The sequence below is a fragment of the Emys orbicularis genome, chromosome 22, assembly GCF_028017835.1.
Source record: "Emys orbicularis isolate rEmyOrb1 chromosome 22, rEmyOrb1.hap1, whole genome shotgun sequence".
In the NCBI taxonomy this organism is placed as follows: domain Eukaryota; kingdom Metazoa; phylum Chordata; order Testudines; family Emydidae; genus Emys; species Emys orbicularis.
This window is the reverse complement of record NC_088704.1, coordinates 6,027,317-6,168,171: the sequence shown is the minus strand read 5'-3', so window position 1 is coordinate 6,168,171 and position 140,855 is coordinate 6,027,317. Positions and strand designations below refer to the sequence as shown.

The window sequence follows — 140,855 nt, the reverse complement described above, 5'->3', positions numbered from 1 at the left end:
ATGTGTTGGGGGACGAGCAGATAAACACGAGGATTAAGGGACAGACAGGTAAGTGCGTGTTTATGGAGCGAGAAATAAATAAAGAGATACAAATGCCGAGCGATAAGCAGAGGAGCAAAGGGGTGAACGGACGGCGATTGAAATAGACGGATAACGAGACATGCTAGTGGAAGAGTAGGCGGAGGAAGAAGTGCTAGAGAAGGAAAGCGAAGATATGCTGGGAGAGCGGTGGGGCAGATAGGTACCCGGATGGCTTGGGAGCATCTCAGGCCCGGTGGCTCTGTCCATCTCTCCAACCGAGCCACCCTGGTCAATGTGCAGCCAGCTCCTACCCTGATCCGCTGTATCTGCCTCCCAGCCCAATGCAGCCAACAGGTCAGCCTAGGGATGCAGCCACAGGAGAAGCCCAGAATTCAAGACAGACCCTTGAGTGATGGCGTCAGCAAGCTCCCAGGCTGACACAGTGAAGGCACGGCAGCTTTGTAGCCAACGGTACACAGGAGAGCAACGTGGCCAGCGTCTCGTCTGACCGCCCTAACCCACGGACCAGGCGCCCGTTTTGCAGCTGGGGGGAGCAGGAAGTGTCCTATAAGTGTGAGATCACGTGAGACTCGAACCCACGACCTGCAGGGGTGTAGTCCAGCCCCGCAGACACTCAGCTCAAGCAGTGCTGTGGCTGGGCCCAGTCCTGTGAGGGGGTGAGCCTCCCCCACCAGGGCTGGGCACCAGGCTTTCCTGGTGCCCAGCCCCCATCAGGCTCAGAGCCGGCGCGTGGAGGGTCTGTTTTGGCTCAGAACCGCAGAACTTTCCCACCCGGTTGCGGGGAGCTGGGCGGACGATCAGGGCAGGGCTCCCACAGAGGAGGGCCCCATGACCCCCAGAGGCGCCCTCCCAGCGTGAGCGGGCCCTGGCGCGGCGTCAGCACTGGGCTGGGCCTCCCTGAAGCCAGCGCCCCGGCAGGGGTGTGGCGGCACGGAGAGGCTGTGAAGGAGGGGGCGCGAGGGCTGCAGCGACCGACTGCGGGGTGAGCTCGCCCGCCCGCCCCGGCACCAGCGCAGTGAGTGTGAGCCACCCCACAGAGCCGCCTGCTGCTGCCTTGGCTTGAGGTTGCCCTCGGAAAGAGCAGGGGGTGATAGTCAAGCAGAACTGGCCCAGGCCTCATGACCTCAACGGGAGAGGAGCTGTCCGGAGGGGGCGGGGGGACTGGCCCCCTGAGAGGCTGTGGGGGGCACATCCACTTTGCCTGCAAAGAGAGACATATTAAGAATGGGGGTCGGGGTAGAAGGCCTAGGAGACAGACAGACAGACAGACTCTGCAGATGGAGGGAAACCGAGGAAGGATGAGTGGAAACAGGGACTGCCCATCCTAACCCTTCTCGTCTGTCATTCTCTCCCCTTTTCCCCTCCTTCCTTCTCTTCTCCCTCTTCTCCTGTCCCTGCCCAGCTCCCTCCTCTTCCTCTTTCACTCCCCCATCTCTCTCACCCCACACTTGGGGGTTTCTCCTAAGCATGCGGGGGGGGGGGGGCGGTGTTAGTTATGCAGCCTCTAGGGCTCCACCTACCCCAGACTTTGGTCCCTAAAGTCTGCCATCACTGCCTTTGCTGGTTCCGCTCCCCAGCCCCCGGGTCCAGGTGGTAGCAATGGAGGGAGGCCTAGTGTAGTCAAGGCTCCGTGCAACCCCCAGCATTTGAATCATCATCACATTGTGTAACCCTGCCTTAAAACCCCACTTGCTCCCAGCCCCTCATCTCCATCACTGGGGGGGGCTGGCCTGAGGCAGGCACTTGTGGGGCAGGCAGGCTGGGGTCACCACCTCGCTCTTTCCCAGCTGAGGGGGCCAGGGCGGGAGCGTTTCATCTGCAGACAGTGGTTTGCCCAGCTCACCTCAGGGCTGGGAGGGGAGGCAAAGCCAGTGCTCGAGGCACCGTGCCAAGCCCAGCTCTTTGAGTGGCTCAGGCTCTGCATTACCATTTTGCACAGGAAATACCTCTGGGCTTTACTGGGATGGTGGCTGGCTGCACCCAGGGTCAATGCGAGACTCAAATCTGGGACACCCCCCGCCCACACAATCTGGGCAGCTGGGCTACTCTAGTGCTACCAGGACTGATGCCGAGCCCTGGTTCAAGCGTATAAAACGGCATCTCGTTCATTTAAAGACATTTCCTTTTCTAGTAATGAAGGGGTTGCTATGCAGCCCCATCCATTCAAACGTGCCATGTGATGGGCTCACTGTCCCCATTGTACAGGTGGGGAAACTGAGTCAGGGAGCGATGAAATGACTTGCCCCAGCCCATACAGCAGGTCAGCAGCAGAGCTCGGAATAGACCCCACCTCCACCGCCTTGTCTCATGCTCCATCCACTAGACCACACAGCCTCTCCGCTAGCAGACTCTTTTCAGCTCTCCCTGTGGCGTGGGGGAATGTGCTCCACATCAGGATGAAATGTCGAACGCTTGACAATTTTCACAAACTGAAAAAATAACATATCAGCTCCGGCCAACTGCAATGGGTTTGTTTGGTTTTTTCAATCAGCTCGAACCATTTCATTTCGGCCTCTTTTTCCTTTGCTTTTTTTAAAAACCTTTCGTTAGTCTAGGTCGCGAATACATCGCCAACGAAAAAGTCAGTTCAAAACTGGCATTTTTCATTTGGAAAATGTCAAAGTGAAACATTTTGACAATTTCAGCCCCTTTTGTTCTCACACAGCGTTCGACGCGGGAGAGGCGCTGAACCCACCCCTTTTCGAGACGTTTTGGTGGCAACAAGTTGGCATCGAAATTGGAATAGAAAAATTCCCCTCCGGCTCTAGAAATACTGTCTTTGGTCCGACAGTATAATGGGGCTAAGGATTTTCTTGGGCCAACCTCCCGTCCTCCACCCTCACCCAAGCCCAAGGTCGCCCCAGTAGCCAGCCCGCTTGGCTCTAGTCTCTGATCCCATCAGCACACCCGGCCCGGCAATCTATATAACCCGCAGCTTGCATCATTCCTCAGGCTTTAAACATCATAAAAACTTGTATCGTAAAATTTTTAAATAGATTTTATTTATCGTCCAATATATTTCAAACACAACAGGTCGTATATTTTATGGGGCCTGTAATCCAAACAGGACTGCAGATGAAGGAAAAATGGGTTACGTTCCCCTAAAGGGTTGTAACTAATAATGCCATGCGTTTTCTACATCTTGTTGCACCGTCAGCTCAAGGGTCTTGAAGAAATTTACAAACATTAATTCATTAAGCCTCGCAACCCCTTGGTGAGTTTATTACAGGAATAATTAATTGTTCAGCCCTGCTACCTTACAGGTTGGGAAACTGAGGCACGGTGCGATCTGGTGGGGGTGACATAGCCACAGTCACACAGCTAGTATAGAAAGACCCTCCCCACCCCTTAACTGCTAGCCCTTGGCCTTAACCTCACTCCCATCCCTCCTCTTTGTCAGGTGATGTTCCACATGACCTGCAGGGGGCATGTTAAGGACAAGCAGGGGATCTGGGTAATATCTGATACCTCCTCCATTGGGTTGGGCTGCATCCCAGTGTTGCCAGCACCCCGCTAGTTTATGGGGAGTCTCACCACATGTGGTGTTTTTTTCCCTTAAAGCCCCAGCTCCTGGAGTCACGTTATTTTGGCAGCATCTCAGCTTTTGTTTTACAAGGCTGTTTGGGTTGCGCAGAAAAGCTTGACCAGGTTTCCCGAGTGTATCTGAGCAGCACAGAGACCCCAAGGCAAAGAAACAGAACCTGACATTTATTTATTTATTTTTAAATCTCATGATTTTTAAGCCAACCTCATGATTTATTGGGGTCTGACTCTTGAGATTTGACTGTCCAGGGCTGGTGGCTCCAATATCCTAGCTGAGTGGATAAGGTGAGGCATTGTGCTTTGCATGCACGGACCTGAATCCCACTGTCAGCAGGTCTCGTCTATGGGCCAATGGTCAGGGAGCCCGCCTGAGAAGGGGCAGGGGCAGTTCCTCGCTCTACCCCCGACTCCCCATGGCGCTGCACAGTCAGATTTGCAAAGCTGCTCTGCTCAGGGTTACAACACCTAACTGATTTCGGCACCGTTTCAAAAGTGACTGAGGCCTGGTCTAAGCTTAAAAATCGGCTCACATGACTAGATCAGGGCACTTCAGGAGCTCCGGGGGGAACAGAAGGGGCTGCGTCGCCATAGCAACTCCTTCAGTGCCAGCCCCCAGTGTAAAGGAACCGCGAGGGCATCCTTCGCTGGTGGCTGCAGTGAGACAACCGTAAGCTGCAGTATTTGAAATTGCTACCGAAGGACGCAGCAGAGCAGGGCTACAATGATTATGGAGGAAGCAGGGTCTAGTGTATGGGACAGTGGCCTGGCTCACACCCTGGCCTGCTGGGTGACATTGGGCAAGTCCCGTCCCCTCTGTGCCTCGGTTTCCCCTCCCACCCTTTGTCTAGGCCAGTGGTTCTCAACCAGGGGTCCGGGACCTCCTGGGAGGCCACGAGCAGGTTTCAGGGGGTCTGCCAAGCAGGACCAGTGTTAGACTCACTGGGGCCCAGGCCAGAAAGCCTAAGTCCTGCTGTGCAGGGCTGAAGCAGAAGCCTGAGCAACTTAGCTTTGCCGGGCGCCCTCTGAAGGGGAGCAGACAGCGAGCTTTGGTGCCTGTTAACGGGAAGGCTCTGTCCCAGCCTAAGGAGGCATGAAGCGGGAAGACCCTGGAAAAGCAGCGGAGGGAGCAGGCGTCCAGGAGACCGAGGTGAGCAGGGGGAGAGCGACCAAGAGCTTTGAGGGTGAAGCAATGCCTGGATGGAGCCGATTCACCCACTGCTGCGGGGAGTGGGGTGTCCTGGCTGGTTGGTCAGCAGTGATCTGCTGGTGCTTTCGATTCACATGGGCTGTGCTGCCGGGGGCCCGTGGCCCTTACAAAGGTGGCCCGTTCTTCTCAGAGCCCTGGGCTTCTGGCCGGCGATGGGCAGAGCTGGCCTGAAAAGCGCTGCCACCCCCATGCCTGTTTCTGTTATGACTTGATTTCCCTGGCCCCAGCAGCATGCTCAGTGGAGAGGAGCATGTGCCCCCCCCCCAACCCCCTGCTGCAGGGGGCTCACAATCCCCAGATGCATCATGCCCCCCCCCCCCTTACTATCTGCTCAGGTTTATTACTGTCTCCACTCACCCCGTGTGGCATTAACCCTGTACTGCCCTCACTCTAGCCGCTTGGCTCTAAGGGCCACGTTTTGCCAGCCCCCTAGAACAGGGAGGGATGAGCCATATTTAAAAGGCAGCAAGGGGGAAGGGGTGGGGGAAGGCTATGAAAGAGACCATTGGGAGAGAGGCTTGAGAAGAGAGTGAGGGGAGTGGAGGTAGGGGCTGAGCTAGGTGGGGGTGCATCATGTCACGTTAGTGGCTGGTACATGAGGATAGCAGCCTACTACTGGTGCCAGCTAACAGAGTTGCTCCCTTAGCTCCAGCAGCAGAAGCTGGCTGTGCAGTGCCGAGGGCTCTGAGTTTGACCCATGCTGTGGGTGGGGATGAGGAGTGAGCCTAGGCTGGGGCCATTGCTCCTGCGGCCGGAGGCCCAGCGGAGCTCCGTGCCAGGCTCGGGATCCGGCCCAGACAGCGTTCCACGGAGCAGAAAGGAATCTGCTGGGAAGCTTTCCCAGCAGGGGAACCGAGCCAGGGGCGCGGTGAAGGAGACGCGCCCTGGGGGGATGCAGGCCAGACACTGATTAGAACCGGCCTTGCTCCCTCAGGGAGGGCTGCGAGGAGAAGGCTGGCGCGCAGAGGGCGGCCGCTCAGAGATGCTTCCTTGGCCATAAATCCCCACGTGTTGACTGCTCTGGGGCTAGGGGGCAGAGCCCAGGCCCAGCCGGGTCGCAGCTCTGCCGAATGCCTTTCATCAGCCTCGGGAAAGGCGAGAGGAACATCTGGAGTGGAGGCTGGGGGGCTTACGGAGAGAACAACGGCTTTTCCACACACTCCCACCGCGGCTCCCTTTCCCCATCGCAATGCGCCGGGCTGCAGCAAACCAGCCCACAGGCGTGACATTCAGTGCCCCTGCCACGGAGCCCATGTCCCTGGCCTCCCACCACGTGGGTTCCCAGGCGATGGATCCTTTGGGCCCCCAGGTGGGATCCCCCCAGCCTGGCCTAATGGGGACCTTCAGTCCAGCTGCTTTGGTTTCTATTTACTCTGTCGCCACTGTTTTAGCAGGACCTACCAAAACTGATGTTGTGCGGAAACTCTCCCCGGTCACTATCTTGGCAGCAGCTAAGTCTTTGGAGACTATCAGTATCTGTCTATCCATCCACTCACCCCATCTCCTTCTATCCAGACATTCATCCACCACCACCTCTCTGTGATATAGCCAGCTGTTCAGCCCAACAATCAGAACAAGTCCAAGGACACCTCAGACTCCCTCATTGTCACTATGTCACATATCCTGGTCATTCATTTCACAACCCCAGCAGGACTAGATCTGAGACCCTCCTCCCAGCCTCTACAATTTGCTCTCTGACCAGGAGAATCCCCTTCTGCTCTCAGCTGTATAGAGCCTATGACACACAACCGAGCAGTTCTGCTTCCATGCAGCAGAAGGCAGTGGTGCACATACACTCTATTAGAGACAATGTAGTTTAGGCAGAGATGTCCTCCTACAGCACCCATTTGACAGGCAGTCTGGAAACAACCAGTGTCCTGGGGAATAACAGAGCTCTGCTGTGACAGCATCAGCTAATGTCTAGAGCAGGGAATTGTGCATCAAGATTCCTTAGTTCTCTACCCCGTGACTCAGTGTGTGACCTTGGGCAAATCACTTCCCTTTGTCATGCCTCAGTTTCCCCATCAGCCAAAGGGGGATCATACCCACCTCCAGGGTTATGAGGTTCATGCTTGTTTCTAAAGTGCTTTGTGATCCTCCCATCATGCAAAGTGCAAGTTACACAGATTTGTTCTCCTGGTAAGGAAGGAGTCAGGGTTCGCTCCCGAGCTCAGCTGGAAATAAGTTTTTTCCTTTTCTGCCCCATGGAGAAGAAGAAAAAACCGGGCACCACAAACTCTGATTAACAAAAGGAAAATCCAGCCTCACAAACAGGTGCTCCACAGGGCCCCTTAAATCCCAGCACAGCTGGGAACTGGCGCTGTGTACGGGCAATTATTTCTGCTTGTCATCTGCCCTTGGAAACACACATGCCAGCCATACCAGCAGGCATAAGTCAGCCGGGGGGGCGGTGTGGGGAGAACATCCCCTGTGATGCCCCAGCTCGGCCTCTGGAGGGGCTCATGGGGCAGGTCAGAGTCAGCTGGAATGAATATAAAAGGAGGATGAGGCTGGTGGACAGAGATAGACCCTGGGGTTCTTGCTGGCTCCCAGCCTCTCCCTGCCTGCGCTACCTCGTGTCTCCCGAAGTCCTGGCCTGGCCTCTGATCTCACAGAAAGAACGTCTGGGGTTATTACAGTAACGAGGCTCCACTCAAGCTCCCAGCCCCGTGGCGCTGGGCGCTGTACGTTCACATAGGGAGAGAGAGATTGCCCCTGAGAGCTTGCAGTGCAGCTAGTCAGAGTGGTGGGAAAGGAGAGGCCCAGACCACACACCAGGAGCAGGAACAGAAGCCAGGTCTCCTGCCTCCCAGCGCCCTAACCACTAGACCACACTGCCTCTGCTCGACCACCCTCCTCCCCGCCTCTTTACTGAGCCTCCCGGTTCGCCTGGCCCGCTGCTGCTAACCACAGCAGGTGGGCGAGGAGCGGGTGCCTCTGGCAGCAGAGAGGTGGCGGGGCGGCGCTCTGGGGCGAGGACGGGCGATCGCGCCTGCTAAGCTGGGTGGATTTTTTTTGTCCTTTGGCAATTTTTGCTCTTCTCGAGATGGCGCCTAAGACCAGGCCGGTGTCGGCAGGCACCACTGCGAGAGCCAGGCCCCAGGAGTGTGTCTGCCTTACATGCACTGCCCCCCGGGCTTTCACAAGGCCAGGAACGCAGGCGAAGGGGAGGGGATTAACACGGTTAATCAGCTAGCGCAGGCAAAGATGCTTTATTGCAGAGATGGGCCCGATCCTGGGCTCACCCCCACCTGTGTAAATCAGGAAGCTCTCCCTGGAAGCCAGGGGGATGTCAAATCAGCAGATCAAAATCAAGCCCATAATCAATAAGGCCCCGATCCTGCCATCAGGAGGCTGCAGGGGGGCTCTCACTGGAGGGGGGTGGCACTCGGGCTTTGCATGGTCCCAGGGGTCTGTGCTAGTGGATCCAACAGCAGGATCAGGGCCTAAGGGAGTAGAGCAGCAGCAATCCACAGCCCATCTGGGGGTGGGCTGGAAATGCGGTGCCCTGGGTGTGAGAGGGGCTGCCGGGCGGAAGGGGAGCCAACCCGCCCTGCTGGGCAGCCTATCGGACCATCTGGGTCAGCGGGATATGGAGAGGTGAGGGCAGCGCAGCAGCAGCCAAAGGGTTAACTTTCCACGGCTGAGTGGGGGCAGAGAAAACCATGTGGCTCCCCCAGGAGGCTGAGCCAGCCAACCCAAGCTCCCCGGCCCATGGGGAGACTAGGTGAATAACCCCAGTTATTCAGAGAGTGAACTCCGCCCTACCCCCCTTCCTCCCGCTCTGCCCTCAGACTCCAGCTCTGCCAAGCTCCCCTCCGCGGCGACAGTGTCACTTACTGCCAGCAGCAGCTGCCACTCGGGTCACCGGGGCTCGAACCCTTAGGGCAAGTCAGACTCCGCCCCACCTCGGGATTGTAAAATATCCAGATCAGCTTCTATCCTCCCCCTCAGCATGGCAGGGCCACAACATGCTCCTGCTGGAGATCTCCCAGTGCTTTACAAAACCCTCGGGCTCACAGTGCCCTGGGCAGGCAGGGAAGTGGGGTGATGCCCATGAGGGCTATACACCCTCATGCTTCAGGGCATCCGCTAACCTCTACCTAATCAGGGTCAGGAAGAAACTTCTCCTGGGGGCAGGTTATCTCCTAACTTCCGGTTAGGGGGTTTCTTGTACTGCCCTCTATTGCTGGCCTCTGCTGGTAACAGGAGGTTGCGCTGGATGGAGGCCGGAGCTGGTTCGGTCTGGCGGTTCCTAGAGGCTAGCCCTTCCAGGAAAGCTTTGTCCCTTTTGCTCAGCACCAGGATCTCTGCAGTTACAGCAGAGAGCTGGCTGTTCGGACTCCTGGGGGCTTTCCCAGCTCTGCTGCTGGCTGACCTTCCACAACTCCCATCGCCCAACGGTTGCAAGCAAGGCTGCCTAAACCAGGCACGTAAGCAAAGGGCCCCGGAGGGGTGCTGACCACTTGCATGGTTCAGTATCAGGCCCTCTGGCTCCATCCATCTGTACTGCAGCTGGGAGCGAGCGAGACTTGTCTGCGCTCAGACCCAGGGCGCAGGGGCGGCTGAACGTAGATGGCTAGCCCGAGCTGCGGCTGGTGCCGCGACATCCACGCTGCTACTTTTAGTGCACTAGCGCGAGCCCTGCTAGCATCAGTGTGTCTACCCGGGTGGAGCTCGCTCCCTCCTGCAGCGTCCATATAGTTACTGATCCTACACAGAGCTAGGTATACACCCCTTCGAGAGTATACAGTCTGGGAAAAGACTGTAGCCATACAGGGTCGCATCTGCCCCATCTCGGTCACAGAGAGCTCACAGCTACCCCAGCCCCTCTCTGCAGGAGCAGTGCCGACAAGAGGCCTGTGAGAGTACTTCCAGCAGGGGGCGCTGTCAGGAGCGGGGCAGAAGCTCTGGCGGGGAAGGGGCTCCCGGCGACCCCAGTCCTGGCAAGGTAACCAGTGAATCCCGTCTACTAAGCAAGAGCCCGAAAGCTCTAGTGTTTCTGGGCCCAGGAAGGAAAGGCCGGAGAGGCGCAGAGTGCGGATGCTGCCGAGGCTCCAGGCCCTGTGTCTGCCCCATCTGCCAGCCGGGCAGCCCAGCCACGCCCCAGCACAGGGCACTCAGCACATGCCAGTGCTGTGAGGTAGCCCAGCAGTGCCCGGCTCCCAGCCAGTCACGGGTGGCTGCAGGGGCCCAGCTGGACTCTTCAGGGCTGGGGGCCTCTGGATACTGACCCCCCTGGCTGGCTGGCATGGGGTGGTTCTTGGCACAGCTGTCCACGGGGTGGGGGCCACAGGGGCGACAAGAGTCCTGCTCCGGCACCAGCACAAGCGGGAGTTGAGCTCTCCGGCTCCACCTCGCCCTGCCAGTGCTGAACATGGTCCCGCATCCAGCCCCAGGGCCTTGCAGGCAGGGGGCCAAGGGTAACCCGAAGCAGGCAGAGGGGGGCAAGGCAGCATGGGGGGCAGGGCAGTGATGGAGGGGGGCTCCCACAGTGGCTGGCAGGGGAGTCCCGGCACAGATCCCCCTCCCCAGCCGGGCACTGGAGGTGGCTGGGTCTTTCCCAGCTGCTCACAAGCCTGGGACTTGGCCGAGTGTTACTAACCCTGGCCAGTCCCTGCTGCGATGCCCGCAGCCCCCTGACCAACCGCATGCCCCCTTCCTAGCCTGCCAGCCCCCCCGCCTCTCCTGGCGATGGGAGCAGTGCCCGCTCTCCCACCAAGAGCCAGCCCCACAAGCACCACCAGCTCACTGCCGAGCCCATGGGCGCTGCCCGCTCTCTCCCCACCTGCCAGCCCCGTGGGCGCTCCCGGGGCTCGGATGGGACTGGCACGCGGCAGTACGCTGCCCCAGCCCCTTTCACACTGCCCCCTCGTTCTGCGGAATCGCAGCGTGCCGTTAAAAGCAGGACGTGTCCAGCTGCCCTGGTCGCTGGCTCTGTCCTCTCCGCAAACCAAAGCGGGTGTCTGACGTGGCGAGAGCAGCGCCCGGGCATGGGTACTTTTTATGTCCTCGCAGCAAGTCGAGGTCAGCCCCATCGCCCCCTCTGGGATCCCCGCTCGAGAGCGCCTCCTGGCCGGCGGAATCCACACACCTCTCGCTGTGGGGCTCTGGCACCGTCCTACCCACGCAGAGCAGGGCTGGGCCTTGCAGCTCAGGCTGCAGAGGTGCCAGGCTCGGTGCCCACCGCAGCCCAACCCGTAACGTGGCATCGCGGGGGACAACTCAGAGTCCCTCCCCCCCCGTCCCGTCTCTCACTCCGGATCCCTGCAAGATGAGAGGCCCCCACGGCAGCAAGATTAAAAGGGACTGAATCACAGCGGCAAAGGGATTGCTGCGTAACCTACAATTACCCTCGGAATGGCTGGCCTCCTGGGAGCTGCCCTGCCTCGGCCCCTTTAACTGAGCCACCCAGGGGTGGGGGGGGGGGGCCCTCCTGCTGGCTGACAAACCAGTCCTATGTGGCTGCTAAGATCCCTGGTGCCCCCCCACAAGACCCAGACTCTCACGACCCTCCCTCCTGCGCCAGTCACCCACATGGCCAGCTTTGCCAGTATCCCCAGCAGGGTGCAGGGTGTGGTGCCTGTGGTCCCTGGGCTGGGCCTGGCTGCCTGCCCCAGCCTCTCGCCTGTGTCAGGGCGGACACTGGCTGAGGCATCCCCGCTCTGGGGGATTTCCAGACAGGGGGTCAGCGCTGCTGGGCTTTCCCCACCACGTGCCCCATAGCCCTGCTCAGCGCTCAGCCCTCGCTCTCTGCTGTCACGGCAGCTCCCCCTGCAGGCAGAACCCAGCAAGCTGAGCCAGTCGCCACCAGGCCCTCAGGAGAGTGGGGTGGAAGGGAACAGAATGGATTATCCAGCAGCACCAATGCCCCCTTCGTGTGCAGACCAGAGACACCACATCAGGGAGCAGCGCACAGGCAAGGGCAGCAGCCCCACGGCATTCACCAGCTAGTGCAAGGAACACGGCAAGTGTGGGAGGCGCCCGCCGGCCTAAGTGTCCGTTCCCTGAGATCCGTTTGCACGTTCCCCCTTCCCTCCCCAACAAGCCAACCAAAAGCGCAATTAGCTCCAGGAGGTTTTTAATCCCGCTAACGAAATAGCCAAAGCAGCAGCTGCCTGGCTCTCAGGAGCAAGCCCACAACAAGTAGGATGACCAGATGTCCCGATTTTATAGGGACAGTCCCGATTTGGGGGGCTTTTTCTTTTATAGACTCCTATCACTGCTCTCCAGCCAAAATGCTTCTGAAATAAATGTAGTCAAACTTGACTAATTCTGGGTCACTGAGAATGAAAATGATGCTTAAAATTGTTGATTGGCTCTAGTTTTCAAGATATGCTATTGGGTCAGTATATACGACCCTTGACTTGGGAATGGCGGAGGATAAGTGAGTTATAAAGGGAAGGGATCTCAATTTAAACCAGAAATGACTAAAATACATCTTTGACTGGCTCTATGAATAAATCTATGACTGGGTTTGGACAGTACTTGCTTTTTAGGCAAAACAATGAATGATGCAATCTGAAGCTGGTATTGCGTCATACACTATATGAATTGCATCATGTTATTCCTAGAAGTCATGGATGATGCAATCATAACGAAGCTTACATCACTCTGCTGAACAAATTGCCCTATATCAGCTCTAGAAATCATACAGTGTCGTGCTCTCTTATTTGTCAGTGTTTGATTTTGCAAAGGGACACATTTCTGTTTAGCCAAAGTGAGCAGAGATGCCTCGTACTTGTGTGAACAGTGCAGATAACTTCTGCTATGTTTGTGGTGAAGTGACTTTTGCATCACAAAAGCGCAGTATAACCACTATGGTTAAGAAAGCCTATCACCTTTCTTTTGGCTGCAAAATTGGAGATCAGGACAAGAGGTGGGCCCCACACATATGCTGCAACACTTGTGCAACAAATCTTCGCCAGTGGTTGAACAGGAAAAGGAAATCTATGCCTTTTGCAGTGCCAATGATTTGGAGAGAGCCAACAGATCATACCAGCAATTGTTACTTCTGCATGGTGCCTCCAGTTGGGAAAGGTGTGTCAAAGAAGAAAAAGTGGACTGTGCATTATCCAAACATTCCATCAGCTATACGCCCAGTACCCCACGGAGAAGGACTGCCGGTTCCTGATGCACCAGAATCATTCTCACTTGAGTCAGACGAGGAAGAGGATGAAACTTCTGGTCCTGAACCATCAATGTCACAGGACCCACATTTTCTCCCATCCTCCTCCTCTGAACCACACCTCATAACACAAGGTGAACTGAATGACCTTGTCAGGGATTTGGAACTACCCAAGAGTAAGGCAGAGCTGTTGGGCTCCTGCCAGGTGATGTTAGGGTTTCCATGTTCCGTGACCGTCAAAAGGATCTTGTCCCATTCTTCTTCATGGAAGGTGATCTTGTAGCCTGCAACAACATCGATGGTGTGATGGCAGCCCTCAACATCGTTCACGATCCAGATGAGTGGAGACTGTTCATTGATTCATCGAAGACGAGTCTTAAAGCTGTTTTACTGCATAATGGCAATGTTTTGCCATCAATTCCAGTTGGTCATGCAGTCCATATGAAGGAAACCTATGACAACATGAAAACTTTTGAGGTGCATAAACTATGACCAACATCAGTGGCAGCTTTGTGGCGATTTGAAGGTTGTTGCTCTCTTGCTTGGTCTGCAGACTGGATACACAAAGTACTGCTGTTTTCTCTGCGAATGGGATAGTCGTGCAAGAGATTCCCACTACATCAAGAAAGATTGGCCACTCCGACAGTCATTGGAGCCTGGGAGGAAAAGTGTTCAGCATCCACCACTTGTTGAATCAAGGAAGATTTTGTTACCACCCTTACACATCAAGCTGGGTCTGATGAAGAACTTTGTCAAGGCCATTGACAAAACACAAGCAGCTTTCAAGTACCTCCGTGGAAAATTTCCAAGGTTAAGTGAAGCTAAGATAAAGGAAGGTGTCTTTGTTGGTCCTCAGATTCGTGAACTTCTTCGAGATGATGCATTTGATCATGCACTGCGTGGCAAGGAAAAGACGGCATGGAAAGCCTTCCAGTTAGTGGCAATAAATTTTCTCGGAAACAACAAGGCAGACAACTACAGGTTGTTGGTGGAAAACCTCCTCAAGGCATACAAAAGCCTTGGTTGCAACAGGTCACTAAAGATACATTTTTTGCACTCTCATCTAGATTTTTTTCCACCGAACTGCGGAGCAGTGAGCGACGAGCACGGCAAGTGATTTCACCAGGACATTGCAACAATGGAGAAACGCTATCAGGGCAAATGGAGCCCATCAATGCTTGCAGACTATTGCTGGACAGTGACAAGAGATGCTCCATTTAATGAATACAAGAGACAAGCCAAGAAGCGCCGAGTAGACACTGAATAGGACTAAACTATGTACAGAATAGTTTTTTGCCTTTTGTTTCATAATAAATTTTAGTTATATAACCCTTTTGCTGATTTTTAAAGTGTTACATAAACAGGACAGGTGAAATATTATCATGTAAAAAGCAACCATAAACACATGAAAAGACCTAGGTTTACAATTTATGATTAAAACTCTACTATCTACACAATATACATAGACATAAAATGTAAAAACTTAAATATCTTAGAAACAGTAGCCAATCAGTTGTTTTAATTGTCATATTTGAATTCAGCACATCAAAATACATAATAAATAGCACATTTTATCTCTGAAGCAGACGACTTCTCAAAAATTGTAGACCAGTGTTACCCCCCACCCCTTGTCCCGATTTTTTACACTTGCTGTCTGGTCAGCCTAACAACAAGCCAGCAACGAAGAAATCCTGACGTTAGCAGCCAGGCCTTATGGCAAGAGCCCAGCAACCCTACATCAACAAGCCGGCAACTCTAACCTTAATAAGCTAAAGCCCAACGAGCTAGAAACTTCTGGGCTCTCCCGCAGACGCCCTGCATGACCTCGCGGTGTCTCTCTGGCCCTCGCTTCATTAACCCTTCCGTTCCCCGCCTTTGGGCCGTGTTGGGTATTCAGACTGGCAGCCCTTTGGGGTAGGGGCTGTTTCTCGCTATGTGCCTGTACAGCACCCATCTCGCTTCAGGCCTGCAGCGCTATTGTCCTACTAACAAGAAGAACCCCATTCAGACAACCCAGCAGCCCTTACAATAACAAATCAGCGACCCTACAATAACAAAGTGGCTGGGGCACTCACAGCACAGAGGAAGCTGTTTTAGCAAGTGAATGCTGGTAGGCTAGACCGGATCACAGCGCCCCCTACAGGAGCAGCCATGGGAGAGTTCTGAACTCCGCAGGCAGAGGCTGCCGGATAGGGGAGCTCCCTGGCAGTGCCCGGTTGCTGTGCCCAGCAGAGACGTCCCACAGGCCCCAGTCGTGGAGCAGCAGGAATCCCGCGGCACTGGGCTCTGCCTCTGTGTGGCCAGACATGCTGGCAGTGACTGTTAGAAACTGATGGGGCCGAGAGCGAATGCAGAGTGGAGGGCAGAGACCCCCGCCTGCCCCGGCCTGCCCTTTCCCCATGGCCCCCCATCCAGTCCCGGCATTCCCAGTGCCCACAAAGGCCAGCCTCAAGGGCCAAGCTGAGATGGACGGAGCCGGAGGCGTCTGCTGTCACACTCTGCCCGCCAGGCTGGCATGTAACCAAAGTGTCCTGCCTCCGCCTGCTGGAATTAAACCCTTTCCATAGGGAGCTAGCAGAAGGCCAGCGCTCCCGCAGACCCGTTGCCGCTCGGCAGCAGGCAGGGCCCGCTAGGGCTTCCTGGCACTGCCAGGTTCTGGGTGGGTGGCACGTGCCCTAGCCCTGCTGGCAGCACCTCCCCAAATCACGGGGCCCAGGAACCCCTGCGCTGACCCGCGGTGGGTTACTGAGGGGAACAGCTCTGGCTGGACCACTGCTCCCCATGGAGTGCTCCCCTTATTGAGAGCCCTCAGTGGTGCCCTCTTGGTACATGACAGTAGTTAAACCCTAATAACCAAAGGGTACCCCGAGATACTTCCTTAACACCTGCCAATGACTACCCCAGACTACAACAGGTGCCCCAACGCCCAGTATCAGGGCACCCGTGGCCCACCAGCAGGGCCCCGGCAGCTCCTCCCTTCCAGTCTCCCAGCCTGATCTCCAAGAGGTCACCTGGTGGGACGGGAGAAGTAGGCAGAAGCTGGGCTTGGCTCAGCTGGAATCACTGCTCTCAGGTCGCGTGCCCGCTAGCCGACTGGCCCATAGCATCCACCCCCAGCCAGCCACCTCCCTCCCTGCCACACTGCAGGGAGCAGCTTTGGGCCTTTGAACCCCAGTGGAGGGGGAGACGGACTGGGAGGCCCAGAGTCTGGAGGACTGAAAGAGCCGAGTAGGCCTTAGAACTGGAACTCTGGCAAATCCAAGGCCCACAAGGGACCTCACGCTAGGGACCACAGCCACCTGGCCCTTCCCAGCAGCAGCAGGGATAGAACTTAGGCCCTCAGCGTTTGAGCGACAGGAGAATCTCCATTCATCAACAGCAGTACAGGGCCTTTGACACCATTCTGATTTCATCCATGTTAGCCTCTTCATTACCATAGCTTCAGCCTCCAGTGAGCTGAGCTGTCCCCTCGATGAGGGCGAAGGATGGAGATACGGAGGACAACGGAGGGAGTCCATCCAGTGTGTGATCTCTGGCTCAGCTCCCGTCTGGTCTGAATCCCAGCTGGACCCTAATTAATTCATTATCCTTCGTATGGCCCCGGAGTGGAAGGGGTTTGTCCTCAGGCGTCTGGACCTGATTCTAGAGACAAGTGGATGGGGCGAGCAGGTGGTGTTCAGACCCTCTGCCCCTAGCCCCATGGCACAAAACTCCAACCCAGGCCACGCAGATGGGATGAGGCGGCACAGATTGGTGGGGAACCTGGGGGGGGGGATGTCGGCCCATCCTCTCTTAGGTGGCTTTGTATGCAACCATTGTTAATGGGCATTTAGCTGGGGATTGGTCCTGCTTTGAGCAGGGGGTTGGACTAGATGACCTCCTGAGGTCCCTTCCAACCCTGAGATTCTATGATGACATGTCCTAGGAAAGGAACGAACCATGAGCAGAGGAACCTCCAGCCCGAGCTCTTGTGCAGCATCAAGCCTCTTCCGAGGAACCAGCTCCGTGCCACGGCTCAGGACGCTGCTGCCAGGTAATTACCGGGAATTGGTGCCCTGGCTCCGCCTCGCGCAATTTCCCCATGATTGAGACATGAATCAAGCCAACTCCCAGGGACATAAACAAACAAGAGGCTGGGGTGAAATCCCAGGTGATTCATGGGCCTCTCGGCCTTGACCCCATGAGCTGCAGCCACTTGCCGTTGGGCTGGCCGAGCACAGGCGACTTCAGGCTGGGGTTTGCCAGGACCTGGGCCTGATCCCCTGTTCGCCACAGGGGCAGGGTGTGACGCCACACCCAGAGCAGAGGAGATGGCTGGTCAGACCCCAGGGGTGAGGCCTGTGTCTATAACCAGAGATTGGCCCAGCACAACCCCCCGCCCAGGATCTCCACACCTGGCAGCACCATCTGAGGCCTGGATCTGAACTCTAGCTCTAGGATGCCACAGTCCACACATCCCTCCCGGGGCTGTCGCTGGTTCCCCTCCCTTCCCCGCAGGGTGACTCACTAACCGATACCCGTTTATCAGCCACCGGCTGCTTCCCAGCCCTCTGCTTGTTCCATGTTTGTTGGTGACAGCAAACACCATTGCTAGGCAACGGGCTGGGAGGAGGTGGCGCTGCAGAGGGAGGAGAGTGGAGGGGGGGGGGGGTCTCGGATCCCACCAGGAAGAAAGAGGCACCTGCGATTACCCAGCCCTTTGGTGCCGAGACCCCTGCCATTTCAGGGGAGGGCAGGTTAGCTCAGGGCCCCAGCAAACCCCTTGTATTTGCTCATCAGGGCAATCTCCTGCTGCCCTTTGCCTTGCCACAGGTCTGTCCAGTGATGGGCGGGGGGCACTCAAACAGCATTTTGCTCTGCTCTGCAGGTGACTTAGGCTGGCGCCAAGGAGAAGAAGAACTAGCTCTCACTTACACAGCTTCTCCTCAGTCAATCATCCCCTTTTTACAAATGGCGAAACTGAGGCACATAGTGGGGCCGTGACCTGCCTATGACCATGTAAGAGAGTAAATGGGAGAGCTGGGTGCAGAACCTACAAAGCCAGCTTCCCCATGCCCAGCTCTGATCACTAGAGCACCCCCCCCCCCGCCGAGCTTAGCCTTTCCCTAGGCTCCCCCTCTGTACACCCCTCCCCTCCAGAGGGAAGGGGCTGCAGAACGCAGGCAGCGGATCTGGAGAAGGGAATCATGCGACAGTCGCCCTCATGGCCGACTCCCCGGGGACCTCGGGCGCGAAGAGCACAAGCTGCAAAAGCTTGAGACGCAGCTACCTAGCCGGGGGTGGGAAGAGGCCCTCTAGCCCGCCCGTGGGTTCCAAACGCCCACCCAGGTTCCCTCCCAGCGGATTCCACAGACCAAGCCGCGCTGCACCGCAACCAGCACATGCCAGGCCTGGAGAGAAAACAAGAGAAATGAACGGAAAAGCCCCGTCTGGTGGCACCCTGTGCTGGGCGGACTGGGAAGCACGTACACCCCGGCAGGCGTTCGCTGCTCTGCGTGGTGCTCAGTGAGGGGTCTAAAATCCCCCTGGCCGCAGCAGAGCAGAACTTGCTTTCTCGCTGGCCCGGAGCGTTTCCATTTGGCGGGAGCTGATTTGCTTTGGAAGTGGGGCTCGCAGCCCATGCTTGCCGGCACACGGCAGCCCCGCGAGGCCATTTTCTAATCACGGTTCAGTGGCTCCTGTGTGAAATGAGTCTAGAGGCTGAACCCCCGCCCCCCCAGGCCCCCTGCAAGGCCTTTCCCACAGGGCAGCACTGCACCCCATTTGCAGGGCAATGCGGGTGACGCTGCCTTGCTGGGCCTGATCCTGGGCTCCCCGCCGAGCTGGAGGCATGAATCCAGCACCTTCCTGCAGAGGTGTGTTCGCTCCCAAAAGGTCAGAGTGGGTGAGCTTTTATCAGACCCACTTCTGGTGGGGAGAGAGACGAGCTTTCGAGCCCCACGGAGCTCGGCTTCAGGTTGGGGAAAGGGGCTCCCGGCAATGCAAGGGGGGGACGGACGATCGCTTAGCGTAAGTAGTTCAGAAGAGCTCTCTGTGCCTCAGAAGCTGGTCTGTCTCTCCAACAGAAGTGGGTCCAATAAAAGCTATGACCTTCCGCACCTTGTCTCTCTAATCTCCTGGGACCCACCCGGCTACAACACAGCAAACAAATCTAAACCCTTCAGTCCGTTGCACTCAGCTGTTTGCGGTGGCCCAGCCCAGCTCTGGGGCGAACCCCTCCCTCTAACTCTGTCCCCTGCAGCGTGTGGGGTTGTCTCTGGTTTTGAGGAGCATCTCCACCTGCTGCAGGGGAAAGACCAGGGCCACCACCTCAGCCGGGCCCCAAACCAGCCGGGGTCAGACAAGTCGCCGCTCCCCATCTCGTTTTGTGTTGTACCGACACACTTGTCTTCACAACTGCACCACGCAGACACACGCGTTGGCACACACACGCCGTGTGTCTTGTCTGCACTTCGAACGCTAGGTTGACAGGAGAATTCTCAGATCCGGCGCTGTCTACACCGGGAGTTAGGTTTTTCCATCCCCCCTCCCCCCCCCGAGCGACACAGCTATACCGACCTAATTCCTAGTGTAGACCAGGCCTCAGACCCACACACCTTATAACGCCAGCTATCGACACTCGAAATAACTCCTCTCGAGTTAGAGCACGCTGTGAAAGAACGCTCCAGCGGTTGCATTAGCGGCAGAGTCCCGAGTCCCCACTAAAGTTGAGCTGTAAACCCTAAAGTCGAGTCAGCTAAATCGGTTTCTTTAGCTGACTTGACTTCAGCCGCCGAGGGGACGTCTACACTGCGATGAAACGCCCGCGACTGGCCCCCGTCAGCTGACCCAGGCTCAGTGTAAATGTAGCCTTTGATTGCAAAATAGGTGCATGCCCGTCCAAACCTGCCCCACAAGAACGGGTTTTAGGGAACTGATTGATCAAGCCATGCAAGTCTGTCTGTAGCTCACCCTCCGCTACCCCTGGGTGGCAGCCACCCTGCGGGGAACTGTCATGAAACGATCATGACACATGACACATCCTTCCTTGTAGCTGTCGGAGAAGTGTCACTCCTGAGGGGGAAACAGCAGCCGCCTCTAATCCCTTCCTCAAAGTGTGTCGCAAAACAAACACACACACCCCCCCTTGAATTAGCTGCAGTGAACTGTGGATGAGAAAAAGGAATCAAGCCAAGTGTTTCAGGATAGTCTGAGAATGAACAGACAAAATGATTTATTATATACTCATTGACTCCCTGTCCTATGCCTCAACAACCAGCCACACAAACAAACACACACACGTACACACACCCCAACTTTACTGTCCTGTAGAATACTTGGACGGCCGGCATGCTAAAAAAAGTGATCCTCTATAGCAGGGGTTCTCAACCTTTTTCTTTCTGAGCCCCCCCCCCCGCCCCAACATGCTAGCAAAACTCCATGGCAGGGGTGCCGGGACAGGAGGGGCCAGGAGGCCATGTTCCCACCCCCACCCCCACCGCCATACACACACTTTTTACTGGCCATAAGGGTGAGGGACAAGGGGAAGGAGCAGAGCGGAGTGAACGGGTGGGGGGCGGAGTCTGGGGGGGGGAAGAGGTGGCACGGGAGCAGGGCCTCAGGGAAAGAGGAGGTGCAGGGGCTTGGGGAAAAGGGGCGGTACCATGGGGGGGGAATGGGTGGTGTGGGGAGGGGCGGGGCCACGGTTTGGGCCCCTGTAGCCCCCCACTTTCAGGGCACTTCCGCTGCTCCTGCTCCACGGCCCACCTGTGCCACAACAACTGGTTTTCTGCATATAAAAGCGGGAGCCGGCGTTAGAGGATAGCGAGCAGGGCAATTGCCCGGGGGCCCCACGCCACAGGGGCCCCCACGAAGCTACGTTGCTCTGGTTTCGGCTTCAGCCCCAGGTGGCGGGGCTCCAGGCCCTGGGCTTCAGCCCCATGCAGTGGGGCTCTGGCTTTCTGCCTTGGGTCCCAGCGAGTCTAACGCTGACCCTGCTTGACGGACCCCATGAAACCTACTCGCGGCCCCCCCAAGGGGCCCCGGGCCCATGGTTGAGAACCACTGCTCTATAGAAGCAGTCATGTGAAACCCATGTAAGTTTAGGAGTCATGCTAAGGCCATACAAGCAACATACATTTCCCATCAGACACTCATGTTAGCCACATACATACCTCGTGTGTTGTCATGTGAACCACACACTAAGGTGACGTGAGTGACACAAACGCAGTCTGGTCCACATGAAAGCCAGGCTGGCCACATGGCTTCTACCTATGAAAACCAGGGGATTCTCCCCAGTTGATCACTGGGGTTCGGGGGGGGGGCTGTTTGGGATTCTCTCTTTGTTCCACCCAAGACCCCAGCATCACCGTGCCCCATTAACAGAGCTCTCTCCCTCCTCGCCCCCCATCGCCAGCTGCCCCCGCACTGTACCTATGTTGTTTTCCAGCTGGCTAATGTAAGTGATCACTGGCTTGCCTAGGACGGTGACATGCTAATTGCCAAGTATGAGAAGAATGCTCGGCCTGGGAGCATGCACGCTGCATTCCGGCGCGCCACAAGATGGGCACGCTCCAGGGCAAAGGGCGTGGGGGAGGTTTGCCCGTTGCAGCTGCTTCAGCTCCAGGAAGGCCAAGGGTCCCAGCTCAGAGTGAACCTGGTCCCCACGAGAGAGGGGCCCAGGAGACAGCGTTTGGCTCTGGAAGGGAATGTTCTCAGCATCTGGAGGGGCTTCCTACTCAGGGGTGGGGCTAGTGCCGTCCCTTTGCTAACAAACTCCAGAGTCTGCATGAAACACTCGTGCAATGAGTGTTATGGTCTCAGCTCAGATTCTCAGGACAGAGCGTTGGGGGGGATCTGGCCTAAGGTTCCGGCCGCCCCGGGCACCGGGACAGACAGACCATCCCATGGCAGTGCCTGCAGGCAAAGGAGTCCCCAGCAGTGGGGCTGGCTTCCCGTGGGAGGGAAAGGTGCTCAGCTGGGTGGCTAGGAAGCCCCACAGAGTCCCAGGCTGCCCTGGCCTGAACCACCAAGCCGGTGGCAGTGGGCCCCACTGAGGAACTCTCCGCACCCCTCCACTCCCTTCCCAAACGCTGCAGGAGAGCTGGTAGCTACTGCTGGGCCTGCCTGGCACTGAATTACTGTACAGCATGGCACTGCTAGCACGCAAGAGATGGGCCATCTCCTGAACAGCAGGGGCTGTGGGTTGGGACTGAGGGGCAGGGGACTGGCGTGGTGGGGTCCCCAGACTGTAGTAGGAGGGGGCTGTGGGTCAGCACTGAGGCCCTTAGACCTTGCTGAGAGCTCAGGCAACCTAAAGCATGAAGCGCGCATGCCCATCTCCCCTGCCCGCAGACCAGCCGTGCTCCTGCTCCTGCTCCGCTTTGTTTCCCAGAATCCTTTCCTACTCACCGACACTGCCCTGGCCTGCAGGATGCCTGTCATTCCAGCCCTGGCATCCTCAGCCACACACCCCTGCCAGCACCCCTCGGCCCTGCCCCACGGCCCCCTCGCCCTCACCGCTCCGCCAGCGCCCCTCAGCCCCGCGGCCCCCTCGCCCTCACAGCTCCGCCAGCGCCCCTCGGCCCCCTCACCGCTCCGCCAGCGCCCCTCAGCCCCGCGGCCCCCTCGCCCTCACAGCACCGCCAGCGCCCCTCGGCCCTGGCCCGTGGCCCCCTCGCCATCGCAGCTCCGCCAGCGCCCCTTGCTCCCACCCCGCGGCCCCCTCACCGCTCCGCCAGCGCCCCTCGGCCCCGCGGCCCCCTCACCCTCACCGCTCCGCCAGCGCCCCTTGGCCCTGCCCCCTCACCCTCACCCCTCCGCCAGCGCCCCTCGGCCCCGCGGTCCCCTCACCCTCACAGCTCCGCCAGCGCCCCTCGGCCCCGCGGCCCCCTCGCCCTCACCGCTCCGCCAGCGCCCCTCGGCCCTGGCCCGCGGCCCCCTCACCCTCACAGCACCGCCAGTGCCCCTCAGCCCCGCCCCCTCACCCTCACAGCTCCGCCAGCGCCCCTCGGCCCCACCCCCTCACCCTCACCGCTCCGCCAGCGCCCCTCGGCCCCGCGGCCCCCTCGCCCTCACCGCTCCGCCAGCGCCCCTCGGCCCTGGCCCGCGGCCCCCTCACCCTCACAGCTCCGCCAGCGCCCCTTGCTCCCACCCCGCGGCCCCCTCACCGCTCCGCCAGCGTCCCTCGGCCCCGCCCCCTCACCCTCACCGCTCCGCCAGCGCCCCTCGGCCCCGCGGCCCCCTCGCCCTCACCGCTCCGCCAGCGCCCCTCGGCCCTGGCCCGCGGCCCCCTCACCCTCACAGCACCGCCAGCGCCCCTCGGTCCTGCCCCGCGGCCCCCTCACCCTCACAGCTCCACCAGCGCCCCTTGCTCCCGTCCCACAGCCCCCTCGCTCCCGTCCTGCGGCCCCCTCACAGCTCCGCCAGCACCCCTCGCTCCCGCCCCTCGGCCCCCTCGCCCTCACAGCTCCGCCAGCGCCCCTCGGTCCTGCCCCACGACCCCCTGCCACTCCAGCCCGTTCACTGTCCTCCTCTCCCCTCCCAGCAGCATTCGCACTCATGTGCTGGCACAACAATCTGCACCATGTCCTGGCAGCTGCATAAGGGTCGGTTACGCTGGGCTCCTTTTCCATGGGCCGCTATCCAGCTGCCATTGTCCTCCCCTTTTCCAAAGAGCCCTGTCAGCATCGCTCGCATTCCTCACCAAGGATCAGCTCACAAGGCCCATCTCCAGGCTTTGATGTTGCAACCCGAGCCAGTTAATAGTATCCCTGTTTACATCTCGCTGGGCCCAGACGGTGTAATTACCCTATTAGCCAGCCCTCCCTGCCCTTACACAGCCACCCCTGGACACATACCAGCACCAGCAGTCCACAGACTCGCCCTGTCTGCCATCACTGCAAGCGCCTCTTGCATGGATTCACTAGACTCCATCTAGCCTGCCCCAGAGCCTTCTGCCTGTAGTCTTTCCTCCATCACTGTGGTCCCCAGGAGGGAGATGATACCCCCAAAGTCCCTCCCACCACCAGATTCTGGGTCCCTCCTCCATCTTTCTTTTAACGTGGCTGTATAACATACTGGCAACATGTGCATTACATTCCTATTTAGTGTCTGGGCCACTGGAAGAGAACAGCTTACTACTGCAGCTGGTTAATGGAGTTACTCCTGGAGCTCAAACAGGAGAGGTCTGTGGTAATGATCCCAGGGTTGAGGCCCAGCTGCTGACCCAGGTGGGGATTGGTAACACACTGACCCCCAAGGGGTCCCTGGGCAGCTGCTCTGGAGAAGAACAGAGCGCAGTCCCTGCCTTGGTTAAGGGCCAGACTCTTACTAGAGATGAAGAGTATCTTAGCGCACAATGGACTAAGGCGTATCACAATCCAGCCCTAGGAAAGGGGTTTCAGAAGCACCTCAAGGAGTCAGGTGCCCAACTCCCACTGGCATTTAATGGGATCTGGGTGCCCAACTCCCTTAGGCACCGTTGAAAATGCCACCCAAGCTTTGGGTAATGGGGGGAAGGCAGCGCATGGGTGTGGGGGGGAATCTCCCACCCACCAGGAAAAGAAAGAGCAGCTGAATCGTCTTCACTGGGACCCACCCCTAGTTGGCCCAGCCTCCCAGCCAAGCAGCCAGCGTCAGGCAGAGACTGTGCCAATTAAAATCAGACCTGAAATGGCTTAAAACGAAATCAAATCCCACCGTGAATCAAACAGTGAGGCCAGAAACGGGACGCGGCGCTCCTCAGCATTTGCTCTTCTGCTGTGAATGTGAATTTGGCACCTCTCCTAGTCAAAGAGGGGGAGCGGAGAACGTTGCACATCGGTAAATCTGGCTACGCGCCTACCACCAGCCACGGGCTTCCACATTCCGCAGGAGTTTTGCAGCTCTGGGTGTCACCTTCCCACAGGACCTTGTAGCAGAGGATCATTAGCACTTCAACGCTACGGCAAGGAGCTGGAAATAACGGCTGGTAAAACTAAGCAACAGAGCAGATGCACTGGCTTGATTTAAAGCAGTTTAGTTAATCCAGTGCAACGTTTGTGTGCAAACTCTCCGACTGGTTTAAAACCGGTTTTCTCCCAGTGCAAGCTAATGTGATAAGAGAATCCACCTACAAAGCGGCACCGATTATAAAAATCTCACCTTTAGCTCAGCTGGTACAACTTTGCGCCCGGCCCAGTCTACAAAGGAATTGCAAAGGACTATGCAAACGCTGATGAAATAAGCCACAACCCAAGCTGTGAAATGGTATCACCTTAGGACAGGTGGGGACTTTCTGATTAGCCAAAAAAAAAAAAATGCTATTTGGGGGGCAACCCAAACCGATTTCTCCCCCCTCTGATGTTTCGGATTTGCCAGCAAACCGAAACATCAGCTATTTGCACAGCTCTGCTGCAGAACAGAAACGGTCCGTGACTCAGTTTCTCTCCCCTGGAGGGCTGTGAGGACACTGCTGGGATCTGAACCCTGGGTGGCATCCGCTCCTGAGGCCCTAATCTCGCTTTCCTTTCTCCCGTCGCTCTGTTAAACCTTCGGAAGGACAGAGCCCAGGAATAACCAGCCAGCCGCACAATATCTGGGCAGCAGGGGGCACAAAGGGCAATACAGAAAGGGAGGATGCTCTCAACGGACAGAGAAGCGAATTTACTGGGGGGCAGACCGGGGCCCGGAATCCCAGCGCTCTGGCCACGAGCTTGTTTGGGGCTGATCATTTCAAACACTAGCGCACACGTTCTTTGCCTCTCCAGCCTGGCCTTCGCCCCTGCCCTTGGGGGGCACGAGGCAGCAGTGGGGTTGAGCAGTCGCCCCCCCAGGAATAGAGGCTGCCATGACGGTTACAGCAAAGCCTTTTCCACAAGGGTCATTTCTTTAGTGCAGCAGCGCCCCCTGCTGGTGAAATCCAGGGACTGGCTGGCATTCAGGGGCACTCCCCTTGGCGAGGCTGGGTCAGGAGAAGGGTGCAAAGCGGCGGAGTTTTGCAAGGCCCAGAGGGCAGAGGGGCAGTGTTATCTAGCAGCTAGAGCAGGACACCTGGGTTCTACTCCTGGCTCAGACATTGAGACAGGGCCAGAGGAAGCCACTTGCTCCAGGTGCAGGCTGGGCGTTAACCTATTAATGACTGTCAAGGGAGAGTTGTTCCGTCAGTGCAGGAGTCTTTCCTACAGCGTGTGCCCCAGCAGTTAGGGCCTGGGCCCTGTCGCTATGTCCCATCACTGCGTGTGTAGGTCTGGCTTGGCCACCTGGCTGGGAGGGTCCTGCCTCGCAGAGGAGGGCAGGGTTTCAGGGGAACAGATGGGCAAAGGCTAGTTTTGCATCATGCTCAGAGATCTCAGAAAGGGCCAAGCTCAGGTTTGCGGATAAATCAATTCTGCTGCGGGTCAGGACGGAGCCTTAGAAACGTACAGCCCCCATGGCACACTCAATCAGCTGACTGCAGCTGGCCTAGAGTGGAAAGCAAGTTCGGACCTTAGTGGGAGCATCCGCCTCTGGCAAACGCTCCAGGGCAGATTCTCAGGTGCATCAGGAGGGGACCGGCAGGAAGCTGGTTACAGCTCCTGGGTTCTCTGCCTCAGCCCCAGAGCAGGTTAAACCAGCCAGGGGCCCCTGTTCTAACTGGCCTCCGCTGCTTATGGTCCCTTAGTGACCATTTGTCAGCTGGGCATTGCCGGAGCATGCTGTGCTCCAACCACGCCCTCTCTTCACCCTGGCGTGCCCCCTACACCAGGGGAGGTGCTGGCTCCAGAGAAACGCCAAGCAAGGGGCTTGCAAGTAGTTCCCACTTTCTTGGCATCACTGTGCTCCTGTGTCATTACCCCTTGGGTGAGCTGGTGCTTTGCAGATATATAAAAGACATGAGGCTTGGCCCTAGCAGCTAATCACAAAGCCCCAATCCTGCAACCAGACCTAACAGCCCAGGCCCCTGTAACCCTTGATTGCTGGATCAGGGCCGCCGCCTGAGGTGACACAAGGACTATGCAGAAGACGATGCTGGAAAGGGCCCGTGTCTATTTGCTCCCAAAGACTCCAGGGAAGGAGCATTCTCTCTAGTAAGCAGGCTTCCAACCCAGCGACGCGTCTCTGGATTTCTCTTCCCGGACTGACGGGGATTCAGGTGGGCTCTGCCTGGGTGCGTGCTTGGCCGGCTGGCTAGGCGTGGCACAGCTGATGTTAAGAAAGGAACAAGACACTGTTATTTCCCTGACAATTTAGGTAGGCACTTACTCAGGCCCAACCGAGGAATTGCTTCAGGCTGGTTTTTCCTGAAGTACATACACCTGTACAAACCCCTGGGCTAGCAGAGTCACTGCTGGGGCTACAACCAGGGTTCCTGGCCACTTCCTGCCTAGGCTGATGTCAATGTTTATTTTTAAGGTTTTTTTAAAAAAATCAACTTGTATTTTCACAGTTGTGGCAAATTATGTGAGGGTCATACCATGGCGGGGGGGGGGGGGGAGGAGATGGAATTCAGACTTATTGACAGAAGACATTGATATTCAAAGAGTTAAAGCGCTGTAACCATTAAACCCAAATTGCAGGCAGTGGCGCTGTAGCCATGTTGGCCCCACACTATCAGAGCGGTCAGGAGACCATGACGCAGAGCTCTGTGTAAGCTCGTCTCTCTCACCGACAGAACGTGGTAAGTAACAGTCAGGGATTACCTCGCCCACCTTGTCTCTCTAAAAACACAAACTGTCTGCAGCACAGGTCAAAATATACAAAGTAAATATCCTGAGATCAAGTTCTAATAAGTTCTCAAGCATCAGTTTTCTTGCTTTGCCTGTCTGTAAATTTCAGCGATCGCTGGAACTATTTTCTCATCGTTTGTGTGCGTGGTGAAATCAACGTTTCCCGACACAAATCTAATCCTGCCAAGCCTAGGTACAGAGCAGGCTGTGGGAACGGTCGTGTCTCTGGCTGTCTGCATGTATCGGAGCGAGTGCATTTCTCACGGTGTATTTGTGCATCTGTTTGTGGGAGATCTGTGTGCTTGGATGGCTGTGTTTGTGCGAGTTTGCCCTGAGAGCGTGTGCATCTCTCTGCTTGTGAATGGGATAAATGCCATCCCCTTCCCACTGCACTATACCTGGGCCAGACCCTGCTTCTCACCACATGGAGGCACTGGTGAGCACGTCGTGGAAACCCTGCATCTTAGTGCCAATGCGCTGCCTGGACCCGGCTTGTCTCTGGAGAGTTTGTACTTCAGTGTGATTTTAGCACAGGCGGAAGGTGCCAGACAGACAGCCCTAGAGAGCAGAGGCCTCAATTTCCATTGGTGCCCCTGCTCTGTGGGATGCCCCCCGACCCCTGAGGCATGATGGGAGATCAAGCTCTATGGCCCAGTCACTCCTTGATCTCTTTCCCGGCGCTGGCAGCAAGGGGGCCAGTTACCGCCAGTGGGGATAGGGTTCTGTCCGGTAGCCACTAGACCCCAACAGCTTCCGGTCACGACCGGGGCTGGATCTGAACCTGCGGCCTAGCAGCCACAGGCTCCACTTCCATTGCCAGGCCATGCAGAGGGCTTCGCGACGGGATGCGCACGCGCCCCGGGCCTAGGGCTGCCTCTGGTTTCTGGGGCAGCGTCCAACCTGGCTTGACATGACCCAGGAGATGGCCCCTCCCTCACCCTACCTGCCAAAGCCAGGCCCCAGACACCAAGTCTAAGCCCAGTGATTCTGGGAGAGAGGAAGCTGCCGGTGACGGGAAGCTATAGCATCATGGGAAACCCCCTCGTCCCTGCCAGGTCCTCCTGCCAATGCGTTTCTTCCAAGCTGCTTGCCAGAGCAAATCCAGTCTCAGTGCCAGTCTGGCAGATTAGCTCAGGGTCTGCTCACCACCACCTCTAGCCACACCGCCGGGTCTGCCCCCCTCGCCAGGGCCTCAGGGAAAGCGACAGCTGAATCGTCTCTCACTAGTTGAAGACTGACACAGCAGAAGAGACAGAGCAAACTATTGTTCTACTGGTGAGGAGAGAGAGAGAGAGAGACTTTACCTCCCCCTAGGTACAATCCAAAGACAGGATTCACAGCCTCAGGAGCGCCAATGGACCATGACGAGCATGCAATACATTAGCATTCATAAACGTCCCACCTGAGATCAGGGCCCCGCTGTGGTCAGCGTTACACAAACAGTGAGAGAAAGTCACTGTCCCCTGGAGAAGACAGGCTGCGGAAGGGAAACGTGCGCAGACTGGAGAAGTAACTTGCCTGAGGAGGTCCTAGAGCAGAGCAAGGAATAAACTCCATGTCTCCTCCTGCCAACATGTGCTCTATTCACTAGGCCATACTGCCTCTAAGCCATGCTGGATTCAAATCCAGCCTGGCAGATTAGCTCCGGGAATCTCAAGCACACCTTGCTAGCGTGGGGCTGAAAGCAGCAGTTTTAAGTTGCTGGACACATAACAGGTCACAGACTCACCGCCGCGGCGCCTCCTGCTGGTCGTCCAGAAAGTAGCTCAATTCCAGCACTTGGAGCACCCCCTGCTGGCCAGTGTCTCTCCTGCCTCAGGCCCTGTGTCCCTCCCAGACCCCAGCCCTTTACCCTGGGGTTCTGCCCACAGCAGTACCCCCACACTCTGGGTCTCCCCTCCCAGGGGAACCCCCAACCCTCTAAGCCCACCTCACCTTAGTGGCTACTGCCAGTCGTCATCTAGCCCCCCTGCACTGGGGCAGACTGCAGTCTGTAATGGCCACTCATCACTGGCAAGGGGGTTGGATCTGCTGCCTTTCTTGGCCCCGCTGTCTCCCTGCAGCCCCAGTACCTCCTTTGGCCTTCAGCAAGGCCTCAGCCTGGGGACTCGCCAGGCCAGAGCTCCCCAGCACTGCTCTGTTTCAGATCCCCTGTGCGCCCAGGCAGCTAGGTCCTTCTCACTCCAGGGCTGGAGTGAAACTCGGTGTCCTGGCTCATAGCCCTTTTATCAGGGCCAGCGGAGCCCTGATTGAGCTGGCCACACCTGGGGCCAGCTACCCAGCCAGCCTCCCTCAGCTGCTCTTAATCCCTTTTCTAACTGGGTCCCCGCCACAGCCCTCTCCAAGGGCTGCTTTTAACCCCTGCTCTCCCAGAGTGGGGCAGCCGCCCCGCTACAGACACCAAGTAATTTTATTTTAAAAGTTACTAAAAATATTTAGCGAAACAAGAAATGGTTCTGGTAGGCTGGCTTTAACCGGCTCTCCCTCGCTGCCAACTGGGGGTGAGGCTTTCACTCTTCAGTCACAGGAGTTACTTCACATACCCGAGGGCCACCATGACCAAACAAATGTCACATTTATTAACTGGGGCTATTTTAGTATTAAAGAAAGCGGGGGAGCCAATCAAACACAAGCCGGCAGAATACAGGCACTGAACTGGCAACTTCCGTTACAATCTCAGCGGTCTCTCTGGAGAGCTTAACAGTGATTACAGTGCGCAGGTAACGGCCTCTGGGGGCGCGTCTCTCTTGGTAAGAGAACGCCCAAGTCTGTTATTGCGAATCCATTCTTTTGTGTATCGTCAGCCAACTAAGAATGTTCACTGATGGGCAAACAAATTTGGTTTCAGGGCCGGCGGACCTGCTGGTGATTAATATTAATAACTAACCAGCCAGATTAGAAGTGGCAAGGTAGGCAGTCTTAATGGCATCCTATGACATTGAAGCAAATGTTTAAATCAGTTGCTTAGAAGAAGCCATCGAAGGAGCTGTGTTTTAAATCAGGCCAATTACAAATCTTAAATCCAGCTGCATTCTACGGGGTCTCTTTCCCAGCGTTTTAGCCCCGTCTCCTCTCCAGGAATACCTAGTACGACAGCATTCCAATAGTCCAACAAAATCCTTACAAGAGTTTGAAGTCTAACCCCTTTGCAGCGCCTCAGTTAACTCCCTCTCACCGACCCACACTGAAGTCTTGGGGAGGTTTCCCTTGAGATGGTTTCTCTGCCTTAGCCACAAGCCCATCTCTCCTGCCACAATGAGCTGCTGCTAAAGTCAACTAGCAAAGTTAATCCCCCACCCTCCTAGGGCTGAGCTCTCAAGGAGGGCTGGGCAGAACTAGCTGCACTGAAGAAAGGGATCCATCCCCAATCTAGTTTTCCGGCTTAAATAACTTTCTTGGGTCCTGGTCACGTGTGCCGTCCGACATTTGGGCCTCGGCAGAGTTTTGTTAGTGTATTAGTAGGATAGTGGTTTTACATCGCATGGTTGTTTACCACAGTGCAGCCAGAGGGTCATCTGGAGGGAAGGGGCCCCACGAATGGGCACATGGGGCATGCAGAGCAGTGACTCACCAGCCAGCAACACACCCCGTCACGGCTGGGCATGGCATTCCAGGATGACCTCTGCTGACGTCCCTGCACGTCGGCTGCTCCAGCCCTGCACTGATCCTCCTAGTCAGCCCTCCGGACCCCACGTTCCAGGGGGAGACAGGTTCCACCACCCAGCAATTCAATAACCTCATGCCAGATCTTCGGCCCAGTTCTGGGCTCAGTTCCTTACACCCCTTCAATATGGGGGCGTGGGTCACACAACCTTCCTCCGGGGCCAGTTCTAGGCCAGGGACCCTGGAGCAAGCCACTGCAGTCTGCTCCCTCAGGCTCCTGGCTGCCCCCTGGACCACTTCCAACCTCACCCTGTCTCTAGGCAGCTCCTGCCCGGGCCCCCTCCTCCACAGACCCTTCACTCCTTCCCAGGCTCTGCAGAGCCCCTTCCTGCTCTTGGACCACACGCCGCCTGTCAGGGCTTTCTCCCTGGAGGGCCAACTCCTGTCTGCCTCTCCCCAGACTGTCAGCGTGTCCACATCTCTGCCTGCCATTCACCAGCACTTCCATCAGCAGAGGATCCTCAGACCAACTCACCTCCTACCTCCCCCAAGTCCCCTGGAATCCTTCCTTTATTAGCCACCAGCTCCCCTCAGCTGGGCCTGGCCCACCCTCCAGGTGCGGGCAGGTGCACTAATTGCCCTCCCGCTCCAGTTAACTCTTTCTCTGCCAGTGCGGAGTGCACGCCCCATCACCAGGCCCGCAGGGCCATTCCCTCCCTCTGCTTCTGGGAGGGCAGAGTCACATCTGGAGGGGGCATCCCGCCCCGAGACACCGGCAAGGCAGAGCCAGCAGGCTGAGGCGGGGAAGGGTTCAGGAGAGATGGCAGAGATCAGGGCAACAAGGCAGCTTAAAGACTAACACATTTATATGGGCATAAGCTTTCGTGGGTAAAAAACCCACGTCCCAAAGCGGACGTTTATCTGCTGCTTGTCACTGGGCTTTGTAACCTGGATGCCCCGACGGACCCTGGCTGCTCCCAGATGCCCAAAGCAGCAGCCGTCTTAAAAGCCCAGATCCTCAAAGATATCTAGGTCCCTAACTCCCATTGAAATCATGCACCTTTGAGGACCTGGGCCCAAGAATTTGTTTTCCAGCTGCACTTGGGTAGAAAGCGTCACTCCTTCCATTCAACCATGGACCTCATCTACTTCCCCCGGTCATGATGGGGTTTAACTCAGTATGTTTCTAAAACGCTTTGAGAGGGAAAGAGCAAATTCTATTCTCAGTCAGAACACCGGCTGTCTGCCACGTTCCTATTGGCCTGGCAGCAGTAAAATGAACACACATTGTTGCAACTGATGTTCTACTCAGTGCCTGCATGTCATCGACTAGCCTGGAGACAAAGCTGGGCAGGGCAGCTGCTAGTGCAGAGTGGGAGCGTCTAACCCGCTTTGACCCACCTTGAGATTGCACTTGCTGGAGTTTCTAGTCTACAAAAATTAAAAGGCAGATCCTCATCTGACTCAAATCCGTGTCGCTCCATTTAAGTCAGTGGGCCAGATCCCCAGCTGCTCTAAACTGGCACAGCTCCGCTGAAGTCAAGGGGGATTTTCACCAGCTGAGGATCTAAGTATTTTGTAAGGAGAAGACAAGCTGGTGCTTTGCGATTCTTCAGCCCCCAAAGTGGTACCACCAGCCTCGTGAGTCCAGGTCCCCCCAAAACCTCAAGATTGGCTTAAAAATCATGATTTTTTAAAAATAAATGTGGCGTTCTTTATCTTTGCCTTCTACTTCCGGAGCTTTTAGGGGACATTGGGGTCACATTTCCATGTTTTCCTCTGCAACCAGGCAGGCTGGAAGCTTACTAGGAACAAAGGAAAGCTGAGATTACTCTGGCTCCGGGAGCTGGGGCTTTCAGAAAAACACCACATATCACAAGACTCGCGGTACTGTAAAGGGAATTTCTCCCAACCTCTTGGGCCAGGTGACTTAGCCCGGAAATATCATAAACACAGACTATGCCTGAAAATCTCCAGTGCTGGCTGCTTCCAGGGGGCTGCCCATAATCCAAACTGGGCAGGGGGGGGGGGGCCACTGGTTGCTTAGTCCTGTCTTGACAGAGAGACCTTGGTACAAGCAAACAACCCCCTCTGCCTTCCCTAGGAGCCATCACATTCAGCAAAGCCGCCCCACCATCACCGCCACAATCCCTGCCCCCAAGTGCATGCCAGAGCTGAGGGGTGAGCGGCCCTCTTTGCCCTGATCTCAGCTCCCTGGGCAGGTGGGGGGAATGGGAAGCAAACTCCAGCATCAAGCCCCCCCTCGCTGAGAAGCCCCTGCCCCCAGGTCACTCAAGCCTCCCACCCCGCATGCTGATCTCAGCAGCCGGCGGAGACAAGTGTTAGGTTGGGGCCCCTGCAAAGTGGTTCAGTCACAGCTCGGGGGGGGGGGGGGGGGGGCTGGTGTTACATTGTCAGGAGCCTGTTTGTAACCCCCCTCAGCATCACCGCCGGCTCGGGGAGGGTGTCCCTTTTCCCGGGCAGAGCCTCTGGGCCTGACCCTCCTTGGACTCAGGGGTCGAGGCAGCGCCTGGGGTCAGGGCGGGGAGAAACGGGCCCGCCGTGCTGTCAGGGAGCACAACAAGTGGGCTCTTCTCCACGGGCAGGGAAGGACAAAGCCCCACTCCCCCCCCCCCCCCCCGGCTTCCCGACTCCGGCAAGCGCTGGCGGGGAGAGCAGCCAGGCGAGAGGGGAGGTGGCTAAAGCCCGGCTAATCCCCCAAGGAGCCCTGACTGGCAGAGAGCTGCCTTTTTTCTTCCCTTCGGTGTGTGCACGTCCGTCTGTCTCTCCTCCGCGCGCCGCGCCCGCCACCTGCCTCCTCTTCCCCTGCGGCTCGCCGGAGACATTGCCACGGTCGCCTGCAAACTTGGGGAAGGGGGGAGCGAGGGAGGAGGAGTAACCGAGCGCCGAGGAAGAAAAAAATAAAACGGGGGGGGGGGGCTTGGGAGGGGGAGCTGGGTCTTCTGTCCGCACCTCGGGCAGGCGGCGGAGCTGGCTTGGGAACAGACGAGCCGGGGAGAGAAGAGATGAGCTCCCAGCTGTCCACGAGGCGGATGAAAAGAAGCCCCCCATGATGGGGTCCTGCGTGTCCCAAGGTGAGTGCCATCCAGCGCGGAGGGAGGGCTGGGGCTGGGGGGAGGGGAGAGAGAAGACGACTCGCACCTGCCATCCAAAGGCAGCTGCTCTCCAGGCCAAGGATTGTGTCTGCCCCCCCATGGGGGTGTCTGCCCATTCCCCGCCTTGCCAGCCAGCCCCTCGGACGCCCGCGCATGTGTGTGTGTGTGTGTGGGGGAGTTACTGAATATAACAGAGACTCAGGACAAGGAGTCAGGGAATGGCTTTATTCCCTGCTAGCCTGAGGGCTGTTGGCTGGGGGGGCAGGGGCAGATCTGGGGGTGGGGCATTTAGCTTTTGCCTTTACTACAAGGCTCCCCTGGGACACTGGCTGGAACTTCACTCATGTGCTGGGTAAAAGTCCCCATGCTCCAGGTCATAAACAGGACACTAACTGAGGCGGGTCAGGCAGAAACCGCCCCTAAAGGCAGGTTATTCCATCTGTGTCCACTAGGGGGTTTCTTGCACCTTTGTCTGAAACAGCTGTTTCCAGCCACTGTCTGGAGGGAGCCCTGGTCTAAGCGTCATAATACTCCCAATCTCTCCCTCCCGAACCCCAGCCTCCTGCATCTTGGTCAAGCCCCTTCGCGTCAGCCCTGGTCCCAGAGCAGCATCTGCCCTGCACAGCCAGGATGAGACAGACTCTGCCACGGCAGGTCCTGGCTTGCTGCATGCAGACAGCCAGGTACCTACCTGTCTTCCAACCCTGGGGCAGTGACAACTTGCCACATCTCTGGGACAGTCACTCCAGGAGGAGCAGGCAATAAGGGGAGGCATTTGGCGCTAGGTGGGAAGCTTGGGGAAGCGAGGCTTTTGGTCTAGTCCCAAAAACCCTGGCCAGTCCTCAGCTTCCATGGGCAACTTGTATTGAACTCAGCCCAGAGAGTCATATTTTCCAAGGAAATATTCCCTTATAACAGAGGCTTTCATCCTAAAAGCTGCATTGCAAAGCAATTTGTAATGATCGTTTCATCCCACGCCAAAATGCAGCCACCTCTGGGGTGCAGTGCGCATCGCCACGGAGAAGGCTGCACACTGGGACTAGCCTCCCTGGGCCAGTAAGAGCCAGTGGTGAAGACTCCATAACGCACAAGGAAAGCTGGTGTCAGCATGTTTTCCTCATGTACTACTGGGCTGCTTTTTAAAGTGAGTTGGGTGTTGGTGAAAGGTTGGAGCCTATTTGGTGATTGGGACTGGTGGGCAGAGCCCATCAAAGCAACGGAAGGCCCTCGGGTGAGGGAGGGGCCCCAGGGCCCAGAAATATACTGAATACTGGGGACAACAAATGAACAAACCAGGATGGGGAAACAGGTCACAGGGGCAAAGCAAGGGGTCCAGAAGGGGACACAGAGCTGAGGACACCAGCACCCACCATGCCGAGAAGGAGGCCAAGGAGACAGTGGACGCTGCGCATAGGAACCCTGCCTGGATGGACGAGGGACTGGGAAAATGCTCCCACTGGCAGAGACGCCCCTGTCCAGCTCCCTGCTTCTGGACTGATGGACAATCACGGGGAGGTTGATGGGGAGGTCTTGGGCCCTTGGATGTGAAGGGCTTAGAGGAAGTGGTGTGGGGGGAAGAGCAGCCAGGACAGGTGACAGGCCTGTACCAGTAGGGAATTCTGCTTAGCTCCAACACCTGCACCACAACGCCCTGCATCCTCTGCCAACACTCCCTTGCCAACCCAGAGGCAACTGCTGGTGAGGGCAGGGGCCACTCAGGGTTTTGGCTTCTCTCCTGGAGACTGCTGGGTGTGCAGGTGATATTTAGGATGTGGAAATCAGTCTCATGGGAAAACTCATGCCACGCCAGCCCTGAGATAGCACCAGCTTTTAAATCATGACTGACTTGATCTGAATACAAACTAGAGATGAAAGGCCCATTACAAAGTCCAGGAGCCCAAACAGACCAGGGACAGAGAGTGCCATCGGCCAGATTCTCCAAGCACAAGGAGTTCTTTTGAAAACATGGCCCCGTGCGCACAGCTAGGCCTAGACAGGCCCTTGTCATGACACACGTCACCTTACACCGCGAAGGCTGCACCTCGATATCAGCCTAGCCTGGAGAGTGACACAGAAGCCAGCTATGCCTCCCCGGGAGCCATCGTCCATTTCCCTTGAGTCACGTATGTTTGAATCGCTCGGGATCTTCACAGCCAAACGGTGCAGGTACAAACAGTCTGCACGGCAGGGCTTTTCCATGGCTGTGTGTCTCGGTCCTTCCTTTGCTTTCAGAGCAGTGAGGGGACACCTTGCTGTTGGCTGCTGGCGAGGTGCGATCACACCAGGGTTCTTGATAAGCTCCAGATGGACCCGGGTGACAAGGACAAAGGGGGCCACCCTCGCACTGAGCCTCCCAGGAGCAACGTGAGGGGAAATCTGTAAATATCTGTGTGGCACTTCAGTGGTGTAAGTTTAAGGGGGGCAGTGTGGCCTAGTGGACAGAGTGTGCGCTCACACATCAGAATACATTGGTTCTAGTCCTGGCTCCACTGGGTGACCTGTGGCAAGTCATTACCACTTATTGTACCTCAGTTTCCCTGCCTGTAAAATGGGGGTAATGCTACCCATCTCCTTTGAGATCTACATCTCTTGTGCTCTGTCAAGCTGCCTGGGGTGGGACACCCCTCAGAGCTCCAATCTCAGGACAGACTCACAGGAGTTGAAGACAAAAACCAGCCTCGTAAAAATAATCCACTTTTTCAGTTACTACCGGATTTCAGAAAATACAAATCCACCCAAATCAACACTGGCCCGAAGAAGAAAAAAAAGCCCACCCAATTGTGCTTTTACATTATCCCAAAACACCAACATTTTGCAGTTCCTCTTAGTGGGTGGCTGTTACAGACACTTCTAATTTCACACCCACCCACATCAGAGCAGACGGATTAGATCTGGTGCGGTTCAACTCCGGGGGGAGCTGGATATTTAAATGCTTCCACTCCATTTGGAAAGCGCCGGTTTCTCTTTTAACCAGATCCAGGCACACTTTATATAGGGGTGTGTGTGTGTGTGTGTGTGTGCGCGCGCGCACAAAGACCTTGTACACACACACTTAAAAGCCTTAAGTGCTGCCGGAACCGGCAGAGGAGAGACTGCTTATGGAGAAGCAAAGCCTTTGAAATGTCCTAGGTTTGCGCCAGACCCCATGGCACTCTGCAGATACACCCCCTATACACTCACTATATATATCTGTAGAGAAGAGGAATTTTATTCTCCAAGGGCCTTAGTGTCAGCCTGTGGCATCCTTCCCTAGATGTGGCCTTGTGAGGCTGGGCCGGAGTGGCATGTTGTACTTGTGCCTATGACTCACCACCCAGACCGTCGGTTACACTTAATAATATTACTGTCTGCAGAGCCTCTTAGGTGGAGCATGCCGCCATGTGCCATGCACTAGGGCTCTGCCCGCTGGGAGCCCGGGGGAGATTAGTTGCTGGGGAGAAGGATGTGGAAAGGGAGAGCTCTAGCGGGCTCGGTATCACCTGCTGCAAGGTGCTGCCTGCAAAGGAGCCGTGAAAAGGGACCGGTGCTACACACAGCATGGTGTTCTCAGCTGCGCCACCTGGACCCAGGCTATGCGGGGGGCCTGAAGCTGGAAAAGAGATTTGGCATAAAATGTAAATAAGATTCATAACACCTCCTTCTCAGCTAGCACTTTTCACCACTAGAGCTCCAGGCACTGTGCACAGGAGGGCAGTCTCATTATCCCATTTTACAGATGGGGAAACTGAGGCACGGAGCAGGGCTGGGACTTGCCCAAGGTCACCCAGCAGCAGAACTTGTACCAGGACCCAGGTCTCCAAAAGCCCAGTCCTGAGTTCGTGCTACCAGGCCAAACTGTTGAGAAATTCTCCCCTTCTTCTCGAATGTGTTTTCCAGAGTGGGTGACTTTATCCCCGGATACCCTGCTCAGAGCCCATCTCCATGGGGGAGATTTTCTGTGTTTGTAGAGCGCCTAGCCCCATGGGGCCCCGTTCCATAGCTGGAGTTTCCACCTGCTGTGAAAATACAAATAATAAACACTAATAAAAAAACCAATTCAACTAAGCTGCTTAGCGAGCCATCACGTGGACCCTGTTTGAGGTGGTTCAAAGAGTCCTGATCTGTTCAGACTTCGCCAGTTTCCAGAGGACTGAACTGCTTTCAGGCCCAAGGTGGTTTTCGTTTTGACCATTTGCATGCGGGAGCCATTCACAACCGCTTTGCTCCAGCGCCAACAGCTGCACAAGGCGTAGGGCGATCGAGAATCCCACCCTGTTCGCTTCAGGGACACAACCACGTTTGGCTCCCGTTCGCCCTGCATGAGCCAGCACGGGGTGAGCTGGATTCAATTCTGCCTCCCGCATCATCGCCAGAGCTGGCCCCTCTATTCCCATCCGCCCCATTGAAGACGAGGGGGCTGCCCGGGTGTAGAATTTGCCAGCTAATCCTTTGCAACTGGCGATGGTTGGGGAGAAGGATGAGAACCCCCAGCGCGACCCTCAGAGCCCGGAGGAGTTTGCAGGGCCGGGAGCTAGAAAGACCTCATCTCTTTACTCAGAAAGGGGACACATTTGATCTGGAGTCACTGGAGGCCTAGATCCTCAAAGGTATTGAGGTGCCTGAAATCAATAGAGGATTTGCCAAAGTACCTTTGAGGACAAATAAACATGGCGCCTCACAAAACCCTTTATATCAAGGCACATCTCTGAGCAGAATCACACTTGAAAGCTAATTTCCTGCCTCCAGGATATTCCTCCCCACGGTCAGGCAGCCGGGGGCATCAGAGCCAAAGCTGTGAACGGGCTGCATTGTCTGAGGGAGGACAAGGGCTTCCCGCTGAGGAAGCTTGCAGGGTTTCAGCGGGGCAGGAGAGGGCCCTGAGTTGAAAGCAGGCGCCGAGGGTGCAGCGGGGCGTGAGAACATGGTTTCCAGGAGGAAGTGCCAATGGCTTTTCAGGAACTGGGGATAAAATACATAAAATCAGCTGTGAAAGGCAACGCGGCCGCCTGCCGGGTTCTCAAAGGGGATGAGATTTTTAAGGGTATGAGGTAGGGTTACCAGACAGCAACTGTGAAAAAACGGGACGGGGGTGGGGGGGTAATAGGTGCCTATATAAGAAAAAGTCCCAAAAACGGGACTGTCCCTTTAAAAATGGGACATCTGGTCACCCTATGAGGCAGATGTTGAAATCAGATGGAAAACACAGAGGGCTGCAGGGCAGGGTTTGCTCTGAACAGTGTCTTGGTGACTCTAGGTGGCTTCACGCGTCGTAGCCTGGACCCCCGTGCCCCGGCCAGATCCCAGCGCGGAGAGTTGTTCTAAGCCCTCCCTATGTGGAAGGGACACACAGGTTCCCATACAGACCGAGGCCCTGTCTAGACTAGGGTCTGGAAGGTGTTAGCTAATGTCTTAACAGCCTAATGTAGACAAGGCAATGTGCCTTCAACATGTGTTAAACGGGCTGAGTTAAAGCCTACCCCGCGTGAGCTAACGCCTTCCAGACCCATGTCTAGACAAGCCAAGGCCTTCACTGGCCCTGGTGTGTGTCATGCACACGGACAGTGTTGTCAAATTTAGGGCATGTCGCCCCCATAATCCGAGGTGTGAATGCAGTGTAGGTAGATGTACCCGCGCTAGCTTTGATCTGCCTAGCACGGCTGAAAATAGCCATGAAGATGTAGCAGGAGGGGCTTTGGCACGGGTTGTACCAGCCTGTTGGTACCCTGGATACGTCCTCACATTTCAGGCCCATGCTGGCTAGATCACAAAGCTAGGGCAAGTATGCCTACGCCTACAGCAGGGCCAACTCCAAAGGTTGAAAAATCAGGAGTCAGGCTCACCAGAAATCATGAGATTGGCTTTAAAATCATGAGATTATATACAAATAATAGATTTGGGGCTCTTTTTATTTGCCTTCTGCTTTTTGAGCCTTTAGGGGGTCACATTTTGAAGCTTTTTCCGCAGCCATGAGGGCTAGAAACTTCTTTAAGAACGAAGGCTGAAATCATCACAGATCCACCTGACTCCAGGAGCTGGGGCTTTACGGGAAACAATAATTATCCTGAGACTTGTGACAAAATCACGAGAGTTGGCAATGCTGCACCTGCCTGCACTGCTTCGCACCTCTGTACCCTAAGGGGCTGAGCATGCAGATGCTTACTCCGGCGGTGTCGTGTTTACTACTGTGAGCTCATCCCAATGGAGCCAACGGGGCTGTTCCCAGTAGGAAGTCCTGCGACGGGGGCATAGGAGTTTGCGAGGCCCCACAGTTCTGAAGTTCATCAAAGCAGGGAGCTTGTCATCTTGCATTGGCCTGCAGAGCACCAGGCACGGCGGTGGTGAGACAGAGATCAGAACGGAGGCAGATGTGGAGAAGGTGCCCCATCTGAGCAGGCTAGGCTGGAGCGCAGGTAAGGGAGTAGGTGACACCTTCCCCGAGCAGGTGGAATGGATGAGGGTGGAAGAGAACCAGGCCATGGGCTCCCTTTTCCAGGCTCAGCACGGTCAGCCAGCTCCATCAGCAGCTCTGCTAGTTTCCCCTGCTGGATAGCTGCAGCCCCCCAACGCTCTCTGAACTTGCCACACTGGGCGAGGAGTACAGGAACATCCTTAGCCGATCCTCTCCCTAGCAAACTCCCGGGAGGGCACAGCTGGTGGGGACAGAGGCAAAACTGGTTGTGCACTCAGACGTCGATGAGGATTGCGGGGGAAGGACAAGGCATCACAAGTCCTTGCTCCATGCTAATGCTGAACCCAGACTGCTCCAAGGGGCCTTGTGAAGAGAGAAGGGGAAGTGGTTGTGGCCTTTTCGCTTCCTGAGGCTGGATAAAGAAGGCTGGAAAAGGTTCGTTTCCTAACTCTGTCCCTTTGAAATATCTGCTCGTCTCTGGTCCTGCTGGAGGACTCCTTGGAGATCCTAGAGATGGAGGGTGTCAGCGCTCTTCAGGCTTAAATTGCAACAGAGAAGGTGTCAGAGCTTTAGCAAAGGGGCTTTTGTTCCCGAGCGTTTGCCATGTGTTTGACTCAAATGCCTGTTTAACACAAAGCAAACCCAAGAGGTTTAAAGAGTCTGAACAAAATCACCTCTCCTTCCCCCCCCCCCCCTCAGTTAATCAGCTTTTACTCGCATGACACTCCTGAGGCTAGGATCTGACCAGGTCTCCAACCAGCCCTAGTGTCGCCCTGGAAACCCAGAGTAGACAAGACCTGAATTTTGAATGCAAAGTAAGCACCAAAGAGAAAAATCCAAAGTTGCCTTCAGGCCTTATGTGTCCATCCCAGCATGAAAGGGCCCAGGGCCCAATTATATTTCCTAACGCAGGTCACCTAGAAGAGACAGCCCCAGCACAGGGGCTCTCACAACGGCCTTTGCCCGTCTCTGTTACACTTCACCTCCCTGCCTGTCTTCCTGAGTTTTTCCTGCTGCTTGCCTGGCCGCGCAATTTATTCTGTGGGCCACAAACACCGCGTTACAGCGAGAGCTGTGCCTGGCATTTCCCACGAAGGGCCCTCGACTTTAAAATTTGTTCTTCTCTTGGTCCAAACCAGGGGCGGCTCCAGGCACCAGCGCACCAAGCGCGTGCCTGGAGCGGCAAGCCGCGGGGGGTGGCCCACCAGTCCTGCGGTTTCGGCGGCAATTCGGCGGCGGGGACACCGAAGGCGCGGGACTGGCGGACCTCCCGCAGGCATGCCACCGAATCCGCATGAGCAGCAGACCTCCCGCAGGCGTGCCACCGAAAGCCGCCTGACTGCCATGCTTGGGGCGGCAAAATACATAGAGCCGCCCCTGGTCCAAACTACTCCAAATGCATTGATGTGCGGGGAATACTGTAGGGTGCATGGGCTTTCTTGCCTTTGGGGATGGAATTAGCGATGGCTAGGGCCTGTCTAAGTGGGCTCAGGTAATTCTCCTCTATTTGATTGCCCTGGCGTGTGGCTACACGGGTCGGAGTTGTATCTGATGTATCTGTTGTATGGACCAGGTATGTCAATTGGTGTCCTAGCTCCCAGCGCTTTAAGGGCAGGTGTTTTCTCATCATTACCAGTCTGCCCACACTACTAGGTGCATCAGGCAAACAGCCCAATTACCCCCATCCTGCACTCATTTCCCACCATTTTTATATTCAGATGCAGTAACTCTCCTTCAGCCATTATCGTGCTGTGTTCCAAATACATCCATCCTTTCTTCTGCAGCATTAGCGTTGATGTCGGTAGTTGTGCCTGGTCTAGGATCTCTTCGTTGCTGATTCTGTCACCTGCACTGAAAGCTGTTCAGTTTGTACTAGAGGGACTTACTATTTTTCCAGGCCTTTGCTCCATATAGGACACGTAGGACGTTGGTTCTAAGGATCTTGTGTTTGGCGTTTTTGCTAATTGCATTGAACTTCCTCCTGTGCTGAGTTTTTCACATCCGGCACTTGCTTGACCTCTTCCGGACTTTCCATCAGACATGCAATCACCACGAACGATGCTGCCCAGTTCAGTAAATGTATTAATGGTTTTCAAGCCTAATTAAATAAAATAAGCCTATCAATTCTAATCATTATTGATTTTCAGCACTGAGGCAGCGCCTAGGGGTCCAGCCCCGTGCTGCTAGGCGCTGTACAAACATAAAACAAGCCAAAGTTCAAACCGCCTGGTCAGCTCTTGAGGGATTACTAAAGAGCACTGCTGCAGAAGGGAGGGAGGTGGCCATTCCTGCCAAGGAACACTCCTGGCAGGCTGTGCCTCAGTTTCCCCAAATACTGACAAGGGGAGTGTGAGGCCGAACCATTAATGTTTGTGGAGCATTGTGTGGCTGTCAGGTGGAAGGGGCCAGAGAGGAGCAGAGGGAATAGATAGATACAGTATTAAGTGGCATAGAAGCCACTGAGAGAGCCTCTGAATGCCCACAATGGCATATTTTGATCCATAACTTAGGCCTGTGTAACAGGCTCCTTTCTCCACCCTCGGGACCACCCAAAGAGACTGGATGCTTCCAAGTTTATAAGCACACCTGTGTGTTATTTGTTGGATCTCCTCCACCAGTCCAGCAACATGCCATGGGAAGTAAGCAGCCTCCTTTGCCCTCTCTCCAGAGATCTCAGGATCCCACAGTCTCTGCCCCTTGCACTTCCTTCCTCGCCTTGACCTGTTGGCAGCTGGCAGGTTGATTGCGCGCTTTAGCTCATCAACCTCATACCTAATCAAACCATTGAGCACCCATCCCCCCAGTTAAATCCAGCCCAGCGGGGACTAGCTAATGCCTCAGCGAGCAGAACGCTGGGTCTGTGCTCGGCTCCTAGCACTCTGTCACACCTAGTGGGAAATTTTCCATGTAAGCTGTTTTTGATGGAAAATTAGGTCTTCGACTAAACAAAATTTTTCACAAAAAGTGTCTGCTTTCCTTGAAAAATGGTGACATTTCGTCAAAAAGCTGAACACCTGAAAATCAAAATATTTCTATTTGGAAATGCTGCCCTAGTGCCCTATGGGAGTTGTAGTTTGGCTATTTCACGCTCTCATTCACCTCTGTGGGCCAAGTTCCCCATCAAACTACATATCCCATGAGGCACCAGAGCCATGGACTCCTATGATGCGCTGTGGTAGCACAGCAGGCAAGACCACGGTGCATCATGGGAGATGTAGTCTGGCTGAAGAGCTTGTCCTATAGAGGAGAATGGGGACATGAGGCAGCTGAACTACAACTCCCATGAGGCACCGCAGCACCATTTCCAAACCGAAAGTTTTGGGGTTCAATTTTGGGCCAAAAAGTTGAAATTTTCCATCTCCCCCCTCCCCAATTTTCCAAGCCTCTCTTTTATAACTGCCCTGTAAATAGATAGCAAAGTAGGGTTACCAGGCCCAGCCCGTCTCTCTCTCTCACCCATCTCTTTTCTCCTTCGGTTGCAGAATTCTTCACAAGTGCTCAAAAGGAATATTCCATCGCCAGCCACCCACAGTGCCCTCCTTCCACCCACCATGACAGTCAGCAAGTGCCTGCAGCTGCCCTGGAGAAGAATAACAGCAAGGTAACCAAAGAGTCAGGCCCCCAGGACAATCATTACAAGTGCTACAGGAATATGCAATCTATATGTTGTGGCCCCTTCCAGCAGCTTGGCCTCACTGAGCAGAACAGGCAGTGGCTGCTGCCACCGCCTAATGGAGTTAGCTCCAAAGAGCTGTACCGTGCTGCTGAAGGACCTGGGTTCAAACCCTGCTGATGACCTGTGAGGGTGGCTGTTATAACTGACTTCTAGTTGCTGTTTGGCAAACACACCTTGAGGCTTGTAAAGTCTGGTAGGGTGACCAGATGTCCTGATTTTATAGGGACTGTGCTGATATTTGGGGCTTTTTCTTATATAGGCCTCCCACCCCCGTCCCGATTTTTCACACTTGCTGTCTGGTCACCCAGGGCGCAGGGGGTTTAAACATTTCCTTGCCGCCCGAAAGGTCACCTTGAGAGTTCCCCTGGCAAGGAGTGCAGATGACTCAAGGATGGGAAACAGGCGGGGGAGCCGCTCACCCGTTCATGAGGGAATGAAAGCTATTATAGGCTGTTCAGTGGGCCGCGTAACAGCAGCTTGGTGGCTCAGACAAAGGCCAAGTGGCCAGGGATCCGTATTGCCTGTGCTTATTGGCAGCCTCTCCAGTGAGGCCAAGCACTGAATGGGCCATGTTATTATTATTATAACATCTAGGATTCCCAGTCATGGCCCAGGACCCCATTGTGCAAGGCGCTGTACAAACCCAGGACAGAATGACAGGCCCTGTCCTAAGGAGCTGACCAGCTAAGCCATGGAGCCCTCCCCCAGGTCAGCACCAACAGCACTACCTTACCCTGTGTGTATGGCGGGGGAAGCTGCTGCTACCTGGCCAGCCCAGCGCTGGGTTCAGGCCTGTCCATCCAACACCATTCTATAAACAACCGTGAAAGGGAGTTAGAGAGGTAGTGTTGTCTAGCAGCTAGGGCCCCTGCCTAGGAATCAGGACACCTGGGTTCTATTCCTCACTCTACCACTAACCTGCTGCGTGACCGTGGGCGAGTCACTTCCCTGCTCACTAGGCCGCACTGCTGTCCCCCCACTTAGAGAATTGTGTAGCTTTGTGTCTTTCAGACAAGCTGTCTGAATAAAGAATTATCCACCTGCAAACCCCAGTCAAGGTTAAGGGGGAAAACAAGAGAAAAGCAGTGACTTGCTGGAGTGGAGAAGAAGGGAATGGGGAAAGGAGGGGAATGAATGAATAAAACAAGCCAGGACGAAGGAAGACAGAAGAAGGAGCCACTGTGCTAGGCGCTGTACAGAGAAGACAGGCTCCACCTCAGAGAGCTGCCTTGGGCTACGGGAATCTTGGTTTCCCCTCCACCCCGTGACAAATCTGCAGCTTTGGCACCGGTTTTAATTCGTTTACTCCCCTGTGTTTTAGGAAAACCAGATGGATTTCTGCTGGGACCCTCTGCAGGTCAGTGTGGGTTGGGTGGCCCTGGGGGTACATTGCACTTCTACAGTCTGCGAACCCTATGCTGAGCTCCTGGGAGAATGCAAGGCAGGGTGTGGCTGAAGTGGTGCCCCCTAGTGGATGCATGTGGTGGTTGCTATGCAAGAAGCTGTGCTTTTTGGGGGAGGTTGGCCAGGTTGGAAGTCCCTGGAAAACTGTGGCAAGTGGAGGAGGTAGGTTCAAGGTGATCACATCAGCTGGCCTTTGCTCAGCTCCGGCGGGGATGGGGAGGCTCTGGTGGGCCACAAGGCCGGCACAGGGTCCTCACCCTGAATGGGACCACTGGGCTTTCGTGGGACAGTGAGGTCCTGCAGACCCTAGCCATCGCAGGACTCTGTGCCAGCGGGTGTAGAACCAGCCCTGCAGACTGGGCACAGGTGGGAGGTACCTGGTAGACACTGAGCATGTCCCCCCTCCCCCACGCACATCTCTGTGAGTTTTGTAGGATTGGCTCGGCAACAAAGATCAGTCTACTCACCGGCCTGCAGGCTGGGAACTTGCTGCTTTATTTAACTGCATCACACCAGAGCATGGGGGGGAGGGGCAGGGGGGAGCTACGCCAGACTAAATCGGAAAGTAAGGGAGGCGTGGAGCGTGGTTCCATCCCATAATACTCTGTGCAACCCAGTTAACCCCATGATGGCCACTTAACTACAGTTGCCCCTGGAGTTACCAGCATGGGAACTTCTGCAACCACCTTTGCAGCAGCAGAGCACACTAGACATGGTCCCACAAGCCCCCCTCACGAGTCCGCAGCAGAATGCCACCCATCCGTTGCATCTCGTATCATGAGTCCTGAGTGCCCATGGGCTGCTGGGTCCTCTGGGGCTCCCCCACCCTGGAGGCCCCCACCCCTGGCCTGCATGGGTCCCCTCTCTTAGACGTGGGGCTGGCTGAGGGTACTCGGCTCTCTCCCTGCTGACCCAGCCGGTCTTGCCAGCCTTTGCGTCTCTCCTCCCTCTGCAGAAATGTTTCAAGACATCCAGTGGGATCCTCTCCGATTCCAAATTCGGCTCCAGTGGTTACAACGTCACGGCCCTGGCGACCTCCTCTCTAGTGGGTAGGTAAAGACCATCCCTCCCTCCCGCCAGGCTCCGTCACCCCTGAGCCCCGGGTTGGCATGACGGCCGAGCACAGCCTCCCAGAGGAGCACTGGTGCAAAGATGCAGGACGGGGCAGCCAGGCCAGATTTCCAGCTGAGCTCCCAGCAGGGGCTTCTCTGCCCCCCGTGTCGTTGGCGGGGTGAATCCCGGTCTTAGAGGAGCTTTCTGACAGGTTCGCCTGAATGGGTCTCCTCATTCTTCATTCAAGTGGAGCAGGCATTAGCCAAGCTGGTCTGCTAGAGCCAGGGCCCGATCCCAGAAGGGGCCTGATCCCACCCCCACTGAGGGGATGTCCAGGGGTGCCCATCCTCCCACCGGATTGGGCCTCGGGGTGGACAAGAGCCATGCCTTGGCTCCAGGGAACAGAAAGGGGATTCTTTAGCGAGGCTGCTGGATACACCCAGCCCCTGCGAGCCTCTCTGACTCCCAGACTGGCTAACACAGCCCGCCCCGCCTCGTCACCGCCTGGGGAGTCCCTACGTCCTGACCTCAAAGGCTGACGAGACTAAAGGGTCCTTGGTTCTGGTAGGGGTAGGGCCACTGCTCAGCCTAGGGGTAGAGCCATCCAAATCCTCTGGTCAATGGCATCGCGCCTTTCACAGCTCAGAGCCGCCTGTGGCTCTTGCAAGAAGCTAGCGCTGCCCATAACAACAAGCAGCCTCCCCCCCCAGGCCAGAGACCAGCGGGACCCCACAGGCCAGGCTGAGCGGCTCTAATTGCCTTGGCCCTGGAGAGGGAAGAGGAGGGAAGGGAGTTTATCTGCTTCCAGCAGCAGCCCCGTCTGTCCCGTCCTCCCCCTCCCCCTCCCCACCAGCTCCGGCGTAATTAATTGTGTGCGGTGGAGATTAATAAGGTGTTTGTTTCCATGGAAACTGCCAGCCGGCTGGCCCTGCTGGCCTGATTCCCTTTTCTCCACGAGGCCGGTGGCGCTGGAATAATGCCCAAGGCTGCCTTCCCAGAGCCGCAGCGGAGAAAGGGCCCCAGTGCCGGAGGCAGGACGATTCTGCTTGGAGCACGGCATGCCCTCGGAGCATCACGGGTATCCGTTTGTTTGCCTCCAAAGCCCTCCCAGCCCAGTCCAGGCTCCCACCCAGCGCTGCTGGTGCCCCTCAGTCCCAACCCGCCTCCCCATCCTACTCAACGGCTACATGGAGTCATTCGGGGAGCTGGTAAGGCAGCCCGGACACAACACCCAGCTCTCACCGTGCCCAAGGCAGCACCTGGATGGCGAGCGGTGGGTGACGCTGGCCCAAGTGACTGAGGGGATGCTGGTGGGAAGGGGGATCTAGCGTCTTCTCTGTCATCCCCCACTGCTGGGGACACCTGGCCTCAGGTGATAGCACAGCTCCCCCTGGATGCTGCCAGAACCCCTCCCCCATCTGCAGATGGCCAGGAGATGATGCCCCATCCCACCAGACACACACTTGGCCCCAGGGACCCCTACATTCCCGACCTCTAGGCCTGAGCTCTGCAATTCATAGTATCTAGGAATGGAGCCACACGCCCCGACAAAGCCCCAGATGATACAAAATACAGCAGCCCGTCTCCCTCCTGAACACAGAGTCTGGTTCAAGGTCTCCAGAGCCCTCCATGGGACTGGCCCTGGCTCCCTGGGAGACGCCCCTCCTGCCATGGCCTCCCACCACGGCTGTCTTCTGCTGTCATCACCTAGCACAACAGACAGAACCTGCTCAGGAGGTGACCCGGGCAGACAGATTTGGGGGAACACGGCTCACAGCTGTGGCGATGCAGGGGGCAGCACTGTGACCAGGGGTCAGGTCTTCAGGACCCAGAGCCCCTGGAAATCCCATGAGACCGTGGGGAGCTTCCTATTGGCTTAGCAAGGGGGAAAAACCACAGTGAAGTTTATGATAAAAATGGTAAAATAACAGAAATGGTGATTTTTAGCAAGGCACCAGGAGATAATGGTCAAGGGGAGCTGGATAGCACGGGAGAGATGCTTCGCCTCTTCCTCTATCCACTTAGGGCTGGGCCAGCAGGTGTCCTAAACAACCACGTCCCACTAGAGAGATAGCAGCTGGCGGCTTTTATTATCCGCTCCCCAATTCTGGGTGGGGCTAGGGCCATTCAGAGGCGTGGCCAATGCTTTAGCCACACGCCCCTTCCTCGGATTTATAAAATTGGCTGCTTTCTCAGCCATGACTGCATATGAGGGGCAGCTCGTCCTGTTTCCCCTGCTGCAAGAGCTCCCGGTAGAGTCCGAAAGGCCTGGAAAACCAGTTAAATAGTCCGAGCCCTGTGAGACCGAGTCAGCCGGCACAGACCAGCCCCAAGCATCTAATTGCAATGTAGACATTCCCTTGGGGGCTTCACTTGGCTTTGGAATCACCCCTGGGTGAGCTGTCCAAAATGTTAGCACCAGGAAATCGGGATCCAGCCCAGGTCATTAAGAGCCGTGACTATCTGAAGACTGGCCCATAGGTAATGATGCGTTTGAGGGGGCTCAGTCCAGTTCCTAGTGAACTGGTGACCATCATCCCAGCTGGCACTCAGCAGAAAGGCTGATCCATGAATGAATGAGCCCTGGAGACTGACTATCCCGCTGGCCCCAGAGGCAGGGCGGAGGTGCATGGTGCTGCTGCTGTTTGGGCTGGAGCTGAGCTGGGGTCAATGGTAGTTTGTCGATCCAGCTCCTTGCACCAGTGCTAACTTCACTCTTGAGAAGAGAAATTCTGTGCAGTGCAAGGTAGCATCTTCTGGCACGGAATGAAAGGGTACGTCTACATGGCCGCTAGACACCCGTGGCTGGCCTCCCTCCTCATGGGGGCCCAGAGCTCAGGCTCCAGCCCTGGGAATGTCTACATGGCAGTTTTATAGCCCTGCCACCCAAGCCCCACTGGGGCCAGCCGCAGGGGTCTAATAGCCAGACTCTAGTGCCACTTGAATGCCAGGATTTGCTGTGCTCTATTGAGGGTGGCGGAAGCATCCAGTTAGCTCCCGCGTCAGTGCACCCGCAGAGAGCTGCATTGTTTGCCCTGGGAAGTGTCACATAACTCCCTGCTCAACGAGACATGCAAAACTGCAGCTGCTTCAGGGAACTAGCCCCAAGCTCCAGCCATGCAAAAAGCGCTGCGCGAAGTGCTGCCGCAGGCCTGCAGGAGGCGCTCTTGCTGGGAGGAAACATTACCCCACCTTGCCAAGGGAGGGTGCACCTGGGAGAGGGGCAGGCTGGGACTGCCCCAGGCTGAGGTTGGTTCAGGCAGAGGCGATGGTGCACTTCAGTTCCAACCTGCACTATCCCCGTCCCCTGCTATTCCAGTCCAGGGCATCCTGCAGGTAGCCCTGCCAGTGCCCCTCAATCCTGACCCGCAGCCCCCTCCCCCGCCCCCGCTCCTCCACCTCGGGTCCCACCCAGAGCTCTGCCAGTGCCCCTCAATCCTGACCCGCAGCCCCCGCTCCTCCACCTCGGGTCCCACCCACAGCTCCGCCAGTGCCCCTCAATCCTGACCCACAGCCCCCACTCCTCCACCTCGGGTCCCCCCCACAGCTCTGCCAGCCCCCCTCCCCCCGCTCCTCCACCTCGGGTCCCACCCAGAGCTCCGCCAGTGCCCCTCAATCCCAAACCAGGCAACATCTGATAAATGTCCCTCCAGATTCCTGACCAGCTCCTTAGGGAAGCCCCAGGAGAAATCCAAGCCAGCTGCTGTAGTGGCCCCTTAGGAAAGGATTGTGGTGAGTGGGGCTGGCTGGCTGGGGGCTGGCTACCGCAGTGCAGACACCCACCCAGCATGGACATGATCAGTCATGGAGGACATTCCTTCAGCACCAAGTCTTGGTGCACTGATCCCACCGCTCTGAATCCCGCCCGCTTCAGTCCAGCTCCTCCCGTCTCTGCTTTAGGGTTAGTCCAGACCATAAAGGACCACATCACCAAGCCCACCGCCATGGCTCGCGGCCGGGTGGCCCACCTCATCGAGTGGAAAGGCTGGAGCGCCCCCCAGGTGGGCTGCGAGCCGTGGCTGACGGAGGAAGAGCACTACTCCTACCTCACGGACGAGCTGAGGGAGGCCCGCTTTGCAGCAGGTGGGTGGGCAGCGGGGAGGCTGCAGGGGATAATCTGTGCTGGGGGAAGGGGGAGCAGGGAATGCACCAGCAGCGACTCCGCTTGTGCAGTGGCGTGATGGAGCACTGCAAGTGGCTGGGCACTGGGGCATCCCTTGGGGAGAATGGCGGGGAGCAGTGCCCGTGCATTTGGCATGTCCCTTAGCTGTCGGCCAAACGGTAACCCATGCAGAGGACTCCCGGGCCTGACCCGGCTAGAACTCCCTCAGCCTCACTGCCATCCAGCGTTTTCCATATCGTGATCCCCCATCACACCTTCCCCCGAACAGGGTGCTGGTCCCGGCTGGAGACAGGGCACTGGACTGGATGGAGCGTGCCTGGATCCCCTCTGGGACTTCCTATGTCCTGGCGATAGAATTCTGCTGGTTTGCCGGGGACGAGCCAGATTCTCCTCCTGGGAACACTGGTGTTCATCCAGTTTCGCTCTGATTTCAGTGATGTCACTCCAGATTTACCTTGGCGTAGCCAGGTTCAAGACACGGCCCAGTATCAATCCCCTCCCCTTGTAACCTGTGTTTGGTTTCCCACGGTCCTGCCCAGGGGTCGCTGAACAATTCGCCATCACCGAGGCCACCCTGAGCGCCTGGTCCTCGCTAGACGATGAAGAAATGAATTACGGGGGCAGCTCCCAGGAGATCGCACAGCTTCAAGGTACCTTCCCCCTCCTCTCTGCCATGAGCAGCCCTGCAGGGCTCCTGATGTTCCCCAGCCCTCCCTGCATGGAACAGATTCAGGAGGGTCCCTCGGGGCCATCCTGGCTGGTGTCCTGTATCAGTCAGGGGTGGTTCCCTGGCTCCATGTCTGTCATCTTGTTCCAAGGGGGGGTGTTTGGGCAGCTGGGGGCCATGGAGCACAGGGGCACCCCCCTGCACTAGGCCAATGCTGCATCCCTGGGGGATCCCCTTCCGCAAGCCCAGGAGCTGAGGGCAGGACTGGGGCCCTGGATGGACCGAGGACCCAGCAACTCCAGCTGGAGCCGCGGGTGATCAGCGCCTCAAGGTGTCTCAAGCTGGGCACCCAGGATTGGTGGCCACTCCCAAAAGTGTTGTCCTTGCCCGTTCTCCGGGCCCTGCCGGCTGCCAGTAGCCTGCCCTGCTGAGTCACTAACACACTCTTCCCCTCCCCGGCTTTGCTTTCAGACCTGGAGAGCATCTACCTGCAGGAGAAGCTGGTGCTGAGTCCCCAGGTGATAAGTAGCCCCAACCTGGAAGGCAGCCTGCCCGCCTGCTCCCCCTCCACCCACACCTCCCCAATACCCTGGGTGCACTCCGGAGTGGACAGGTGGAACTCGACCCACCCCTTCCCCGGGGCTCTCCCCTGCGGCTCCCCCCGGACCGGGAGCTCCCGGGCAGACAGCTCGGAGAAGGAGCAGGCCTGCGTGGGGAGAGAGCAGGAGGGCACGACCAGCGTCGGCCAGAAGCGGCTCAGCAACTCCCTGCACTACGTGGACAGCAGCTCCCTCTCGGAGGACGAAGTGTTTTATAACTAGGTCCCCCGCCCCTCCCCGGGACAGGAAGGGGGGACGGGGCTGCCCTGAGGATGGAGCGAGGGGCCCTGCTGAGCTGGGTAGTTCCAGCTCCCTGGATGCTGCTGGGAGCAGTGATTAGAAGCCGCCTATTGGTTTGACACAGTGAGGCAAGGCAACACCAACAGCATCCCTCCTACCGGTGACTGCTGGGGCTGCCTGGAGGGCCGGGGCTGCCAGGCCCTTTAGAGGCGGCATTCGCTGGACTGGCGCCGGTTGCACCGAGTCTGGGGCTGAGATTGATTTTCCTTCGGCCAAGGCTGCTGAGCTGCGCTGAGACCAAGACCCGTTCCGTCCCGCGGTGGGTTCCCCGAGGACTGGGACAGCCGGGGAGCAGGGGAAGCATCCGCATCAGTGTCTGTGCTCCAGCCAGCAGCCGGCCACCCGCGGCGCTCCCAGCTAGCCACGCGAGCGCGTGGTCTGTGTGCAAGCCGCCACCCGCCGCTTTGGCTCCTTGTCTCCACGTAGTTCGGACCAGCTCCCGGCTGGTTTAACATGGGCCCCCCCTGCAATTCCAGCTCGCTGCACAGATGCGTTCTCAAGCCACTCGGGGCCAGGGGCTTTGGCATTTGGCTAGTGAGCAGCTGGCTTGTATTAGGAAGTCATCCTGGTCTCTGAGGCTGGGAGTTTCAAAGGTGCCTAAGGGGGTTAGGTACCCACATTCCATCAAGGCAGGGGGACGGGTGTGTGTGTGTCTAATTCCCATAAGCTCTTTGCAAATCCCAGCCTAAAGGCGGAAATGCTACAAACCCAGTCAGTTTGGTCCTTCCTCTTTACAGGACCATAGCTAATTTCCAGGGCCCAGCTGCCGTGTGGATGCTAGTCACGCCCCTCAGCCACAGCCATGCCCCCGCACTGCGCGGCACCTTGGGTAGGGCCGGGACACAGCGCGGATCGTGGACCTTGGTGACAACGGGGTCAGCCTAGACTACAGGCCAGGCCCTTCCTCCAACCAACCCCACCCCCCACCATTGCTGTGTGCAGCTGGCTTTGGGTCTCTGACCTCACACATTTGGATGGTTCTGTGGGGGCCCTACGGCTGCCCCTCCCCCTCAGGCACATACCACCATTTTGCGGGGGGAGGGGGAAGGATACGAATGAGAAAAATCTCAGCTAGCAAACTGGGGGGAAGGGAAAGGGGGGACAGGTGAATGTTATATTTTAATTGAAAACTTTGTATGTTGGCACCACTCTGCCTGGCACCTCTGGCAGGTTCCTGCCCGTCGCTCAGGGTGGGGGCTGCATCTCCTGTGCAGGGTGCGAAGGCGGCTGGTACGTGCAATGACGGTCACTGCTGGGCACCGCGGCCTCCCTTTAGAGCTGGTCCTAAGACCCCCTCCCTTCAGCCAGCCGCTGTCCAGCTGGCAGAGCGGGCCCCACGCCTGGTGCTGTGTGCTTTGTAACCTAGCTGGTTCCTAATGTTGCGTGGAGACTGTGTGCACCTTAGCAACGCTTCCTGCGTCAACGGGGGCCAGGGGAGTGGGTCCCCCGGGGGATGCAACGGCTGTGACGCCTTTTCCCCTCCGCGCTCCATGTCCCCAGAGAAATACAAAGGATCAATAGCTCCACACCTGCCAGCCCATATCTCTGATTTACTGCGCACGGGGAGTGGGAACAATGGATTTCAAAGGAGGTCCCCCCCTCCCCCGCTGTGTAGGCACACCAGCCTGGCTGCCCTGGGGCTGACCTAGGACCTTCCTCTGGGGACAGGCAAGGGGTGGTCTGGCTCCTCAGGGCTTGTTCCTGGCTTAACCTGCCCCCTTGCCGTTAGGGAGCAATTGCATAGCAAAGGCAGCTCATCTCGTTACAGGAGAATTCAACGCAGGCAGGTCTGTGATGAACCCAGACGTACACGGCCGGAGCCAGGGCCTTTCACTGCCCGAAGCACAAGCCCCTTCAGCACAAGGAGCGTCTCTTCCAGGGCTTGCTAAGTAGCAGACTCTTGTCCCGCTGCGCCCGGCCCCGACAGGGCGGCAGGCACTAAATTCAGGATGGCGCATGCACATTTCACATTGCAGCCTTGCCTTGCCCTCGGCGCTGACAGTCTGTGGGCCAAGTTGTTTGTCCCTGGGTAGCTGTGTGTTGTTGTGTCTCCAGGATGGGCGAGGGCTGCCAGCAGCTGGCAGGTTCCCCGGGCCAGAGAGGTCCAGGTGTTGCCTCTGCTCTCACAACCGTGGCTCCTTGCGGCAGGAGCGGGAAGGGCGGGGGAGCTTTCAAATCCATTTCCATTTACAAAAAAATAATTGGGGAGACCCCTGCCAGCACCGCCCCCCTGCTGCTGAGATCTCAGTGCCCCAGCGCGATCCCCCGTCCCACGCTCTGCCGCATAGGAGGGGGAAGGGGCTGCTCTCCCAGGCTCCGAATCGCTCACTTCAACGTCTTCGGATTTGCCAGGTCTTCAATCGCCTTCTTCATCTGGAAGAGAAAGTGGCAGGTGGGCAAGGCTGTGCCCCCGCCTGGCTCCGTGCTCCTCCCCGCCCCAGGGACTCGATAGCCATTAAGTCACCTCCTCAATGCCCATTCCTTTCCCAATCCAGGATGGGTCCTGGAGCCCCTGGCCGTCCCCCCGCAGGCAGCTCTCCCCCAGCCCCGAGTCCTGGCTGGCCCCAGCCCCTACCTCGCTCCGAGAGACGGCCCCGACGACCCGCCCCAAGGACGTGACGAAGACACGTTGCAGGTTCAGCAGTTCAAACAGGTTGTGAGCCTGGAAGGGAAGGAGAGGCGAGTGTGACGTGGCGTGGCAGGGCAGCGCCGCCCCGTTCTCGGCCGAGCCCTCCCGCCCCACTGCGCCCGACGGTTCCCTCCTCACGTGGAGTTGGCAGGGCCCACACAAGCCTGGAGCTGCCCAAGGGTAGCAGGGCCCTGGGACTCCCCCATTGCACCCTCGTGTACCCTCCCCAGGGGAGTTCAGGGCGTCCAGCCTCCTCTGCTGTGAACCGTGCAGGGAGCGGCCCCTGCAGAGGACACGGAGCCCACGTAATAAAACAAATCCCGGCTGGAATCAGAACTTTGTAACACTGGGGGGCACGTGGGCAGCTGGCCCAGACCCTTCCTGTCTCTCTCGCTGCATCCGATCCATCTAGCTGGGTCTTTATTCCACATTCATGCTGTGGTGACCAAAGCTTACATGGACAGTAATCTGCATACTAAACAGACGCGCTCTCCAAGCAACCAATGCACCAGATCTTAGCACATGGCTGGTGCTCATCTCCACCTGAACAGACGCTCTTGGTTACACGGCGCTAGTTCAAGGGACTGACAGCCGGAGGACAGGTAGGGGGCAGACACAAGCATGGCCTGGGGCTGGATTTCGATAGCCTTTGGCACCCCTGGATGGTTTGTCAGCTGCCGCCTCTGCTCAGCAGGTTCGGGCAAGGCAGGCGGCTCCCAGCAGTGCTTCTGCAATCAGTCTGATCCTTGTTAGACCCGTCTCTCCTGCCAGGCCTGGCCTCTCCCCAGAGCCCTTCCTCCCAGGCCCTCTTCCCGCCGCGTTACCTGGTGCAGGGATGTCCAAGGTGACAGCTGCAGGGTGATTGGCTCGATGGTGCAGTCGTCCCCCAGCGTCCCGTTGGAGCGAGGCTGTTGGGGAAGACAGCGGGGGGTGGGCACTGACAGGCCATGGCAGTGGCACCGCTTTCGTAGAGCGCTCTCGGGGGCGTGTCCCACCCACACGCTGCCTCCCACGGGGACAGGACTCGGCGAAGTGCCTTTGCGGTCGGATACCTTACGGATTGCAAGGTGCTGCCCCCTTAAGAGGGCAGAGCCTCAGCAGTGGGCGTGGTCTCAGCAGGGTGACAGCGGTGATATCGGGGTAGGGTTGAACGCCCCCGCAAGGCCGGTGTCTCTGGGGATGTGGCCTCGGTGTCAGCACATCGCAGCCTGAGGCACTGTCTCTCCGAGGGGGTGCAGCTCCGGGAGGGCCACGGGTGCGACATGGAGCCACCCAACGGTCTCGGAAGGAAACTGGGGCTGACCCATGGTGACCACCTGCCCGGCCCTCGCTAGACTGGAGCAAGCGCTCGAATGGACTGCACTGAACAATCCGGCCCGGGCTGCCGGGACCGAAGAGCCTCGCCCATCACTCGTGGGCTGAAGCAATGAGAAGGGAAGAGGCTCTAAGGTGGGGCTGACCGGATGGAGGGGGCGACCCGCAGCCTCTAGGCCAGGGATCTCGCCAGTTCCCTCCCAGGTCTGGCCGGACACTGGTTCCCCAACACCTACACCCGCTCTGTGCTAAGAGCTGCTGGCTGGAGGGGCTCTCCCGGGGCCGTGTGAGCAGCAGGGGGATGAGTGCTCTGAACCTACCTTCTCCCCTGGCTCCTGGGGGGACGGCTTGGCTTCATCGTGGGTCTGGAGGTACCTGACCAGCTCGGTTCTTTGCACCATGCCCACCAGCATCAAAGACTCTAGGGGGGAAGGAGACAGGAGATGGGAGGAGCTGGAAGGGTAGCTCAGATCCCTGGCACCGGTTGACCACTTCATGGTCATGGGCCCAGGCTGATGGCACATCTCTGCCCACCACGGGGGCTGCATCCAGGGAGGCAGCTCCCGGCCACGGGCTCTGTTAAGCCACGGCTGCTCCTCTGCCAAGGTAAGGCTGCTCATGTCACCGGTTCACTCCCACCCTTCCGGCCCGGGGCCCTCAGCAGCAAGGAGAAACGCCAGCCACGTCAATCAAAGGGAACCACTCCAGGTGCTCCATCCCTGCCAGACTAGGAAGCGAGTCTGTCTCTCGCTGCCTGGGGCAGCAGGGCCCAGCTTCAGGGGAAAGGGAGAGGGGCGGGGGGAAGGAAGGAGAGACAGAGATGGCCAAGGGGCTGGGGGACAGAGGGAAGCGGAAGGGCCAGTAGGACCCGTGGCCCCGCCTCCAGGCGCGGGGTGGCGCGGTACCTGTGCTCTCCACAATGGGGTACTCCAGGTCGTCGGTAGAGGTCACGACTCGGAGGACCTCCTCAAAGCTGGCGCCCTTGGCCAGGACTGCAAAGTGGGAGTTCATGAACTGGCGAGTGGTCACGCTGAAGGAGCTGGGGGTGGAAGGGCCGAGGGTCAGCCAGGGCAAAGGGGAGAGCGCTCTCCTCTGACCCTGCACCGAGGCCTTTGGGGGGCTGGGGTAAGCCAGAGCCAGGAACCAAAGACTGATGCAGGGATGGCCGTGGGAGTTGAGGACCCTGTGGTTGATCTGTTAACCCACGGTACGCCAGGGCCAGTCTCCAGCCTCAGCGCCAGGCGCTGCATTCGCTACCCAGCAGCGGTGGTGTGGGGCTCCATCCCCTCCGGCTCTAGCTGGCTGCCTAACCTGCCCCTCTTGCACCCCCGCCAACCCAGCGCCAGGCCGGCGGAGACGCCCCTCCGAGGGGCAGCAGGCGGCAGCAGCGTCTCCCCAGGGGCTCACCCGATGTGTCGGCTCCTGATCCGGGGCAGATAGGGCAGCTTCTTCACGATGATGGTGCCATCATAGAAGGAGGGCTGGAACTTCTGGGCTATAGCGTTGGCCACCAGCACAGCCAGGATGACAGGCAGGATATGGGCGATCTGCCCGGTCACTTCAAAGGCCAGCAGGGCAGTGGACAGGGTGTGGGTGACCGAGCCCGAAAACGCTGCTGCCCCTGCCAGAAGGACAATACAAAGGGCAATGACCTCCCGGTGCTGCCAGCACATGGGGCGGGAGGGGTGGGTCTGCCAGGGTGCTCGTGTCCAGCTCCCGAATCCTCCTGCATCGTTCTCTCTGGCGGTCATGCCATGCAAGCCATGGTGGAGCGGAACTGTGGCCAGCCCCCCCTGAGCTGGAGAATGGGGGAAGACAGAAGGATCCTGGAGACCACCCAGAAACATGGGGCAATACACTAAATTCTGGAGCCCCCCTGCAAAGGCACCTACCGCTGCAGCCCCATTCGTTAGTCGAAGCCTGTCGCCAGGCTCCTGAGTTGAGGTCACGTGCTAGAGACTTACCGGCCAGTGCGTAGCCTCCCGGAGTGATGGTGTTAACGATGCCGTCTGACTGGATACCCTGGGGGAAGAGAACGGCCACCACTTCCCCCACCAAACGCCCGATTGCAGCGCCTGGGAAAACATTCACCACTGGAATCCAGCCGCTCTGAGCTAAAGGTCAGGGACTCACGTTCCCACCTCCCAGTGGGCCCCTCTGGGACAGAAGCGCAAATGCCCAGGACTTGTCGAGTGCACGGGCCACTGGAGCAGGAACCAACGTTCCCAGGAGCCCGGGGTGGATCTTGCTGGTCTAAGCACTTGCTGCTTTCCCCTTTCCAAGGGCTCTGCGTGTCGAGAGATCCCAGCAGCCTCCTCTGAGCTCTGAGTGACAAAGGCCTGGTCCAATTGGCAGCCCTTATTCCCTGTTATGGTAATAAGGATACTGAAAGGGTCCAATCAGAAATGGGTGCAAGGGCAGGCGAAGCGGTCTCACCGTACACAAAGAGCGGCATGAAGTACCCAGCTGGCATCGGCATGGTGGTGGCCAAGATCAGCATCCAGAACTTGAACGAACGAGAGAGCAAGAGCGAGTGAGATCCACCCACGTGCACCCACTCCAGCCATCCCTAGCCCGCCATGGTGGGGGTGGGGGTCCAGCCACCAAACCACTTTGCAGAGTCCTCCATCCAGCCGCAGGCCGTGCTCTGCACATACACCCTGCACATTACCACGTCAGGGTTCACAGCCAGACCCTCATCGCCCAGAGGCGATAGCTCTGCCAAGGGACCCAAAAGGAAGCCTTCCCCTGGACTGGCGAGGAGGAGCTGTACTGAGCTGGTCTCAGCTGACCTGGCCAAACATTACATGGGAGATCTGGTTCTTCTGGCCCTCAGGTCCTTGCCAGAAGACACAGAGAGGGAGCACAGGAGTTGCTGGCTACGCTTCCCCTTGAATCACACAAGAGTAACCGGGACATTTCCCCAACAGGAACCAGAGACTTCTCCTCCTAAGCCCTTCACGAGGGCACTTCCCCTCCATCCAGTGCACATGGCACAACCTTGGAGCCCTCTGGTTACGCACAGGTGCTGCCACCTTGTATCCCCTATCAGACTCCACTGGGTCCTTGACTTTCCTCTCCCATCTCTGCTCCATGAGGCTGCATGTTCTTGGCTCCCCCGAAGGACCTAGGGGGTGATCCAGCAAGGGGCTCCTGACTCCCCAGAGCACTGAGGTTCCTGTAGAATCAGACCCATGGTACCCAATCTCACGGAGACCTCGACGGGGCCAATACCTTCATCACCAGGAAGAGCGCCAGGCTGCCATAGATGGTGATGCTGGGCTCCCACCACTCAAGCCACAGGTTTTCAGGGTCGACTTGAAGAGGCCTGGCCAGCGATGCGTTCTGGGACAGAAGGCCCCACGTCTGGTTGTCAAAGAGGGAGGTGAGGTGCTCCTTCATGCTGAGCTGGGAAAGGAGGAGACAGGTCTAAGCACTTCCCTGCACAGGAGGAGGAGATGCTGTGAATCACTATCGTGCTCAGACACAGTCTGATTCTCTTGTCAATCGCAAGGGGGAAAATCAGGAGTAGCTCCACAGAGGTCAGTAGAGTGAAGGTGTACAACTGGCCCCAGCCTGCTACACCTACCAGCTGTATTAAACCTGGAAGACCAGACTGAGGGAAAATACAGCTTCAGGGGACTGCTGCCCTGCCAGAGGGATCTTGGGTGGGAGGCAGAGAGGACATAGGGTGTGGGCTGAGGAGTCTGGAGAGAGGAGCCATAGGTGCAGCCAAGCCTGGGGAGAAGGTTGGAGCTGGACTTTAGTGAGAAGATAATTTACTTTGTTAGTAAAGCCAGACCCCAGGAAGGGGGGAGTTTGTCTCTCCACAGTGTGGCCCGTCTTTCAGAGCTGGTTGGGAAAGGCCCCTGCTCTCCACCCTGGAGTGAGTGCTTAGATCCCCACTGGTCAGAGAACAGGCGAGGGGATCCCGAGATAGGCCAGTACTTACCCTGGATGCCATGAAGTGCCCCAGGCTGGGAGGGAATGTGATGGAGGCGAGCAGGAGGGCCACCAGGGAGGAATAAATGGGCTTGCTGAAAAAGGCAGATCAGTGACATGTAACATCACCCAGCGACCCTGGAATGGGGCTCTCTGAACGACAGGGGAAAGGGAGGGTCAGGGAGAGGGCAGGTCACACAGGCTGGGTTGCCAAGCAGCAATGGGCCCATGAATTCTCCCCTAGGGTGAAAAGCCAGCAAAGGTTCTGGAGCAGGAGGGAGGTTTCCTTTCCCTCCTGCAGCAGAGGAGGAGGAGACAAACCTTCCTCTTGTGGGCAGCGCAGGAGCTGAGCATGCCGAGAACGCTCCAACATGGAGCCTTCGCTGCCAATGGCTGGTTAGGAGGGAACAAATAGGTGGCAGGTGCCGGTGCCTCTTGGGGACCAGGACGGATGCGGTGGGAGGTGACATCCAGCGCAGCACGGAGGGGGCGGAGGCTGGAGGGACAAGAAGACAGGGCCGGGGCAGAGAAAATCTTCGGCCACACACACGGCTTGCACGCCTCCCGTCCTGCTGCACCTTGGGAACAGCCCCCACTCCCAAGAACGCCCCTCCCTCCAGAACACCTACTCTGTCGCCAGCAGCTTGGCAGTGACCGTGTTCCTCCGGACGTATCCCAGGAGCCAGCGCTGACAGAAGAGATACGCACAGCTTAGAATCCCACAGATCCCCCTGCCGAGAGAAGAGACCGAAAAGCAGGAATTACCCCCCACTTCTCCCCCGAGAGCAGCCTGCGTCCTCCAGGACAGCCGGAGGTCTGCACACATGGTGATTTCATTGCCAGGCAGATTCATGCCGTAGCATAAAGAGATCAGGAATGTAGCTATTCCTAGGTTTGGCTAGTGACTTTATCTACAGCACCTCCCAGCTCTTAATAGATTTCACCCTCACACACCCGGTGCGGTAGGCGCTGCTAGTGTGTCCGTTGTACAGATGGCAGAGTGTTGCCTCAGTAACTTGCCCACAGCGGCCGTTTGCCAGGCCCCAGGGCAGCAAGCTATCCACTGGGCTGTCCCCCTGTGACGAAGTGGGACTGTTCTTAATGTTTCCTCTGAATTCTGTGTGGGTGCCACTAATGGCCCGGGCCCTTCCCCCCTGCAAGGGGATGCTAAAGGTGTGGGAGAACAAAGAGATCAGGTGACCTCCTGGCCCGGGTAAGGAACTCAGCAGAGAAGGAGGGGCTGGAGGGGGTTTCAGTTGGGAGCTGGCTGGGGATGGGGAGTGAGGGCAGACGGGGGTGTCTGGCTCGCTGGGCCGCAAAATGGGCCCGGCTGAGGGGTCCCATTCTCTGTACCTACAAGCTCTGTTTTAGACCGTGTTCCTGTCATCTAATAAACCTCTGTTTTACTGGCTGGCTGAGAGTCACGTCTGACTGCGAAGTGGGGGTGCGTGCAGGACCCTCTGGCTTCCCCAGGACCCCACCGGGGCGGACTCGCTGTGGGAAGCGCACGGAGGGGCATATGCTGAATGCTCCAAGGTCAGACCCAGGAAGGTGAAGCCGTGTGAGCTTCTTGCCCTGAAGACAGTCTGCTCCATGGGAGAGGAGGCTCCCCAAAGTCCTGACTGGCTTTGTGGGGAGCAGTTCCAAAGTATCGCCCGGGGACTCCGTGACACCCCCCTTCCTTGGAAAGTGACATCTCTGCACCGAACAAAAGAAAAACAGACGAGACTGGGCCTGCTCTTACCCAAGCACCATGAAGAAGAACGTCTCTGGGAGATCAAAGGGGAAATCAATCTTAAAACTGGTCTTGAATAGAGCAGTGATGGTTTCTGAGAGAAAGAGTCAAAAGTCACAACCACGGACACCCCAGGCCAATTCAACACGCGCCCTCCAGTTCTATTAGCATTAGCCCCAGGAGCGGCGGAAGGGCCCTAAAAGTAGGGAGGGCCATAGGCGTCCGAACCGTGGCCCCATCCCTGCCTTGCCCCTTCCCCCCGAGCCTCTGCGCTCACACCCTCTTCCCCCAAGGCCCTGCTCCTGGGCCGCCCCTTCCCTCCAAGACCCCGCCACCCTCTTGCTCTTCTCTGCCCCCTCTTCCCCATCGCTTGCTCTTACGGCTGGTCAAAAGGGGGGGCCATGGCCACTGGCCCCCCCTGTTCTGGTGCCCCTGATTAGCCAATAGGGAGCTGAGTGTATATCACAGATTCCAGTGGTGGCGGCAGCAGCCGGACTGTGCCAGCGGACTGGCCCGAGTGGTGTTGGGATGGGGGCAAACCAGAACCCAGCCTCCATGGTGATGTGATATTTGCATCCCCACCTGTGCAGCAAAGAACGGTACCTGCTGACCCACCGCCCGGAAGAGCCCGCCCCACCAGTGGAAGAGGATTCCCAGCCACGTGTCAGGGGGATGCCACCAGCTCTCCTTCTTCCCCAGGCCCCACGGACGGGTTCTCAGAGCACGGCTCTGCCGCTAAGGCACCAGCCCAAGCCAGCCAGTGTTGGGGGTTAGCTTGGCTGGCTGCTTTGGATTTCCAGAGCTGGCATCTCACAGCCTCCAGTCCTAAGACATGCTAGCAGCATCCGGCACTTCCCCCTCCCCGCTCCCGTTGGGTCTCTAAACTGATCATTTCGGTGTGACTCAGACTCTGGCCTTTTCTTTGACGGTTTAAAGGCAAGGGGAGAAATGAGGTGACGTTTGATGCTCATAAAACTGCGGGAGACAGAAACACATCTGGGGCTCTGCAGTCTGCCCACTCACAGCTCTTCCCAGGCACCTCAGCTGGGACCTGCAGCCCCCCCATCTCAGCCCCCTGTTCCAGTCCACAGACATGGCTCTGCCGATGCAGCTCAACCCTGACCTGTGGTGGCACCAACGGCGGCCAGTCATGCCAAATGGCTGGTGCTTTTATGTTGCGAACAAACAGCTGTTAGAGTCTGGGCTGGCAGAGTCATTTCAGTTTCAATGCTGCAAATATGAGCCTCATTAAGTCTGCCTGGAATGCTTTTGGCCAGCACTACAGGTGGCTTTATCCATTTTTTTCGAGCAGGGCCATGTTCAGACATGTTGCACTGCCGGGGTCCAGACCATGGTTCTGTCAGCAGCATCCAGGACATAAAAGATGCATCATGCACTATTAACGAGCTGATTTTAGCAGGATACGGGACCAAAACTCAGCCTAGAGCCTGCCAGTCTGCTTTCAAAGATCAGTGTCTTTTGCTGGGTTGTTCTGACCTCAGTCAGGGGAAAGATGAATTCTTTTCTGATCCAGGGTTTTGTTTAAAAAAAGAAAAAAGAAATGCCGTTCTGCCTGAATGGAGCACCTTTCATCCCGAAGGATAGCAAGCACTCTGCCAACTACAGACTGCTTTACAAAGGAATCTTTCAACCACCATTAAAATGCAGCTACTTCTGGGGTTGGGCACAGCAGCTGTTTAACAGCACGTGACAAAAGCACACACACACACCACTTTTGGGTAGGAAGAGGAGAATACTGTATGCAAAGTGCAGGAGGTATATAGTAAGTTAGAATGTAACTAGCTGAGATGGATTTGAGCCAGAATATCAGGTTTGTCCTTACGAGTTCTCTACAGTCCCTTCCCCTTGTTCCTTCTGTTTTAAAGAGGACTCTCGTCCCTTAGATATTGCGGAGCTGGAACTAATAGGATCCACCCGATCTGACTGCCAGCGTGAATCAGCAGAATAACTCTGCACTAAGTAGCTGTAGCTCCTGACGCAACCTCCCAGCCAAGGTCTCACTTCCAAGTTCTGACCCAGCCTGATGCTGCTTATCTCATAGGCTCCCAACACAAGGCGGTAGGACCGGTAGCCTGGAGGAGGGATATTTCAGTGATGGGGCAGCCCAGCTGTACACATGGATACCCATGTGTGGTTTGACCTTCCCTTCACTCGTGGGCCATCCCATCACTCTCCGATCACTCAGCCAGCGCTGGTTCCTGTACCTTGTTCACTGTTGAAGACGGCGAGCAGGCGGAACATGAAGGCTCCGCAGGTGGCAGAGAAGAAGCCCCTCCAATAGTCCCTGACCGCGAAGTGGGATGACATCACCTCAATGCTGAACAGGACCCCTGGGGAAAGAGGTCTTAGGTTACTAGGGTGGCAGATGAGAGGCGAGAACTCGCGTTCGGCATCTGAGCAGGCCCTGGGGGAGCTGGATGCCTACAGGTGCTTGTGCCTTATCTCCTGGCAAACTCTCAAGTGCTTGTTAAACTTTACACCCTGGGGAAAACATACAGCATCAAGGGCCCAGATCCTCACACCAGGAGTCTGGGCCATTCACAAAGAGGCCACTTAGACTCCTCCACCTCCAGCACCACACACGACAGTGTTACATGGCCGAGAGGAGATGCTGATCTTTGAAGTGCAGAGGAGTCCCCCAACTCCTGTGAGGCTGCTGTGAGGCCACTGCCAATTTCACGTCTCAGTGCTGATGTTATAGAGCAAGGCCCTGTGCGCGCTGACCCTTGGAGACTTTATATTTGTTCTTTTTTGTCATCAAGTCCCTTAGGCTGAGCAATACATAGCTGCTGTCAGAGTAGGGGGAAAACACAGCACTGGAGACATAGCATTAAGACAGGCTTGATTTAAAGCTCCATGGAGAGTCGTTCCATTGACATCAAAGGCCTTTGGAGCAGGCCCTTGGATAGCTCTGAATCTACCCTGCATCTAGTGACAGAAATTCCAGCGGGGACATTGTTTCCGCCTGCTGCTGCTGCTGGAGATCTCAGTTCTGAGCTCTTCTCCTCAAAGGACCCACATTAAAATTTGTCCAGTTGAATTTTAAAAGGGGTTTTACAGAAGCTAATACACATAGAAACATTTCCCTGGTTTTCCAGGCAGGGTCATCATGGTTTTGCCACCTGGTTTTCCTTCTTAGGGGACATCTCACCTTCCTGGGAACTCTCTTCTGGGTATTCCCATACGCAGTTCAGGGCAGACATGACAAGATCTCCCCATCCCAATGCCTGTCTGTGCACCCAGCTTCCGCCAGGGTGCCATTTTGTTCTGAGTTACTGACTCGCCACGGCAGCAGGATCAATTGCTATTCATTTAGCAATAGCAGAAAGGGTGTGAAGACAACAGGAGGTGAATTCCTACCTCCCTGCTGGGTTCAAACGCACCGGCCTTATAGGAAAGGTAGGAGGGAAATTGGCAAGGAGCACAAATGGGAACAGAGGGGGGCAGAGCAGAGCCAGTTGGGGCGAGGGCTGTTGTATTGTTCGACAGCAGGGTTGGAAGCCAAGATGTTCAGCCCCAAAGAACAGATTTTGACCATGTAAGATCCTCTGTTAGCTAGCACCAATAGAAGGCTGTTATCCTCTATGTCAGGGGTTCCCAAACGGTGGTCCGCATACCCCTGGGGGTACGCAGGAGCTTTAAAACTCTGTGGCAATTCGTTATATAAAACACGGTAGGTCATTTATTTCAAGATGTACCAATGAGAACACAGATACACAGCGACACGGATGTAAAGAGCCTTCCCCTCCAATCACCATGCAACGCGGGTTCAGTTGCCCAGCAACAGTCCAGTCTAACTGAACTTGGGGGGGCGGGTGTTCGGTTGTATACGTCACATTGTAACTATCTCTGTACGTAACAGTGAAATATGGACAGGTGGCTAAAGACAGGTGGTGCTAAGAAGAACACACAAAGTATCAGTGATGAGAAGGGGAAGGGGAAGCAGGCCGCCGGTGGTAACTTCGGCAGGCGGTACGGGGGCAGCCGGTGGTAGCTCCGGCAGGGGGCACATGGGCAGCCGGTGGTAGCTCTGGTGGGAGTACGGGGGCAGCCGGTGGTAGCTCCGGCGGGGGGTACGGGGGCAGCCGGTGGTAGCTCCGGCGGGGGGTCCGGGGGCAGCCGGTGGTAGCTCCGGCGGGGGGTCCGGGGGCAGCCGGTGGTAGCTCCGGCGGGGGGTCCGGGGGCAGCCGGTGGTAGCTCCGGCGGGGGGTACAACGCAATAAGAAAAGTTTGGGAACCTCTGCTCTGTGACCCAGCTGGCGGGGGGAGACGCCACACACTCCCCCAGCATGTGACATGGTCCCCACCCCTGCTGCCCCCCGGGCCGGGCCAGTTCCACTCTTACCGCTAATGGGAGCCCCAAAGACGGTCGCGACTCCAACAGCAGCGGCTGCCACCAGCATCTCCGTCTGCTTGCTTTTGTTCTGGAACGGAGACACACACAGAGCAGGGTGGTTTGCCTCAGACTCTAGCACACGTAGGGAGCCCCACTACACTGCCAGCAGGGACCAGTCGATAAGGGCAACCCTGGGGAGAAGGGATCGGGGAGTCTGACCCCCCTCCCAGAGTCCCCTCTCCTCTCACCAGCAGGCAGCCGCCCCATTCTCCGCCTTACCTCATACTCCCCAACGACAGACGTTCGGATCTTTCCTAAATACGCTGCGATCATGCTGGAGAGGTGCACGAAGGGGCCCTGGACGAGAGGAGGAGTTGGGTGCTCAGTGGTTTGCATGGAGAGAAACGCCCAAAGGGGCCACGGCCCAACTGAGCGAGGTGTAACCTGCTGCCATTGGTGCAGTGACAACACAAGGTGTGGATCTGGCCCCAGCTGGTCACCTGAATTGCTTGGGGCGAGAAAGCAGGCTGGAAAGCCCGTGAGATCAGACGGTCTCAAGAGATTACCTCCTGCGGCAATGACTTATCCGATCCCCATACTGCCGCCCAGATCAGCGTTCAATTCACATCTGCCAACAACGGGCAGTTACCTGAGGAGCCAGGGCTAGAACCCTGCTCCTTGCAGCCCAAAAGACACAGACCTCTGCCACTTGAGCTGATGGAGAAGCACTCGCCTCTGTGCGTTCCAGCCACTAGACGGCACCATTGTTTTTAACGTGCGGAAGGAAAACTGGTGTTGTTACAGGGGATTTCAGTTTAGGAGACACGCTGGAGGTCTCATGCAGCCAGTGGCAAAACATCATTCGAGTTTCTAAAGCTTCTAGTTGATCATTTTCATTTCATTCTCTAGGGGCGGGTGGGGGGGCTGTATCTCAATCCTTGCTCAGCTGACCTCAGATCTGGACCACTAGCCAAACCCCAAGGTACAGCAATTTTCAGGGCAACCCAAGTAAGCAGGTGGATTTTAGGTCACTCGGAAAAATCAACTGTTAAACAGCAAGCTGGTCTCAACCTTAAGTGCCACTGCCCCACTAATCCCCATCCGCCCGCCATTGCTGCTCATCCACTGGACGGTTTCAATCTCCATTTGTTTGCTGCTCAGAGAGGAGAGGCTCTTGAGCATGTTACAGACACACCCGTTCTCAGACCCAGAACGGCCCTCGGGTTCTTTGCATGTATATCTGGAGATTCCCGTCTCTCGCCGGACTTGGAATCTGTTGACGCAACCTGACTGAAACACGCCCTCAGATATCAGACAGCTAAAGATCGCTCCGGTGCCCTGAATCAGGGTCAGATTCCCAGCTGGTGTACATCAGCATCATCCCACTGATGTCAATGGATTTGCACAAGCTGTGGATCTAGCCCTCCTTGGGACACCCTAGCACCTTTTGACTTCATCTCCCTCCCAAGATTTGGAAGAGTCCCTTGTAGGGAGCATGGGGCTCTCACCCAGTCTCCTTTCTGTACTTTCTATACTATCCCCGATGGCCTACACCGGCCTGGTCCCTCAAGAGGAACCAGCAACCAAAACGTCTCCTCAACCTCATTCAGCCACGAGACCGAGCGGGGGACACTTACGACTTTGCCGAGGAATATGGTGCTCCCACACGCGAGGGTGCAGGTCAGCCCCACCACTTTGGCTCCAAAGTTTTTAATGGCCAGGTACTCCTCCAGCATGACTCCAGTGAGAATGGTCTTGAGCTCCGGGATGCCAGAGCCTGGAAAAACACAAAAACGTAGGACACGCCAGAATGCCAGCAAACCACTTGGAGAGCCAAGAGTTAACGGAGCTGAAGGCATTTGGTAGCAATGTCTGGAGCTCCAGTTCTGGGATTCCAGTGAGTGTCCAACCAGGAACCCAGTATCAACAAGGCCAAGGGGGTGTATTCTGAGTTGGGTACTTGCAATTCAAACCAGATGCCACTAGATTATCCAAAAGCAGAGAGATGCTCTGCTTCTACCCAAGGTGTCTTCCACATGTGTTGGGTTCCAGGGACAAAAAAAAAAAAAAAAAGCCATCTGTTGCTTGCTATAGGGCAAAGACCTTTGTGCACACCTGACATTGAGAGCCAGTCAAAGGTTCCCTGTGGTCAGCCCTGGAGACTGAAGTCCTCTGTTTATCCACCGAGCCCATACAATATGGGAAGCGGCAGCACAAACTTCCCATGCACAGCCCAGCCAATGCCCTTCAATGCATCTGACCTGGGGCGCGAGAGGGGAGTTCACTCTCCAGGCCCTTCCAGCCCTTGACCTGTCTGCTGTGACAGCCAACAAGGGACCCACTTAGTGCTGACTGTCGTGGGATTTTTGTGATGTGCACATCTGGCTCCAGCTTTCTCCACTCTGCAGGCCACTCTTTAGGAGATAGACCTTCTGATGGACCATCTCCCAAACCATCACCCCAACCCCCCACTGCTTAGCTCTCAACCCCCCACTGCTTAGCTCTCAACCCCCCACTGCTTAGCTCTCAACCCCCCACTGCTTAGCTCTCAACCCCCCACTGCTTAGCTCTCAACCCTCCACTGCTTAGCTCTCAAAAGGTTTCATTCTGAAGACCCCCCACCCAAAGTGGAAGAACCACTGCATCTACTGCCCACTGGGCTGCACTGTCCCCATCATGATGTTGGTCAGCATGAGCCCGTGGTGCAACAGAAGGGTCACCCCTGAAGCACTTGATATCAGGTTGGGTAGTCAATTGACTCCAGAAGAGACACCAGGAGCTATGGGACAAAGGGATGGTTGTTATTAATAAGATGGCTCCTCTGTGACCTGTGAGCGCATCAGACTCACCTCCCGAGTGCGGAGTGATGCTCTGAGAGAAGCCAGTGGAGAAAGCGGACAGGGCAATCGGGTACATAGTCCAGGACAGGTACTTCAGCAGTAAGTGATCCCCGAGCTCTCGGTAAAGCCACTTGTGTGCTAGAAAACGAGTACAGCAGAGATGAAGGAAGTGATGCAGCAAAATGGACCAGTGGCCTAGCGAGTGCAATATCCTGCCTCCCTCCACAACACAACAGACCAGTTGTGCATCTGTTCTGAGAGCCCACATATGACACACCAGAACAGAGCGACAGTCCAACTATTCCAACTTCCCACCATTCCAGGTCATACCAATGGGGGATCCCATCTCCTGCCGCACCATAACAGATCATTGGTCCAGCTAGTCCAGTTCACTCTCTCCAACAGTGCTCAGTGGCCGACGGAAGATGTTAATCCCATTCAAACATCTAACTGTACAATAACATCCCTTGGAGAAAGACGGGGAGATTCTTCCTGACCCCCAACTGACAATCTTCCTATGCCCTGAAGCATGAGGATTGGCAGTGCTTGGTTTTTTACCCCAGCTAGTGTAAACTTCAGATTCCATTCTAATTTATATGTGTCCAGTGCAATAGTGAATCTTACCAAGTTGTTTGCCCCACTAATACCCTATGGCAGTGAGTTCCATGGGTTTATTACACAGTGTCTAACTCTTTGATTCTCTGACTGCTCTTCCCGCCTTTCATTCACCACAGCCTCCAACTCTGTGTTCCCTGGAACATTACCCTACATAAAAACATGACACCAAAACAAACTGCGGTGGGTTGTGATAGGACAGTCGGGGGGGAGGGGAAGAAGGAACAGCAAAGGGTGGGGTAGGAACAGTCTCTATGATGGGTTCGGCCGCAGGGTTTCTTGTGTCCAATGGGCTCTAAGCTTTTCATGTTAAAATCAATGTCAGTGGCCCTAGAGGGTCTGTGGAAATACGTCGTATACATGGGGCATCCTTTATCGGAACCCTCTTTCTATTGCCCTTTCTTGGGACCACATGCCACTCTCCTATCTGAAACCCAAATCCCTCTTTCCTAGCGCTCTGCCCTGCTGCTGCCTTCCAGAAAACAGTTGGGGGCTGCACTGAACAGGCAGCTGAAGTAAGCAAATCGCTGCGCCACCTGGAGTTTGTTCGTGCCATCGTTTGCACAGCCAGCGTTGCTGGAATCCACTCCAGACGGGCACAGAAATTCAGTCTCTCTCCCACTCTCTGTCCCCTCCTTCACGTGGAAGAACGAGAACAACGTGGATTTCTGTCTCCACTTGGAATGGATTCCTTGGGGAGGAGAAAAGCCTCTTTTAGATTTCTGTGCCCACCTGGAGTGGATCGTCCTGAGCGCACTCTGGGCGTGACAGTAATGAACCGAGATACACAAAGGAGCTCCCAGGATGCTGCCTGATCTAATGCAAACGCCACTAGGTGTCAATGTAACCTAAGTTTTCCCTCTGGGCCTGGACTCTAGCTTTGTGTATTTACCCGTCAGTGGGCTGCTAGGGTTCTGCTGCAAATCCCCTCGGACTGGAGCGTCAGATGGAACAGGGCAATTCTCGACCGCTTTCCAGCCACAGATCCCAGCGGGGGGGAGGGGGCGTGTTGCTATTCCCATGCAGTGGAGGGGAGGGAGGGGGTAACTTGCCCAGGGTCATGCAGTGAGTCGGTGGCAGGAATGGAACCCAATGCTCTTGATTCCTAGTTCAGTGCCCTACCCACCCAACTCCTTTCCCTAAGCTTATGCTGTTTGCTCAGCCAGTGATACCCTGCATTGAATTCTGCTATCAACCCCATGGGCCAGCATCCCCATGGCACAGTCAGTGAACCCCACAGAGACCAGCCAGGCCAGGAGCTTCCTCTCAAGTGATGCTGCAGTACAGTCTTGCAGAACACCCCGTGCACTCCTAGGACAGGCCATTGCCGTGGGGCTCCTACGTGCTGAGTAGGCAGAGGCCAGGAGCAGCACAGAGAGAATTCACTCCATGTCCAGAAACCCCCCACTGAGCAGCTTTGGCCAGAAGGACTATGGGACATTCAGGAGAGCCGTCCAGTGGAACAGTGCAAGCCAAGGCCTGGCCAGAAGCACCTGAGTGCTAATCCCATCTCTAATACTACCTCCTCCTGTAGGGCACTGGGCAAGTCACGGCCCCTCTCCCTGCCTCAGTTTCCCCAGGCGGATAATCATTCTGCCCTACTCGCTGCAGAGGCCGGGGTGCTTCGTAGTATTCAGCTGAGAGAAAGCGATCACAACCGGCCAATAGTTACCGTTCGATAGCCTGGAGACCGTGAAATCCATGGCGAAACTGATCAGCGCCATTATCACCCCCAGGAAAAAGAGGAAGTACCAGTCATCACCGATACGGAACAGCTGGTGCTTCACACACTCCAGGCAGCCTGCAGGGGGCACCAGTGGGACAGGGTGAGTCAGACACACTCCACTGGGGCCAGGTAAATCACATGTTACAAGGAGGGTCAGCTACACCCCACAGGGCATGAGTTCTATTGTTGCACGGCAACTCTTTCCTTTTGCCGAGGGACTGTGGCTAACCCCGTAAAAACACTGGCCCCAGATCAGGGCCCAGGCACCAGGAGAATTTCCTCCTGCCTGGGCTCCCAGGGAAGGATTTTGGGGGTCGCTCTTTTCAGCCCCCTTGTAAACAGAGGTCGCACATCCCTCACAGGAGGAAAGTGAGCGGACCCGGTCAGTAGCGCAGGGTCTGGCACTGAAGCAGAGACTGATTGTTTGTTCTGCACTCGGAGGAACAGGTTCCCGGAGGATGGGAGAAGCACAAAGACACTTTTCAACCAGCTACTGCCAGCGAGACCCACCCAGCAGCTGGGTTTTGTTCTTCCGCAGCTCTCTATGCAGGCAAATGCCAGGGGAAAGGCAGTACAGACCGAAGGGGCACCTTAGACACACCTGCTGGATGTTATTAAATACAGCTGACCTGCAGCCGTGGTGGATCAAACCCGGTGCAGTGATTCGGGGGCAGCCATTTGAAATCTAAGCCCAACGGCTTCACTGTAGGAGCAGCCACGGAATAACACAGACAGACAGCGCAGGGAGACGTGCACAAGCCCCTAGACAAGTACGGAGCGTGGAGCAGGGGTTATTAGATCAAGCGTAGCAGAGAAAAGGCCACCAGCCTGCTGGGGCCTGGCTTTAGTAACAATGACACACCGTAGAGTGGAGGGGTTTAGGAACTGCAAAGCTCCAGCTGGGAAGGTGTGATGTTATTAGCATAATCTGGGACCATATGGAACATGGTTGCAACCAAAGTCCTGTAGTGGCACCAACTCTTGTATAAAGGGGGTCAAATGAGGTGTCTAAGACAAGGTTATGGTTGGCTGGTTATGATTATGCTGTCTGTATGTGTGTATCAATTTTGTAGTTGAAGTTATGAATATTGGCTCTGTACTGTCTGTATTTCAAACTTATGCTATGCTTCTGGGAAACATCCCAGACAAGCAGGTATTAGCTCTGCCTAGCCTGCTTGATGGCCCATTAAGGACCATCAGCTAAACAACTGACCCATGGAGAGAAGGCAAATACGCCTTGTGACTCAGCAAAGTATGCAGGAACTTGCCCATGTGACTCCAGACTCCATTTTGCTGTAATTTTCCACAGTAAGGACAAAGAGGTGTTCTTACACCTGGAAAAGACTTTAAAAGGCTGATGCCTCATCTCCATTTGGTCTTCAATCCTGCTTCTTACCTCTGGAGGGACTTTGCTACAACTGAAGCTCTGAACAAAGGACTGAGGACCCATCCCAGCTGGGGATGTACTCCAGAGACTTGATTCTGTCACTGCTACAAGCCTAAACCAAGAACTTTGCCATTACTGTATGTAATTGATTCCATTTAACCAATTCTAGCTCTCATCTCTATCTTTTTCCTTTTATGAATAAACCTTTAGATTTTAGACTCTAAAGGATTGGCAACAGCGTGATTTGTGGATAAAATCTAATTTGTATATTGACCTGGGTCTGGGGCTTGGTCCTTTGGGATCGAGGGAACCTATTTTCTTTTACTGGGGCATTGGTTTTCATAACCATTTGTCCCCATAACGAGTGGCACTGGTGGTGATACTGGGAAACTGGAGTGTCTAAGGGAATTGTTTGTAAGACTTGTGGTTAGCCAGTGGGGTGAGACCGAAGTCCTCTTAGTCTGGCTGGTTTGGTTTGCCTTAGAGGTGGAGAAACCCCAGCCTTGGGCTGTCACTGCCCTGTTTTAGCAATTTGTCCTGAATTGGCACTCTCAGTTGGGTCCCGCCAGAACCGCATTGTCACAGAAGGTGCCTGTGGCCCCACCCCAAAGGGGTATAGGTGTCACACTTGAGGGCCTGCTGGCAGAGGAGAATGCTGCTTACGCGCCATCTGGACTAGATGACCCAGGAGGCCTTCGACAGCTCTGCCACCCGAGCTGGAGTAGGAGCATTTCCATCCATCTCGGCTCTTACCTCGGATTGTCCTGCGTGTTCTGGGCCAGGGCCTCCAGCTTTCTTCTAGCACTAGAATCCTCTCCGCCTTCTCCTGAGCAGCATGGTGCTCCCTCCGCACCTTCCAGGACCCTGCCGTCGCCATGGGCCAGAGATGCCTCCGGGCCAGGAGTAGCAGGTCACTGCTGGTCCCTGTGCAAATGGGAGCAGCTTGCTGGTAAGAGGCGGTTCCGGGCTGCCTCGCCGTAGGGGGTTCTGGGCTACAGAGAGGCCCATGTTACAAAGGACGGAGCTAACCAGGGACCATTTCACTAGCAGCAACCGTAGAGCTTTGGCAAATGACAGGCTCAGCTGTCCTGGTCTGCATGTGTGGTGGGGACACCTACCTCCCACCAGCTGCTGCTTCCCCAACAACCCAGCCGTGGGGTACTTCTTTGCTGGGTCAGAAACAGCCTCCCTATGGACCCTGGGCTGGTATTTGATGTTACATGGCTGCAAATCCCTTCACTTCAATGGACTAATTCTACACTTATACGGGTGCCACTGAGCCCTGGTCGCTCCCCTCCCCTTCCTGCTCCCCAAGCTCGCCTAGTCCCCTCTCCCCTCCCCCATCGGTCTTGTCTCTGTTGTGGTGAAAGCTTCTCCTCTGCCCCTCCCAGACTCCAAAACAGACTCCCTGTATGGCTGCCAACTCATGGACTCACCCTCTCCTTTCGGATCATGCCTGAAGACGGCTTTGGCCCTGCCTGGAGCTCTTGAGACAAAGTCAGTGGGACTTTGGTCCTCCTTGGGGTGGCCTAATGCCCAGGGGTGAGTTTCTGGTACAGAATCTCGCTGGAGAGCGAGGGGTTATTCAGCTCTGCTGCACACCGGGAAGCAGTTTATAGGAAAGATCCTGCACCAGGTAAAGCCGCATTGTGCTAATAATAGTGGATGTTTGGCATCCAGCTGGAGTGAGCGGGTGATTAATGTGTTGACTGAGCGGGTGACCTTGAGTTGCTAATGGAGTGAGACCCAACAACAAGGAATAAATGCTCCCCCCACGCACCAGGCCTGTGAGGCCTCAGGGCATCCACGTGTTGTTCACGGGAGGCCAAGAAGGTCGAGTGTAGGACAGGAGGTTATCAGACAACTCACGCTCAGCTCAGAGCTAGGTTTGGATCCCAGGAGAGGCCCCGTGGCAAAGGGACACGGTTCCCTCCAGGCATCCCGCCCCTGGCTCGGCTGCACGGACCACCTGGGGATGGAGGTTGGAGCCAAACCTCTACCCCTTTCCATTCCTACGGTCCCAGGAAGCGGGTAAGCAGGGGCATCAAAACAATAAGCGTTGCTGATGTGTCCGGAGGAGGGGCTCTTCCCTCTGAGCCAGCCGGGTAGCCCTGCCATGCTGCTGGAGGTGATATCGCTTACCTCAGCAGGTTCAAGTAGCCTGCCCAAGGGGGGGTCTATGGTCTCAACCCAGCTCTAAGATCAAATGAAACCAAAAGGCATTTAGGGCTGGATCCTGCCCATCCCCCACTCACACAGAGCCCTCCCCTGAAATCGACACGATGTAAGGTCATGCTAAATGTGAGCAGGGCTGGCAGAATCCAGCCCTTAATGAACCTTATGACAAGGACAGACGTACCTGGCTAGAAACCATCCTGTTTCGGGTTGCGTTCAAGGAGGGCCTGGCTCTTGTACCAGCCAAACTGGGGTCACCTAATTCAGACCACTCGAGCCATCCCTGAGGATTCAGCCCCTGGAGTTTCACAGCACAGAATCCGCACCTGCAAGGACTTGCACCAACAAGGCCTTGCACCAACAAGGCTGCACTAACGGTGAAAGCCTCGGCGCGGGGGGGGGCGGAATGTACAGCGTGTGCCACGGTGCAGCCCAGCAGCCAGGCCCTTCACCACTGCAGGGCCCCCATCTTGAAAGCAGGGGGAGCGGCTGCAGGAGTGGGCTGGGAGAGTCAGTAGTGAGGAGGAAAGGGGGCTTTGTGGCTAGCAGGGTGGTTGGTTTGGGGCTCTGATGGGCATGGGAACAGGGATCAGAGGGGGAATGGGAGGGAGGAGAGAGGATTCTAGCTAGAGCTGGTAGAAAAAACATTTTGATGGAACATGTTCGGTGTCAATTGACTTTGTGATCCAATGGGAATTTTTCAGCAAAAGCTTCTGTGTTCATCAAAAACTTTCACCAAAAAACTGAAATCTGATTATTATTTTTTTTGTTTCCTGCAACCAAAAAAAAATAAAAAATTCAGGGTTTGGAGTTGCTGAAAACTGACCGTTTTTTTTCAGGTTTCAGTTTCTACGAGGAAATTTATTTTGACAGAAAAAAGTGAAACATTTTGCAGCTTTGTCAAAATTTTTCATGGGGAAGAAACATCTTTTCCCAACCAGCTGTGATCACAAGCCTTGTGACAGGGGATCTCATGGGGCCAGGCCACATGGAGAGTCTAAGGGTATGTCTACACCCAGCCGCTAGTTCGGCGGCTGGGAATCGAAGTTCTGGGTTCGACTTATCGCGTCTTGTCTGGACGCGATAAGTCGAACCAGGAAGTGCTCGCCGTCGACTGCAGTACTCCAGCTAGACGAAAGGAGTACCGCGGAGTCGACGGGGGAGCCTGCCTGCCACGTGTGGACGGAGGTAAGTTCGAACTAAGGTACTTCGAACTTCAGCTACGTTATTCACGTAGCTGAAGTTGCGTACCTTAGTTCGATTTGGGGGTTTAGTGTAGACCAAGCCTAAGAGAGTTCAACGTGGGGAAGTTAATGTCTACCAGCCCTTTCACCATGTAAGTTCCACCGGCGCAGACTCCTCTCCGAACCTGGCCCTCTCTCCCCAAGCTTTTCCATGCTGGTCTGGACCTCTGCACTTTTCATGATTTGCCCATTGCTCATTCGCACCCTAAAGATGAGTCTTTCTTGGATGGGCAGGGGCAAGGAACCAGCAGACAGCACCAAAGACAGATGATACCTGTCCATGAAAAGAACAGGGAGCCCTGCGGGTGCCTGCTTTCAGCACTGCTGTCTTCTCCAAGTCAGTCCTGCATAGGAGTTGGGGGGGGGGGGGGACCAGCTGGTTGCCCTTGGAGATGCAGGAATGGGATTCTGTCCCCGGAACTCAAAACAGCTTCCCTGCATTCTGCCGTGGGCATTTCCGTGCACTCCCGTGTAACAGCACTTTCTGATTCAGCAGATGTTTAGAGGCCTAGATTCGGCACTGGTATGGGCTGGGCTCCTTTCTGGGCAGGACAGGGGCAAAAGTGGCTGTCTGCCAGCTTTGTTGGCCCAGCTTCTGGGCACAGCCATGACCCAGTTTGTTGTAAGTTTTTGCTGCTTTATTATTGGGCACCTTTGTTAACACCCCCTGAAATTCATGGGGCAATGTGCCCCTCTAAGGGCTATTGCTTCAGGCTCTCTGCAAACTCAGACATCACTGCATTGATAATACTCACTTCACCTTTCAAGGTTTTCTTCACATCCAGGACAGCTAGAGACTTACTGTTTTTTTGTTTTAATGAAAGCGGAGATCCTCGCATAGAAGACGGCACTTTCAAAACCAGAGCTGGGTTGCTGACTAGGCACAATCCGGCCCCATTCAAGCTGGGGAGAATTCCCAGGTAGCCGGTTATGCCATTTTTCCAGCTGCTTCGTGCCACCCACTGGAGTGGAGCCCCCAGGCCTGGGCCAGAATCCAGCCCAAAGCCTCTCTGACTTGCATTGATCACTAACGTGCTGAGGAACCTCAGTTTTGCTCCACAGAGAGGAAGGGAGTCGACAGAGAAGAACGAACCACAGAAAATCTGATTTCCTCCCGGCTTCCTGGAATAAATAACTAACAGGGACAATGGCTACAGCAGCAAAGGAGCCCCCAGCTGCCAGCGTCTTCACCCAGCAAGGGTGGCACAGAGGAAAGGGGCTGAGATTCTCAGTGGGTGTAAACTGGTGCCACTCCATCAAAGTCCCTGGGGCTATGTCAGTTTGCACCAGCTGTGGAGCTGGCCCCTAGGCTAGTGTCTGACAGACAGTGTCACCACTGTGGGATTGAAACCGTAGACTCGGAGCGTGTCTGCACTGGAGCTGGCAGGGTGAGTCCCAGATCGAGGCGACACCTCTGCACTGATTGAGCCAGTGTAAGCGCGGCGGTCCAAGCAGCAGGAGGGGCTAGCTGCCCCGAATACAGGCCTGTGGGGTGCAGATGTGCTCATACTCAGGGTGGTGAGCCCATCGCACCGCTCCCACCACTATTTCTACGTTTTACCACCCTAGCTAGATCAGACCTAGCATGGGCATGTGTCCGGCAGCTGGGCATCTCACCCCAGCTCCGGGGTAGATGCAAGGGCGCCAATTAGGGGGGGCAGGGGAGGGCAGAAGCCCCCTGAGTTTCATACAGGAGGCGTGCAAGCTCCCAGGTGGAGCTCTTGACTACAGCCGAGCATTAGTGGAGAGGAGAGGTGCCCCTGGGACAGGGAGCCAGGATTTTGTTTACAAACAGAGGCCGGGTGATTAAGATCAGAAAGGGCTGGTGATTAAATGAAGGGTATGGAAGTGGAGGGGGGAGAGGGAGGAGGGTTGTGTTAGAGAGAACACGGGCCGGGGGCTCAGAAAAAAACACAGCAAAGCACTGAGCCCAGGTTACATTCAGAAAAGGGGGAGATTTGGGGGCGTAGGTGAAAAGAAGGGGTCAGACCCAGGGCAGGGCTAGCAGCGTATAGAGAGGTTCCCACTCTACCTGTGGTACTTATGTGGCCTCATCACCGTAGTATCTGAGACTGCACCTCACACTGTCTAACCTATTTCTCCTCCCAGCCCCTCGGTGAGGTAGAGCAGGGCTGTTATCCCCATTGTACAGGTGGGGCACTGAGGCGCACACAGACTAAAGGCCAGATTTTCAAAGGTATTTAGGCACCTCGTGAGATTTTCAAATGCACTTAGAAGGTTTGGTGCTTTGTAAACCCCACTACATATCGAGCTGCATCTTTGGGTGCCTAAAAGCCTTTGAAATTCTGTCCTTAAAGCACTGGCCTGGGGTCAGACAGGAAGTCCATGGCGGGAGTAGAACCCAGGTCTCTCAGGGCTAGCTCCCTGTACAGCAGACCAGCCTCTCTCTCTGCTACATGCTGCAAAAAAAGAGGACTCTGATAGATGGGAGCAAAACCAAGGCGGCCCCTGAGCTCCCAGCCGAGGAAGCTAGCCCCCAGTCCCTTCCCCGCTGTCCCCCCTCCCCCACAGCCTCACCTCGCCGCCAGCGCTCTGGCCCGCCGCTCCTGCCAGGCAGCGCGGGCCGCGTGGGTGACTGCGAGCTTCTGCTGCTCTGAGCAGTATGGTGAGGAGGTTGGGGGGGGGGGTTGGATAAGGGGTAAGGAGTCCCTGGGGGCAGTCAGGGGACAGGGAGCAGGGGGCAGTTGAATGAGGCGGAGGTTCGGGGGGGCAGTCAGGGGACAGGGAGCAGGGGGGTTTGAATAGGGGGTGGGGTCCTGGGGGGCGGGGCTCTCAGAAGGGGGTGGTCGGGGACAAGGAGAGGTCTAAGGGGGCAGGCAGGGGGCGGGAAGTGGAAGGGGGCAGATAGGGGGCGGGGGCCAGGCTGTTTGGGGAGGCACAGCCTTCCCTACCCGGCCCTCCATACAGTTTCACAACACCAAGGTGGCCCTCGGGCCAAAAAGTTTGCCCACGCCGATATAAGCTGTGTAACTCTGGATAAGGTGGCTCGGATATTTAAGTATGAAGTGTATAGTTATTGACCTCATATGTGATCACATGGTCACTTGTGATCTTTAGATCTATGAGTGGAGGTGCTGATGGCAACAGAAGTTTTGATTAAGGACTAGAAGATTTGACCGTCCAACTTTCTTTCTAAAGGAAGAGCTGCCCAGAGCTCCTGTGCCTCTTTATTTTCCTTTCCTGCCGGCAGTGGCCCTGAGATACCTCGGAAGTCTCAGTTTTTTTCTCAACTTTAAAATATAGAATGTTCTTGGTGTTTGGTTTTAAATGTTCTCCTGTGAGAACTGCAACTCAGTCACTGGGGTGTTGTGTTTAAGAGCTTTCTGGAAAGGAACTAGCCTTTAAACAGAAGTAAAAGCAGTGTTGCCAACTCTCATAATTTTGTCATGAGTCTCGTGATAATTGTTTTCTTTAAAGCCCCAGCTCCTGGAGTCATGTGGATATGTGATTATTTCAGCCTTCATTCTTACAGAAAAATGAAGTTTCTAGTCCTCGTGGCTGTGGAGAAAGCTTCAAAATGTGACTCCAGTGCACCCTAAAGGCTCAAAAAAGCAGAAGGCAAATAAAAAGAACCCCAAATCTGTTATTTTTACATAATCTCATGATTTTAAAGCCAATGTCATGATTTTTGGCGAGCCCGATTCATGATTTTTGAACATTGGGAATTGGCAATACTGGGAAAGTGACTTGAAAGTGTCAAAAGCAACAAAGAGTCCGGTGGCACCTTAAAGACTAAGGCCTTGGCTACACTCGGGACTTCACAGCGCTGCTGTGGCAAGCGCTGCCGCGGCAGCGCTGTGAAGCGCGAGTGTAGTCGCGCCGCCAGCGCTGCGAGAGAGCTCTCACAGCGCTGTATGTACTCCACCTCTCTGAGGGGAGTAGCTTGCTGCGCTGCGAGCGAGCGTGCAGCGCTGCAGGCTCGGATTACACTGGCGCTTTACAGTGCTGCACTCGCTGCGCTCGGGGGGGGGGCGTTTTCACACCCCTGAGCGCAGCAAGTTGCAGCGCTGTACAGCGCCAGTGTAGCCAAAGCCTAACAGATGTATTGGAGCATAAGCTTTCGTGGGTGAATACCCACTTCGTCAGCCGCATGTAATGGAAATTTCCAGAGGCAGGTATAAATAAAAGTGTCAGTTTCACTCCTGTTTAAGGTTAGTCTCTAGTCTATTATTTGTAGTGAGGTAACGCCTCTAGACCCCCAGGCAGGTACAGTATAAACTCATGGGGCTTTGCCCTAGTAGGATGTTTCCAAAGTTAAATGATCTATTCCAAGCTTGGTGAACTGCAAAAGAAGTGATAGAAAGTCATCTAGATTTTTCTACAATTGTTTCGATTGTTGTATTCAAGAGTTAGTAACAAAGAATAAACATTAAAATTTTAAACCTAACCAGTGTTACTTAAGTGACTTGACACAAGATGTGAGAACATGTTAGTATTAGAGCTGAGTGGGTCTAATATTTATTAAATCCTCTTTTTTTAAAGATAGGAATTAGATACAGGGGTCCTATCAGCTAATTTCTGGTTATCTGCAAGAAAAAAAAAAAAAAACACCCTAGAGTTTTCAGGTGCCTCCTCCCCCCTCCTCTCCGCTTCTCAGGGACAGATTCGTACCCAGTGTCAGAGATGTGACAAATGGCCATTAGCTGTGTCACTTGTCAGTGACTATCCCGATGAGCACTGACTGCTAACAGGGACCCCTCACAGTCCTTGCCCGGATACTATCACCTCGCACCTTTCAACTCACTCATTGGCCAGGCTGGACTTAGGCCAGGGCACCAGGTCAGCAGCAGCCTGACCCTTGGGAAAAGTTCCAGAGCATCTTTAGTGAGAGCAAGGAGTCGTAGCCTTGGCCGCGAGGCTTCTGCGGAACAGCAGCACCTCCACCAGCCCGTAACCAGGCCAGGTTTTGCTTCGTTATTGGCTCCAAGGAGGAAAGAGCCTCTCCTAACAAACCAGCAGCAAGATCAGTTTCATTTGTTGCCCGTTCTGGGCGCTCACCACTGTGACTGGGTTTACCCCGCAGCCCCCCAAGGAAGGGAGCCGTATTATCCTCCCTTTACAGATGGGGAAACAGAGCCTGGACAGACAAAGGGACTCAACCCAGGTTGCCAGATCTCCTGAGTCCTAAATCCAGTCCTTCCCCATGCCGATCCTTCTCCACTTTGGAGCTTTCTTATGTACCGACAGAGCCCAGTCCTGCTTTGCCTGGGAGCTCAGCTAAGATCGCAGGGCAGTGCGATATAGCTGTAGCAGTGTTTAAGAGAGTGCACTGCAGTCCAGCCCTGGCCACGCTGAGCAGTAACAGCCTCCTTTCCAGGGATTTAGTGCGCTCAGAGGCCCCCTGCTCAGAGCACTACAGGACTCACCTGTGTGCGTCTCAGGACCGCTGCCGCCTCCGCAGTTCTGCAGGAATCTGCCTCCCAGCCTCTGTACTTGCACTGGCTCGGTACCACTGCACCAGTCGCTGTCCCTCCTCCCCGCCCCACCCAGGCAACAACACAGGAAAGGTTTACAGTCGCTCTTCAAAACGTCCTTGACAAGTCAACCGGAACCACCTGGGCTGGAGTCAGCGGGAGTAGCAAGGGAGGGTTCGTTCCACTAGTGCCCGGAGCGCAGGAATTTTTCGACGATACGGTTTTCCATCTCTAAACACCACTTGGTCGAAACTGAAATGTTCCTGGGAAAGGGCCGATGTCGACGAATTTCCCATTTCAAACACTTTGGGGGGAGGGGGTGTTTTCCACTTCAAAACTTCCATTTTTCAGGTGAAAGTGACCTGATTCCATTTTGTTGTTGTTGTTCCAGATTTTTGGTTTGAGAAAATTTTCAAGATGAATTTTTTCGTCCCACTTTGGGATTGGAAATTTTTTTGGCATCTCAAAAGTTCTTATGGGATGGGAAAATCATTTCCCACCAGCTCTAGCTAGGAAGATCCCAGGGAAAACTCTTGGTAATGTGGCCCATTGCCTCCCGGCCAGATCACCCACTGAAGCAAGGTCACCTGCCAGTCCTGACCCCGGCTCCAGTGGGGTTTCTTCCAGTGTAACTAGGATGACTGACAACAGGGGATCTGCCAGGAGTCAAGAATCCGGATGTATTCAGCGACGCTGATGTGACAGATAGCCATGCAATAGCAGGTCTGCCACAGAGACACAGCTCAGCTCCCCCTGAGTTCAGCTCAGTTCTCAGGGAGGTTTTTGCTTTGTTCTTGTCTCTTTAGGAGCAGAGTTCAAGGTGTATTAAAGAACCGACTTGGAGCAATGAAAAGGCAGGGGAGTCGCTGCTCTAGTCAGTGTCGGCTCGCCGCAGGGGCTCAGCGCCTGTGAACGTCAGGCCTTCAGTGTCTCAAGTCAGGGTCCCAAAAACTGAGCCAGAAATCAATGACTCTTTTCGAACATATTGGCCCGAACCACTCTGTGCCTCAGTTTCCCCACAATACTAATCCACCTCGTGAGTTGTGAGGCTTCACTCATGCACTGCAAAATGCTTTGAGCTTGCTCTGGAGTTCAAGTTATAACTTATTATTATTCTACCTTAACCTGTCTGCCCCAGGGAAAGGAAATCCACCAGTGCCGTCATCCTAAAACGCACCAAGAATCCAGCTCACGGCTCTTCCCCTGTCCATGTCCCGGTCACCCTGTCTTTTCTCAGCATAGTGCTTAACTGATGGGTTTTCGTTCTGGCTAGAGGGGAGTGGGTTCCTGAGGGGGTTTAGTAACTTGGGGTCACGGTGTGGAAGGGTTGCTAGTCACTCACGAACCTCTTCCCACCTCCTCCCAGCAATCTGGGGTCCTTAGCCTCAGTGCAGAGATTCCCAGGCTGGCACCGGGCGGAGGGATCGGGTTTCCCATTGAGCAGGGAGGAGTGGCAAGCAGCCCAATGGGAGGAACTGCCGCCCTTAATGAGAAGGCGCTGACTGACTCCAGGAGGAGTGAGTGCCGCCCCGCACAGGCGGAGGTCAGTGATGGCTCAGGCACCACCTGCAGTTCTGCCCCTGAGCACAGCCGGGAGCAGCTGTCTCCACAGACGTGCAGTGCCTAGTGCACCCCAGGGGGCGATGTGGGATCTGGACACCAGCCAAGCCCTGAATGGAACCAGATGGGCCCAAGATATGGCGTCAACACCGAGCACCAGCCGACCCTGAAATGCAACAGCAGCCCTGGGCCCCAACAGGGCCTGCAGTGTGGGGAGGGTCTAGACCAGGGGTTCTCAAACTTCACTGCACCACGACCCCCTTCGGACAACAAAAATTACTACGGGGGGATTGAAACCTGAGCCCGCCAAGCCCCGCCACCCGGGGGGGGGTGGGGGGGCAGGGTGACCAGGTGTCCCAAGTTTATAGGGACAGTCCCGATATTTGGGGCTTTGTCTTATATAGGCGCCTATTACCCCCCACCCCCTTCCCGATTTTTCACACGTGCTGTCTGGTCACCCTAGGGGCAGGGGAGAGAGGAGACACAAAACCCCACCTCCCCAGGCCAGGCCAGGTGCCAAAGCTGAAGCCCAAGGGCTTCAGCCCCAGGCAGGGGGCCTGTAACCTGAGCCTTGCTGCCCAGGGCTGAAGCCCTCAGGCTTGGGCTTTGGCCCCGGGTCCCAGCAAGTCTAAGCCAGCCCTGGCGACCCCCATTAAAATGGGGTCGTGACCACAGTTTGAGAACTGCTGCTCTAGACACCACTAAAGCCGACGCAGCCTCTGGACCCCAGCAATTTGTGCCTGGAGACTATGGTGATGGGCCCTCTCCAAATACCCCAGAAAAATGTTCTCATGGTTCCCCTCTGAGAGCCTGGTTGGAGCCTTCAGTCCCCAGCCCTGGCCCGGCGCTCCAGCCGGTACCCGTAACACCACCCTGTACCCCAGCACTCCAGCCGCTACCCAGCCCTGGCCCGGCGCTCCAGCCGGTACCCCTCACACCATCCTGTACCCCAGCACTCCATCCGGTACCCAGCCCTGGCCCGGCGCTCCAGTCGGTACCCGTAACACCACCCTGTACCCCAGCGCTCCAGCCGGTACCCATCACACCATCCTGTACCCCAGTGCTCCAGCCGGTACCCAGCCCTGGCCCGGCGCTCCAGCCGGTACCCTGTCCCCAGCTCTGGGGGGTGGGGGCAGTTAGTCCTGATTAATGCCAGAGACAGTAAGATCAGAATGAGGCCTCCTGACAAAATCTCTTGGATTTTGTTCTGGGTTTGTAAAGTACCTAGCCCCCTGGGGACGTGGGCCATGGCTGGGGCTCCTGGGCAGGAGTCCCTCTCTTACACGCAAACACACACACACACACCCCACTCTCCCTTCCTTCCTCGACAGCCTGGCTACAATTTTTAGCCCCTTAGGAAATAAATTCCCTCAGCGCCTGGCAGGATGGATCTGAAACCCTGCAGCATCCGGGCGCATCACCCCCGCCATCCCCGCCCACTCCTGCTGAATGCTGCAGCGTTTTACGAGGGGCTGCCAAGCAGAGGGTGGGATGGTTGACATTCCTTATCCCAGCCTTTCAGATGCATCCTTCTCCTCAGGGGCTGGTGCCGGTTTCTTTCAGTGGTGACCTGGATGGGTTCAGACATCACTGGTTTTGTTTTGGGAGGTCAAATGAAGCCTGTATCGCAGCATCACTCGATCATGGAGCAAGACCATCGGTCAGCCCCAGATGTTCTCCAGCCTCAGTCTGGATTCACCCCAAACACCCACAAACCAGGCAGTAAGTCTGGCCTCCCCTTCAGCTCCATAAGGAAACCCAAGATGTGGGGGAGCTGGGCCTGGTTTCAGCTCCAGGGAAGGGACAGGCCTGACCCGGAACCCCAGATTCAAACCCACTGGGGGATCGGAATGTCACAGCCGGCCTTTAACTGCGGAACAGGCTGAACAAAACCCCCAGCTCAAACCTCGCCCTTTCCCCGTGCCGTCGGGTGGTTGGAAATACAGGCTTTTCCCAACGTATGGCCACACTGCGCATGCGCGATAGCAGGGCTTGAGCTCACACGCTACGAATAGCAGGGCAGTCCCAGCAGCCCGGGCTCCAGCCTGAACTCACATCTCCACAGCGCTCTGGTTAGCACGCTAGCTCACGCCCTGCTAGCGTGAGTCGGTGGACCCAGGCTAGGAGGCTCACTCCCCGCTGCAGGGTAAACACCTCCCAAGTGACTTAGGAGCCCAGGTCCCATTTTTAAAAATAATGTAGGGCCAATTTTAAAGGTATTTGGGTGCCTGGAGATGCCTTAGGCACGCAGTGGGATTTTTGAAAGTGCCTAAGTAGTTCAGGTGCCTAACTCCCATAGGCCCCTAAATACCTTTGCAGATTTGGCCTTTGGGTCCTTTGGCGCCTAAGTCCCATGAGATTTAGGCTCCTAAGTCTCTAAGTGACTTTTGAAATGGGACTTAAGCTCCCAAGTCACTTCATCCTTTTTGAAACTCTTACCCCGGGACTACTCCAGAAGTGAGGCCATCAGTGGAGAGGACTTGTGATTTGTCCCCATTATCAATCCAGAGAGAGAACACGGACGCCATCTCACAGACTTTCTGCTCCACAGGCTGTAGAGAACAGCCTGCAGGGCCTGGCGACGGGTGATGGGCCGGGCCGGGCCACAGGGGCTGTCAGCACTGAGGCCTGGGTGAGATGGAGGAGAGGCAGAGCAGAGGGGAAGGGGAGGGGTGTGTGTGGGGGGGTGAATGCTGGCCTCGGATTGTTCATCGGGGGCTGACACAAGGCAAAATACCCACGACAACCTGTGGCTCTGGCCCCCGCTGTAATTACTCAGCATCTGGATCTCCTTACGTCTCCCCTTCCCCCAGACACACGCGCTGCTATTTGGAGCTCGGCCCGCAGCCCTGCTGCTGCCCAGCTTAAGGGCTCTCAGCCTTCCCCCAGCTCGGCTGTGACATGCCTGCAGGCCTGGCTCATCGCTCTGGCTAATGCACAGTCCCAGCACGGGGCAGACGCACATTCCAGCCGGCTCACGGGCCCGCACATTTTAGCAGCACGGACATCAGCCGCATTCCTGGAGCGGACGCAGGGTGGGTCAGCAAGCCCTTTTATCAGGCTGAGAAATAAAACCTTAAATGGTTGAAGGATCGGCTAAGTGAAGGGCTGGTCGGACCCAAAGGGAGCCTGTCAGACGGCAGTGGGGGCAGGGGCTGCACAAGTTCCCCTCTCCATACAACCCTCCCCGTGCACCCCAGTCCTGATCTGCCGCTCCCCCAGTCCTGCCGCTGCTCCTCAGGCCTGATCTGCAGTAACTCCTGCTCATAATCCAGCCCTGAGCCCCCACACCATGCTCTGCTTATGACAGGCCCCCGGTATCTGTGGATACCCTGCCCCACAAACGGGGGCGCTAGCCGTAGTCTCTCTTGAGTAGAAAGAGACACTTTGGGAGGCGGTTTTGTGCTCCGGACAGTCTTCCCCTGGGGCTAAACTGGATCCTGTCAGCGTGGCCAGGAGAATGCACAGCACCATGTCTTGCAGTGAGCAGCAGGGGCCCCCTCATCCCCGTGGCCAGCACAACCATCAGAGAGACCCCCCCAAACCAGACAACCAGGGCGCTCAGCTCCTAGGAACAACCCCAGGCCATGCCGGGAGAGGGAGAGTCTCCCAAGCCCTCCGTCCCATGGAGACGGCTCATGACGCCGGCAGGGGACGCTGCCACAAAGCAACGTGGATGGAAAAGGCTTCTTCACGCGTGCCAGAAAGAAACGCTTCTGGAGGGTCAGGGCGGCTGAGAGCCACGGCCTGCAAGGCGGCAGCTGCACGTCCTGCCCTGGGGGCACCACCGACCTTTCCGGGCCAGAAATCATCAGCCCAGAGAGCTTGGCAAACCCAGTGGGGTGGAGACCGAGGGCCGGAGCTAGGCCGCAGCCATAACCAGCGAAGCAGGGCCAGTCTCCGCTGGCCGCAAAGAGCAGGATGCTGACCCTTTGGTGAGGCGGCAGGCTCAGCTGTTTGGCTAGGGCAAGGACAGCAAAGCTCCCCCACTCACAGCGGGCTGCTTTGAAGCATTAGGACCAAATTCGTCTCTGGAGCCACCCTCACCAAGGAGGGGTTTGGCCCTAGGAGTTGACTAGATCCGGGCCCCACTGCTGCCGATGGGAGTTTTCACCCTGATATCACGGGGCTCAGATTTGGCCGCGACTGGGGAGCTGCACGGCTGGAAACGCTCTGAAAGCCCCAGCTAGTACAGACAACTTGGGCCAAACGCTGCCCAAGGCCATACCCCCTGGCACATGCCTGATTCTCCACTGCCTTGTGTTCAGCACAGGGGTAAGTGACACTCCACAGCCATGCCGGTGTGTTGTAAGTCAGGGCAGAATCCAGCCCGTCGTCCCTCAGCAGGCTTTGCTCCCACCAAGTCACGCTCCAGCTTCCCTGCCTGATCGTGCTGGTAGGAACACAGGAGTTGGCTCACCAGATCACCCCATGGTCCATCTAGTCCCTTGAGCTGTCTCTGTCAGTAGCCAGCACAAGCTGCTTCAGAGGAAGGCTCAAGGAACGCAGGATGAGTATGGATTAACCTGCCTATAGAGGAAGGTCCTTCCTGACTCCTGGCAGCTAAGTTTGGCTGATGCCTTGAAGCAGGACGGTTTTAAAGAAAAATCCTATCTTTTGTAGCCCATTATCTCTAGAAATGTCTGACCCCCACACTAAACTCTTAGCGTCTGCAATGTCTTGTGGCAATGAGTTCCACAGATTAATTATATGTGGTGGAGGCAAGTGTTTTATCAGTTTTAAATGTATCGCCTTTCAATTTCAATGAATGTCCCCTTGTTCTTGAGTTATGAGTAGAGGTAAATAGAAGCAGCCAGTTTCTCTCCTCTAGATTCTTCCCTGTTTTCCATACCTCCATCACGTCCCCTCTTGCTGGGTTTTCTCTCTTAACCAAACAATCCCACTCTTTTCACTCTCTTCTCGGCCATTTTTCCCTGCCTCTAATTCTCATTACCCACCTCTGAGCTCCCTGTAATCCTGCTCTGTCCTTTCGGAGATGCGGTGACCAGCTCTGAACGCAGTGTTGCAGATGTAACACCCCATTGATTAATAGAATGGCACTGTAGCATGGCGGGGTATCACCTTCTGGCTCATCATAGCATTGGGCTTGTAGTAAGAGGGACACAACCAAAGAAAAATCTGGATTTCTAGATTGCCCTAAATCCTCCAGTTTGCCAAAGCCCTAGATCAATGACAAGCAGCCACCTCTGGGGTGAAGGTCAGCTTCCATCAGTGTACTGCACAATGGGGGAAGAAGACATTGTGTGTGAAGAAAGTAGGGCAATCCCACCCTGGGAGCAATTAGCAAACAGCACTTGGGATTCTAAGGTCCAAGAGCCGCAGAATAAAATTGCTTGGAATTTAGCAGATGTCCCTGTGAAGGGCTAAGCTGGCCTTATTGAGATGTGAACCTGTGGTTATAAAGAACAGAGGGATTGACACCCTAAGGCTCTGCTCCCTCAGCCATAGCGTTTGAGAGTGCCAAGGCAGTGAGTTAGATAGCACAGGCAAATGTAGCCACCATGCCATGCTCTTCTGAGATGACTCTGACACCACTTCTCGGAGGTGGATTTAACAAGAGGGGATGTTGGCCAGGATCATGCCCTGGAAGGACTCTGAAGAGATCTTTAACTTCCTTCCACTGGCGGGTGACATACAAGGCAGGGATGAGCAGCAGCATACGGGTGGAGAACGGGTGGTCACCTCGTCTGCGTACACCAGGCTGGTCTGTCAAACACAGGAAGTTCAGGGGATCTCACCAATGGAAAGATGGCTCCTTGGCTGTGCAGGGCAGAGCAAATCAGGATGTGGGGTGACGACGACTCAACCCACCGACGTCAGCTGATGTGAGTCCCCCCTTTTGCCACCCTGGATTCTTCAGTGGAGACATTTGGTCACCAATATCTAGCCAGAACAAAGTTTCATTGGGTGACTTGAGGACTCTGGTAACAATAATGTTGAGGAATAGCGTAATATCCCTTTAAATAACTTGTGAGCCCTCTAGTGGTGCTCACCATGTCCGGTGTTTGAGAAGACACCGGAAACCAGAGCAGCAGCATGTATGGAGTTAGGCATGGCATGACTGCATATAACTTACATGCATGTGTCCCATGGTAGCACATCCCCCGGCAGCCTTTCTAGCACCCCCCGTGCATGCGAGCTGCCCTCCAGCTGAGTGGTCTTTAAGATCCAGTCCCTTGCAGGCATTACTGTGATACTGCACCCCATATTCTTCACAGTGATATTATGAGGATATAATTATGATGTATTTTATGCAAGATAAGTCATGTGAGGTGTCATTAGAAAGGTTACGATTTGCTGAATATGATTATCCTATTTGTATGCATGTATCATTTTTGTATTTGAAGTGATGAATATTGACTATGTATCTATTTCACATGTAGCTATTCCTGGGCTTTCAATCTAGATGCCTGGCTGGGAAGGGCCCATTCACGTTAATGAGCTATTAGAGAGAACAATAGGCCTTAGGAGAAGCTTCCTGAGGACGCTCCAGACAGCCTCCAAGTAATGGCTGCTGTGACACTACAGGGACATATGACCAGGTCACCTAGTGCTGGACTCCATCTTGGGATGTCAGTATTTTTCCACTGCTGGCCTGGGAACCAAGCTTTGAAACAAAGGGGTCCCGCCCTATGCAAAAGTGATATAAGGCAGGGGAGTGACATCATCTTGGTTCTTCACGGACTCCCCCACCCACAAAGACTCCTGGAAACACCTGAGGAACAAAGACTGAACTGGAGGAAGTGCTAGATCCAGGCTAAAGGGATTTTTAGCCTGTGAATGGAACACCTGGAGATTCCAAGCTGTAAGCAAGCGCAGCTTACCCCTTAAGAATCCGCAGCCTGCTCGTATCATCACTTAGGTTGAGAATTTGCTATTCATATCAGATCTATGTAGTATATTAAACTTAGTTTGCATTTTTTTGTTTATTTGCTAGGTAATCGGCTTTCATTTATTTGCTATCCCTTATAATCACTTAAAATCCATCTTTTGTAGTTAATAAACTTGTTTTTGCTTTATCTAAACCTAGTATGTGGGAGTCATAAGTTGGGGCAGAAACCTGTTGCATATTCCTCTTCACACGGAGGGAGGGGGCAAATGTCATGAGCTTACGCTGTACAGTTCCCTGTGCAGCACAAGACGGTATAATTTTGGGTCTATACTCCAGGGGGGGTGCGTGTCGGAGGAGCTGGGAAGTGCCATAGCTGAAGCCTTCCCATGCAGGGGCTGGTCAGAGCGTCTGCATGTAACTGCAGCTGGGTGTGTCCCTACCTGTATGTATGCTGGGGCAAGTGCAGGCTGAAGCCTGGAGGGCTTGGCAGCTTGTTACAGCAGTATAGTGCAGAAGGGAGCCCAGGCTGGTGTACCAGGGGGGGCTCAGTGGTATCCCAGTTCCAGGTGGCACCCCGGGGGGAACCCATCACTATTGCCGAGTCATTCAGCACTCAGCACAACCATCGTAACTATTGTTCTTTCACCACCGGGGGTCTGGGATCTTTAGTCCACTTCCTCACAACGCCGCCTGGGCCCCGGGACTGCCTCAGGGGAGTCCCAGCCCTTGTTTCAAGGCCCTGGTGCACAGGCCCTCTTCCCCCCTTTCAGCCCCAAACTCTCCGTCAGGGTTTGTTGCCTGGCGCACTCTCAGCCCCTTGGCAGACCTAGATTCAGTCTCAATCTCAGGCCTTCTTTCAGGATCTCTCACTATTTCTTTTCCAGGGCCTGCTGCCCCAGCTCTTCCCCCCCCCAGCCCCTTCCCTACCTTGCAGCTCCATTTTCAGAGATCTTTTATGCTCTCTCTACCCAGTCTAAATTCTCTCTTCTGGCCACACCTCCCCAGGAGCAGAAGCCTTCCAGCTGCTCCACAGCGCCCCATTATTAATCCACCCTCCTTTCTTTGCCCCGGCTCATGCCAATTCCTTCCCCCACCCCATACTAGGAGAAGGAGCCTCGGCTCAGAGTGACTCAGCCCCCTTCTGTGACAATCATCAGGTTCATTTATGATCTAACTGTGCCTGCTCTTTTTGTTGCACGAGGAGCGAAAGGCAGCCAGTAACCTGCCCTTCCTGTTTACCCACTGCCTCTGGAAGGGGCCGCTGCAGAGCCCAGACCTCCTCTCCACAATACTAACCTGGACATTTCCCAGGTGCTTAGGGACAAGCAAAGGCTGGCAGATGGGAAAAGTTGGGTCATCAAGGAAAACGGTGCCAAAGCCTGGCTTCTATTCCTGGCTCTGCTGTCGGCTTGTTGGGTGACCTTGGGCCAGTCCCGTCCCCTTGTTGTGCCTCAGTTTCCCTAACACAGATAGCACCCCCCTACCTCCCGTGAGGGGTGAGGTGCTTGCAGACCCTCAGACGAGAGAAGGGCATTATTAATGCAGCCGTGTGTCCCATCGTCCCCCAGTCATCCCAGAACGGACATTATACTCTGACAGCGATACACATCCCTTTCCCATCAGAGCTCGCACGTATCACTCCCCCCCACACACACTTCGTTTTTTTGGGCCATCAGCCCACAGCAGCCTGACAGGAGCCAGCGAGAGCTGCATTATCCAGGCGGGCTGGAATGCCAGCAATGAGATCAGATTCCTCCCCGCTCTGTTTGTTTGGAGCCCTGGCGGAGGGGAAAGTTTCCATGGCCGCCCGAGTGATGCAGAAGCACCTAAATTTAGCCTGATTTCAAGAGGGCTGGAAGGCAGCCTAGAACCTAACGGGGCTTTATAAGCCCATCAGCTGCCTCTGAGTTGTGCTGGCTCCATCCACCCAGCCTGCTATAAAGGGGACAGTGGCAGGAACACCCAGAACAAGCTCCGATTCCCATTTTCATCCAGGAGGAGAGAAGAGGATTTCCCCCCACACCTGTGGTTGGTTGATTGGTGGGTTGTTTCTCCCTCCCCCGCCCTCCACAAGGCCCTGGAGGTGAATGAGCTTGAAATCTTCCTCTGCCTTCCGCTCGGAGCGCAGTTTCCACCAGAGCTCCTCGCCCACCCCCGCCCGGGATCAGCACATGGAGAAAGCCCGCGGGCTGTTCGGCGACGACTTCGGGAACTTCCTGAGGCCGCGCAACGAGCCCCTGGTGTTCCCAGGCAAGTTGGCACCTGCCAGCGGGCACGGCCCGAGATCTGACAGCGTTGATTGCGCGCGGGACGGGAAGGGGGGCAAAGCAGGCAGTGGCTGGAAATCAAGGGTGTTCGTTGGCAGAGCGAGCGGGTGGTTGCTTCTATCTATGGGGGTAAAACTTGCTTCTACTGAACAACTGTCTAGTCTCCCAGTTGGTCCTTTGTGCACGTCCCTTAGCACTAAAGGGCTTTTTCTTGCCGCCGTCCTTACCCCAGTTCCTGAAATCTCACCATGGGCTGGTGGAGGGAAGCTCCCGGCCCCTTTTTTGCCTCTCCCCGCCCCCAGCAGTCCAGGCGGTAGGGAGCGGAGCAGGAGGGCCGAGTGTGGAAGAGCTCACAGACACGCCAGCCTCAGCTGCCCCCAGCAAGAGGCACAACAGAGCAAGGTGGAGGGGCCCTGAACGAGGGGGCCTCTCACACCTACTCTATTTCCGGTTCTCCCAGCAGGGGGCGTTCTAGGGGAGGGCGCAGGAGCGTGGGCATGGGGAGGCGCATCCCAGCTCAAGATGCTGGCTGTGGGGAGGCTCCCAACTTTTCCAGGCCTGGCCTCATGTCAGCAGGGGGGGCTGTGTAGAGATTGGCTGGGCAGTGTAGGGGCGCAGCCTGTCCCAGCACGGGGAGCTGTACCAAACAATATGGAGCAGCAACTGGGGAGTCACGACTCCTGCAGCCAGAGACCTGGGCTCCTAGGAGGAGTCAGCCGGTGGGGGGGGAATGTCCGGACCTCCCAGCATGGGGGATGTTTCCTCTGGGCTGCTTGTTCCCAGCATATTCCCTGCCTGTTTTCAAGGGGGAAAGCAGGAAGTCAGGAATGGGCAGTGCCAGCTCTCGGGAGGCTACTCGGATCCACACGATGGGCAGAAACGTTTCCATGCTCCCCAGCAGCAGATGTTCTAGGAGCACTGGCCATGGGGCTGCGCTGTAGGGTGTGGGGCAGGAGTGCAAACCGGGGAAGAGCTCCCAGACACTCCAGTCCTGATGGAGGTGCTACCCTACGAGAGGTTGGTGAGGGGCAGACCTACGTGTAAATGCATTAGCCGTGCAGCTGCATTGAGGGAGACCCCAATGGGACATCAGAAGCTGGTGGGCTCAGGGGGAGAGGAAACGCAACCCCTTCATTCCCCCAGGGATTGCCTTGACAGTGACTGCAGCGCCTCCTAATCCTTGGTTTGCCACTTTACGTGTGGGAAAGAGACCACGTCGCCCATGCTGTGCTGGACTCAGCGAGACAAGGGATCCGGGCTTGCCCCCAGTTGCTGGGTGTTTGTACAGGACTCATGGGGGGGGGGGTGCCCGTTGGGTCAGAGTGCAACTGGTGGCTGACAGACCCTGGGAACCTCCTGGTGTTTCTTGTAAGAGCATTGGGACAGCCCGAGCAGGTGTCCAAGGGGACATCCGTTGGGAAATAGCGGGAATTGACGTCCACGGCCAGAGGCAGCCTTGGTTTCCATGGAGAATAGGGGCCTGTCAGAGGAGAAGGGGTGCTGTCTGAGGGTATCTGGGGAACCACCTCTATGCCCTCACCAGCATGTCACCCAGAGGCAGGGGCCTTACCCTCATGCCCCTGATTTCTCAGCAGATCTGTATGGACAGGGAAGGGGGACAACAGAAAGAGCCAGAGGAATATAGAGGAAAACTTCTGCTCCCATCTCAGGGGCCCTCTGAAGTGTTTCAGTAGAGAGAGTCCATAAGGGGCAGGACAGACCAACTCTACGAAAAAGCATTTGAGGAGATTTATCTGGCTAAGTGTCCCCGAGGGGCTTTGATGGTTTTCACCAGCCCGGGCACAAGGGACGTTTCCTTCGCCCAGATAGCCAATGAAAGCGAGTCTTGGAGCCAAAAGTCATTTGTTCAAGAAACCAAAAAAATCCATGTTGTGAGGAAACAGAAAGAGAACCAATGTCATGTGACTTACCCAGGCAACCAATCCCCTTGGGGCACATTGACCTCTCTGCAGTGGTCTGTGCATGACTCAAGTGCATAAGTGACGCATGATGGGGCCCCCTCCACCGGGGTGAAGTCCACCCCTACTACCGAACAGCGCTGGGTCCAGGTGAACAATTCAGAGGCAAAGGGCAGGCTGGAAGTTCTCCAGTTTATTGGGTGATTTTTGCATAAAATGGGCAAATTGGTAAAAATCGGGGTGCGACTGTGGGCGAGTCGCAGACAGGAGGGGGGATGAGTGGTTTGCTGGGAGCAGTTCAATTCAGTGAGGATAGACTCAGCCCCGGAAAACACAGCTTTTTATTGACTGACCAGAGAACGGAGCAAAGTGGGACTCCAGCTAACGACTGCAGCGGAACCGTCCCAGAAGGGTTTTGTACAAGCATCACAGCTGAGCCTGGGCCCACCTGGCAGCCATCAGTTCCAGAGGTGGCGAAATAATGCCATTGCCCCCCCACCCCCTCAAAAAAAAAAAAAAAAGACGAACAAAGCTGAGAACTGCAAACTCATCACAAGGCAGATCCTGGTGTTGAAAGCTGAGCTTGACGCGCAGCATAGGAACAGAACTGCTGCCACTTACTCCAATACAAGTCCATTGTCTCCAATGGACTTATTCCAGATTTACACCAGTGGAAAGTGAAAGCAGAATCAGGCCCATTCCACTGCACTACTCTGTAGTGGTGATCCTAAACATCCCAGCTTACAACAGGGACCTGCTGCACGGCTGGGGCCACTGCTCTGGTATTTCTTTTAGAGGGAAGATCCCAGAGTAAAACAGACGAAATCGGAGCAAAACTGGGGTTGGTGAAAGAAGGAAAGTGAGCTCGTTTCAATGTGCAACTCCTTGCTGAAGAGACCTTCAATGTCAAAGCAAGGGCAGAACCCACCAGCATTACCCTGGAATAGTTGCATCTGAAGGTTTGCAGCTCATGACTTTAGGAGGCAAGCAATGGAAAACTAATACAAGGAAATAATGCATAATTAACCCATGGAACTCATGGCACAAGATTGTCATTAAGGCTAACAGCTCAGTAGGATTCAAAAAGGGTTTAGGCATTTCTGTGGATATGGGAACATTCAGCTATCTTAATGAGGATAAAAATGCATATGAAGAATACACTCATGCTCAGGGCCTTAGCCAACCACTAACTTGGTTCAGGAAGAACTTCCATGGATGGACAATTATGGTGTAACCTAATACAGGGTCTTATACCCCTCTCTGAAGCATCCTGTACTGGCCAGTCAGTCAGTCAGACAGGCTACTGGCCCAGACGGACCATTGGTCTGATTGTGGCCATTCCCTTACTCCTATGTGAATCTGGTCATTGCAAATGCAGACGGACAGTTAGATGCATAACTGCCACCTTTGCTTGTGCAAATGCAATCACAGTAACTTTGTGCGCAAATCAAGCGCACAACTGCACAAACAATTTTGCACATGCACCGCTCGATGAGTCTCTTTGCACAAGCAGTTTTGAAAGTCAAGTCCTTGGTTTCCCAAGCATTCTTCCCCCCACTGCCATAAAGAGACATCCATCTTTCATAGCACTGACATTCAGAACCCTTTTCTGGTGAGTACACGGCTCCAGGCTGGGGTTACCGACAAGGCGAGAGGGGTCATAGAATCATAGAATATCAGGGTTGGAAGGAACCTCAGGAGGTCATCTAGTCCAACCCCCTGCTCAAAGTAGGACCAATCCCCAACTAAATCATCCCAGCCAGGGCTTTGTCAAGCCTGACCTCAAAAACCTCTCAGGAAGGAGATTCCACCACCTCCCTAGGGAACCCATTCCAGTGCTTCACCACCCTCCTAGTGAAAAAGTTTTTCCTAATATCCAACCTAAACCTCCCCCACTGCAACTTGAGATCATTACTCCACTAATTGGTCCACTAATACTGATCCAAAATCCATAAAGACTCCCTCTGACTTCAGTGGGTTTGGGATCATGTCCAATATCTAGTGGTGGGGGCAGGGAACCATTTTACTTTGCTCCAATCAAAGATAAGAAACCCCCCCAGATTTCCATACCCACCTGTACAGCTGCATACGGCAGCTCCTGGTAAAGAGCTGGATTCCCATGTCACCCTGGGATGGGCCCTGATCCACCCCGGGCACAGGGAGAAAGGGATCAGGAGTGATTCACTTCGTTCTTTCCTCTCCCCACAGCCCGGCCAGGCAACATGGGGAACATTAAGACCCTGGGGGACACCTACCAGTTTGCCGTAGACGTCAGCGACTTCTCCCCCGAGGACATCATTGTCACCACCTCCAACAACCAGATCGAGGTCCACGCCGAGAAGGTGAATGGCTCTGCCACAGCGGTCTTCCATGTGCACAGGAGAACAGGGCCTGGAGCAGCAGCACTGGCCACTCCCTCAGCCCATAACGCTCCCTCTGCCCAGGGTGGAGCTGTCCCCTTGACCGAGTCTTGTAGGAGTCATGGGCACGGTGGGCTGGGCAGGACAAGACAGGGGTTTACTCCAAGCCCCAGGCCATGTGTTCATCCAAAATTCAGTGACCCTGTCCCAAATCTCCACCCAGACCTCAGCCCCGAGCTCAGACTGAGCCTGACCCTGCGCCTCCACCCCCACAACTTAAACCCAGCTGTAAACAAAGGGCCTCCCCCCCAGGACAGCCCTGCAAGTGGCCCCTCACCCCAGTTTCCTTTCTGAGTCCCTACCAACTTGGCAGAAGCTTATCCTCTAGTCCCTCAATAGTGCAAACGATCCCTAACCCACAGTCCCAAAACAGTCCAGACCACCCCCAGCACACGTAGCCCTTAAAACCTGGCTTCATTCTCACCAGACTTCAGTGTCTTCGGCCACGCCTCCAGCCCTCTGCCAGGACCCTCACCCCAACCCTTCTTTCTGGGGTGCAACCCTGGTCTTCCCAGGGGAACCCCCACAGCCTCTCTGCTGGGAGCACCCCTCGCTCCCCCTGGCCCTCTCAGTACAGTCCTCCAGCAAGGAGACATCAGTGGGTAAGTCCCAATTGTTTCCCTGTCTTTGGCCCTCAGCCCCAGCTCCAAGCCAGCAGGCATCTCGTTCTGCCTGCCTCCCACCTTGGCTCAAACCCCCTTGCTGCATTCCTACCTTCTCCCTGAAACCACCCTCTTTCTCTAACAGCTCTCTTCTCCTGCCAGACACCTGATTGGTCTTTTATAGCTCCCAGGTGCTGCCCCGCCCTCTTCATTGGCCCAGCTGGGAACACATGGCCCTGAGTCCAGTTCCTTTAAATGGGCCTGTTACCCCCAGCTCTTCCCCTCAGTCTGAAACTGGTCCTGTCCCCCCTTTTTTTTTTGAGGTTTAACCATCTTGATCTTGTGGGATTTCTAGGCCAAGCTCTAGACCTGAACCCTGCGGGTCTGGCTAAGCGCAGTTCAGTATCTGGGGCTCAGGGTGCTTGTCCCAGTGGAATCTTCTCATTTTCACTTTTAACAGCTGGTCCTGTGGGCTTCGTTGGTCAGGTCACCACGCTGGGATACGTGTGCCCCTGCACCACCACCTTGCCCCATCTCGTCCCAACACAGATCGCTGCCCCAGGCTGGAGCAGGGCGATGCGCTGAGCGAGGGCTCTGCAGGAGATTCTGCAGCAGGCAGGGCAGGTTCTGTCCAGCATCTGGCACTCAGAGCTTGTGTTCGGAGCAGGCACGCCCGGTTCTGGTCCACTTATGCCAATGGGGCTGCATTGACTTCACTAGAGTGGCTGGTGATTTACACGTCTGTGAGACCAGAATCAAACCTGATCTATTACCCACCAGAGGAAGCATGGGAAAGCTGGGTCAGATCCCTCCCTTCCCACAGCTCCCTCTCTCTGCGGGTACTTTGGGAAGCCCGAGATTGCTTCACACACTGCCCCATTTGATCACTCTAGGGTGGCACCTGGCCTAAGATGGTAAATGCTGTTATCGCCCCAAAGTCAAGTGCCACCCTTTTGTGGCAGCTCGAATGACAGCTCCCTTCTCTGTACCCTCTACCATCCCCCCCCAGCACCTTTGGGGGCAGAGCGCGATGGGTGCTGGGAGATGCCGTCCCAGAGCGAGCGCAGGTTGGCGTCTCTGTACCTGCTTTGGGAGTGCCAGAAGACCTGGGCATGGATCTCCTCTCACATACGCTGGTGTCACGCCGCTGACTTCAGTGAAGTGACTCCTGATTTACATCCGCCTGAGTGAGAGGAGAATCAGGCTCCGGGCCACCTGCCATCAGTTCTTTCCTTTCTTTAACCCCTCCCCGGCCGCTCCAGGGTTTTCCTCCTGGCACGTGGGCCCCATTCCCAGGCCTGGATCATCCTTCCCGCTGCAGCTCGCTGGAGCAGCTGCCAGGCCCACCACCTTGCAGAGCTCCTGGATCACTCCAGAATGCAGTTAGCAACAGGCCGGCTGGCTCAGGGGACCGTTACTGGGCTCTAGAGCCTTTTGCCTGTCGTTGGTTTGCACTTGACCCAGGGTGCTGAACGCTAGGATTACCTGATAGTTTTCACCCCATCAGACTCAATTTCCTTACCCACCCCTTGGAGATCCTGCTCCACTCACGTCTCTCTTCTCTCCTCTCCACTCTGGGCCTGGTGTCTTCTAGCATCCTGCCCTTTGGACAGCTGGTCTCACCTATTAGGCATCTTCTTTCCGCTTGTTCAGAGCCCCCCCTTCTTCTCACGGCCGACTCCCTTCCCATCTCACCCTCAGTAGCCCTCACATCCGAGCTGACCTCACCTGTTCTCTTGGCTTTGTCCGCACTGCGATTGTGAGCTGCTCTTCGGGGCAAGGGGCATGTGGTATGGAGTGTGCATAAGGCACCGGGTACAGGGCTATGTCACTGATTAAAGGGCAGTCTGGAGGCCATCATATGACATGAGTTTGATGGGTCTCAGGCAGGACCCTAAATCACACCACCAGCACTGGCAGCAGAGACCAGCACAGGATAGACCCCCTAGGCTATTCATGCTGCCCTCTCCGCCCCAGAGGAGGTCCCTCTAGGGCAGCAGCAAAGCACACTGGCAACGGGACAATACCGGGGAAACTTGCCCTGCGACTGCCCGGGCTGCGCCCGTCTTGGGGATATATAGGGCATGAGGACAACATTCTCCAGCGCTGTCACCTCTCCCTGGTGCTAAATTCATTATGAGGCTGGCTGGTACATACTGATCTTCTCTGCCATTCAAGGGCTCTGTGCTGCTCATGTGCACTGCCATCTGCTCACTCCGAGGCCAGGTTCTGGGGACACTATGTTCTGGAGAGTATCCATGGAGATACGGTCCACTGTGCTTTAACGATGTGCTCTTAATCACTCCAGTGGGAGCTGCAGAATGATGTAACCTTCCCCAGACTCTACTGTGCTTCCATTCGGACGGCAGCTCCAGCCTCCTTGTTTGGAAACACCTCCAGGAACAACTCAGATGCACTATCTGGGTGGGTGGGGGGAGAAAGGGAATATGCAGCTACTGCAGCAGGAGCCTCTTCCAGCAGGAGGCGCTGTCGGGTATGTTGCAGGAGCTCTGGCTAGGAAGGAGCTCTCAGCTACTCCAATCCCGGCCTCTCCCAGCAGGAGACACTAGAGAATGGTGCACAAGCGCTAGGTATGGGGAGATTACAGCTACTGCCACCGAGCCCCTTCCAGCAGGAGGCGCTGTAGGTAGGATGCAGTGGCTGTGCACATGAGTACAATCAGCCCCATACAGCAGGAGGCGCTGTAGAGAGCGGTTTGGGGAGCTCACAACCACCTCAGTCTTAGCCTCTGCCACTAGGAGGTGCTGTGAGCTACAGCTGTCCCACAGCCATGCCCCCTTCAACACTCCCTACAGTGGTACCTCTTGGGAGGGGCTGGTTACTTGAGTAGATGTGAGCTCCTCCGGGCCTAGAGCTCATACGCAACCGTTGACGCTGCGCACAACCTGTGAGAGCAATGCCATCCGCTCCAAGAGGCGTGTGGCCGCCCCACCATGGAGCAGGCCCAGTAGTGCCTCTGAAGACGCACAGACAGGCCTTCTCCACAATAACAGGCCTTTGCCCATCTCCAGCACCTTCTGTCTGCGGCGCAGAAAGCGCTTTCCAACCAGGAACGAATGTAGGGTTGCCAGGTGTCTGGTTTTCGACCGGAAAGTCCAGTCGAAAATGGCACCTGACAGTGTCCGGTCAGAAACACTGACCGGACAGCCAAAGTCTGGTTGCCGCTTGCAGGGTTGCCGGGATAGTTGGGGCCAAGCAGGCGGACAGACAGGTGCTGCAAGGGGATCGTGGCATAGACCCAGGAGCAGCAAGCGGCCGTGCCCTCCTCCTTTGCTCCCCCAGCGTGCGCCCACGTCTCACACGCCGCCGCCTCCAGTGGCAGCAGCACCGGGGATGGGCAGCAAGAGCGCGCCCAGGAGCAGCCCGGGCTCCACTGTTCCCCCCCGCTCCCGCTGCTGCTCCTGCCCCGCGGCCTCTGGCGACCCCTGGACAGCGACCCCGCCACGCCGCCGACAGCTCCCACCTTGCACGGGTGAGTAGCCAGGACAGGGCACCCCTCCTCCTCCTCCGTGCACCTGCTGTGCCCCCTGCCCAGCACCTGGGGCAGCCCGAGGAGAAGGGGGTCCCTGCTCAGCCCCAGCAGGAGAATCTCTGCTCCCCTGGGTGGAGGGGCTCCGCCTGCCACTTGGCAGAGGGAGCGGGCTGCGAGCAGCATTTCACCTCGCTGCTGACCCCCTCCACGCCCCCCCCCCCCCCAGCCTAGAGCCACTGTGTCCCCAGCCAGCCCCTGCAGCTACAAAAGCCCCATGCGCCCTGTTCCCCCAATGGGGCCGCCTTGGCTCTGAGCCTCACCCCCCTTCCCAGGCCTGCACCCGGCCCACCACACACACCCCTTTGCAGCGCCTAGGGCCAGCTCCCCTCTCCCTCATTCCTCAGGGGAAACATGGAGACCACAATGCCCCACACCCAGATCCCAACACCCTGAAATTACTATGTGCTGTATCCTCGCCTCTGGTGGGTATATGTGTGTGTGTGTAGGGGGGTGTCATTGTGTCAGTATTGGAGTTTATTTAAAGGTCTTTAACGTTTTTAGGAACCTTTGGGGGGGCGCTGGAGGTTTAGCTCAGTAGAGTCAGTATCTCCCCTTCTCCCCACATTCTTCCTTTCCTCTCCCTCCTCCCTCAATGATGTGTCTTAAAGAGGATCCTAAATACCCGCTGCCTTGTTGGGGTTAACACGGGACTGGCCCCCTTGGACCTTTTCTCTGTACAGCACAAAGAGGAACGCGTCCCCTGGTCTCAGTGTGCGCTTGGTGAAGGGGGCAAGAACGAACTTTTCAGCCAAAATGAAAACGCAGCCAGCGAAAGTCCATGTTTTGCTTTCCTTGTACAGAGGAGAGAGGGGGGATCAGAGCAGGCTTCTGTGGCTGACATGCATTTGCTGTGTTCATATTTCATGACGCACAGGACTTGTGTAGTAACGATCGGTAGCCCGACTGTTCTCCGTCGAAGGGTTGTTCTGGCACCAGGCTTTTCTATGCCAGCTCTGGTCCGGTGCAGGGTTAGGGATATCGGTACCGGTGATTATTGTATAGTAGTGAGCAACTCCATGACACTTCCCAAAGTCCCCTGACAAATCTGAATATCTTCGCCCCACGCCTTTCCTCAGACCACGTCGTAAGAGCGAAAGAAGGGGTCGGAAACATGCCATTTTCTGCAATAATTCCTGCTTTGGAGTTTCGGTGTTTTTGTTTTGATTGGAGGGGAGAGGAGTGAGCAGGGGCGGGGCCTTGGGGAGGGGGAAGGGCCTTGGGGGAAGGGGGCGGAGCAGGGGTGTCCGGTTTTCAGAAATTGGAAAGTTGGCAACCCTGTGAATTAAACTCCCAGCCCACCCCAGCAGTCAGTCGGCATTCGGTCCATTTGTCAGATGGGGCCACCAGAGCGCAGAGGGTGCATAGCAGCAGATCCAGGAACAGGGCTCTGGCGTCATGACTCCCGTCCCAGTCTCCTTTAACCACTCCCTCCCTACCCACCCCAAACCTGGGGAGCAGGTAAATCTGATTAGAAAGCACAAGGGGCAGGGAAGGGACTCACACAAGGTCACAAGCAGGGAATGGCAGAGCCAGAACAGACAACTGCTTTCCCTACTCTTCTCCTACTCTGCCCTAAAGAAGCAACCTCCTTTTGGCCCAGGGGCCATCTTCTTTCACCCATGGCCTGGGGCAAACAAAAAGCGCCGTGCCAGCCCGTGCTGTAGCCACCAGCATGACCCACCTCTGTTTCTTTCTCCCTTCCAGCTAGCCGCGGATGGGACCGTCATGAACACCTTCACCCACAAGTGCCAGCTGCCTGAAGACGTGAACCCCACTTCCGTCACCTCTGCCCTGGGCGTGGATGGCACCCTCACCGTCAAAGCCAGGCGGCACCCAGCCAAACACACAGAGCATGTCCAGCAGACCTTCCGGACTGAAATCAAAATCTGAGTGGCTGGCGCCGGGGGGCGGGGCGGGGTGTGGGGAAGCAGCTGGCCTGAGATGCCCTAGAAACGACTCTTTAAAGAGCAGCTGGGGCTTCTTTCAAAGCTTCAACAAAAGCAAGGGCCATTGGGCCAAATTCTGATCACAGTTACACCAGCATAGGGGCAAAGTCCTGGTCCCACTGAAGTCACCGGGGGCCAGATCCTGAGCTGCTGTCCAGCAGTCTGACCCCATTGACTTCATTTGCCTGCAGCGAAGTCACATTTCCACCAGCTCAGGAGCTGGCCCCGCGAGTTTTGCCGTTGACTTCCAATTGGCCCCTACGCCTGACTTTGATGAGAGAATGATTTAGCACCACTTAGGAGTTTTGCCATGAACTTCAGTGAGAGCAGGATTTGGCCCTGGCTCTTCTGGATTTACACCAGCGTCACGGAGATCAGGATCTGGCCCGATGGGCTTGTGCTGACATGACGGGAAGGAAAATTTAGCCCCCAGTGTGTAACCTGGAACTCTTGTCCCGATGGGACCCAAACTCCTCCCAGGCTAGTAGGTGTAGCAGGTTGTCCCACCCTAGGGAAGTAGGGAGTGGGGTCCTGAGCTGACCCAGGGCCTAGTCCTCGGGAGGTTCAAATAACAATCTCTGTATAGGGAGATGCAGGCATTCATCGTATTCATTTATCAGACTAAATTCACTGGGCCTGATTCTTCTCTGACCCTGGTTTTACACCGCTGTAGCCCCACTGAATGGAGTTACTCCTGATCTACACTGGTGTGAGAGGAGACTCGAGAGCACTGACTTCAGCGGAGCTTACCCCAGGGATGGATTTGGCCTAGTGAGAAGAACTCGCCAGTTTCATCCCTCGGACTGAGCTCTACCTGAGAGAGATGGGAGCAGAAGTGTTTCTGCGCATAAGATTTCTCCACGTTTCCCAGGAGACATCAGCTGCTCTGTAAGTTGAAATCCACTGGGAGGGGTGTTAAGAAGGAAGTCCCGGAGCAGCAGAGCTGTGCAACAGGGGATGGGGGTAGAAGGGGAGAAGGAAATTACATGATATCAGCATCAGGCTCTGTCACTCCCCCTCCTGTTTGGTTTGTAAGACACAAGATAAGACCAGCCAATAGTTGAGTCCCTGGCAGAGTTTTAGACACAGGGTCACCACATTCATCTCTGGTGTAAACCAGTGGAACTCCCTTGGGAATCAATGTATTTGGCCCTGGAGGTTCTTTCATAGAACTATTACAATTCAATTCCACGCACAGATTTTGCACGGCGAGAAAGTCGGAGCTTGTGGGTGAGAGCTAAATTGCTGGTGGGACTCTTGCTGAACAAAGACCTTGGTCATTCTTAGGGCAGTGTTCCCTCTGGTGGGGAGGGGGAAAGACCTACTCAAGCATGGGGGGGGGGTGTCCCCAACCGTACCCTCAGATCCAAACACTCCTGAACTCTGGCGATGCTCAAATCCAAGTCTGAAGTCTGGGTCAGTCCCATCTCTTATATAGAATTTTACAGACACCAACCAAGCCTCACTACAGCCCTGAGAGTTCAGTAAGTAGCACTGTGATCAGGTGCCAGGCTTTAAGACCCTGTATTTAAGATGCACAGAGCTATTTTGCTGACTCACCATGGCAGCCAGAACAGGTGGGTCTCATTAGATACAGTTCAGGACTATAAAAAGCTCCAAGAAAACTAGAGGCAGGAGGGAATCTGTAGGAACAGCTTGAGAGGGAGTCTGGGTTATGATTTATTTATATTTGTAAGTACAAGTGCTGCCTCAGGAATTGAGGGGCAAATCCCAGAAGGGTGAGTCTGACCAGAACCAGTAGTGTGAGAGCTGGGAGGGGATCATTCCTGTTTATACAGCCATTAATCCCGTTCCTCAAGGCACAAGAGTCACAGCCAGGAACAGAACCTAGGAGCACCAGACAGCGGCCCCAGTGCCCAGCAATGGACTCAGGGTAACCGAAGGAGTCCAACATGGAGCATGTGTACAGAGGACGGAGAAGAGAGAGGGGCAGGGACAGACCCATGGAAGGGGACACAATTTGGCAGAGTCTAGGTTTGACAGCTCTAAATCCAATTGCAGCCAGGTCCCCACACAAAAGGCCGGGAGGGCTGGAGGAGCCCACGGGATCAGCTGAGCCCTGGTTCCTCTTCCTCCCAGTGGGCCTGTGTCAAGCGTGATCCATATACACACTGAATAAAGGGCTGGAGCCAATCACACATGGCTACACTTGCCATGGGGGGATGGGGGGGCGAGGGAGGGGCTGCATTTCCCATTGACCCTATGCTGGAGTTATTCTGTATATAGATTGGTTTGGTTTGTTATAAATGATTGGTAACTCCTGACTGCCGCTTCCTCTTGGTTCATTGCTGTTGCTACTGTCTGCCCCCGGAGAGCCTGCGGAACGGGGCAGAGCCGTGACACCCCCAGTGGCTGCCATCGCAGCTTCTCCCTGGCTCCTCTCCGCTCGGCCACCCCGTGCTGGGGAGCGGCACCCCCGCCGTTCTCACGCGCTGCGCTGGAAGCGTTTTCCCGTCAATCCATCTGTTCTCAGGACAGAGGCGTCCGGGTCTCCCTATCACCAAGGCACAGCTGGGCCCCTTCTCACCGCTGCTCTGTGAGCCACATGCAAGGAGTGCGGGGAGCCTCCATCAGAAACGCCCACCTGGGCACCCTCGACAGAGGGATCGGAGATCGAATGGGACATTGAGACAGAACGGGGGGTCCTTTCAGGTCAGGACTGCTGCCCCTCATCAGAGCAGGGACCCTGCACTGCCATTGCCTGTCCCTGTTCTGGTCCGTCTCCAGCGCCGTCAAGCCTACATTCATTGATCGTTAAATACCCTCTTTTCCCACATACCTGGGCGTTCCTGGGCAGGCAGCCGGAGGGCCCTGTTAGGAGTCAAAGCCCATCAGCAGCCAGGGCTGGCTCTCCAGCTGGCTTGGTTTGGGCTGACAGCCACCTGTGCTTGCAGTGATGCCACACGCTCCTGTGGCAGTTGGGGGCAATAGTACAGGGATCTGGCCGGCCCATTCGGAGGGTCAGGGGGTCGTCACTGGCGGATTAGCTTGTTCCTTACAATCCCCTTGAGATGACCCCTGGCTCAGGGCTCTCATGACCATCACCAGGAGCTGGGGAATCCCAGGGAGGTTGGGGCTGATGATGGCCACAGAGCTGGACAAGCCTGGCCTGCACCTTGACAGAACCACCTTTGCCAGCGGCACCCCAGCGCCAGCCTCCACCCTCACGGCACGTACAGTGTCCGGCCAGCTCGCCAGCGACCCACGGAGCCCCCTAGATCACGGCACTGGACTCGCCCGTGGAGTCCAAGGCTGAGCTTTATGGACAAAGCCTGGGCTACCTGGGCATCCAGCCAGCACCCCCTAAAGTCTCCAAGTCTTGTCCTACCTGCACTGAGCACACGCCCCTGCACACGCCTCTCACACACCGTGCACACGTATGCCCCATACACAGTGCCTACGCACACACCCCTGCACACGCCCCTCACACACCGTGCACACCCTGCACACGCATGCCCCATACACAGTGCCTACGCACACGCCCCTGCACACGCCCCCACACACCGTGCACACCCTGCACGCGCATGCCCCATACACAGTGCCTACGCACACACCCCTGCACACGCCCCTCACACACCGTGCACACCCTGCACACGCATGCCCCATACACAGTGCCTACGCACGCACCCCTGCACACGCCCCTCACACACCGTGCACACCCTGCACACGCATGCCCCATACACAGTGCCTACGCACACACCCCTGCACACGCACGCTCACACACCGTGCACACCCTGCACACGCATGCCCCATACACAGTGCCTACGCACACGCCCCTGCACACGCCCCTCACACACCGTGCACACCCTGCACACACATGCCCCATACACAGTGCCTACGCACACACCCCTGCACACGCCCCTCACACACCGTGCACACCCTGCACACGCATGCCCCATACACAGTGCCTACGCACACACCCCTGCACACACCCCTCACACACCGTGCACACCCTGCACACGCATGCCCCATACACAGTGCCTACGCACACACCCCTGCACACGCCCCTCACACACCGTGCACACCCTGCACACGCATGCCCCATACACAGTGCCTACGCACACACCCCTGCACACGCACGCTCACACACCGTGCACACCCTGCACACGCATGCCCCATACACAGTGCCTACGCACACGCCCCTGCACACGCACGCTCACACACCGTGCACACCCTGCACACGCATGCCCCATACACAGTGCCTACGCACACACCCCTGCACATGCCCCTCACACACCGTGCACACCCTGCACACGCATGCCCCATACACAGTGCCTACGCACACACCCCTGCACATGCCCCTCACACACCATGCACACCCTGCACACGCATGCCCCATACACAGTGCCTACGCACACACCCCTGCACACGCACGCTCACACACCGTGCACACCCTGCACACACATGCCCCATACACAGTGCCTACGCACACACCCCTGCACACGCATGCTCACACCACACACAAACACAACCAGAGAACAAGGCCAGGCAGCAGCAGGCTCCAGGCAAGGGTTGAACTCTCCCATTGGAGAGAAGCCACTTGAGGGCCTTCGTAGTGCAAGCTGGCCTCGAATTCAGCCCACCATGGTGCCCTCGGGCGGAGCGGCTGGCTCAGCGCTCTCCTCTGGGCTCTAGACATCAGTGCAGGGATGGTTCCAGGGCATCCCTACGATGCCGGGAGGAGGGGTGTTGAGCTGATCCCCCAGCTCAGATTTCAGATGCCCCAGGTACCATCCTTGAGTCATAACCTTCTGCCCCAGGCGCTGTCCCCGCATCTCTGGCCATGCTCTGCCTCTCAGCGGTGCCTGGGAGTGGCTCACTGGGGGTGGGGGGGCTCTCTCTGATCAGACAGTCTCAGGTGGCTGCAGCCAGGGCACCCGTGGGTGGCGTTGGCATCTTGCTGCCCTCCATCCCTCCTGCCTTGCCCTGTTGAAAAGGTTATTCCCAGAGCGGGTGACTCACTCCTTCCCCTCCGGTCTATTTCCGAGCTCTTCACCTCAGCTGTTCGAATGGCTGGGACACGGGAAGGTCAAACCCCACCCGATTCACCCAGGGGAGCGGCCGGGGCGCCAGGAGCTGCAAATGGCTGTAACGCTGCCCCCACCCTCTGCAGAGAGCCCCCAACTCCATGCTTGGACGCAGCCGGGGAGGGTGGGGGGGGGAGCAGCCTGGCTAACTAGTCTGAATTCCCTTGGTGGGATCTCCTCCCCCACCACACCCTCACCGCTCCCCTGTGACCTTTCACCACTGGCAGGTGAGTCTTTCACCCCTGACTCCTGTCCCCCCCACACACACACCAGCATCAGCAATTTTGTGGGTGCTGAGAGTTTCTCTCCTGCGAGATGCGCCCCTTGCCAGTTGCGATGAAGCAGCAGGGATCAGTAAAGCAAGGAGTTGGGGCTCCCAGGAGAACCCCCAAGTCTCTTTTCAGCTGATACACTGGGCATCTTTCCCTCCCCCCTCCTCCCCCGCCAACGCTTAATAGGGTGGATTAAGATGTCACGGCAATGGCTCCCAGCTGGAAACCAAGATCCGACCAGAATGGCCAAAACCCCTGACACAAGAACATCCCCATGAGCGGGGGCTGGTGGGGGGAGGGCTGGAAACCCGCTTCAAATCCCACCTTTCTCACAGGCTACTTGGATTTGGCCCCTTCCAGAGAGGGACCTTTGAGCTAACCCAGGTCTTCTCCTTGCTTTGCCCCAGGGGCCTGGCTCCCACAGGAGGTCTCAGCCAGCCAAATATCTCTTCCGCCAGGCCCCCTCCCACACTCCACAGACAGATGATTCTCAGTAAGCCAGTGTCTGAGCATCTGGATCCCCAAGATCCAGCCATGCTGGCTGTAACCAGCCCCTGGGGTATAAGAATCAGGGTTAATTCCACACGTGGTCCTAAGGAGGACACAGCCCCAGCCCCAGCTGAGCTCTGGGCTGACCTGGGACTGCGGGAAGCAGCACCAAAGAGCTAAGCTGAGGGACCACAAGAGCTGTGCAGTGATGAGAGGGGGGCTTGCCCCACCCCCCGGGAGAGAGCCCAGCTGTAACTGTCCCGTCTCCTGGCCCCATTGGCTCGCTGGGAAAGAAGGAAGATAAACAATTCGCTTCCCTGCGTGGGCACCAGGCCTCCCTGCAATGCTGTTTGGGTCGGGCCATGTAAGGGGAAGGAGGCTGCTATAAACCTGTCGGTTATTTATAATCCATGGGGCTGGACTGGCTCCCAGGAGAAAGGCAGAGATGGGCTCAGTTTGCAGGCCTGGGTGACGAGCGAGGGGAAAGGGAAGCAGCCGGCCGGTAAGAGGACACCCAGCCCGGGGGATTAGAACAGTGAGACACCCGAACGGCACGTTCAGTGACGTGGGCAGACCTGGGACCCACCCCGAGGGAGCGCAGGGCACGGCCGCTGCCAGGGCAGACGGCTCACTCCGCCTTACGACCAGGGGATTTGACTCGCAGGCAGCTAGTGGGGTCATTAGCCTCAGTGCTGGGAGCTGGGCCTCTCTCTGGTTTCAGTCACAAGTGCAATGAGTTTGGTGGTGCCCACAGCAATGCCTATCTCTGTGTCACCACAGAGCAAAGACGGCTTCCCACGCCCCCTGCCCAGCCAGCCCTGCGCTGGAGGGACCCCTTCTACGGCTCCAGGGGGAGTTCCGTCTCTATGGCCCATTCAGTCCTTAGCCTCTTTACTAAGACTGTGGGCAAACGGGGCCAATCGGTACCAACTGCGGGGTGCATTTTGTGAGGTGGATACCTGTACAGTAGGGACAAGAGCCAGGCAAGCTTTGTGATTGGTCACCTGAGTCTAGCAGTGTTGTTCCTATTCTCTGAATGGATGAGCTGTTTTTTTACAAACTGCTTCCACCCAAAACAAAGTGAGTTTCCTGATTAATTGAATCTCAGCTCTGGGTGCAAAGTTCTCTGTTTGCAAACGGTCCCTCCGAACTCAGCACCAGCCACGCGAAGACTGGCAAGCGGCAGGTAATACAGGGCGGTGAGCTGGCTGCAGCCAAACCCGGGTTTGCATGTGGCTGGAAACCAGATTTTCTCTCTCTCTCTCACTCACACACACACACACACACACACACACAGCCTCACTCTAACTCAGGCCTTGTCTACACAGGGGCTTTTCTGCGGTATAGCGGCACCAGTGCAAATGTAACCCACTGGTGAGTCTGTTACATGCCCCTCCCACCCCCCGTGTCCAGTCTCCCAAGGATGAGTCCGTTACAGCCCCAGCTAGGGAATTTTAGCTCAAGCTGTAGCAGTTGGGTTCCCGAACCTCCCTGGTGTGTCAGCCAAGAGGTCAGCCACTACACAAAGCCCTAGTGTAAACAGGCCAAACTGGTTTCAAGCAGGGCTAAGAGCATCAGTGCAAACTGCAGCCTGCAGCAGCTTTGTCTGTTTGCATTAGGGGCTGGCCACCAGTGGCTGAAATCCCCAGGACAGACTGGACCTGGGACCAGTGAAACTCATTCCCAAAGGTCACCAAACAGCCATCAGCTATAGCTTTGGGTCACTAGCACCTGGGAGGGGGAGGGTTGGATCCAGATTCGGTGGGGCTCTTCACAATCCCTATCTCTATTTATTATCCAGAGCCAAACCTTGTCCTTCAATAATGACGTGAAACCAAAACCTGGATCCAAACTTCCCCAGCTGCTGGGGGTATTTGGATCCAGATTCACTTTGCAGGGACGGGCGAGTCTCTCCAGGATCTTGAGGGAGACAGAGTTCTGAGTTTGCTCCCCTGTGAGTTCCCAGAGCTGACAACAGGCAGGCAAGGTGACCTCTGTGTGTCAGATCAGCAGCCAGAATACACCCATGTCGGGAGGCTGCCGGGACTTTCGTCAGCTCTTTAAAGGGTGAAGTTGGATCCCTGGCAGCCCTTTGTTTTGTTTTATCTTCATTTCCACTTGTGGGGTTTAAAATTAGAAAGTGAGGCTGTTTGCCCAGCACCCTGGAGACACGGGGCATGATTCTGATCTCACTGATGCCAGTTTCATGCTGATGCTGCTCCTGATTTACTCTGGGCTGGCTGAGATCAGAATCCAGCCGGGGCATTTGTCCCCAGCACTCCTTGCTCACCATCCGAACTGGCCTGGCGCGTAGTCCCCAGCACAGCTCCAAAAGGCAACGAACAGCGTTTTCTTAAGCGGCTGGTTTTGCTTTGCTAGTTTAATTCTGAGCAGACCTGGTGAACTTTAGGGCTTGTGAAAGGGAAGACTTAACAATACTGGAGTCAAGCAAGTGACGGATCCCATATACAGCTGGGCCAAAGGCTTGAACTGCTAACCCACAGCCCCAGGGACCCTGCACGGCTCAGCTGGTGCCCCGTATTCCTTACCTGCAGCCCCAGGCTATTCTGGGCCTGGCTCCCCACCAACCAGAGCTCAACTCGTTCGCCTCCACCCTGACCTACAGCGCCCCCCGTGACGACTCTCTTGGGCTCCCCACACACACCACTGCCCCTCAGTCCTGTTGAGTCTATCGGGTCCATCTTAATCTCTGAGTCAGTCTGCACTAGTGTTCTCACCTCTGAGGTAGGGCTTGAGTGTTGCCAAGAACTCCCCCCACACACATCCAGACACCTTAGTGTAGCCCTTGGACACAACATTCAAGGGCTGCTAGTCCTCTAATGCCGTCCCGGAACCGCACCCCATGGCCTACCTGGCCATCGACCTATTACAAAGGACAGATTACAAAGGATGAATATAGGCAAACAACACAGGAATGCAGGGGCAAGATTAGAAAGGCAAAGGCACAAAATGAGCTCAAACTAGCTACGGGAATAAAGGGGAACAAGAAGACTTTTTATCAATACATTAGAAGCAAGAGGAAGACCAAAGACAGAGTAGCCCACTGCTTAGTGAAGAGGGAGAAACAGTAACAGGAAACTTGGAAATGGCAGAGATGCTTAATGACTTCTTTGTTTCGGTCTTCACCGAGAAGTCTGAAGGAATGCCTAACATAGTGAATGCTAATGGGAAGGGGGTAGGTTTAGCAGATAAAATAAAAAAAGAACAAGTTAAAAATCACTTAGAAAAGTGAGATGCCTGCAAGTCACCAGGGCCTGATGAAATGCATCCTAGAATACTCAAGGAGCTAATAGAGGAGGTATCTGAGCCTCTAGCTATTATCTTTGGAAAATCATGGGAGACGGGAGAGATTCCAGAAGACTGGAAAAGGGCAAATATAGTGCCCATCTATAAAAAGGGAAATAAAAACAACCCAGGAAACTACAGACCAGTTAGTTTAACTTCTGTGCCAGGGAAGATAATGGAGCAAGTAATTAAGGAAATCATCTGCAAACACTTGGAAGGTGGTAAGGTGATAGGGAACAGCCAGCATGGATTTGTAAAGAACAAATCATGTCAAACCAATCTGATAGCTTTCTTCGATAGGATAACGAGTCTTGTGGATAAGGGAGAAGCTGTGGATGTGGTATACCTAGACTTTAGTAAGGCATTTGATATGGTCTCGCATGATATTCTTATCGACAAACTAGGCAAATACAATTTAGATGGGGCTACTATAAGGTGGGTGCGTAACTGGCTGGATAACCGTACTCAGAGAGTTGTTATTAATGGTTCCCAATCCTGCTGGAAAGGCATAACGAGTGGGGTTCCGCAGGGGTCTGTTTTGGGACCGGCTCTGTTCAATATCTTCATTAACGACTTAGATATTGGCATAGAAAGTACGCTTATTAAGTTTGTGGATGATACCAAACTGGGAGGGATTGCAACTGCTTTGGAGGACAGGGTCATAATTCAAAATGATCTGGACAAATTGGAGAAATGGTCTGAGTTAAACAGGATGAAGTTTAACAAAGACAAATGCAAAGTGCTCCACTTAGGAAGAGAAAATCAGTTTCACACATACAGAATGGGAAGAGACTGTCTAGGAAGGAGTACGGCAGAAAGGGATCTAGGGGTTATAGTGGACCACAAGCTAAATATGAGTCAACAGTGTGATGCTGTTGCAAAAAAAGCAAACATGATTCTGGGATGTATTAACAGGTGTGTTGTGAGCAAGACACGAGAAGTCATTCTTCCGCTCTACTCTGCTCTGGTTAGGCCTCAGCTGGAGTATTGTGTCCAGTTCTGGGCACCGCATTTCAAGAAAGATGTGGAGAAATTGGAAAGGGTCCAGAGAAGAGCAACAAGAATGATTAAAGGTCTTGAGAACATGACCTATGAAGGAAGGCTGAAAGAATTGGGTTTGTTTAGTTTGGAAAAGAGAAGACTGAGAGGGGACATGATAGCAGTTTTCAGGTATCTAAAAGGGTGTCATAAGGAGGAGGGAGAAAACTTGTTCACCTTAGCCTCTGAGGATAGAACAAGAAGCAATGGGCTTAAACTGCAGCAAGGGAGGTCTAGGTTGGACATTAGGAAAAAGTTCCTAACTGTCAGGGTGGTTAAACACTGGAATAAATTGCCTAGGGAGGTTGTGGAATCTCCATCTCTGGAGATATTTAAGAGTAGGTTAGATAAATGTCTGTCAGGGATGGTCTAGACAGTATTTGGTCCTGCCATGCGGGCAGGGGACTGGACTCGATGACCTCTCGAGGTCCCTTCCAGTCCTAGAATCTATGAATCTATGAATCTATTCTTGGCTTGGAGGTCACCCAGCGCTGCAACAGGACTGCCCAGCACCCTGGTGCCCGGTCACACACCGACAATCAGCGTCTCCTTCTGTCTCTTTCCTGCTTCCTCCGTCCCACTCCCTCGCTCTGCCTTTCTCGCATGCTCTGGGCCAGATCCTCAGCTGGTGGAAATCAGGGCGGCTCCATCGACTTTAGCGCAGCCCCTCAGCCCTGCCCTGCCCTTTCTCTGCCCTTCTCGCTCTCTGAGCTCGCAGCCTCTGTCTCCTGCTGCATGTTCCCCAGCCCTCCTGGCCTCTGTCGGCCTCAATTCCCAGCCTGAGACGCCCCCCAGATTCCAGTCAGGCATGAGCCTATGAGCCAGCAAACGGCTTTTTGATCCCCGGCTGGCTGAGTGCAGTTCAGACAGGACCCCGCCGCTGCAATTTGGCAGCTACTGTGTTCCAGGACCGAGCGTCCCCGACGTCAGCGATCCCCTGCAGCGAGGCAGACGGGGCCTGACCCTGACCTCGCTTACCCAGCGGTAAATCAGGAGTGAAGTCAGCAGAGTCATACTGGCGTAGAACAGGAGCAGGAGCAGAATCGGCCCCCTGTTGCTTGCTAAGGTGAATACAGGGGGTGGCCTCTCCCTAAATACCCCTAGAACATCAGCCCTCTGTTCCACCTTTCCCCTGCGCAGATCAGCCTTCGCCGGCAGCCAGCCGCATGGAGACGGGCGTTTATCGCGGTCCCAGCTGCCTGAGTCATTTCAGCCTGGGCTTCGGTTTCACAACCAGCCGGGTGAGCGGGGCAGGCAGAGCAGGCTCGGGCGTGCGAAAGGTCACGGGGGCAGCAGCGGCACAGAGCCAGAGGCCTTATTAGGGGCTCATCCTGCGTGTGCTGAGCGACTGTGCACGCTGCACGGCTCGGCTCCCGGGACGCACTTCAGCACACGGGCGCCTCCCTCTATACACCTGATGTGGGGGGCTCCCGGGGCACAATCCCCTGAAAAACCTCCCGAAAAACAGCCCTGGCAAATCAGTGCTAGTTAGGGAGTCTGGCCTGGGCGGGAATTTATGGGCTACTCCGATGAGTTTGCATTTGGGGGAAGGCAGGATATGGAGCAGGTAGAGCTCTGGGGCCTGGTCCATTGACATCAAGGCAAATCCTACACCAGAGTAGATAAGGAGTGACTCTACGGGGCGCAGACGCCGGCTCCTGGTCCTTTCCAACATGGCCAGTCCCTGCAGGATGTTCTCCTGATCTTGGACCTCTCGGGGAGCTCCAGCCTTCTGTTCACGTGGATGATTGTCTTTTGCTCTTCTGAGGGGGGTGCAGAGAGCTCCTGTAAGCTCCCCAGAACGTCGTGCCCTCCGGAGCGACGGCCTCCGAAAAGAGGAAGTGCAAGGTGCTTGCATAAGGCTTTGGACTGACTCCAGGGGGTGAGCAATGGCTGGATTATCATGGAGCTGTGTATATAAACAGTGCCAGGCGGCTGTATTTTGTTCTGGGCGGAGGCTGTTTATAGTTACCACAAGCCTGGCAGGCCTGGTGTTGTGTTTGTGAAGCTCTGTGATTAGCTCAGAGGTCGCTGTGTCCTCCCCGCTCGGGGAAGGGGGAACCAGCCCATGACGGGGTGGGGGAACAGGACAGGATGACAGGACAGATGTAGCCAGGGAAATGACGCGTGGGGAGAGGCGAAAGCTGGTGGAGCCAGGCCGGTGGATCTTCAATTAATTAAATGAGTAGGTCGAAATGACGTCAACCCAGGCGCCCTGTAGTCCAGATATGACAATGAGACTCACAGGCCAAATGAGGCCCAATATGGTGATTAGTATTTAATAGCTGCCCTGGGGTAGTGCCTAGAGGCTCCAGTCCAGGATCGTGGCCCCGTTGTGCTAGGCGCTGTACACACACGAAGGCAGTCCCTGTAGGGTAACCAGACAGCAAATGTGAAAAATCGGGACAGGTGGTGGGGGGTAATAGGAGCCTATATAAAAAAAAGACCCAAAAATCGGGACTGTCCCTATAAAATTGGGACATCTGGTCACCCTAAGTCCCTGCTTCACAGAGCTAAAACGGGGCCCATAGTCCTTTAATCTGAAGGTGCAAGCTACAGATACAGCTCCCCGGATGCACCATTCCAGCCATTCTGGGAGCTGGCGTCTCTGCAGGTAGCTCTCTGGACCATACAGTCAGCTCCATTTCATGCCACCCAGGTGCAGCCCTTGCTGTCTCAGGCAGAGCTGGGCACCTCCTGGCATAAGCCCGGTTACCAGCAAGAGCTACTTTAGCACCCTCAGCAGAGGGCTGTGTTTCTGGAGCAGATGCTTGTGCATCCTTCCCCGTATGCAGCTCCTCCATTTATGTGGCTAGCGCCTGAGTCCCTTGGGTGTTCCTGGCTGCAGGCTCAGGCTGGGTTTCTGGGACAGATCCTCCATCATGTCACAGTTGCCTCTTGCCAACTGCAGTCCAGGCTGGGAAAGGCAAAAAACCACCAAGGACAACGGAGTCAACCTCCATGGCTGGTAAAACAGTGACGCCTAGTGGCATCCAACCGGCTGCGCATGCCCACATCAGGAAAAAATAGACCATCTGATTGTGAATCCCTAGCAGATCCCTTTTCATCAGCAGAGCTCAAAGCCCTTTGGGGAAACTGAGGCACAGAGAGGTGACGTGCCTTGCCCAAGGCCAACCAGCAGGGCAGCGGCAGAACCAGAGTCCCAGTCCGGTGCTCTTTGCTCCAAGCCACACTAATGCTGGTGGAAAATGCTATGCTGACAGCAAACCCCTTACTCCCCACACACCGGGTACAACCTGGGCAGCAGCTGTGCAAGGCTCAGCCCTAGGTGCATTGATGATTTAGGGAGGGCAGGACTGGGCTGCTCCTAGGTTGACCACCTGCCTCTCCCTCATTTTAGGGGACACCCTACTCTATACTTGGTGCTTAACATAGCGTATCAAGGGCTCGATGGGGCTCACTTTGTCCCCTACGTCAGCACTGGGACACAGTCCATAGGATTTTGTCCCACAAATACAATGAAGTCAAACTTTATTTGTGCGAAACACCCTAGATGGCTGGGTCGTGATCAAACTTAGCTATCAAGGGAGGGGCTTCTGGGTAGGGTCTTGCCAACCCTCTCTGGAGTCAGGTACAGATGCTTGAGTCCTGTACCTCACCTGGTGCACGACCCAAGAAGGGGTGGGTGGCAAAGTTACCGCATGCCACCTTCACACTGCCCATGTTCTGAGGCCAGCCAAAGACCAGTTCGGTCCATCAGGAACCCAAGAATCTGGCCTGTTATCTTTACATGCTGCTTTAACCAACTATGAAGGGCCTGGGGCCAGTTCCCCCGCCCCCCCATGTGACACAACATCTCTTAGCCACTCGAGCTACCAGCTCCTTGGCGTGGCTGGAGACAGGAGTTCCTGATGAGGGTTTCTCAGCTCTGGAACTTGCTTCTCCCTGTCTCCCTGCCAGAGCTGGAACACAACTGACCTCCCAGCGGCTGCTCCTCTGTTCTCCTAGGCTCTGTCTGGGGTAGCGTGGGGAGAGCCTCAGCCTGGGTGGGCTGCGAAAGCTCTGTGCGTGTCTCATGAGTTAGATTTGGTGCTGTACAGTAGCAGCTGTAGTGTTTCCATGATGGCAGCCAAGATGCCTCCAGCAAGATGCCCACGTGGCTACAGCAGTGCACAGTTCAAAACCAGCCGTTATATAACAATCCAACATTCTTCCGTCACCTTCCCCCAGCTTGGCAATGGAAGATGGAACCTTTCCCGATTCCCCCAAGTGAGATTCAATCCTAAAATGAAGAAACCACAAGACTTTCCTCTCTCCCTCTCTGTTGTGTTCACGGCACACCCCCAGAGAAGTTAGAAAAAGACAATCAATACGAAACACTACTTTTATTCTTAGAATCAAGAACAATAACACACAGTAACCTAAATCAGAGAGAGACGAAGCAGGCTGCTCCCTCCGGGAGCGAGACACAGCTCATTCCACCTTGTTCCAGACTGACTCTGATCACACACTTCCCTACAGAGCCCCCTACCCTGCAAGCAGCACCAGGAACACCCCCCCCCTCCCCATCCACACACACTCTCTTAAAGTGATAGTTTACAATTCCAATACAGTCCTCAATATACCACTCTCCCCACACACAGCTGCTCCCTCGGCCCCACTGAGTCACCTCTCTTCTCCCCCAGTTTGACTGTACACTGTTCCCACCTGGGCTCTGTGTTACTTGAATTAGACAGGCAGCAACCTCAGTGGACCTGATGTGATGGATGGCCCCAAAGCCATGTCACCCCCAAACTATCAGCCACCCAACGCATCCCTAGAGAAAAGCAGATTTAAACAGTTCCCACCCAGGCAAGTGTCATTGGTCCAGCAGCAGTGGGAGCAGGGCTTACCTGTCCAATAATAATAGCACTTCTAAACTACTTTCCATCCAGGAATCTAGGAAAGAAAACTTCAGGCAAGTGTAATCCAATCTCTCCCTATGGAATCCACAATCCAGCCTCTCCCTTTATGCACTTTCCCTCTTGCCTGACAGTATTTGCTACAGTGTTGCTGTGGACAGTTAAGCCAGGTTTCTCCCCAGAGGTGGTTACATTTCAGTGCTGGTTGACTTCTATAATATCTCTCGTTTGTCAGATGTTTGGGGATCCTTTAGGAACAAAGACATAAACATACCCATTGTTCTACTGACCGGCCCAAGAATTCACATTTCTGCATTTGCCAATAACCCAAGAACTGCTGACCTGGGGCAAAGCACTGGCCATCTAATCCAAGCCATCACCTGGGAGGGAAGTTTATTCCTATTGTCAGCCGGCGATTAGTTTACAAAGCATGAGGACTAATAGCCCCTGTCTTGTAGGTGTTACTCTTGGTCATAGAAGGGCCTGAACCATTCTTAAATTTTACCGTATTAGCCTCAATAACACCCCACAGGGGATGAGTTCTGCAGGTCAGTTATACATTGCATTAAATAAGAGTCTTTCTTTTTACCCACTGCCTGGATACTCTCAATCAGTTTGCCCAAAGACACACACGGCTAAGCCCTTCAGAAAGTGTTTGACCATGCACCAAGGAGAGCGCTGTAGGGACCTGGAACCAGACCCCCCAGCTGCAGCATTACTCTTAGCACAACTCCTAAGGTGGCATTGTTGCTGTATAGAGACTGAAGCCTTGCTCCTGACGGACTCAGGTGCCTCCACAGAGGCTCCAGTGCCCGGCTGGGATGAAGCTGAGACTCGGGCTGGAGCGCAGGACACGTCCTCCTCGCTTCCTTTGCTTTGGACAATCTGGCGGCCATAAACGGACACGTCACAGCAGAAAATCACGTAAGTCTCCGTCCTGGGTCTGGAGGGGAAGCGGCTGAGAGGGCACCTGTATATTTTGCTGTCAGTCCGTGCGTTCAGCAGTTCCTTTCTCCCGCTGGAACAGTCTACGAGGAAGGTCGGGTGCGGGAGGGATCCACTGTTCTCTCGTTTTCCAACCAGATACCAGCAGTTTGCCAGATCTAGAGGAGGGGGAAAGAATCAAATTACAGGAGGAAATTGACGAGGAAGGAGATGAGATGTCGGCCTGTACAGCTTACGCGGGAGGAAGTTGGAGCAGCTGATCTGTGCAAGTGAAAAACAAACCAGACCAGAGGCACCTTTGCTTTTGTACTAACAACGCCCCAGGCTGACGACGACAAAGGGCTTGTCTCACGTCGAGGGCCCCAGCTGCACCTGTCGCGCTGCGCTGCCGTAGCCACTGCTGTCGGCGCAGTGAATCCACCTCCCCAAGAGGCAGGAGCTATGTCTGCGGGAGAAGCTCTCCCACCAACCTAGCGCTGTCTGCACGGGGTTAGGTCAGTGCAATTACGTCACTCAGGGGTGTGGCTTTTTCACAGCCCGGAGCGCTGTAGTTATACCCATGTCCGTCTGTCGTGCAGACCAGGCCAAAGTCGCACGTCCCAGGGGGTGTTCGAGACTTAGCCAGAGCCAGTAGAGGTGGCGATGTCGTCTGGGTCCCTCTCTCTGGCCCGGTCCAATGAGGACGTCTCTCAGGATCAGGACAACAAAGGCCCAATGGAGTCACAGTGGACGTGGGGGTCCCAGGAGACGCTGGGGGCAGCAGCTGTGAGGGGGAAGCACGCGCCTTCCCCTGCGGCCAGTCAGCAATTGTCGCCTTTGCTTCCCGATTTTTCTAGAATAGTCGTTTCTTGTGAGGACCCCAAGAGGGAGCAATGGAGAATAGCCCCATCCCCTCGTTACTTTGTCAGCTAATTGGGCCTAATTTTAGCACCCCAAGTTTGCTCCGTGGATTTCCGGTCCCACGCTTTCTCTGGTTCACTGAGCATGACTCTAACCCTGTCCTTGAATTATAACATGAGGCCTTTTGGGTTAGACTAATCCAGTCTTTCCGTCCCCCTTTTTCCACCTTTTCCCACCAACCTGTGTTGTTCTTGTGACACTTGCTGAACTTTTATCCACATTCCCCCAGCCCTACAGGGCCCCCGTTATCTCTCAGGATCACACAGGGAGTCGGTGGCAAAGTGGCAAAGTGAGGAATGGAACCCAGGAACCCCAAATCCCAGTCCCCTGGCTCTAACCATTAGTCCCTGCTCCCTCCCAAAGCTAGGGATAGAAACCCGGAGTCCGGCTTTCCCTCCGTAACGTAGTAACCCCTCTTCTAACAGTAACCCATGCTGACATCCTGTGCTCTGTGTGCCCCTCACGTGGCTGGATCCTAGAGAGGCCAATCAGACCATGCAGCCTTTGAGTAACCAGAGCTGGGCCCTTTAGCTCAAACAGCAGAGCAGGGATCTCAAACCACCACGAGGGCCACATGAGGACTAGTACATTGGCCCAAGGGACGCATCACTGACCAGGGCCAACGAGGGGGGGGGAAGCCAGTACAAATTACCGGGGCCCGGCGGTCCGGAAGGGGGCCCGGGGCCTGGTTTCCCCGGCTGTTTAGCCGGTCCGCCCTTGCCGGGGGGCCCAAAAATTTTTTTCCACCGGGGCCTGAACCCGCTCTCGGCGGCCCTGTCACTGACACCTCTTCATACAAAGATACAAAAGCCCCCCTCCCTGCCCCCACTCCACCCCTTCCATGAGGCCCCGCCCCGCCCCACCTCTTCCCACCCCTTCCCCAAAGTCCCCACCCCAACTCCACCCCTTCCCCGCCCCCATTCCAACCCCTTCCCCAAAGTCCCTGCCCCAAGTCTGCCCCCTCCCTGCCCCGATTCCAACCCCTTTCCCAAATCCCCGCCCCAGCCCCGACTCTTCCCCAGAGCACGCCGCGTCCCTGCTCCTCCCCCCTCCCTCCTGGAAAGTCCTAAGCGCTGGGAGGTAGGCGGAGGAGCGGGGACGCGGCGCCAGGGCCGGCGCAACCCATTAGGCGACCTAGGCGGTTGCCTAGGGCACTACATTTGGGGGGCGGCGACCGCGGCGGCCGGATCTTCGGCCGCCCCGGTCGTCGTCGGTATTTCGGGGGCGGGACCTTCCGCCACCTAGGGCGGCAAAAATGCTGGCGGTGCTCCTGCGCGGCGCGCTGGCGGGGGGGAGGGGAGCTTGGCTCCCGGTGGAGTCGGCGCCTATGGCGGGCCACAGGAAATAACTCGGCCCACGGGGCGTGTGTTTGAGACCTCTGCAGCAGAGGCTCCTGAGGTTTCCGGTTCAATCCCCACTGCAGCTAACCTCCCCAGGGCTGGTGCATTAGAGAGCCACTCAACTACCCTCTCCTCCCTGAATCAATTTAAGGGGCCCCTCCTGCTGGAACCTCTAGTCCACATGTGTTGGAACTTGGAGGGGGTCCCCGGGACCTCTGCCCATAGAAAGGGGACCCTCACCTCTAGGAGCTAGCAAATCAGATCCGATGGCTCTCCCCAGGGCAGTGTTCTCATCTGCCTGTCATCTCCCATTCTTCTCCCCTCCAGCTATAGCCCTGGCCCTCTCCAGGAGCTGGGAGCACACTCAGCAAGCAAGCAGGACCTGATTGAAGACAATGGCCCAAATCCCATTGATTTAGATGGGAGCAAGCTGAGACCCGTGTTCTTTGCTCACCGAAACTGCCCTTCTCCACCTTCCACTCCCCCATCAGCTAGAGGTGTGGGAGTCCCCGGCCATTCTCCGAGATGTACACCGTCTCTGGCCTGCTTGTCACTTGCACTGAAGCCTGCTCAGCACTCATTGTTAACAACAGGCCATGGTAAGCCCCAGCCGGTGGATCTCTCCAGGGCGGGGTTGCGGCGGCTTGGAGAAGCTTGGCATGTTGCTGGGTGGATCCATGGCACCTCTCCCTAGCGCTGGACGGCAGGACAATCCCAAGCTCCCACGTAGGTCTGATGTCACCCCAGAGAGGGGAAGCTATGATACACTAATGTCCAGGCATTTTTTATAGGAGCCCTTCACAACCTCTGGATGGCGAGTGCTTGTGAAAAACATTAGACACCCTGCGCTCCTGTTGCACTTTCCATGTTCAAAGCTCTGACCAACATTCACTAGCAAATCCTTACAGCCCCCCTCTGAGGCAGGTAAACAGATCAGCGGTATTATCCCCATGTTACAGATGGGGAAACTGAGGCACAGAGCGGCCACACGGCGAGTCAGCGGCAGAGCTGCTCAGAGGTAGATGACCTGGAGGATGGACTACGCCGGTGGCTAATGCTGGTGGAGCTGAACTGGTCTTCACAATAACAGGGGAGTTGTTGGGCTTAGTTCGTTCATGCTCCTAAAGCACAGAGATGAGCACAGCATCGGAGTGCAAGGCCGCCCAGAGGGGGGGCAAGTGGGGCAATTTGCCCCAGACCACGGGCCCTGGCCTTTGAATCCCTTCCCTGGCTACTCACCCAGTGGCGGTCCGGGTCTTCGGCGGCATTTCGGCGGCAGGTCCTTCACTCGCTCCAGGTCTTTGGAGGCACTTCGGTGGCGAGTCCTTCAGTGCTGCCGAAGATGCGGAGCAAGTGAAGGACCCGCCGCCGCCGCCGCCGCACACTCGGAGCATCGCCTGGTGAGTACAAGCGCCACAGCGGGTGGCACCTTTTTTTATGTCCGCTCCCCCGCTTTGCCCCAGGCCCCCTGAATCCTCTGGGCGGCCCTGTCGGAGTGTCATTATCATGCAAGGCACATGTTGGCCCAGGCCCAGGAATTCCCCTCCCGGGCAGAACTGCCACTGCCGACTCTTCTCATTCTTGGCGCTGAGATGAGCCAAAAGGATCTTGGGGAATTGTGTATGTGTTGGGGTAGGGGGGTCAAAGTTTCCTTCTTTATGGTAGTTGAGCGTATGTGTCAGGAAGATTCACTGGGAAAACGTAAGGGATGAATTTAAACTGGTGCATAGGCGCCGACTCTGTGGGTGCTCCAACCCTGGAGCACCCACGGAAAAATATTAGTGGGTGCTCAGCACCCACCGGCAGCCAGCTCCTCCCCCCCCAACCCCGCCGATCAACTTCTCCCTCCCAACCCCTCCCGCCCATCGCGATCAGCTGTTCTGCAGCATGCAGGAGGTGCTGGGGGGAGGGGGAGGAGCGGGAACGAGGCGCGCTCGGGGGACGGGGAAGAATTGGGTGGGAAGAGGCCAGGCGTGGGTGGAGCGGGGGCAGGAAGAGGCAGGGCGGGGGCTAGGAAGAAGAGGTGGGGGCAGTGCCTGGGGTGGGGCAGGAATGGGGACTTGGGGGAAGGGGACTGGGGCAGAGGGGGTATTCAGCACTCCCGGGGCCCGGAAGAAGCCGGTGCCTATGAACTGGTGGACAAGACTCTTGTTTCAGTACAAGAACGGCTCCCTCGGTGCCTATTCCCATGCAGATGAGCAGGGGGCGGTGCTACTTGAGGGACTGGCGCATACAGAGACTAAGTGACTTGCCCAAGGTCATACAGGAAGTCTATGACAGAGCGGGGAATAGAACCCAGGGCCCCCAACTCCTGGGCCGCTGGACCACTCTTCCTCTCTTACAGTTTAAGCCAAGTCAGTTTGGAACAGGTCAACGCTAAACCAAAATAAGCCACTCCTACGAAAGACGAGTGTCCACACAGTCCCCTTTTTATGCCCTGTCCCGGGAGTCACAATTTTGTGTTGTTGCAAAACTGGGCATTTGTCCCATTTGCTCTTGCCAACTGATCATCGGCTGTCAAGAGCAAACAGGACAAATACCCAGTTTTGCCAAACAAGTGGGGCAGGGAGGAACGTTCAGAGGGGCGGGTGAGCGGCAACGCCAGTCCCGCACGGTGGGGCTTGGGCAAGCAGTGATGCCAGGCGGCTCAGGCCAGCCAATAGGGGGTGAACGGGGGGGCTTGGGCAAGCCCCGTGCAGTGTCCCGTTTTCCCTTTGAGAAATACGGTCGCCCTACCACACACCCTTCTGAACTGCTTTAATTCAGATCAGTTTGAAAACCAATTTACGTTAGACGACTGACACTTGCTCATATGGACAAGCTCTGTGGTGGGTGGGAGTACTCTGTGTGTACAGAGAGGGGAATTCTGCGTGTACAGAGTGTAGATGTTGTGTATGCAGAATGCATGGGGGCGTGTCTGTCTCATGTGTACTGTGTGCAGAGTGCATGTATGTGTATTACAAATTTGGCTATATATATATATACACACACATTTCAATCAAGTGGAGACTACTCCATGCCCTAAGAAATGCCTCTTCCATGCATTTCATAATCCCTACCACTTTGGGTTTGTCAAACAACTGCCTAATTAACCCTTACAACCCTGCAGTCAGGTGGGTCGGGTCAGCCGCGGCATCCATATTTTACAGCTGGAGAAACTGAGGCACGGCACGGGGAAAGACTCATCCAAGGTCACACGGGAAGCCAGTGACGAAGTCAGGATTAGAATCTAGGAGCCCCGTGCTCAGACCATGCTGTTGTTCCACACCGGCTACATTATACAGCAAGTGAACATATTTAACTGTTCATCAGACTCTGGGAGTCAACTCTGCCCCAGCCCATCTGCTTCTGCAGTGACATTCAAAATAAATCTAGGAACTGTCCCAAGAGTTTTGAAATGTCCCCAGTTCCTTCTCTGGGCTAGACTGCTCTGCCGATGTTGGAAGTTGGTGTAGAGCCCAAATATTGCCCAGTTATGTGTGTCGAGCAGCGGATAGACAAAGAGAGGGAAATGTTGCATTGTCTCTTACCTGGTCTGTCTTGCAGGGAATATTTCAAGCACATGGTCATGTGTGTTCTCCTTCTTCCTCCAGGAGCGTTCAGAACCTGCCAAGGGAGCAGCCCCCACTCTCTGAGTTTATACCACCCAAGCAGGGGACATCTGCCTGCAGGAGCCAGCCCACTTCCAACACACGCAACGGCTCTGCCAGCCCTGTCTGCATTGACTGGACTACATTATAATTAACCCAAGGGACGGTGGCTAAGGCAAGAACCGGCAATGGGCAGTTTAATGTTATCGATTTGTTTAGGGTGTCATAAACCTGTTGTATGCAGACTGGCTGGTGCTTGGCCGCCTCGGCACCAACACCTCATCCCTCCCTAATCTCCGACAAACAACCAGATGAAACCCAAAGCCCTTGGAGAAGCCCCTTATTCGGTCCCGGGACCTTGGTGTCTTTTCTTTATTAGGAGCAACATTACAGGCTGAAATTCAGCTGCAGATAAATAGGTGCCAGGCTCTCTCTCTTTGCAACACAGATTCACTGTTTTCCTTACAGTCTTTGAAGACGAGGCTTTATAGGGGATGATACAAAACATGGCCAGGACCCACTAGGATTGATAAAGGCAGGTGTGGAAATTTCTCTCGCTGATAACGTCCATAGCCCGAGCTAATCCAATAGAAGTGTGCACGCATACCCAGAGAGAGAAAGGGGCTTGTCACTTTTACAGTTATTTACTTTAACCAATGATTTAAGAAACTCCTGGTAAAATTAACTGGCCTCTATTGCATACACTGGGCCAAATTCCGCTCTCAGTTACATCTGGACAGTGATTTAGAACCCAGAGCAGAATCTGCCCCCGTCTATATTTAGCCGGATATTTCACAGCCCAATGATGACTTGAAGATATTACTGCTATGCAGGAATTTTGCAGCCTTCACTTTGCTCTACATGTAAGTTCATGGCCGCAGCAGGAATAGAAATCAGCGTCTCTGACTGTGGAAGCACAGGACCCTGCCACTTGAGCTAAAGGAGATTCACTGTGAGTAGGGGAGAGCAGATGAGACAAATCTGAGAAGTGCCTACTCCATCCAGTGGAGGGCGATAACACACATACACGCTGCCCCGCTCTTTACACTAGAATGTGTAGACGCATAATGAAAACGCTTGGTTACGAGTGTGAGTAACCTCAGACATTCCATTCACACCTTTCACTGACTGATTCTCTAAAGAAGCCCCATCCACCTCCAACATGTACAGTAACCACATACATATCACATCGATCGTGACCATGCTATAACGCTAATCCTTAGCTCTGACCTCAGCATCATATGTGTCTGCCGGGCATCCATCAGTGCACTGGTGAACTGTGTAATATGTTGTGACTCAGGCACCCCACGTGGCAACAGATGGGGGACAGGGCACACAGTTATGAGTCTTTGCTCAGGGACTTGCCTGGGCATACCCAGATGGGCACGCATCCCTGGGATCACCATCGTTATGCTATTTCGTCAAAGGGGACCAGGTGTGGTCTCCGCCGGACGCTAAGAACTTGTCATAGTTATTGCGGGATGGATGTACAAAAAATATCTGAAGAGTTATGTGACCACGTAGAATGCTGTGTTCCAAGCTGCTAGAAACGGGTCATCTGGGGCCGGGGGGTTCTCGGCGCTCGCACAATCAAGAGAGAATAATTGACATCTTTCCACCTAGCCTAGCCCACTTCTAGACCAGGTGCAGGCTTGGGCCTTTACAGAGCACAAAGGAGACAAGAAAAAGCCCCTGAATAGAGGGACCAACAGGGCAAAGTGAAGTTAACGACACAGCCTGGTTATGAAAGGAGACAACAGGTCTGGAACTGTATAATAGGGGACAAGATGGCATCCATTACGGGGCGACGCTCTGCCAGGGTGGGTGTCTCATGAAAAGGGGATTTCAGCTCCTTTGACTGGCCAAGTGCTAGACGGACTGACCAGTGGGTGGAAAATACCCTGTTAGACAGGAGAGGAACGTGGTAATAAGTGCAGGGTCTAGCTGGCATTTGACATTTTTCTTTTATCTGTAACCATGTTTCCAATCCTTATCCTGGCCTCTGTATGAATCTCTGTCTGAAGCTTTGTCACACAGACTTTGCTTGGTTTGGGCTAAGGAGAGCATTGAACCTAGGAAGCTGTTCCCTGGACAGTGCATCTGTGGGCACTGCGGGCGGCCAGAGGGCGAGGCACTGGGCACTCGAGTCTAACGAAGCAGGGATGTACAGACAGGTTGGAAGGACCTGTGCCCGGGGCCAGAGCAGAACTCGGGGGGGGGGGGGGCTAACTATCTACATAGCTTCAGCCCCAGGTTCTCTCTGCTCTGCACTTAGGGAGCCTAAGGGCTGGGCGGTGCAAGGTGCCGTGCTGCGGATGGAAAGAGCAGGGCTTGCGGAGCCCAGAGCGGGGCACTTGTGTTTCCAGCAGCCAGTAGTTTGGGGCAAGACTCTCCCAGTGGCCACAGACGAGGCTCCCTCGCGCTGTAAGCCAGTGACAGTGATTCACCTTCGGGGAACCCCAGACGTTTCTCATATAGGCAGAGTGTTACTTTCACATGGGGATGTACGAGATCATGTTTATTATTCAATCTGACTCAGGGTACGTCTACACCACAGCGGCTACAGTGGCACAGCTACGGTGCTGCAGCCGCGCCGCGGTAGTGTAGACACTCAACCTAACCACATCACACAGGGCGTGACATTTTTCACAGCCCTCAGCAATGTGGCAAGGTCACCCTAAGTTTGAAGTGTCCACTAGGCCTCAGTGGGAAAATATTCTCCCCTTTAGGACTGTTGCTGTTTCTGTCCTTGTATTCGGGTCAGACTACACAGCAAAAGCTGCACACAGGTTAGCTTGAATCCACCTAGTCCAGGTAACAATGGACAGCACAGTGTGGGTTGGCACAGGCCCTGGGCACATACTCAGCCCTGTAGCCCGTGCTGAGCTCTCTTCATTGCACTTGTTACCCATGTTAGCCGGATTCATGCTCCCTCCGGGAGGCTGTCCCGCGCACAGCTTTCGCTGTGTAGACAGAGCCTTTATGTCTCTCATCCTTTCTGCCCTCTGCATTTACCCCCCTAATCCCTATCCCCTATGGGGCTTGCTCCCTCGCTCTTCCCAGTTACCTCTGCTAAAAATGATCAGCAGTGAAGTGGCTAATGCTGACAATGAAGTATTATCGCCCAGTTGAGCCAAGGATGTTCACAACTCCCAGACTGGGGCAGGCACTCACTTTTGGAAGAGTTGCTGACCACGCCTTGCAGATCTCATAAATACATCAAGAGATCCAGCCTGATTTAAATAGTTTCAGCTAAGATTGAAGTTTTCACCTCATTCAGATGAATGGGGAGGCAGGGAGCAGACTTCCACCTCATCTAAGTCAATGGAACAGGGTGAGGCATATATTCAAACCATTGCTGCAGCTATTGTTTGGCTACACCTGGGTTAATTAACAGGGCAGCAGAACATCTGAAAGAAGAAGGAAAAACAAGCAGATGATGTCAGCACCAGAAAATGATCGGAACACTGGAATAGGAACTTTGCTGGGTATGAGACATTAACAATCCTGTACATTTTTCCATTGGCAACTCCTGGGCTTGTCAGGGAAGGCTGAGGCAGGATACCGGGTATTGGGATGTCTCCAGCTGGGACAGCACTTGACTATGATCTAAAATTTAACCAGATGCACCCTCGAAGGGGATTTACTTCAAAATGTTTCCATCTTTAAATATATCTCCTGACAATCTGAAAGGGCTGATGTTACACTAAGAACCATGTGCTTCCACAGGCCCCGTTCCTGCCAACATTTATGCATTCAGTTGCTCACGTGTATAAAACTGGGATTCAACACAATTTAGCCAGTGTGATGCAGAACAAAACGTAGGGTGACCAGATGTCCCGTTTTTAAAGGGACAGTCCCGTTTTGGGGGACTTTTTCTTATATAGGCACCTATTACCCCCCACCCCCGTCCCGTTTTTTCTCAGTTGCTGTCTGGTCACCTTACATCAGAGTTGTAAGCCACTCTCAGTGCTGCCGTGTTTAATTACACACAATCAGGGCAACCTAAAAATGTAACTTTTGCCCTGGATGCTAATGTGAGGTTATAATGTAAGCATCCAGAGGACACAAACCCAGTCTAAGCAGAGTAGCCGTCGTGGCACTGTATCTCTTTTATTTCAACACCAAACAATGTTAGGAGAAGCCTGTGTTTGGTGTTGCAATAAGAAAGTATGTTTTTAGTCCAAATAAGACCTTCCGATCAGAGGCTGGCATGTTGCAAAGTTCACCTCTAAGGATCTTTATCTGCAGATGAGTAAATACACGGCTCTTCCTGTCTGCTTGACCCCTGCTAGATGCATTGCATGTGCTCAAGATCCATGCCTTGGAGGTGGGAGGGTCCCAGAGCTTGGGCTCCAGCCCAAACCTGGAAGTCTACACAGCAATGAAACAGCCCCGCAGCCCGAGCCCCATAAGCCTGAGTCGCCTGGCATGGGCCAGCTGCATAGACTAGTCTAGTTGCTGTGTAAACATACCCAGATCCAGAGTGGCCCTGAAGACCTGGCATATCCTGACGCTTTCAGAGAAGTCCAGTTCAAGGTCTCTGTCCTGATAGTCAAAGCCCTACATGCTTGATCCCTGAAAGATCACCTCTCCCTCCATGCCCACATAACGCTGTTACGAACTCTCACCGTTCTATTGAAAGTCTTGTGGTATTTGGTGTTTCTTCCCTAAAGCCCCAGCTGCTGGACTCATGTGAGAATCTCAGCTTCCCTTTCTAAAAGAGTGAGTGTCTAGCCCTCATGGCTGCAAAGAAAAGCTTGAACATGGGACCTGAGCGCAGCCTCAGAAAGCAAAGAAAAAGAAAAACATTCTTTTATTTTTTAAATACCTTATGATTTTTAAGCCAACACATGGCTCTTCAAGACCTGGCTCATGATTTGTGAATGCCTGAGGCTGGCAATGCTGATGTCAGTTTGTCTGACAGTCACAGTTTTAGCCTTCCCAGGCTAGGATCATGCCAGGAAGTGGCATGGCACAGAGGTGGCATAATGTTTCACCGGGGCACCCACGCTCTGCATGGCGCATGGCCACAGTGCGTTGGGAGGCACAGCCCCATCCCTTTGACCCTGGCTACGGCTACAAAGCCAGGCCCCTGCCTGAGCCCACCTCTGTGCAATGCCCAGCTGCTGCCTCTGCCTCTAGTGCTTGCTGCTGCCTCTGGTGTCATGGCGCTGGGGAGAGCTCTGGGAAACACCACGTGATCCGCAAGGCCCGCTGCTCGTTCTCAATGCCCCGCCCTGACTCTTCGGAGCAGCGGCGCATGCGCTAGAGAGGCCTGTCAGCCGCCCGTGCTTCCCCCGCTGTAGCTGCGCATGCGCCGGAAGCCCGTAGGGCATGGGGATGGGGAGGTGAGACGCCGCCGCTTCCGCCCGTCTCCAAAATGGCGGCGCCCTTTGTCCGTTCCGTGTCAGTCTGAGCCCTGCTTGCCGAAATGTGACTCACCTGCGGGTCCCGGGATGGCAGGTAGCGGGGGCAGCCGGGGGGAGCCAGGGCAGCTCCAGGGGGCAGCCAGAGGGGGAGGGGCAGCCTGGGCAGGTGTAGCTATGGGGGAGGGGGTAGCCCTGGTAGGAGTGAGGGGAGGGGGGGATCTGTGGGGAGTGGGAGCTGGAGGGGAGGGGGGCACTGGGGGGTGGGGGCAGTTATAGGGCAGGGGGTAGCTAGGGGAGCAAGTGGAGATAGGGGGAGGTGGGAGGGGCAGGGTGTGTCTCCTGTAGGGGGTGAGTGGGACCCACTCTGTGAGGTGGCGATTGCTGCTGGTCTGTAATAAAAGCAAAATCTTGATCTTAAATCTGCTGTCTCCATGTGAATCCCCCCCGCCCCCCGTGCACATCTGGATTTGGTCTCTCCCCTACCCCTCCTTGCACTGGGCTCCACACCACTCTGCAACGTCCCATTCAGATTTACATCTTCTCACCCCCTGTGGCACCTGGGCCAAGACTGGAGTCTGTGTGGCGGGCCAAGGTTGGTGGTGGGTCAGAGGGCAGGCAGTGGGCTCTGGCTGGCACCGCTGAACTCAGTCTAAGAAACTGTCATAGTGACCCCGAAGGGTAAGGAACCGCGGGCTGCGAGACAGCAATGTCTAGTTTAATCAGCCTTTGAGTCTTACCCACTTCCTCCAGGATGCATCTGTCTACAACGGGAAATTTCTTATTCCAGAACAACTGTTCAGTTGCGCTGATGTTCTCAGCAGAGACCTGGTATAAGGGTCCTGACACAGCTAATCCTATTAAGGACACAGTGAGACGAGACACCTATGCCTAGTCTACCCTGGACTTTACACTGTTGGTAATACTGGTGCAGCTGCCCTGCTGCTGAAAACTGGGTAAGAAATTTCCTGCTGTGGACCAGACAACTGAATCTGCTTGTGCTCCCGCTTGCTCTTCTTTCCTTGCTGATGGTTCATTTGACACGTTAACTCTGCAAGCCCGAGCAATGCATTCATCATGTTAGGCATTAGCGTGAGCTTCTTAATATTATATAAGATGTTTAACTGTTTGCCAAGTAAATCACCAACAGAATGGATTAGGAAAACTGCCTTATAAGTGTCTATGCAATGGACTTCTACCCAAGACTATATTTTTTGTTCTAATAGCAATACTGAAATTCCCAACATAATACCAATAATCCACGTGTATTATACACACACCCACTACATGCAATTGCCTTTCTAAGTGTAATTGATCTGTATCAACATTTCAAACCAACATGACATTTGCTTTGCCATTGTGTTCGTATGTCGGACACTTACTGCCCTCGCTAAAACACCGAAAGTTAGTGCAGCAGTGAGTAACTTGAGGGTTTGTTTAAGGGTGGAAAAAATGCAGTTGTTAGTAGTTCAGCACCCAGATACTGGAGAGAGTTGCTGTGGAAATACATAGCTCATGATATTATTTTGGTTAAATACATGAGCAGAGTGTGTATATTATAGTTAATATGATGGTGTGTAGATCCAACATTACTGAATTTTAATATGAGCTCAGTATTATGGGTTGTGACGTATAACGCATGGCAGAATATGATCCATTAACACAATTCTTTGCAAGGGATTGTTGGCCTAAACTGTGACCTTCCCAAATTTGTTGGGGGGGGGGAGGGTGTCTCCAACACACAATGTGATGTTTGTCCTCCGTTGTACCATACTCATCACTGTAGTAGCTGAGAGTCAGAAGTCACTCAGGAAAAGGAGTTGGTCACCATTGTAGCAGGTCAAAAAAATCATCAGCTCAAGTCAATACACAGTAACAATCCAAAAAAGCAAACCATAGTAGGATGTATAAGGAATGGGGTAAAGAATAATACTGAAAAGATGATAAAGCAATTATGCAAATTAATGGCACACCATAACTTTGAATACTATGTTTGGTTTAGATTGCCCATGTTAAAAAAGCTACTGCAGAAATAGAAGGCATCCAGAGACAGGCAGCAAAAATGAGTAGGAATAGGAAAGGCTTCCCAAGTACTGAGAGAATGAAAAGATTAGGACAATGTAGTTTATAGAGTAGATACATAAGAGGGGAGATGATGGTAAACAGAAAGTAAATCAGCTGCTCCTATTTATCCTTGCAGTACAAGAGTCAATGGACATTCAATGAAATTGAAAGGCAACAAATTTAAAAGTGATAAAAGGAAATAGTTTTTTACACAACATGTGATCAACCTGTGGAACTCATTGCCACTAGATAACATCGAGGGCAAGACATTAGGATTCAAACAAAGATTAAACATATGTATTGATAATAACATCTTCAATTACATTAGATACAATTAGAAACACTTAGAAGGGATGTGTAAATTCATGCATCAGGGTATAAGCCAATCTGTTATTGCTGAGGATTAGGAAGAAACATCTGTTGTCAGGATATTCCATATTTGTCCATTATGGAGATTTTATACCTTCCTCTGAAGCATCTGGCACTCGCCATTGTTGGAAACAGGATACTAGTCTAGAGAGACCACCAGATCAGAGCAGCATGGCAGTTTCTTCCTAATGACTTGCATGTACCCCTAGCATTAATTAATTACGTCAGTAACATTCAGAGTCAAGGTTCCACATACAATCTGAACTGTGACCCTGTATTAACACTTAACTGCACAGGCATAAATTCAGATCTAAATTTCTGCAAATAATCCAAATTGTGACCTACCTGTGCAATTTGTTTGCTACATACCTAACCAGTAAGGGAAACCGCCTCCTACAACACTCCTGCCAGCACCCCTAGGCATTGTCACAATTTCAATGGGCACCACAGTCCCACCACTGGTATACAAGGTCCACTGAAAACAGAGCCACACGTGGGAGACTCCAAGCGAGAGACCACCTTAGCTCGTCTACATGCAGGTGTCATCTGTGTATACCTCACTTAATCAGTTCCCTGCCATTGCAGGGGCCCTGGGCATTAGTGCATCTTGGTCCCTCCTGTTCTTTGCCTAATTCCACTTGTTGGGTTTCATGTGCAGGTGCTGGGCGATGGTTAGTGGCTGTGATATACAGGAGGTGAGGTCACCCTAGATCAGTGGTTCCCAAACTGGGGTTTGTGAAATGTTACAGGGGACTCTCGGGGAAAAAATCCCTAATAGCGGACAGAGCTGTCCCTATGGACCCCAGGCAGCACGGAGCCAGCAGCCCAGAGCCCCTGGACTTCCAAGAGCTAAGCAGATCAAAGCAAGCCTATCTATCACACTGAGGAGATTTAAACTTCAAGACTCCTTATAAGAAATGGAAAGGGAGGTGGATATTTTTTGCTGTTTTTAAAATTAAATAGGCAGCTAGTCGTGTTTTTTAAATTATTATGAAGAACAAGTTTAAGCTTTGTTGCAACGTGCGTTGTTTGCCTGGACTGCTCAAGACCTGAATGCTTGTGTAGGAAGAACTCTTTGAGTTGGCTTCTTAAATACCTTCCTGCTCTTTCACATCTGATACTCCTTGATGAAACATAGGAGCCTTGTCTTATAACAGGCTTTTTCAGAGTGATACAGGCTACAAAAGTGAGATCTTGGAAGAGTGTTGCCGTTTTCCTAATGTAATAAAAATACTGTAATGATTAATAATAAACAACAATAAATAGTGTGTAATAAGCATGTCATAAAAACAAATTGTATATTTCCAAGATCATTGCTTTTATAATTTATACTCAAGTAAAGGAGAAAATCACTGGAAATATTCATTTTTAGGAGGGGGTTCGCGAGACTTGACATTATAGTGAAAGGGGTTCACAGGTTGTTAAAGTTTGGGAACCACTGCACTAGATGATCTGGTAGTCCCTTCTAGCCTTAAACTCTGATGCTTTGTAGCGTTGGCTTGTCTCTCGTTCCCCATTGGCAGTCACGGGGGGGGGGGGGCTCACGTGGCAAGCTTAATTTAAATTTAGCAGATTTATTTATCTTTAACTGCATGCCACAAATGCAGGTGTCTAGTACTGAGCTTTCCATCACTATGATTGATACAGTAATAAAAGACTTGACAGCAATGTCAGAGGAAGACTGAAAGGGAAAACACTACTGATGTGATTTGGAGAGGGTGAGACTCAAAGGTTGCTATCATTCTAGTTTCTTAGCTCCATTAAACTCTGGGAATTGAGTTCCCTTGCTTTTTATTTTAGCCGAGGCGCCCAAATACCACTTTGATGGTCACAGTATAGCTCGTGAGTAGAACAGAGCCCTGGTAAAGGAGTGTCACATATGCAGTCCAACTTGTTTTCCCTTTTTAGGGAGTAGATTGACTTTGGGGCAGTGGTTTTGTATTTTAAAATGCAACTTTTTGTTGAATCTATCCAAGGCAGCCACTTAAGGTGTGACATATAGCAGTCAGCTCTATTCTGTAGAAGAGGTTATGGATAGAGGCTTCCAAGAGGAATAGTCTCTCTATCTTTGTATCTGAGCACTTGACTGTATTTACCCTCACAACAGGGCTGTGAAATAGGAAAATGCTGTTGTTCCAATTTATACATGGAGAACTGAGCGTGCAGAGACTGAGTGACTTGCCCCCGGTCACACATGCAGAGCAGGGAATCACACACAAGTTACGCAGGCTGGCACCCTAACTACTGGGCAATCCTTCCTCTCACAATGTTAACATGTATTTACTGTTTAAAGGGGGGGGGGAGCAATAAAGTAGTAATTAAGCTGTGTGAAGGAAATGAGACATCCATTTCACTGAGAGCAAGTGTGTTAATATGCCAATATTCCACTGTTCTGAGGTGGGTAGGATGGGTAAAAACATCACTATTTATAATGCAGCAGCAGCTGTATTATTATCCCAATGGCATCGTGTTCTATATGGTATTTGAATGGCGTAGCCATAGAATAACACTAAGATGAAATGTAGTAAAGGAGAAATTGACCAAACCAAAGAATTCTTAGAGGTTGCATGACTCTGATGTGGACCAGAATTGGCAGTGAGATCTGCCTTCTGCATGAGGTGTCTATGCCTTTCTCCTCATCACACTGGTTACCTTCTTTCATTCTATCTAACAGTAGGAATGTGGGCTAATGTTCCTAAAAGATTTCCCCCCCCCTTTCTGTGTAACTTTAAACTGAGCCTGTCTTTTATCAATGTTAATGATCATTATGGCATCTCAGCTATGCCCTACATATTTGACAGTCATCACCTTTTAATATAAAGCAACATTAAAATTGCTTTTTGCTATTAATTATGGACCATTCTGTAATAATAATCATGGCTGTTTTGAGTAATTGTTCCATTGGAAATGAGCCCTACTGAGGAAAAGTTCCCAGCAACACTTCAGAGGGCAGCACGGTATAAAACTTAAGATGCAAGACTGGGAATTCAGACATGGGTTCTAAGTCCCGTCTCTGCCACTGACTCTGTGACCTTGGGGAAGTCACTTAACCTCTGTGTGTGTCAGTGTCCTCATCTATAAAAATAGGGATCATGATACTCTCTTTTGGAAAGTGTTCAGTGTTATTACATGTATTATTGAAATATTGATCAAATGGGTTCTGTAACATTCTGTAATGGGTTCTGATCTTCAGTTCCGCAACATTCAGTTCCCACTGGCCCTGAGCTCTGAATAATTTTAATGGGTGGTCTGTCTTGTTGTATTTTAACATTTGAAGACTTCAAATAAAATATCTCCAGCCACATGAGGAAGGTGGATAATGGTGGTGGTGGGGTGGGGGTGATGCCTTTTACCTGACCAAATATTTCAGTTATAATTTAAGTGAGTTATGCAGGTCATCCCAACCGGATGCCAGTAAAATCCTTCATACAACTCCACACCATCATGTACTTTGCGTAGGCCACAGAGTTCACAGAAAAATGATTGCAGAAAAGATTTAGAATTCCTAAAAAATATATATTGGGGCTATGTCTTGTACCCCTTCATTTATAAAGCCCAGGTACCTTAACTATCATGATTCCGGTTGTACGGGGATCAGAAGCAGGGGGAAATTATAATTAAAATATGAAACATCTTTTTAAAATGACCTGAAATAACCCTTCGATACATACAAATGTCTTAATTTTAAAGTCCCATCTCTCCGGCTCTTTAGGGCCTGGAAGCTAGTGCTGGTTGTTCCATTGGAACAGAGAACTCCTCCTTTTCCAGTGGTGTGCAGTTCCCATTTCCAGAACGTAAGCCTGTTCCTGGCTTTGAAGTGCATATTGGTTGTGCTGGGCTTTGGGTCAGTGTTGTTTTAGGAGGGAGCAGGGCTATTGGTGAAGAAGGAGAAAAAAAGGAAACGTCTTGGTGGCAAGTTAAGAAAAATGGCAGCTGTTTGAAGCTGCTTGGGGGCTTGGCTTGTTTGAAGTTCTCCCAAGGAAGGTGTTCAAAGTTCAGGTGAGGGAATGTCATTTATTACATGGCTGTCATTACTACAGGGTGTATTATCGCTTGAAAACTTTTGAAGTATCTGTTGATTTAAGGAAAGGCCAGTGCATTGCCTAGATTTAAAAATGGACATAGAGAAGAACCAAGACATTAGGAAATTGATTTTGTCATAGAACCACCGGCAAGGGGCAGAATAAGAGACATCCAGAAAATTTAAGTACATCTCATACCCTGTCAGGACCAGTTCTGAGACGGTCTCAGAACGAGGGGTCTTGAGGAACGTAAGGAAAATGGATCTTAGCAGTTTTAGTGGGATTCATTACTTTAGAAGAAAATATTGTGTGCTGTAACCTCATCTCGGGACTTCACTGTTTCTGATGGAAATTTCCACACTCTGTAATGAGAACACCAGATTGATGGGTTTGGCGCATACCTGTCTCTATAATGATGGAAGGTTGAAGTGTGTCAAGCTAATGTATTCTCAAAAAGGAGATAGCGTCCAGACGATGGGCTAGCTCTTTAAAGCAATAACCAAAGGAGCTGTTACTGTACTGACAACCTGTGCGTTTGCCTTTGTGAAAGGCTGATATATGGCTGTACTACCTGAGTGAATCTAAAAAACCTGGTTGCATGTCAGAGACTGAGGCTTTGTGAGTTTGAAAGCAGCTTGGGATATACTCCTAGTGGAGTATGGCAGGTACCAATGTGACGATCAGACTTGCACATATGACAGATGGCTGGCTAGAAAAGGAACGGTGGGTTTATATTTGATACAGGAATACAGGCATCCCAAGTCTTCCACATAAACTCAGATGCCAGGTGCCATGTAAGTACCTCAGTAGAATAGAAAGGCAAATTCCCAGTTGCCCGGATGAGGGAAGTCTTGCAACATTTCCTGTCCATGCAATTGCACCAGCACTCTCCTAGCAGTGCCAGCAGAACCACAAAACCAAATAGGCTGCAGTGAAGCACTCTTCCAAGCCTGCACTGAACCATCTGAGCAAGTCAAAACAGCTCCCAGTTCAACCAAAAGGGGCCTTTTCAAGAGCTACGTTTTCCCTTTCTCCATCAAAGGGCTGGTGAATTTTATCTCAAAGGTCTGGGTGCTAGAGGCAGAATTTCTTTCCAGAAGAGGAGTGAGTTAGTTACAGGAAATACATATTGATTAGAGACAGGATGGTATATGGTTAAATCACAGGACCAAGAGGCAGGAGACCTGGGCTCTATTCATGATTCTGCCACTTACTCGCTGTGTCACCATGGGCAAGTCACTTGAACTCCCAGTGCCTCCGTTGATTTGCTTGTAAAATTCAGAGAACACTTTCAGGGCTATTGTGAGGCTTAGTTTGCTAATGTTTGTAAAATGCTTTGCGAGGCACAGGTAAAAGGTGCTTTTGCAGAAGTACAACATGGTGGTGATGTTAGTATACGAGTAGGAGGGGCTAGAGTAAATGGCGTTTGAAAGGAGTTAACTAAGTCTTTGGAGGGAAAATAGCTTCTGTTCTCTGCAACAAACTTGATAGAAAGTAAAAAGGCTTCTTTCTGTCTTGAAATGTGATAAATGCATTAGGCTGGATTGGTACATCTGGTCTCCTTGGTTCTTTGACAGATGCGTATGAGCCACTGATACTCCCTTGATTTCTTCTGGCAGATGCAAGCAGATTTTAGTGTCAGTTTTTTACAGCTTAATGCTAAGTGAGGGATTTTTTAATTCTTACTGAGCATCGCTGATCGCTTGTCATCCTGTCTCTGTAATTAGAACACATCTGGCTTTCCCTGCTCATTATCACTCTTGGTGATCGTTGACACTGTTACTTTAATAAATTTGTAAAAGTCCTGCCGCAAATTGCCATCCCGGGATCTCTGAAGATCTGGAAAAGGGACAGCTCAGCATTCCTGTGAGGAAGACTCCAAGGTGATCATGAGAATCAAATTAACTTGATAGCACGGCACAGCTGATATATTTTAAATATGATGTTGTTGGCCCTAGACACAAAATGATACGGCACTGCAAAATTTTGGAGCAAGCTAGACGTTGTCAAAACATATCCATGTCTTGATATCTGGGTCCATCCATTACCGAATAGTTTGTAAGTCAGGGGTGCCCCAATTTTGTTCAGATGCAGGTCATTAAACTGCAGCAGCTTTCCTCAATACGCTAGCAAGCTCACAGAGACTAAATGATGGAGCAGGTGGGTGCTTGGACTACACTTTGTACTGGCTTCTGGTGATTAGTTCTTTCCTTCTGGCCCTGGCCTCTGTCTTGTGAATTTTGGGCGCCCTGGATTAACAAACTAATAGCTTGTTCTGGCAAACTGCATCAGCTGTAAACAGCAAGGATACCGGTTAGTCTTCAAAGCAGATTTCATGTGGAGGGCTTTGGTTCTGAAGAAGCAAGCAGGCCAAGCATGCTGTCATGGTGTGGCCAAAGGACTCAATAAAGGGCGTTTCTGCACAGGTGGAATTTTGTTAGCATTGAAAAACAAGCACTGTAAGAAAATAAGTCAGATCCCACAGCAGTAACTGTATCTTCCTGGAAGAAAATATCCATTAACAGCAACTTTCGGATTGAATTTTGGTTTAGAAGCTGACTCCAGGGCTTCTAATTTGTCAGGAGGAAGAGCCTTCTCCTCTTGCTTTCCTCATGTACCCAGAGCTGTTACCTTAGGTGTTTTCCTAGTTTTCCCCCAGCAGCAGGCTAACTTGCTACCATGGAAACCCATGACTACAGGATCGTGCTACGGTTATTTGGGACTGTTCTTTACATATTTGGGAGTAATATCAGGTGTCTCCTTGTAAATACAGCATGATCTTCATTGCATGTTATCAATATGCCAGGCTGTGGGTTGACCCAATCAACCCTGGCTGTTGTGATCCCTTTCTATTCCTCCAGAGCACCCTGGGGCAGGAGAAAGTGAGACTGTTGCATTGGATGGAGTCTCACAACCCCAGAATGGTCACAACTCCTTGACGTTATGTTGTGATGTCAGGTTACCCTTCTCCAACTACTTTGTGGCTATCCAATTCTGCTGGAACCACTGCCTTAAAATGATATCAAATGAGCAGTTGTCATCCAGCCAGATGACCTCTTGTGGGTGAGCATCCCCATTTCTCTTGTCTGTTTCTGAAATAAGTGAGTTTTCAACCCAGGTCTTGCGCCCAGACCAACATACTGTCTTTGCTATTGGTAACAAGGGAGAACATTGGCCATCTGGAAAGGACTTTATTCTTATCCTTCATTGCATCTAGTGGAGGCCTGGTCTATACTAAAAAATTAGGTCAAACCAGCTATGTCACTCGGGTGTGAAAAATCCGCACCCTGGTGTAGACAACGCTAGATTGATAGAAGAATTCATCCATTGATTTAGCTACAGCCTCTTGGTGATGTGGATTAACCACACTGATGGTAGAACTCTCCCATCAGCATAGGTAGTGTCTGCCGCCGTACTGCTTCAGTGTATATCTGTGCCACTGTAGCATTTCAAGTATAGACCAGCTCTCAGATAATGTTTTCACCCCTCAGCTCACAGAGAGCCGAGTTCTACAGCACAAAACTGTCTGTTCAGGACTGTGGCCGCTCCCTTGCTATCATTGGGGTGTGTGTATATAACACACACACATTTTGGGGAAATGTGATCAAATTTTATGCAACCATTTTTGACTTAGTTTGGATGTGATAATGTACTTTCCCCCCACATGTTCTGATCAGAAATTTTGCGCTTGGGTAATTCTGAGCAGGAGTTACAAACATTAAAGTTGGCTTCTTCTCGATATGTCATTGAGACTCAATTCTCTTTACCAATGCTGCAAGCACGCACAAAGTCTATACAACATTTGTAAGGCCATTTTGAGCATGAAAAGGATGTTGTTGAATGTCATCTACCCCTTTCCATGGAGGTACTTTTTGCTCTGTTTGCATGATTTCCTATGGTTTATCTAATTCTGTTATAAGAGTTCTTCAGTTTAAAAAAACCTCACTTTCTGCCTCTCTCTTCTCCTTGTCTTTATTAACAGGGGTATGAATACAGGGTCTTGGATTAATTTTTTTATTTATTTAATTATCCACATATTTTAGTGTCTGTTCCTGCTGCTTATTCCCCATTTGAAACCATAAACCCTGTGTTTGTGACGTAATTAGCTGCTGTGCAAGTTAGTCACAAATGGAGGATTAGGATTTCAGGTGCAAATAAGCTGTGGGAGCCGATGAGCTCTTGAGAACAGGTGTATCTCTCTCTCCTG

At 54.7% G+C, this 140,855-nt stretch overlaps 3 protein-coding genes across 9 annotated transcripts; 2 read left to right on the top strand and 1 right to left on the bottom strand.

Annotated features, from left to right (window-relative positions):
• The first annotated feature begins 34,259 nt into the window (after positions 1-34,259).
• On the top strand, positions 34,260-52,437 carry FAM131C (family with sequence similarity 131 member C). Its single transcript, XM_065421465.1, has 7 exons — positions 34,260-34,284; positions 44,176-44,294; positions 45,691-45,726; positions 46,729-46,822; positions 50,727-50,909; positions 51,489-51,599; positions 52,088-52,437. Exons 1-7 carry the CDS (start codon positions 34,260-34,262, stop codon positions 52,435-52,437), a joined length of 918 nt encoding a protein of 305 aa, XP_065277537.1.
• Positions 52,438-54,840: 2,403 nt separating this feature from the next.
• LOC135893538 (chloride channel protein ClC-Kb-like) lies at positions 54,841-73,937 on the bottom strand. The gene is made up of 19 exons (XM_065421378.1): positions 73,814-73,937; positions 71,620-71,748; positions 69,342-69,470; positions 68,130-68,269; positions 66,772-66,849; positions 66,502-66,580; positions 64,361-64,486; positions 62,145-62,229; positions 61,030-61,131; positions 60,411-60,495; positions 59,693-59,866; positions 58,895-58,964; positions 58,351-58,533; positions 57,866-58,079; positions 57,364-57,497; positions 56,779-56,879; positions 55,969-56,052; positions 55,091-55,177; positions 54,841-54,888 (listed from the first exon to the last, which is right to left on the bottom strand). Exons 1-19 carry the CDS (start codon positions 73,935-73,937, stop codon positions 54,841-54,843), a joined length of 2,172 nt encoding a protein of 723 aa, XP_065277450.1.
• An 18,477-nt stretch (positions 73,938-92,414) lies between these two features.
• HSPB7 (heat shock protein family B (small) member 7) lies at positions 92,415-102,978 on the top strand. 7 transcript variants are annotated; one of them, XM_065421410.1, is made up of 3 exons: positions 92,415-92,577; positions 96,731-96,855; positions 102,793-102,978. In XM_065421410.1, exons 1-3 carry the CDS (start codon positions 92,415-92,417, stop codon positions 102,976-102,978), a joined length of 474 nt encoding a protein of 157 aa, XP_065277482.1. The 7 variants fall into 7 exon arrangements, with proteins under 7 accessions (XP_065277482.1, XP_065277483.1, XP_065277484.1 ...); XM_065421411.1 differs by having other exon boundaries at positions 96,722-96,840; XM_065421412.1 differs by having other exon boundaries at positions 96,722-96,855; positions 102,835-102,978.
• Positions 102,979-140,855: the final 37,877 nt, after the last annotated feature.

Bases quoted from the DNA above. Each gene is read 5' to 3' on its own strand.
- FAM131C (XM_065421465.1), top strand. From the start codon at position 34,260: ATGATGGGGTCCTGCGTGTCCCAAG. The intron at 34,285-44,175 runs GTGAGTGCCATC...CTTCGGTTGCAG, and splicing joins GGGGTCCTGCGTGTCCCAAG to AATTCTTCACAAGTGCTCAA. The intron at 50,910-51,488 runs GTGGGTGGGCAG...GGTCCTGCCCAG, and splicing joins GGAGGCCCGCTTTGCAGCAG to GGGTCGCTGAACAATTCGCC.
- LOC135893538 (XM_065421378.1), bottom strand. From the start codon at position 73,937: ATGGCGACGGCAGGGTCCTGGAAGGTGCGGAGGGAGCACCATGCTGCT. The intron at 58,965-59,692 runs GTATTGGCCCCG...CGTTCGTTCAAG, and splicing joins CGCTCTTCCTGGTGATGAAG to TTCTGGATGCTGATCTTGGC. The intron at 56,053-56,778 runs GTAGGTTCAGAG...CTTCCCCAACAG, and splicing joins CCCAGGAGCCAGGGGAGAAG to CCTCGCTCCAACGGGACGCT.
- HSPB7 (XM_065421406.1), top strand. From the start codon at position 92,415: ATGAGCTTGAAATCTTCCTCTGCCTTCCGCTCGGAGCGCAGTTTCCAC. The intron at 92,584-96,712 runs TGGCACCTGCCA...CGTTCTTTCCTC, and splicing joins CCTGGTGTTCCCAGGCAAGT to TCCCCACAGCCCGGCCAGGC. The intron at 96,856-102,792 runs GTGAATGGCTCT...TCTCCCTTCCAG, and splicing joins TCGAGGTCCACGCCGAGAAG to CTAGCCGCGGATGGGACCGT.